Below are 123134 nucleotides of genomic sequence, written 5' to 3'. Positions count from 1 at the left end.
GTCTCTCTATGCTTGTGTTGTTTGTCCATTTGTAGGGTGTCATATATTTTCACCACTAGAGGGCTGTAGGTGCTGGGTGGTACAGATACCGTAAATGATCAGGAAATAAGGGAGCTTGAGTGGATTGTTCAGTTACTAAATTTATCAATTTCTCTTTTAGCCAGAACCCTCCTTCTAATACACACTCCCCATTTGTGAGAACTCTAAGATATTATACATCTACTGTAATTCACTTGTTACTTCAATGAAATAACATTGTTCAGTAATCACCTGTAACATCTGAATAATGTTCTACAAATTATGATATAGTGTGATATCTACCTTTTGGCCTTTTGACTGTATGGGTTTAGGCTTTAATGAGTCAAAATGTCCAGGGACATTTTTTTTTATTTCCCTATCATCCTTATTCTATTTATTGTTTCCCATATCTAAAAGGAAAAATATGTGCGAGCAACACCAAATGCTTCAAGCCTCAAACTGCAAAGCTTTACAGTATGGCTTTCCAAACAAGGCAGTAATTAATTCCCTTTCTATTTAGTGTTTTCCATGAAAGGGGACATGTCTATGCAAAGCATAAAAAGCTGGAAGCCTGAGTCAGATGAAGAGACCTGTTGTCAGTGCTGGAGCTCAGTTATTACTTCAGATCATAAGAGATGTGCAGCTGTGGTGAACTATAAAAAGATATATGAAGTATGTTGATGATATTAAGACTGAGGCTGATGTAGACTGGATTCCACAAGTTTGATAGACATCAAGGAACAAATTCGGTCCAATGCACATTTTCTATTCTCTGAATAACTTCAGACGAAGCTATTGTGTTTCTTTTTTATGTGCAGTGCCTGGTTTTATGGCCAATGCTGATTTCACAAATTTGGCAAGTATTACAGTGATCTAATGCACCATGTTTGCTCCATTTTTTTCTTTTTACTGTAACCTATTAACCACACAGTGGCGCAATCGAAGCAGCTTGAGATTATGTCATCAACTGATTACACTCAGTCCAGGCTGCTTTCATCATGATGAACTCGTATCACTGTTCTGAGCTCTTTCTTTAGCTCACAGGCACGCATGTTTCTATGACTTGCCACTTTATTTGAATTGTATATCTGGGAGTCTGGCATCACTTGTGCTACAACAAGGCTAGATGTTACATAATGTCTATCCATGTCCATCTATTAAGATACTACTGGTTGTGTAACACATTAGAGAACTGGACATCAGAGGAGTCAGGTTCAGAAGGCAGCAAGGGTAATTATACATTTCCTCATCATGATATTTCCTTTAGTCACCACCATCAGGACATCAAGACATATTGTGCTTGGACTGAAACCAAGATCTCACTCAGCTTAGAGATATTTATTTTTTTTATTGCTACTGTATATGACCATTGGCCTCTGATGCCTTTCCTTCCTATAAGTCATAATCACATGGGGACTTTACAGTGGTTGTTTATTAACCTATGCATACTGTTCAGGTCAAATTTGACCTGCTTTTAAATTTGAGTGCAGTAATAACACCCCAAACACTTTCCTTTTAGCCTGAAATTTTATAACCTCTCCCAAAGTGACCCAGAATATACTTTTTTTTAAAATTTTTGTGCAGCTGATACACATTTTTATACAAATGGTTGAGCATTCTGGGTTCAATTTGACCCTTATTTATTCAAAAATCACATTTCAAAAATATTATACACATTCATTAACATTCACTGAGATCATGGTGGCTGTTATGTTCTCCTGTTTTAGGTAAAATAGGACCATAATAATACAGTGTGCTTGTGAATGTTTCTTCTCCATAACAAATAGTGTGAAACCTAAAGAATACACTCTCTCTGCAAGCTTCATCAAGGATTAATCACCCATTTATTAATGACTGATGAGGTATTTATGAATAAAAAATAGATCTGTGGTTCAGAAAATTGCTATAGAGACTAATTATGAGGGGACACTGAAGGGTCAGAATAAGAACAGTATGTAAAGGTTAATGAAGCTGTAATGATTCTCCACATAAAACCATTCTGCTTACACTACACATCTCTGCCTCTTAAAGCACCAAAAGACGCTTCGAGCTCAAACCGCTTGTTTATCACCTCTCCGCTGAGCGCTGAGGCGCCATCACCAGCCCACAACAACGAAGCGAGAGGAAAACAGCTCGTCCCGCACAGCCGCAGCCAATCAGCGGGCTGGTTTCTCTTCAGCATCACGGAGGGAGCGAGCCATCGGACAGACCTGAGCCCAGGCAGCGGGGAGGACAGAGACTTTGAGGCTGCGCGACGCGCAATTATGGCTTTGTGAAATTGACAAGGAGGTGAAGGATTACATCACCAGGTAATTAAAACTTACTTTGGCATCATGCCTTCATTAGCAGGATTTGGTTGCTGCTTGTTTTTGGCTCATGGCAGACCTGCATGTCTTCACCAAATGAAAAATGAAGAATTCGGTGACTGTATGGCAGCCTACACAATTTCAGCTGATTCCTGGAAGGTGTTGCTTTTGTTTTGTTTTCTTGCCTCATACTTCCTCAATAGTGAATTTGCAATATAAGATGTCTTTTAAACTGCTAGGACGTGTGGCAGCATGCTTTGCACAGACTTGAGAGCATATCTCAAGGGTTTATAGCCTATACTGTAATATTATGCATTGGCAGACGTGCGTCAGGTTGGTGACAATAACAAACGGATCACGTGGACTCGGTGTGAATCTGGCATTTGCAAGTTTATGTAACATGTTTCGCTCGAGAGACACACTCAGTCACACTGGTGTAACCAGCAGCTGCAGCCATCTCCCCTAACATAAACATGAGCTTTTTCCTCTCCTGTTTATCTTTCAAACGCGGGCTCAATGTGAGACAGAGTGAAAGATTCTCCAATAAGCACTATTATTGGTTAGAATTAATGATTGACAATGCATTTGGCCTGTGGCTGCAGCCTGTGTACCAAGCTGTTGGGTTACGTGTAGGCAGTTACATAATTATGCATGAAAAAAGGGATTTATGCTTTCATTTAATGGCTTCCTGATGGTCTGTATTTTGAGCTATAAATGGATTACAAGAGTAGTAGGAAGCATGCATGAATGGAGCACAGATATTATGTTTCAGACAGAAATATAATGATATAATGATGTACTAACATTATTATGAGGTGGTGATTGGTAAATTGCAAATTAATAATGTTAATAAATTCGGTTTTGATCCTGGCTAGGAGAGGTAATTAATGCATTATGATGTGAGTGATGTTATTCATGGACAGTACACCTCAGCTATAAGGAAGGTAATATGCTTATTTCTTCTCAGTGAATGGTGATGTGTGTTCTCCCCATAGGTTGAATTATGTATGCATGAGAAGAAGACGCAGTCACTGAGTTTGTCCCAGATTTCACTGTTCTAGGTTTCATCTCACTGGTCAGAGAGCCCTTGGGTTCTGTCACAAACAATTAACTACAGCGTGTAAATGACCCTATTTTGTTTGTGATGACTCAAATTCAGGTCAGGTGTATACATTTAAAAGGATTGCCTTTGGGGAGAGTGTTGAAGTCCAGCAGCATTTTTTTTTTACTAGATTTTTTTATTCCTGTTGACCTTCACATCAAGAAATAGTTGCCAATGTATTTCAGCATTTGTGGCTGCTGCACAGGAAAGTGCTGCAGCATAACAGACATTATATGGAATTTCCATATGACATTACAAAGTTTTTAATATCAGTTTTTTAAAATTAGTGAAATAAGCCATTATGCAATACAGTCTAGCTTCTTAAAATCTTTAACTGTACTCTATTCAGAGCTAATGTGCTGTTGGGTCAACAGGCCTTTCTTCATCTGAGCCATGTCAGGGACACTTCTGCTGCCTTTGGCATCATGTATTCCTCTCAAATGTGGGGTTGCATAAGGACCCCTGGGCTTTCTTTACACTGCCTTATACCTCTATTAGGCCTGCTGTTGCTGCCAACAATAACCACTGTAGCTTGTTTCAGATGTCTTGTTTTTCTACAGCACAATGCTTGCCAAGATCGTTGATTCACAGAGCAGGGTTTAGCGAGGTGAGGACTGACAGAGACAGTGTGGTGGTGACCTCAGTCCCGGGCTGCAGCGTGTTGATGTCATGCCCTCCTCTCTCCTCGTCTCTTTAGGGGGAAAGTGAGAGAGCGAGACTGTGGCCAAACTGAGAAATTGTTAAAAGGTTGTTTCCAGTGGTGTCAGGTGGTAAAATCCTGAAATACTGTTGAGACCAAGTATAAAGCTGGTGGCTGCTGCTATATTTTTATTATTGTCAACAAATCCCATGAAAAGACACATACCAGTAGTCCATCTCTCAATATTTTTGGACTTCCTTCATATTTAAAGATCTTTAAATATCACAAATATACTGTTTCCTTTTGAAAACATGGCTGAGTAATGTCCTACAGCACCTGGGCACTGTAGGTTTTAGAGAACTTTACTCAAACAGGAGTAAATAGTGTATTTGTTCCACACTAACATTTGGTTTTTATAGTGAGGTTTTACAGCACAGGGACAGCGTAGTTGGGATTGACTCAGAATAAACTACAATACCCATGTTCATCATAATGAAGGGCTTTTCTCTCAGTGCAGTTGATGTGTTAGTTAGATAGTGTTGGGGACAGCGATGGAGGTTTACGGCACAGAGGAATAATCTATGTGTGTCAGACTTTGTCTTTTGACTTTGGTTTTGATCTTTTCATGGGAATTTTTTTGACAGTAATAAAAATTTTGCCACTGATAGAAAGAAAATTTTTGACCATCGACAGCCTTATCCTTTAAAGATGGCGCTACATTGGTTGACACTGTTCTGCGTTGCTAGTCCCATTCATTAGCATATGCAGTCTGGCAGAAAGCTGGCAGACATGATGTACTTTATGAGATGGAGATCAGACCTGAGCAGACTTGGGGGGGCAGGGGGGTTTCACTGTAGTGATGATGGTTTCTGTTTTATGACTGACTGACACAGTCGCATTCCAGAGCAGCTGCCTGGAAAGGATACTGATCTAGATAGAAAGCAGATGGGATCTCTGCATGCTCACTCACCATGATGGCATGATGGACGAGTAGGCTACAACTAAACACTCACCTCACACACACACATCAAATCACTCTGGCGTCATCATTTTGTGTGTTAAACCATCTGCCAAACTAACAGTTAAACACAAAATTTTGTTTTTGGTATCTTAGTCTGCATGTCGTCTACTTGCTGATCTCCTCCCTTGAGAATGAATAGAATGTTCCAGCCATGGCAGCGTATTGTTGCTATGAATAGATGCAGTTCAAAATGGGTCAATTTATGGTTTAAGCACTCATCTGTGCAGTGTATTGCCAGAAGGGGAGTAAATGTAAGCATGCTGTCATCAAGTCACAGATTCGTCTCTGGAGATCTGCCTTTAACCAAATGGTTTCTCATTTGTATGTGGCAAAGTGGGGCAGAAAAAAAAGACACAGGACAAAACTGTTCTAAAATGATGGTTGTTATTTGTCTAATTATTATTAAAAACACACTCAGCTTTGAATTTAACAGCAATTAAATGTTTAATCTTACAATGTTGCAGCCACCCTATGGATTTGTGGGATTATACTGTCAGGAATGATTCTCCACTCTATACTGTCTTTACCTCCTATAATGATTTTATTGAAACCACTGTCAGAACAGCACATTTCCTTTCATCTCAGTGTGTGTGCCACTGAGCTCAGTGCAGTGTTAATGACCTCTCTCATGTATTGAACATGATGTGGTTTGAGGAGGCCTGTTGTACTGAGGACTGAGGCACTTGAAACTAGTGACTATAAATTGGAGGAGGAGAGTGAAAAGATTCCTTTGTCTCGCATTGATTTTGCCGCTGTTGTTGAGGCACAAAGGAAAACACACAGTGAGGAGCTGATCTACTGAAAAGTCATGGATGGCCACTGAGAGTAAAGTTAATAATGATGGAAACTCAGTGTGGGCCATACAGGAAGCTGCTGCATAAAAATGAGTCCAAGAGCTCCAAAAGTTACATTACATGAAGACACAAAGCAGGTGTTACTTTGCTTTGTGTCTTCATTTGTGATGTAGGTTATAACAGATGTTATTTGCATTACAGCTTAATTGTATTGATTATTAATAAGTATGTATACTGTGAATGTAAACTTACTTGAACTACTTGATTAAAAATCCCAAGATGTATCAGAATCTAAAAGGAATGCAATGTGATTAGAGCTGAAACAATTTGGTGATTAATCGATTAGTTCAGCAACAGAAAATGAATTGCCAACAGTTGTGATGATCTATTCATCGTTTAAGTTGTTTATCAAGCAAAAATGTCAAACATTATCTGGTTCCATCTTCTCAAATATGAGGATTCACTGCTTTTCTCTGTTTTATATAAGTGTATATCTTTAGGTTCTAGACTGAAATAATTGATTTGAAGACGTTGGGCTCTGAGAAATAATAAAGGATTATTGATTGGTCATGTAATATTAATCAACAGATTAAGTGTGGCACTGATCTTCCGATTTTATTCAGTTTTCTGTTTATACTCAGTCCAATTCAATTGGATCAGATTCCTGAAGATTAAACCACATCAGATTAACACTAATATTGATTTAATGTAGAAGAGCTTCTCAGGATTTATGTTGGAATTTTTTTCTTATTCCACAATAAAGCAACATTGTTGTTTTCTTTTGAGTATAAGATTTATTTAAGTGCAAATTATAAGCCAAATTGTACATACATTTTACTGGTATAAAATGAACCAAAATAGGCAACAAAGGGAAATAGAACTGTACCATTAATAACAAAGTATATATAACAGGGTATACCCATGAAATTTTGTGAAAATATATTATCATGCACTAAGAAAAGGTACAAATACTTAAGTGGATTCAGAGAACTGTATTGGATTTGGATTTGTGACCTGAGTTTTGAGAGTCTTCCATTGTTGCAAAATGGATTTTGATTTTCAGTCATCAACTAAACTCTGTCATGGGGAGATGTGCATATACTTCATTCAATTGTAATTTGTTGCTGATAGGTATACTTGAGATAAAAGATGGGGGCTTCGACAACCTCAATAATCTCTTGTCTCAGCCTGAGTCCTCGATGACATATGACTACAAAACCCCCTGCCGTCAATAGTGATAGTCTGCGATGTCACCATGTGTGTATGTGTGATGAAATGGGCATGGGTCAGACAGAGAAGGCACTTGCATTGGACAATGGCTTCCCAGTGTTCATAGCTCTGAATGCCATTATTCATAGACATTAATAATCTCTTCTTTTTTTCCCTAAGAATTGACATACTGATTGTAATGACTTTATGCTGTGTCAGTCTTGGGACCTTTGTACCCATTTAAGTGTTGACTGTACTTAGTAAGGTCACATTTGTGACTGTTGGCTACAGGGTCGTGGAAACAAAACCCTTTGCTCTACACAGCACCACTGGGGGTGAGTGAAAAAACTTTATTGGCAATGTGAAAACAATGGGGGACTCGCTTTGCTGGTTGGAGCAGATGGTTTAGTCCGTGCGACACACCATCTCTCTCCGGTTTGCATTTTCTTTGCATGCGTGTAAAACTATTAGCAAATTTTTGTAGAGACTTTGCTGGTATGTACTTTGCCATGGCAACACACATCTTTTGAGGATGCTGAGTTAATTATGGGAACAGCTGAAAGGTGAGCAGAGAACCATCATTTGCTACAAATATAATTCAGGTATACTTTATCTTAACATAAATAGCTTGTTTTCAACTATTTTTATATAGCAGTAAATTTGATTTTCCTGCGTCTTGCCTAATGAGGAATGACTACAGTGAGCTCTTCAGCTGTGATTCGAGTGTGAGGCTGAGTTGAGGAGGTGAAATGCTGCTACTCTGTACGTGGAGACGCAAATCAGGACGATGATGTGTTTAGAGAGGAATCCCTGTAGTCTGACTGAATGAAATCATCCTACACGAGAAAGAGAAGTTGCTCAGAAACAACAGCTAACATACGGTGGCAATCTGGAAGTCATTTGCGGTTAATAAAGAGGATTTTAATCTGGTTCCTTTTGAAATTGTTATTATCTTTCATTCTAATCTGAAAGGTTTTTCTTAGATGTATCTCTGTCTGTGTGTCAGACTTAATTAGACATTACGTCATCGACAATTGTGTTTATATTGGATGATTAAAGAGTGAAGAGAACAAGTGGAATATTGTACTTTTAGTCTGAAGAACAATTATGTGTTAATTGCTTTAATTTCATTCTTTCCTCCCTCTTCCTCTCTCTTATACTCACATATGTTCAGACACATCCTCTCACAGTGTTCACCTCCATTCTCATTTTTTCCACAGCACAAAGAGAAAACAAAAGTCTGCTAATCCAAGCACTGCACAGAGGGAACCAAATTCCTGCACAAGCATGGCAGACCAGAAGTAAGTTTTGGAAGTCATCTATATGAGCATGTCACTTCACATTTTGTGTGTTAGTTCAAACACCTATCTGCTCCCTTGGCTCTTGATTTGTGGGCCTTTTGATTTCCACAGAGATCTATTTATAGCCTTCACCTCTTTGCCAGAACACGTAAGACATCTGCCCATTCACAGGCAGCCTGTGCACAGAAACACACCTCTGGAGAGTCTTATCTTGCCTGTAACACTGAAGTGTCTCATAAAAAGGGACAGCTATAGACAAATTAGCAAGCTGTGTCTTGACCTTAAGGCATGACACACTGTTCTCTTTCTGCAGAAGAGTTTGGCTGTTACAAGGATCGCAGATCAGTTAGATTAGACGTATTGCTGCCAAAAATCCTCCTCTTCCTCCTCAGGCTAAATGAATGCCTTTTTTTTTCTTGTATCTGTTGCTTTTGATAAATTCCATAAGCTTTTCCTGGAAATAGGGATAGACATTATTCAATGTCTTTCCTTGATGTGCAGCCAATTATTACTCATTTGCCTCACTGACTGTGTTTATCAAATATTTTGGGTTATATAACAAGCCTCTTGCATTTTAACTATTCAGCTTCATGTATTAATGGAGAGTTTATTTACCTCTTATGTCACATTGATGGTCAGATGATATTGTATTTTTTTCCCCTCTCAGAGACAACATAGATGACTTTAAAGTCCAGACAGCCAAGCATTCTAACATCAGCTCAGCCCCTTTACGGCCACACAGTGAACACTCTAAAGACCGGACATCCAAAAGGCTTTCAACTGATTCTAATGGGACCAGTGAAGGAGGCATGGGGTCGTCCACACCAGTGGAAGTGACCGCTTTGGAAGAGTCGTTTCGTCGATTCGCCATCCATGGTGACACGCGTGCTACTGGCAAGGATTTGCACGGCAAGAACTGGTCCAAACTCTGCAAGGACTGCGGCGTGATTGATGGCAAGAACATCACCCTCACTGACGTCGACATCGTCTTCAGCAAAGTCAAGTAAGAAAGACACCAACCTTATTCTGCACTAAAGGATACATATTCTGAATTTGGGTTTTACCTTTTATTGTCCAAAAATATGTTTTTAGTAGCCCTTATTTAATTTGCCAACATCTGAGCCATGAGTAATTCTGATGTTTATATATTACTTTAGATCTGTGGAGCTCACCACAGGCATGTTACTACAGGATTGTGTTCTTTTACTGCATAGCATAATATTACTGTTGCAACAGCAGAGATGACTACAGGCTTAGTCACTTGGATCTGCACACCCAAAGGGACACTAAAGTGGCTCAAACAGAGTAGCTTTGTGGTTACAAGAACACAGAAGCGGAGATGAAAATTGGCTCTGCTCAGCATGTAGGAATCAGCTATTTCTATTCTGTTTCATTACTATCCATAGAAATGAATCAACAGCATTGTCTTCAGCACAATGTCAGGTAAAACAGGCACCAACCTTAATGTAAACTGACTCACCACCCATAAAGGGCAATGAAAACTGTCTCAGAGTCAAATTGTAGGAATTAAAGAGTCATCTGTTTCATAGTGTTTCATTAGAGTCCATAGAATTGAGTAATTTATGATTCTGAAACAGTAACTATATGATATTATAATATAAGTATAATATAAAGAACTCAGAGACACTTTGTAGTTTCATGTTTTCTGGCAATAGTATTGAACATGCAATTCTCAGCTGAAGCTGTCCATCATAAACAAAAGGCCTGGATGGCTCATCCTGTATTTCCACAGGCTGGGTTGATTCATCCCTCACTGCTTGATTTACGTGAAGTAGAGTCTAATAATAAGCCGTGACCTCAATATTATTCCACCAAAGGAGAAAAACTTCTAATTTATACAGCTATTCCCAACTATACAGGTGTATAGTGTATGTGTACAGGTGTACAGAATATCTTAAAACTATTTGGACTGATGAGTGCAGGTATCTATTATATAATATTGCCCTATCAGACTACATACAGTTGTTGTTTCATAAGTTACACAGCAAACAAATTGTGTAAGAAGAAAAGACAGAGCTTTTTCAGTGTGTATCTGCGCATGGCTATTTTGGAGATCTTCATTCATACACAAAGCAACGTTTTTATATCCTGGTTGAATGACGTGAATAAAGATTATTCTGCTACACAGCACCAGAATAGAGGAGTATGGTTGGAAGCCACTCATCATCATGTCAGGAGTGGAGAGGTTATGAAAAAGGTCTGCTTGGGAATCTCACATTGATTTAGTGGATTTTCCATCTTCTGCCAGTGTGTAACCATATACTGCTCAATCTCAGTCATTTCATGTACACACCTACACACATGAGATTCAAAAATGTTTTTAAGTGTTATTTTTAATGTTCAGTAAAAATGTATTATTTAAGAAGAAGTTAGAGAAGAGAAATGTATATTTTTCCACTAAGCTGGGTTTTAAAGACTGAGGTTTCCAATCAATACCAGCATAAAATATTGTTAATATTTTTTATTTCTCATTTCTTGTTTACCAAGTATAAACACACAGTGAAGGTATTTGAAAGTAAGTATTCTACACTGAGATGGATTTGGTAATGTCACTTGTCCTAAATTAAAACCCCCCCAAAACTCACACCAACATGTTTCAAGAGACGCACAGGAAGGATATGGCATTTATTGTCACGGGCCACATATATGGCATCACTTGAAGAGCTTTATTCATGCATCTTTAAAATTTTAAGCTTTATCATGCATAGCCAGTACTCCAACAAGGAACATGCATATCTTTCCACTTTCAGAACATCTTGTGACTCATAAAAAGCAATCCCGACGGTATACTACTGCAAGATATTTTAAATAGGATTTGGCTTCAGGATATAGCTATGCTATATATAATCTAAAGCATAAAACTGAGCTGTTTTACTCTGCATCTGCTCATGACTGGCAATCATACTGCTCTTAACGATGGATGCTCTGCTGAATGATAATGGCCATCTTGAGCTTTCCTTCATTTTCTGATATTTTTTAAAGCAACAGAAGTATCTTGTATTTCTGGACTTCTGAGTCACCCACATCAACACCTTCACAGTTGGCAATGGGTGTTTATGTTTTATGTTGAACATTTTTCTTAGCAGGACTAAATAGGGAATTTCTGCAACAACTTAAAGCTGACTGTGGGATTTAAGCTTGGCAATATTTAGAAATGTGCAAACAATATGTTGAACGCCACTGTATAAGTTTAAAGGAAAAAAATATGTTTCCCTTGCATTTTTGTATGGCTTTAGTGGCAAATCTGCACAATGTTATACATAAGCTCCTTGAATATGTCTGTGGTGTGTGAATTTGCATGCTCTGCTGACTGAGACCTACAGGTTCTAGTCAGAGTCCCAGATAGTCCAGCATGCATTTTGTAATCTCACAGCTGCTCAGTATGTTGAGCAGGATTGTACAGTAGAATTTGAACAAAGCTTGTGGTGTGTGTACACTTCAGAGCCAACCACAGGATGAAAAGAGGTACAAGCTGGGGGGAGGGGCTCATTTTCATGTACTTTCTGACTCCAGGCGTGTCTGAGCTGCCATGCCAGAGATGCAGATCTCGACTTTCCTTTTAATCAGTGTCAAAGCTCTTTGCTTGCACACGAAAAATTAAACATCTTAATGAGCACTGGCTAATCACAGTATGGCTGAATGAGTCCTTATTATGGAGGTCTGCTGCACCACATTGTGCCTGCTTGGAGCCTTGAACACCAACCACAACATAAACTATGGATGAGGTAGAAATCTGGCATGTACTAATTAATTACTAGCATGGTCTTTATTTTCCAGGGTTTGGTTGTATTTCCTCACCACTGAACATTATCTTAGGCAGTATAGAGGTATTCTCCACTTTTGCATTAAACAGATTCCACTAACTACTGCCGGATCCATATCATCATCATGTACTGCAGATGGCTGAACTATGTAAATAAACTGCAGGTCAGCTACCACAGTGTTCCAAAAATTACACTCGCTCTCTGACCTTTGCCCTCTTTAACCCTATCATAGCCTCCTTGCTCCTCCTGATGCTTATTTGCTGTTTATTTACACAGCTGAACTATTTGTATACTTCTGGGAATTTAATAGGTCAGTATTGGGAGATATGCAGAGGACACAGAGTCATCTTCTTTGGACAGAAATGGCAGCTGGACTGGAGCTCTCAAATGTTTAACACTGATGGATCGCCCAAACAAAACCAGTCACTGGATGAGTCAAATTAATAATAAACCCAAACGCCCCTGTTTACTGTGGCTTGTTGCTATGACAGCAGGTTGCCCGGGGAGACTGCAGGCTTTATAGGCCGTTGTTTAGGTGATTTATCACCACAGCAATGGCTGTTTGTGTTTGTGTTACTATGCACTTTCAACATGGAAGTGAAACGGGCAAAAGGCCAGTTAAACAACTGGAGCTCTCCCAGATGGAGAATGATTGATGATGATGATCTGTGGTACGGTCTTACAAGTGGTTTCAACAATTTGATCTTACGAATGAGAATACAGTGCCTTCACCAGTACTTAGTAGCATTCAGCAGGTCTAAATGTCCCTGTTAGTCAGCTGGAATGAAAAACATCAGAGCTCTGGGTTCTGAGTGCTGGTGCTGGGAAACTGTCATACGATATACAACCCAACACGATATAATACATGACATGAAGAGACATTCACATTTACAGGCTACAGCTGTATGCGTAGGTCTGCGGAGTTGCTCAGACGACAGTGAAGTATTGATACACACTAGAGAGATGAGATCCAAACAGTGAAAGCTTGTCTCACTGTTTATCTCAGCGGGATACCATCTCCATGCTGTGTCTTACATCTGCCATGCTGAAGTGATCACACACGGCTCTGTGTACACTACTGTCCGCTCTCGTTTTAAGATTTCAAACTGCACTGAGAGGCTGAAAAGACCTGCTGATAAAGCAAACCTAAATACAGCCTTTTTGTCCCTGGAGATTCATGTGAGCAGATACTCCTTTCGGGGGGTTTTATGTGCTATAGTGCGACAAGTGCTATCCCATATTTATGCTCCTTCTCCACTCACATTTCAGGAAGAAAACCTGTCGCACCATCACATTTGACGAGTTCAAGGTCGCACTCAAAGAGCTTGCCAGAAAGAAATATAAAGAAAAGACCGCAGAGGAGGCTGAGGCCGAGGTCTTCAAGCTGATTGAGGGGAAGGCACCTGTCATCGCTGGAGTCACGGTAAGACTTCATAAGGAGTCACATCATTTTCATTTGAGCAACATTTGCTGAATAAATTCAAATATTTTGCAAATTTTCCTCACAGAAAGCCGTGGCTTCCCCGACAGTGAGTCGTCTCACAGACACCACCAAGTTTACAGGGTCACACAAGGAGCGTTTCGACAACACCGGCCGCGGGAAGGGTAAGGCGGGACGAGTTGACATAGTTGACACTTCCGGATACGTCTCAGGATACAAACATCAAGGGTCATACGAAAAGAAAGTCACTAAACCTACCGAGGCCAAACCCATGTGAGGGAGAAGATGGGGAAATAAACATTTGATCAACTACTAGGATAATTTTCTATTAAAGGAGTACTCAAAGAAAGCACAAAAGAATAGGTTTTCATATATTTTTCCCACCCATCTATTTTATGTGTGTGTGTGTGAGAGAGAGAGAGAGATGTTTTTTGAGTTCCTCTCTTTGTGAAGTGTGAGAACTGGAAAACTGTTTACATGTATTTTTACAAAGTCATCACCAGCTGGTACATTCCTGTCTGATAGCGAGTTACTGCCAAACACTGAACAAAGAGAACAAATGAGAGAAACTGCTATGCTATCAATACTGAAGCTTTGTTGTTATGATAGGGCCTTATATTATTTATTGAGCACAATGAACAACAACATGCCGAGAAAAACAGAAGTGGGACAACAGTTTGATGAATTATCAACATCGCACCTTTTAATGGAAATTTTTCTACTCCCATATTTAGACGAATAAATACATTTTCAATTTGTTTAGCGAAGTTCAAACGATAATTGGCACACTTTTTTGACAGATATTATCCATCTTTTTTTCTTCTGAAAACTTAAAATTGTTAATTCCATCTTCAGTGTTGTTTGTCTGCCATCCCCACTTGTCAACTGTAAGTCTTTACAAAATCTGCTGTTGATTTATTTTATAAGCTCACACTGTCATTTGAATAATTTGCCTTCAGCTCAAACCAAGAATAGGATATTGTTATATATTATATATTGTAGGATATATGTTTTTGTCAATTTACTTTACTTTTTTTTTTACTTATGGCATATCTTCTGGGTTTTATAAATGTGCTAAACAAAGAAACAAAAAATCCTACCATGCAAATTATTGAAATGGGTCTTCTTGTAACACTTAAACTAAATTTATTTAACTAAATTTCTCTATTTTCTCTTACACTGTCATTATTCAGACCCTATACTATCTACCTATACACAAAACATTTTGATAACGCGCATTTCGCAATTGGTGAATTCAGCTGAAGAAGGAAGTTCTGACCACAGCAGATGAGCTCAGTTGTACAAGATTGTATTTTTAACATTCTACTTAAAATAGTTTATCCTTATCAGATTCATAAACAGTAGTTCTAATATATTTGTGGTAAGATTGTGTATATTCTAAAAAGTTTTAGCCACATGGCTTAATTTATGACACTGGCTTCATGTTTGTTTCCTGTATTGCTGTACTTTGTGCATGTTGTATATATTGCATTTGATTCAGGAGCATATAAATGATCTGAGTCTGTCGTATATTATTGGAACTGCGGTGCCTGCTGTGAGGACAGACTACTGGACAGACTTTTCTTGCTTAAAAAAGTAATGAAATTGTGGGATCGTGATAAAATCTTGTATTGCTTGAGATCAATATGTATTAACTTGTACATGTGCAAAGTCAGCTACCTTCTAATGCTGTTTTTGTTGATCAAGAGTACCTTTAACATGTGGTACTGTATCCAAGGCACAAATTTGACTGAACAAAAAAGCAGGGGTTTACTATTCTATCCTTATAAATACTGTATGAGATAAAGGGAAAATTGCAAACAAGTAATATACTTTTGTAGAATATTTTTCCAACATTGTGTTTTTTTCACACTTGCCACACACGACCTGTAGCCTCAGCTGATGAAGAATCATGCATCAAGAGCAAAACCAGCAGCTATCAGTGTGTCATAGTCTTTTGTCTGCTGCAGTAGCCTGAGTATGATCCGTTTTCTGTGCTTAATGCCAAATACTGTGCACCTTTAATGTGGACGAACAATATTGTCTTTTTTTTTTTTTCTTCTTCTTCTTTCAAATAACTTTTAATGTGCTATTGTGCCCCAGTGCATGCGGTGTGTTTTTGTTCTTGTTCTTTAGACCTCTTAATGTGTGTTCATGATTTGTAGTGCTTTATTGAAAATAAAAAAAAAAAAACACCCCAGAACCTCGGCTGAGTAGGTTACGGGGTGTCAGTCAAAATATTATGTTTTATATTCTTATGGCTTGTTGAGGTATATTGTGAATTGTGCCAATCGCACTGACCAGTGACCTGTAACATTCACATAGAAAACTGCATTCAGTTTACTGTATGTAGCATCCACATCCTAACCTGATTTACCCTGCTCATGTATATGTGTATGTGTGTGTGTGTGTGTGTGTGTCTCTCCAGCCCTAAGGCAGAGGTATAAATAAAGTCACAGTGCAGCTGGAATCTAGATGCATTCATTCCACTGCAGCGTACAAAGCAGATGGAGACATAACTGACCTAAAAAAAGGGGGGGGGGGGGGGGGGGGGAGCAAAGAGACACAATCTTGCCACTGATCCAGGAAATACATTATGATCTTCTCACTAACATTTTCCCCCCCAAAATCATCTGTTAACATAACAGCCCTGTCACACACTTATATACAAACTTTCTTGAATGAATTGCCTCTCCCCCGGTACTGTTTACATCAAGTAAACGTGGCCTATGCATATTATATTTTGGAAATAATGAACGCTGCGTTTATCAAAAAGTGCTGGGAACTCAATTGGTACAAAAAATTAAATGTACACTGCAACAACATAAATAAAGTTAAAATTAATTGAAAACAGTCTGTGGTTGCTGAAGCTCAGTATAGTCTTGCTTTGATGTATCCATTGCGGTGTGCATCTCCTCATTCTTTAATGTTCCCGCTTCCCTTCAGTTCAGCCAGCAAACACTCATTGGTAGCCACCAGGGACCTGCGGCATGTACAAAGACACAAATCACATAAACAACCAGGCTGATTACATCATTGTTGAGTGTGTATAGTTACAGATAAAGTGCCACTGCTTAGATGAGGGCATTCTCTTGCCTGTGGCTTTCTTGCAGCATACTTGACAAATCCTTGACTTTCTCAGCCTCCTGCACTTTCTCCCTCAGCCCCTCGATCTCTTTCCTCAGCTCCTCCACTTCCATCTGAGCCTCTATGGATGTGCAAGAACAAAGTATGGCAGGTTATGGGGGAAACAGCTAAATATTCACTTAAATGTGTCTCCCACTGGGATTGTCACTCACCCTTAATCTGAGTAACAGGGGAACTTTTCATCATAGACTTGAGACACTGTCGTTCTAATTTGATGAGCTGCTTTTGTAAAGCAACATTCTCCTCCAAGACGATCCTCAGCTGCTCATTGAGTTTGCCCTGTGTTGGATTACACACACATACTGAGCTCATATGTCTGGAGATCCTATGAAGCTGATATTGATCTATATATTGTTGCAACTATAGAATCCACTCACGACTGCACTGCGAGTTTGCTCCAGCTGAGCGGAGAGATTACAGACTTCAATTTTGTGCTCTTCCTCTCGTGCAGCCGCTTGAAAGCCCAGTGCACCAGCTTCCCGTCTTAAGGTCCTGACCTCGGCCTCCCGGCTGGAAATATCGCTTTCCATCATAGAGAGGATCTGGACTGCCTGTGCTAGAGCCAGAAATAGAAATGATGGGAAGACATTCATTATCTCAGGCTCCTGTAATTAGATACCGCATTCCACAAAACCAAACTCCCAACTCACACAGGAAGTTGTTGTTATGATGCAGCGATCTCTCTCCTGTCCAGTGTTTGTCGACGAGGTTGAGGAGCATCTCCAGGGGTTTCCTATAACCACCCTGCGAGGTGAATTCAGAGATAAGTTGACGTCAGAAGAGAAACATGAAAACAGCCAGGAGAAATTATTCATAATTCTTGGAGTGAAATAGTTAGAAGATTGAATTAACTTTCTACCTTTTTTTTCTTTTCATTATGCTGCAGCACGCTGGATCCCCCTTCTGTCTTGTTGAAGCTAGAATAGGTCAGTCGTGGAGGATGTAAAATGGGGTTGGAGGGATCAGACAGATTCAAACCAGGACGACGAGGACTGGGTGGCCGGATATTAATAAATGAAGAATTATGACGGTGATCTTGATCTTGAAAAATGTTGAAAACACACATTGAGCAACACGCCAAGAAAGTTGCATTTGTTATTTATGAAGTCATAAAGAAATCTGTCATTCAGTTCTTACCAGGATTAGGAGTAAAATGTCCCTTGGCTGCATGTCTGGTTTGTTTGATGAACTCCTTTTGCTTTTGTTTGGCAGACACAGGTCTGTGTTTCTCCACATAGGGGCCAAAGGACACCTTTGGTCTTTCAGTCACTTTTAATGAGGTAGAGTTTTGTTTATTAGATGTTTCCTCCATGTGGGGCACTTTGGACCCAGTGTTATCTGGTCGGTTACAAATAACATAATAAAACACTGATTAATACACCTTCAATAGGCACAATGAATTTATGATTTATAAAAAATAAATAAATTGGCTTCTATCTCCACCTACTGGTGGTTTTACATATTGTCAACAACAGAAATGAAAGGACACTGAATTGAGAACAACTACTGACATTTATTCATCTTAATTTAACTATTACAGAATTTTTTTCTTTAGAAGGGGGGCTTTCTGTATACTCTGCCATGTACTAATTTGCACCTATTACGTCTCTCCAGATAGACTACCAACATGTACCAAAATCACCCAAGTGATTTTCTCTACAGGGAGAAGCAAAGACACTTTGCAAACGTACCATGTTTTGAACGGGGATACCTGAGGATGGATTCAGCAGTTTCCTAAATAAAAAAAAGAACAGATTTCTATAATAATGCAAATGTACGAGTAGTGATGGTGATAGTGTTTGATGTACAGGAAAATAAAATTACCAGTTTTGGAGTGGAGCTCCTCTGTTGTGTAAAATCTTTTGATTCTTCCTCTCTGGATTCTGAGACAGAAGACAAACGCAGACAATTTGAGATTTAAAAACAAGAAAGAAAAACTTCAACTGGTTTCATTTTTAAATAGAGAAATATCATTTACACTTAAACATCTTACCTCTCTGCTGGTGAGTTAACTGTGACTCTGCTTCCTTGCGAACTGAGTCAGTTTCACTTTGGCCATCATGATCCGTCGCAACAAAGTTTAACACAATATCGTCAGTGTCAGTCAGGAGAGAGAGCCTCTTGGTTAAGCGGTCAACTAAAGCCAATCTCTGATCGCTGCTTCTGGTAATCGCAAGCAAGACAGCAAAGACAGAACTGATAACTTTTAAGTATGATGTACAACGTGGCAGGAAAAGACAACAATAATATAAATTTTGTTGTGTTCTTTGGCTGACACAATACACTGATTTAAACATATACACTCATTTAAGTTAAGCATCTGGCATTCAGTGTACCTTTGGTCAGCAGCCGGACTCAGAGAGGAGCTCTTCTGTTGAGGTAGAAGGTCAGATGAGAACTGCCTTATGGCAGCTTTGCGCTCAGTGTCTCTGACTGAACAGCCATCTTGAAAGCAATAGAGGATACACATAAATATTAAAACTGATCTAATCTGATCTGATATGAGCAGAATCTGGGCAACATGGCTATATCTTACCCAGCTTGCGTAGGCTGGGCATGGCATGCACCACAAAAGGACGGTAGTCTGGGTAACTTTTGGTCAGTGGGTTGAGTCTGAGGTCTAGCTCCCTCAAAGCTGGCAGCTCAAACAGCACTTCAACCTCTTCGAGGGAAGGTATACAGTTATAATATAGGATTAGTCTCTCTAGCGTTTTCAAGTGTTGTACCCCCTGCGGAGGAAGCAAAAAGTTTCAATAGAGGTTAGGTGACAGTTATCATCAGAGTAGTTCATAACAATGTCAATGCCTGTTTCTGCCAACGACACCTAAAAAAAAAGTTTGAAAAATATTTGTTGGGTTGAGCATATGAGAGAGTGTACGGGTGTGATCTGAGATGATCACACCTCTCTGCAGGAATAAAAGAACTCCGACCAGGGAACAAGAACAACTACTGTAATTTACTGACATTTATTTTCATCAGTTTTTTTTAACTGCGCTTGCCTATAAAACCTTATGGCATTCAAATCAAACTTACATTTTTTTAATCATACTTACAGAGAGGCAAATTTTTTGAGGAATGGCTCACAGATCATGTTTTTTTCCCACCAAATAAATCTTAAATGATTAACTAATGTAGAGATCGTAATTAATAACAATGTCAGTGACTGTTTCTGCCAACAACACCTACTACAAAAGTTTGAAAAATGTGGTTGTTGGGGTTTGAGTGTGTATAGGTGAGTAGAGGGAGGTATGTTCTCAGATGCATTTTGTTTATCCAATTAATGTGTTTGAGTGTATAATCTCACTTCAGTGGTTGAGCCAGATTTGTTCATTTTAACAGCAAGAGGGCTATAATGTCAATACAACAACCTCTTCAAACGTTTTTCAAAATCACTGAGTTTTATTTTAAATGCAAGTTTCTAAAATACCAAATGTCAAAATATGGGAAACGTGTAAAATAATAATACAATATTTCCACTTGATTAAGTCTTAGGTTTGAATATTTCATTCATTGTAAACATCATACAGTTTCAAGGAAAAGCTGGGAACAAGATGATAACGAATGTAATATATAATACTCAGATAGTGTGGAATAAAATGTGTTTTTCCCCCAAACTTAAAGCTCCTTAAGGGGAATATAATAAAGGAGAAAGCTATAGTTTCATGTACGTAGAATTATGTAGAACAAACACGTTTACAGTTCAAAACACCATCCAGAGTTTAACCCTAACGTCACCTCCACAGAGATGAGTGCATTGCAGGAGAGATCCAGAGACTTCAGACGGACAAAGTTATTCAGTGCGTTTCCCAGATGTCTGATCTTCTCCTCGTATGTCCCGGGGAGGCTCAGTGAGCGGACATCACCTGTTTAAAAAGTATAACTGCATTAAAGTGATTCTGGTTGGCAGCAGGTTGACAGTTATTGCATGCGGCTGTTAGCTGTCGTTAGCTTCAGCATCGAAACTTTTCTCAACGCCACGCTTTTACTCTTCAGTGTTTTTACCTCGAGGTTACTTTGTTCATTTCTATGTAATGTTATGCTTAGTATAAGATAATATTACCCAGATATGGATGTTTTAATTGCAACCTGTCCCGTATCCACTGCTCTGTTACTGTTGTCAAACACTCCGCCGCCATACTTTTCGAACTGTTGCTGCCTTCAGTGACTGTCGAAAAACGTAAACTTCTTCTTCTCTTCTCCCTGTCCTTCTAGGTTTCACCATTACAACCTACAACCTATTACAACCCACACAAACAATAATGATTGTTTCCTGCAAATCTTTGAATAAAAATCTGTGTCCTATACAACTAAAAAACAGCGGGAAAAGATATCACCGCCATTGTCTTGATAATTTGTATGTGAGTTGAGTCAATTCGAATGTATTTTCAGATCTCATACAAAAAGCAATTTAATTGCTTTACAAAGTGACAAAACAGTAAAAAGAAATTTTTTCAAGCGATTCACAAGACTTCAGTCGAATTCAGAGCTCCTGCCGATTCTCTTTTGGCAGTAGTACAGTAATATCATGAGCTCTCAGAAGTGATGATTATCCAGCTTGTACAGTAGCAAAGTTTACGAGTGATTTTGAAGGTATCCTTTGGAGCCTGCGCACGGTGCATATCCGGACGTGTCACATGTCAAAACAAACGCGCCGCTGTTCCCATGTAAAGTTAGCTCTGCAATCTGCCGATCATATTAAATACACACCGACATACACGATACAGTTGTAGTTTACTTTCATTGACATATTAATTAGAAGCCAAATAACTTTCTCTGTTGCCAATATTGTGTTTAATGGCGTCCCGTGCAACAGACTGGATCACATCATGTTCCAATGTTATTCTGTCTGCCACAGCACTGCACTCTTCTTCTAAACTCTTTAAGGTAGGTATCACTCATTCAGTATAGTGCCAATGTAGATGTGTGATCTTGTAATTTACGAACTTTAACTTTTAGGGCTGAAACCATGAGTCATTTAAACTAGTCGGTATACAGAAAGTTAATCAGACTATCAAACTATTTTGATGATAAGTTCATCTTTTAAGTAATTTTTCATGCAAAAATGCCAAACATTCACTGGTTCCAACTTCTTAAATTTTGGGATTTACTCCCTTCTCATTTCTTAAATGATAGTACACCTGAACTGTTGGTTGAACAAAAGCAACTTGAAAATGTCTCTTTGGGCTCTGGGAAGTAGTTTTTGACATTGTTTTCTGACATTTATATAGTGAAAATGATAGTTGCAGCCTTAGTAACTTCTTATATTTATTCATAGTGTAAAATAAGTATAGGTGTTCAGAATACTTAATGGTTGGCATCTCTGTAACTTTAATTATAAGTTCATTAATCAGTGAATCCATGTTTGCTTGCTGTTTTATGACTGCTTCTACTTTTACCTCCCTCTGCAGGATCACAGGGCTCCTTCAGTAGGCCTCTTCTTCCTTGGACTCTCTGCAGGACTTTGCGTCTTCCATCCCTCCAGCTCATTCCTCTCCTCCCTCCAGAAGGAAGCAGAGTGGGCCGGCGAGGTTCTGGCTCCAGCATTGGTCTCCTTCCACTTCCTGTGGCTCAGCGAAGACCGCAACACGGCGCATATCCTCCTGTGTGGCTCCTGCCTGCTACTGGGACTGTGTGACTGGCTCTCAGCAGATGCACTCACAGTCTTGACTCGTTGTCTGGGCCTGTCGTCCCTGTCCTGCAGCCTGACTGTGTGTCTGTTTGCCGGTAACGTTTTAGGGGCCCTGGGCGGGGTGGCCCTCAGCCTACCGTTACTTGTAGCTCCGGGGGCTGGAACAAACACTTTTGCCCCTCTCATCTCTCCAGTTGCCACTGAGGGAATGTTCAAGTGGCTTTTGAAAGTGTTCATGTCTATAGGCTGTTGGGCCTCAACGCAGGCCCTTGACAAGTTTCTGTTGGACTTGACTGACAGATGTAACATAAGCATTTAGTAAACTAGTAGAGACCTGTATGATCTGCCAGGATCTGTGTTCATTCATGCACTGTGTCAAATGCTACTAAGTGGTCAGTTGGACAGATGTAGAATTTTTTGTGCCCAACTTACATTTCAGGACATTTGTGAGGAAGATTTAAGTTATATTTGATTGTGATTCCTACTAGAGCTGAAATGATTTGGCAGTTAAAAATTGATCGACATCAATTTTTATTAAGTCAATTATCAAGAAAAAATTCCAAACATTAGCAGGTTCTAACATCTAAATTGTAAAGATTTGCAGCTTTTCTCTTCTGGTTATACAAATTAAATATCTTTGGGACTTAGACTGTCATTTGGAAAAAAACAAGTAATTAAAGGAAAGAGAATTGTGACAGGAATTTTTCACAATTTTCTGATGTTTTATTGACTAAACAAATAATCAAAAAAGTGATCGATAATTAAAATAATCATTGGTTGCTGCACTAGTTTCTACATTGGAGGTGACATATACTACACGATAACATGGTTAAGGCCAGAATACAAACTTATTAATGAACAGTGAACTAAGGCTGGGCTGTATGTAAAAAATGAATATCATGACAACCAGAATATCTTTTCATGATATTATTATATATCACAAAATCAAGTCAATTTGTCAGCATGTTAATGAAAAGTCAAACTGGAGCTGCCGTTTAAAATCCTTCATTAAGGCAATTAAATTGTGTATTGTGCTATTACAAAGTCCCACATGTGAATATACTGTATGGTAGCTGCTAAACCAAGACCTTGGGTGAACATCATATAAGCTTCATTTGAATGATAGTACTAGATTTAAAAAAAGACACCAAGATACCAACAAACCAGTCATTTGCATGAAAGTACATGACCACAATTTACATCTGATATCCCACGGTGATATTCTGCGTCACTGTGGTGCAACAATGATCTTTTTAGTCATACTGGAAGTACATGGGTGACATTTATTAAGCTATTGAATGTGGCATTTTAACTTTCTATGTGAGCATTTCCAGGCCGTACACACTTATAGGCCATTTGTATCCTCCACACATCTCTCTGCTGACACTTTTAGTGTTCTGTCCTCCAAAATCATCCAGCTGTCTCAGAGTCTGGGTCTTGTTCATCATGCCGCCTCTGCAGTATCACTGTTAAAATGTCTGCAGTGGTTTAAGCTCTTGGCCTTGATTTTACATCATCATGACCATTTGATACTTATCAATGCTTTTTTTTATAACCTTGGTTTTTAGTGGCTTCACTGTTGACTGAAATAACCTTTTTTTGTACTCTCACCATCACTTAAACCAGATCTTTATCATTTAGTTTGTCCATCGGATTGTCCTTGTAATGTATTGATATTCCTCACAGAGAATTGCACTGGACACTGCAGACTCTCTCAGGATTTCAGAGTTGTGAGCAGCTGCCTCAGCACTTTTGCTGCTGTCTGCGCGCAAGGATCTGTGGCTTTATGCCTGTCTGTGGGATAGTGCCTTTGTTAAACCTCAGGTGACCAGGGATTCAATAATTCTGTGAGCTTAGAGTGCAAAAAAAGGATCACTGTAATTGTGCCGATTGTGTTTTCTGTCATGATTCATCATACAGTTAATGTCTTTGTTTTTAACGTTTTTAAAAATATCACATTTCGATATTGTACTTTTATTTATTCCTTTTTTTGTTGATGTAAAATAAAACTGATAAGGCTCTCTAAAGGAAGAGAAAGTCAACATAACTTGAATAAATTGTTTAACAGAATAATCACTCATGCAACTTTTCATTACATTCCAAAGATCTCTTGGCTTCCGTTCAACTGTCCTACTGTTGCACTTATAGTACCTGCAAACACTGAGATGTTTGCAAGTACATATATATAGCACCTAAGAACTGGCACATATCATCTAGCTCTGGCTCAGGCTGCTGGTATTAGCATCCAAATCTCCATTCTGCATCTGTCACCCCACCACTGCAGCGGATCGGGAAACTGCACTGAGCATGCTCGCTGCAGTTGCAGCCTGTAGATGGAGCAGAGTGGAGAGGAGGAGGAGGAGGAGAGAGGGGAGGAGAGAGAACGGCAGAGAGGGATTCACACAGGAGCTTCAAGGTTTAAGGATGCTGTTGTAGCTCTTAGAAAAAGAGCTGCATGGGAAGATTTATCAGTGACAAAACAAATGGAGTGTGGGAGGGGAACACAAATGACTGGAATGTCAGATTGTCATCGCCTAAGAAGAGAAGATATGTGATAAGGTAAAAAAAAAAAAAAAGATCATTATGCATGATTGTATGGAGTGATGGTTAAAAAGGAAAGGAATGTTGAACCTCTGCAGATGTGTATCGAGCCCAGTTTTATCATCATGTATCCTTTGAGTATCATTAAGTCTCAGGTGTCATAGTAATGTGAGGATCTATGTGATTTTTGAGTGCAATTGTCATTTACAGGGACTCTTGGACAGCGTGGAGATGTATGCCTTCTACTCCCTTTTAGTCTACATCTTCTACACTGTCTTTAAGAAGGAGGAGGATGAAGCCTTGGAAGGGGCGTGTGGAGCTTCCTCAGACGTATGTCTAGCCACATCATGTCCAGCCTCAGGGGATCCTCTGTCAGAAAAACATTTTTTTACAGGGGAACATGCATGCGTCATATACTGTCTGACAGTTAAAAAAACTAAAAAAACTTATAAAGGATATCCAAATGGAGAGAGTCATTGTATGCAGCTGTGTGCATGTCTATGTATGCAATGTGTAAATATTTAGTGTGTGTGTGTGTGTTACCGTCTGACCCTCATGTATGTGGTTGTGCTCAGGAGCCAGGAGCTGTTTCCATGGAAACAGGGAGCAGGAGGAAAGATGGCCACAGCTTCAAAATGGGAAAAAAGGCTTATGCTCGCCTTAGTGAATCAAGTGAGTGCTCGGATAATATTGCAGAATATTTATAGTCCAACATAAGGGCTGTTGTATGATACAGAAGAATGATACAATGGATAAAATGTGGATTTTTTCCCCACTAATTGATACATAATTCATGCATTCCTTTACTCTTTGTTTATGTCATTTGTTGTCATCCAGGCAGTAGCAGTGACAATGATGAAATGTCTATGAGTGATGAAGACAAGGAAGATGGCCCTGACATCCCAGCATGCACTCCTCTGGCTGCTTTTTTGTCCTTCAAGCAAGAGGCTGAGAAGAGGAGAGCCTCCCAAGTTCAGCTGGAAACAACAGGAAAGGTATCAAAACTGTGTCATCACCCTGACTGAGCTGTTCACACACTGCGGGAACAGCGACATAAATCAGAAGCTCCCCAAATAGGAGCTCCTGCAGTGTGACTAAACTTTGTGTGTGTGTGTGCTTCTGTGCCGCACAGTTGACAGAGTCTCCCTTGGTGGCGGTGATGTCCCACTTGCTGAGTTTTTTGGAGCAATACTCACACTTCCAGCAGCTGCAGCAGCAAGCCGACCAGTACCGTGTCCAGCTGAAGAGGCACCGTGTCCAGCACCGCCGCCAGATGAAGGCCCTGCGAGCCTCCTACCGCCAGCGCCTCAGGGACAAGAATAGCATCATCAGCAACCTGGAGGAGGCCATCACACAACAACAGACCCCCAGCCCACTGAGCGAGGGTGAGGGAGAAAGAGAAGGTTATTAGAGGGGGAGGAGAAAGGGAAGAAGTAATGGGGGAGGGGGAAATTATGGAGCAAGATGGATGGGTGTGATTTCCATATGGTGGGTTTGAGAATGATGAAAAACAAAGAGAAATAGAGGTCATAGGCTGGTTTAATGAAAGCTCACAGAAATGAGGAGCAGAAAATTGTACAAGGAGTAAAGGTAGATTTATTATATGAGACTTCAGACTGGATGAGATCATTTGATGGATAGAGGAACATGGATTAAGAGGTCAATAAATAAAGGAAGCCACTTGAACATGCTCGTCATAATAGGTGTATATCCACAGGGTTATGTAATAGATATGGGAAAGTTTTTTGTTTTCCTTTAAGGTTTGGGAAATCCTTTTGCTTATTTCATGGGAGCGATCAGTTTTGAAGACAGTTTATTACGTGGTCCACTTCCTGTGAAGTGGTTTTTCCATTGTGGGGTTTTTTTTCCATGTGGGGGCCTTTTTTTTTATAGAAGAATAAAGTCATGAGCTGTGGAGCAGACTGATTAGATTTATGAGGGTTTTGGTGTAAGTCAAGCTGGCATTAGTGGTGTCACAGAGGCCGGACTAACACTGTGCAGCTGCCGCTGACCTCAAAGCTTTAGGCAAGATGTTGGTGTCTGCTGTGTCCCAGATTTGACCAGATGGTTCTCTGACCTGAGGGCTCTATTCTGTCTCTGTGCATATTCACAGTATGTTGACAAGTGTATGACTCTGTGAAGCTGTAGACAGATCAGATTCCTGTCCTTAGGCTGACTGATGCTGCCTCAGAGATATACACCAATATGTATGATGACCAGACCAAGCCAGGCTGTATACATCTCAGGGTGTAGGTGTGTTTGAGTGGAGGACCTCATGCATACTAACACTCATAAGTCGCAGGACACAGATACAAGATTATGTGTCAAGAGTCTTTGGTACTTGGATAGTGACTCTGTAGCTTGCTGTTATGAATAAAACATGGCTGAGAGTGCTGTTTTATTCCCCGCAAATGCACTTACAAGGTCTGGCACATGGTAGGCGCCACGTGTACTCGTGTTGGACTAAAAATAGCCCGGGGTCCATGTCCCAGTGTTGTGAGGCCATTAGGTTTGTTCGTTTACTGTAATGCAACGTGCTGGTCTTAAAGGATAGGGTCACAATTTTGCAAGTCTTCCCTAAAACAATAGTCAGGTGCCCAAATGACACATGTTTTTGCTGTAGTCATTCCTCCTGTTCATACTGGCCATTAAAAGATCCCTTCTTAATGCACTTTCAATGTAAGTGATGGGGGGGATACATTCCACAGCCCTCCTTCTGCACAAAGATGTATTTAAAAGTTTATTTTAAGCTAATATGAGGCTTCAGCTGTCCAAATTAGTCAAATCAAGCCAATATCTCTCAAAGTTACTGTCTTTTTAGTGCCAAATTCCCTCTTTTTGGTACAGTCCTTCCACTGCAGCTGAATGGGAAAACACTGTCTATTAAGACACAAAGAGGGACTTTTTTTTGCTAAAAAACCTGTAACTGTGAAAAATATCCACTTTATTTGACTAATTCTGACTGCAGAAGCCTCATATTAATTCCAGATAACCTTTTAAATACATATTTGCACCAAACAAGGATTGTGGATTTTGTCCCTCATCACTTAAGAGCATTTGGAAGGGATCCTCTAATGGTCAGTATGAACAGAAGGAATGATTACAGCAAGCAAAACAATGTTCATTTTGGCACCTGAGTGTTGTTTTAAGACAGACTTGAAAAAACTGGGAACCTGTCCTTTAAGTGTAGAAGTGTTGCTGTGCCTCTTCAAAATGCATTGTCACAGCTACCAGTTGACCGTGTTGTGATCTTCTGTTCTGTATTTGATCTGTTTGAATGAAAGGCTGGTGCTCCTTTCAGTAGTCATTTATCAAGAAAGTAACAAGAAATCCCAAGCTTACTTTTATCTTTATCGTTGTGTTTTTCAGATAAAGAAAATAAGCTTTATTGCACCATTTCATGTTGCTGTTTTTTTTTTTTTTTAAATTCAAAAGCCTTTCTCAATGCCTTTGACTTTTCACATTTCTTGCATGCACATTTCTATCCGCACCCCTGATACACAGCTGCAGCCTCTCCTCTATGTGCATGCTCTTGCTGGCACGACCACAACACCGCCACTTCCTGCACCACTGTGACACAGCAAACCTGATACAGTGTGTTGATAAAATTAGCAGCCCTGCGATGAAAATGAGAGGTGACAGAGCCTGATAAATCATTAAGAAAGAAGAAAGTGATTAAAATGCTGTGGGGCATGCTGCTCACGTTCCTGTTTGAACTATAAGGGAGTTTTAACAGGTTGTTGCATCTTATAGATGTGAATCATGGTTCTGCACTGGAGCCAGGCTGCACGTGAGAAGCTGGAGTGATGCCATATAGGTCTGTAACGTTGCCCTGGAGACTTGAGAGTGGAAACACGGCAATGATGATGTTAACTTCACGGCAATGCATGGTGACTACGTGGTGCGTGAAAGAGCTTTAAGTGCATACTTAATGTTCATTAATATTACACACACACATGCAAGCGGTTAAGCACACTGTGGAAATTGGTCTTAACTGAAAGCCTACATATAAAAAACAGGTCAAAGGAAGTTGAAAGGATATTAGCTGGCACTATTTCTGGGTGGCCTAATATGAATATGGATCCAAAGATGGCAGAATATGACTACAGTTATATTGCAACTGATGATGAAGAGGCTGATGATTGGTATTTTATGTCCACCAGGTGAGTGTAGCAGTGATGCAGGTACACATGCCGGGGTCCACAGGCTGGTGGAGTCTCTGAATGGCCTGCAGGGTGAGAGGAGTAAGCTGAGAGGAGAACTCCGTCTGCTGCACTCACAGCTGGAGCAAAAGGAAAAAGACAGACACTCTCGTATAGTGGCTTTCCAACAGCAGGTGGGCAGCTGCATATTCAATTTAATTCCAAAAATGTTCTACCAGAAATCCATAAAATAATAATAATAATAAAAACAGAGATGATTGTGTCAGAATGTATTATTACATGTATAATTTTCATGCCCAGAAGTATTTGGAAAGAGCAGGTGTCATAATTTTCAAATTATGACCCACAATTACATGTATTCTTCTAAATGTTAAACATAATTACAGTATATCACTTAAACATGTCTACTATCACATTTTAAACAGTTCTAATTTCTCGCACAGATTGATGAGCTCAAGGGTTGCATCGAGGAGCGCGAGGAGGAGCTGTCAAGACTGAGAACTGCCACCGTAAGCGCTGTGAACTATTGATTTAATCATTTATCAAGTGTTTGTCACTTTTTCAAATTATCAGCAAAGAAGCCACAGTGTACTCCTGCACCCACTGAATGAAATGCCATGCTGTAAATTAAACTTTAGGAAGCAACACTTCATGTTCTGTCTATGAGGATATATTTGTAGGGATTTTTGGCAAAGTGTTTTGGTTTTGATGCATCTCTCATTCTTATTCTGGAGCTCATCTCATGCTGTATGTCCTCAGGGGGCCACAGACTCTGAGAAACGGGTGCTGTGTCTGTCGGCGGAGAATGAGAGTCTGAAACAGAGCCTAACTGTTACTCAAGGCCTCCTGCAGCAACTGACAACCATCCCCTCCCAGTCTAGCACCATGCTCATCAAGGTGAGGCACACGGGCACTGCTGAAAGCTACCAAGGCCCCCCCTTTGTGACTGCAAAAGACACATTTTTAATGTATATTGTTTTATATGCTCTGCTAGGAGAACGAGAACCTCCGGAGCAGGGTGCAGCAGCTGGAGATGTCCCTACAACAGCGTGCTGAGCAGCTGTCACACCTGGAGAGACAGAGCGAACATAGCGAATGGAGGAGAGGAGAGGAGCTGAGGAAGCGAGAGGACAGAGTGAGGGAGCTTCAGCTGGAGTTGGACAGAGAGAGAGGCAAGGAGCCGGCGGTGAAGGTAATTCTAATATTAAAATGAAATTGGTTTGAATGGCAAAGAGTGACATTTGAGATGTCAGTAAAATTTTAAAATCAGCTTTTTGATGCATTTGAGATCAAGATATGTCAACTGGAAATGCACTGAAGGTTATTAGGAAGAAGGAAATTGACGCACATTACCACCTTCATTTTTGTGTTTAACAATCAGATGTCTCTTCTCTCTCAGTATGTCACCCAGACTGTGGAGGTGGAATCACCTGCCACATTAAAGCAGCTGAGTAAAGCCAGACAGAGGAACGAGCATCTATCCGAAAAGCTGTCCAACCAGAATGAGCGGTGCAAACAGCTGGAGGAACACATCAGGAAATCAGATGAATACAGCTGTAATCTGCAGCACAAGGTAATAAGGGAAGCCGCCAGAATTGATGCTAAACAAGTCTGGTGTGAATTATTACTTGTCATATCTGCTCAGAAGTACATGTATACAGACACAGTGCACACCTACAAAAGCAGATTGAAAGTGAAAACAAACAGTTCATACTGGAGTAATATATTAGTGGACCTTTGTTTTAGATGTAAATAACTGTCTGTGCTACCAGCTAAGTAACATATTCCAGGCAGCAATAAGGTGAAGCATCATTTGTCATTTTGGCAATACTTCTCCATAATAATGCTAAATATGACTCACTGCACAAATTATTAGCTGGATGCTGGCCACTGAGATGCAAGAGGACTGGCAACAAACGCCAGTTACCAGATGGTCCTCCTGATGCCATCAATTCTGATTAAAAAAATGAAAGAGGCAGAATTGAAAGAATCCAGAGGGGTAAATAAACCACACCCTGTTGAGAGAACAGATGATCAAAGCAGAGAAAAATCAAAGGCACAAGGAGGAAGTTTCCACTTTGCTCCTGCAAATTCACAACCTGGATCGATTTCATTGACAGATGAGCTCATTACGGAGCTGATCCTGCACAGATTGGACCAGTCAAACTGACAGATTGACGAACTGCTGTGCTGAAACTTTCACAGATTGCAGCGTACGAGCAAGAAATCAGTAAACTGAGAGAGGAACTGTTGAAGGAGATTGGTCATTTGGAGGAGAGGAAGGAGGAGGCTGTGAAGGCTGCTGCCTCCTGCTCAGCAGAACACTTTCAGAACCTGCAGGACCAATTCTTCAGTGAGTTACACCGAATAATAAAAGGATTATGGTTTCTGAACACAAGAAAACGGAACACTTTAAATACATTTATTGAGTCAAAACTTTATTTGAACATGATTCTACATACGTTTTTGTTTTTGCAGGTTTACAAAAGCGTCTGACAGCGCTCCCCCCAACCCTGCGCTGTATGAAAACAGACTATGCCAGCCTGAGGAGCCAGGTTCGAAACTTCTCCGATTTTTATGGGGCAGCTATAAATGAAGCAAAAAAACAGGTAATCAGCATGACATCACTTCATGTCTTGCTTCCCTATATTTATAAGAAAGACAATTCTGACCACACTGACAAACCCAGTGTTTCCCACAGCTTTCACTGCTTCCCTTTTTTGGCAGATTTCAGCAGCTATCAGTGAGATGTCTGAAGCCAACAAAGATCTTCTAGAGAAATACAGGAAAGAGGTTGCACTGCGCAGGAAGTACCATGAGCAGCTGGTGGAACTTAAAGGTATGCAGAGAGAGAAGAGATCAAATTCAGTGCAGAAAATAAAATTTGTCGTTAACCGGGACCTCTGCTTTCAGGCAACATCCGCGTGCTGTGTCGTGTGAAGCCTGTGCTGAAGGAGGACCAGCGCGAGGAGGGCCAGTCCGTGGTGGTGACGACGGACCCCAACAATGAGTCCTCTCTCACTGTGCTGAACAAAGGAAAGAGTCGCATCTTTGAACTGGACAAGGTCTTCCATCCACAGGCCACACAGGAAGAGGTAGTAAGACTGATCAATGTATAAAGGAAATAGAATCGTAACAAGAACTCTAAACCCACATTTGCTGTTCTCAGGTCTTTCAGGAGATTGAGCCTCTTGTGACCTCTTGCATCGACGGCTACCATGTCTGCATATTTGCCTATGGACAGACTGGCTCTGGAAAAACTTACACCATGGAGGTATACTCACTACAGTAATTAAACAGTCATAAAGTGATGGAAGAAATGAGTTATTCTAGCACTGTACATATCTGTACAGGTATTTGGCCCATAATGTAGACTGCAGGCTAAGTATCTTTTGATTTATAGGGCAGTGTGGAGAACCCAGGCATCAACCAGCGAGCATTGAAACATCTCTTCAGTGAGATTGAGGAGAGGAAGGACATGTGGTCTTACACTGTTACTGTCAGCTCTGTGGAGATCTACAACGAAGTGCTAAGGTAGGCTGCGCCTTTCTTTGAATAACCTTTTTATCCTGCATGTTCCAAGTTAGTGCTACTAGACAGTGTTTTGGGGGTTTTTTTGTCTCTCAGAGACCTTCTGAGTAAGGACGGTGAGAAACTGGACATTAAAATCAACCCAGACGGAACAGGACAGCTGCATGTGCCGGGCCTCAGGGTCGTTGAGGTTAAGAGCTTTCAGCACATCAAGAAGGTGACAAACGTTGGACCAAAGTGTTTGAAAACGATTTGTATGGTTCAATGTAAGAATAAATCATTACATTAATGTGACATATTTTTGTTTTTGTAAAGCTTTTAGCCACAGCCCGTCGGAACAGGATCACCTTCGGCACTCAGATGAACCAGCACAGCTCCCGCTCCCATGCTCTGCTCTGTATCACTGTCGAGGGCACTGACCTTGCCACCGGGTCCAAAACCACCGGTCAGTCCACACATGCATCAGAGAAAGTGTCGGAAGGTCTGAGGTTAGTATTGTCATCATTTCACCATTACAACTTGCTTTTCTTTCCTCAGGCAAGTTGAACCTGGTCGACCTGGCGGGCTCAGAGAGGGTATGGAAGTCTGGTGCAGAGGGAGAGAGACTGAAGGAGGCCCAGAATATCAACCGCTCCCTGCTGGCACTGGGAGATGTCATTCAGGCACTGAGGGCGCGGCAGACTCACATCCCTTTCAGGAACTCCCGCCTTACATACTTATTACAAGACTCCCTGGGCAAAGGCAGCAAGACAGCCATGGTGGTGCAGGTAAGATTACTGATCCAAATTTATTGATTTATAACCTCAGAAGTCAGACATATTTGCAGTAAGTTACATCTGTAAGTCTCCGTTGTTCCTTGTTATGACCCTGATTTTGTTTTTTACTATAGGTCTCTGCGCTGGAGAGTAACGTGGGAGAGACATTGTGCTCACTGAAGTTTGCTCAGAGGGTGTGCAAGGTGGAGCTAGGTCCTGCAGCCAGGAAGATAGAATCTGGTGGAGGGCAGTGCGACTGACAGCCTTGAATCAGCCTCTTCCTGTACCCAGTGATCACCAGGAAGCCATAAATGCACCAAGTCAGATTATAACCCATCCTACCAACTAATCACAAGTACCAACAGGTCAACAGCAATCCTGCTCAAGGGCTAAATCTGTGGAGGTCTGTGTTTGGTTTTGAGACTATTGGCCTCCTCCTTGCCATTTTCTGCTTCTGACAAGTGATAACTCTTTATCATTAGCTAATTTGCATGCAGGAGTATTTATTCTTCCACACTGAGTGCCAAAACAACCTCTGCCTCCCCCCACAGTGTAAGATTTGATGCTTCCTTTAACCTCAAATATCTGTTTCTATTAATTAAATACCAAAATCCAGGAGTTATCAAACCTCAAGGCTTTTCTCACTGATCACCAGTGTTTAAATAAAACAGCATCAAAGGGGTTCAGTACAATTTCCACAATATCAACACTTCAGTTTGGGCTTTTACAGTAGTAGTCATCTTGCTATAAATGTCTGTAGTTTGTGAGCTTCATCTCCAATATTGTATATTTTTGAGGGTTGTAGTGTGTAGGAGGATCTGTTTGTAGCTTAAGTATGGGCTATTAACCATTTCAATGACACCTTTAAAGTCACATATTTGTGTAGTTCAAGTGAAAATCAGAAGAACGGTGACTGAATGCTTGAGAATATGAAAGCTGTTGAAGTGAGCAGGTGGCCTTGTGTTAGTGATATGAACTGTGCAATATCCTCCTCACCGAGGAGGCAGTTGGGCCTATGTGGACAGAAGATGCACTTTATTGTGAAAGAATAGGATTGTTTCATTTCAGAACAGGTATTTAGGTGCTTGCAATAGATATCACTCATGAATGTCATACCAAAAACAGCTTATTGTTACCTGTTCATCATTGTTCCTCTATTTATCACCCATTGAATCAAAAAAAAAATTGTTTTGATTCAATAGTAGCAAGACATTAATGTTGCAGTAACTACCATGAGTGCTTAGAGGTCACTTAATGATGATTAGAGAGTGAGTTTTCAGATAATTTTCTGAATAAATATGATGTATTTAAAAAGTGTTTTTTCTCTTACTGGATGCTCAGCGACAAAACAACCCATTAAAAAAAGACAATCAAAAGGCATTTGAAAAAAAAACATTATTTTACTTGAAATATAAAAAAATACAGCAACAAAATATCAAGGTTACATCGGCTGTTTACAATGCACCACCAACCACATATACAGATTATATCATTACATATTCCTATATAACGATACAATGACACAAGGTAGGACTCACAAAGGGAATCTAAAGACCTGACAGAAAACCACTTCCTGTCGCGATCAAAGCTGCCATCTCTCCAAGCACGACAGATGTGACAGCACACTCCCAGTAATTCATCCTTGTGGTGTTCCACTCTTACACTGTAGTCTCCTTTTTTTCCCTCCCATCTGTCAGATCTCAGTCCGAGTCTCCCTCCTCTGCTCCTACTGCTCCCACTGCTCCAGCCAGCTCCTCCTCGCTGCCTCGGAGACGATCGCCTGGACACACACAATCAATCACTGTCAATCTGATTTATTCCTTCACTTCACTGCACCCATCAATCAATATTTATGTTTCTACGCGTGAAGATATTGCACATACTCTTGCTGATTCAGGTTGAGCTGATAACATGCACCATTGACAACCTGTGATTAATTGTCCCTGTTGCTATGAGTAACAGAAATCTGTGATGCCCTGCCCAAAGATCATACAGTATGCTGGCAGGCTGCAGAGTTACTTCTAATGCAAGGAAATAAAAAATATGTCATTTATAGTGATAATAAATACAGCTACCATGTTCTATTTACCACAAAATGTAGCTGGAATATTGTCCGAGTTAAAGGAATGATTGTTTGTGTATGTTTACATGCAACTATGAACTCTTTGATGGGAGTCAGGAAGCCAGACATATTAACTGGTTTATTATAACTATACATGTTAATACAGAACATGGCTACCTGAACTTCTTAATGCTTGTTAAATAAGCCAGTGATTAATCACAGTTTCACATTGAAAACAAGGGAAAACCTCATCTTGTGGTTAAACCAGTTTTGCATTCTCCTAAAACCTTGTGCCTATTTTTAGAATGTGGATCACACATCAGTTGAGGGATCGCACCGTTTATGTTATCTGATGGTTTCAAGCTTCTGTGGAGTCTGGAAACCACAAAGCAATTAACCTAATATTCTCGCCTAGCTCAGACACGCTTGTCTCTGCAGCATCAAGAAAATTCAGCGATAGGACGTAAGAATGGGAAAGTACTAACGGATGAGTTCGGCGATGGCTCTCTGCGTTCTCCTCTCCAACTTCTCCAGTTTCTTTGCAACATCGCGCTTCAGATCCCTAGATTAAGAATTAGAATGTCAGTAACAAATTATTTTAATTATACCTAGATTTTATGCACAGTACAGGCTGGAAATTAATTTTCAGAATGGTCTTACCAGTCTGGTTTTCTTGGGGCAAGGTTAGCCAAATCCTGAGGAGAGAAAACAGCTGAATATGGCAACAACTTACACTTCAGCAGAGGAAATGACATTTAGACAGAGGGGAGTACTCACCACTTCTTCAATAATGGGCTCTGGATTAGCTGCCTCTAACTGGTCTTTTACTTTATCCTCCACTGCAAACAAAGAATATTTGTCATCAGTCATAAACGATATAATATCATAGCAGGAGGAGCAAATTTCAAGGACTGCTGTCCTGGTGCTCTAACCATGTGCTCTGATCTTCCTGCAGGCGACATAAATAAAGTATGATATTAAAATTTCATCTTATAAATGAATAAACCCAAGAAATACAAACTGTGAAGCCAAAATCATCTGAGTAAGTTTTTCTCCAAAGCGTGTTCATGATAGATAGTAGAGTTCTCACCTGATGCAGGTTTGGCCTTGGGGACTTGCCTCTGCTTCAGATCTTCATCCTCTGGAGTATAGTTCCTCAGTTTCAGCTCTCTGAGGAAAGAGAGACAGAAAAATGTGAGTACTTTTAGTGGTAAGAGTGATAAGAGAGTAAAAAGATGGTAAATGATACGTAATCAGTCCTCACTCTTTATTCAACGCACTTATTGATCTCCAGCAGGTGGCAGTGTAGGCAAATACATTCCACCGCAGGCTAAAAGGACTAAAGAGACCATCTGCAATCCCTACACAGCTGCACATCTAATGTCTAGAGGAGGTTGGGAATAATGTCCCTCTTTATTCCTATGGACACGTCTGATTAACATGTTCCACCTGCTCTTGGGCAAAGACTTTAGAAGAGCAGCAAACAGCTGAGGAATGCTTTCCTTGATGTTAAATTATTCAGTCTTTCGTCACGTCTCCGAACAGGGGGAATTCTTGGCAAGCTTAGCTGACATCTCTGCAGATTACACAGAGGGTCGAGAGGCAGAGGTGAACTATTGTCTGACCAAGCACAAAACCGAGAGAGTTATCAGCTGTTCTGAGCTTAACGTGGATTTGTGATGAAGCTGGAGTGGGTACGCTCTTGATACATTCATCACACCCCTGCTGCCAACAGACAGACCAATGCCTTGTATGGGTATGGGCAGGAATGCTGGTCATGTTCTGCCTTTGGCTGAGGGAAGTCCAGTCTTAGTTCACACATCTCTCTCTATGCCTCCCGAATCTCTCCCGAAGGGGCTGTGTCAGCAGAGGAATATGTTTTTTTATCCATCTCACTATTAAATTCTTATTCCACTTATGTTGCCCTTGTAAATGTCTGAAATCTAATTTTGTTATGTCCTCTGGCCACACATGGTTATCTTGTAAGACAGCATTGAAAACTGTCTAAAGCAGTCACAATAAATCCAATAAAATGTGTTTTTAAAAGCCACTTTATTGAATTTATTGGAAGTGAAACAAAATCTTCCGGGTAATATAAATATGACACAGATTGAAACACTGTCACTATAATAAAACAAATGGAATTAAGAGAAAAAAAAACCAACAACATCCATGGTTGTCGATGCCCTGACAGCAAACTGTGAGTCACATTGAGATTCTTAGCTTTGAGTTTGCAGTACCCATCAGGCGCCTGTCCAAGACTGAACTCCGACTCATTTGGTGTCAACGGGTCTGAGATATTGCCGATGCTATTACTGCCCTGGGTAAAAATCATCAATTATTGGCCCTTAATAGAATCATGTGATTTTATAATAATACAAATGTTGTTGTCTAAAATGATTATAAAAGAAAAATATACAAATACTTATCAAAACCTCTCTTTCTCCCTGTCGGTTGGGACAAAGACATGTTAAGTTGGTGAAATGGTGATTAACATTTTCAAACAACTAATCGATTAATGGAACAGATTAATTGGTAATGAAAATAATCCTTAGTTGCAGCACTGTGTCCCTGGTACACATTCGACTGGGGATATGCTGCATGTCATTCCCAATCTCTCCCTCTACCCTCATTATCTGTCATCTATCTACTGTGTCTCTCTAATAAAGTCATTGAATTACTTTACAAAAATCAATTAGCTCTAAACTGAGTGGAGAGGAGGACCAGTCCTCAAAAAACAAAGCCCTGCTAGTGAAGTGCTATGTTGATTACACTCCACAATACTTTTGCTTTGGTTGAAATAAACAACATAGGCTATTTGTGGTATTAAATTTCTCAAGAGCTTTCCACTAGGGAGGAAAAATCTAACTATACGGTGGTACAACAGGTCATGGAATCACCTACTGTACTTCCAAACAGTTCTTCCTCCAAGAAGCATGAAATTATTCAGCTAGAGTCTTGATCTATGAGCTATGGTGTATATTGTGTGCAAGTATGAATTTTGGGTGTAAGGGTGGCACTACAGCAAGGGCCAGAGAATCATAAAAAATATCAAGTTTCATCCCGCGAGGACCATGAATATCCAGAGAAAATGTACTTTCAATCTGGACATTATCTTCTGTACAAATTTGATAATTTAGCCTCAGTATGAGCAAAATGGACAAAGGTTCTCTGGAGAGCAAGCTGACGTGCTAATTTAAAAAATCTGGCAGCAAAGGGAAGGTCACCAAAAACATTAAGATAATATTACAACAAATTTAATAGATGTCAAGCCATTAGGTTTTTAGATATCTTGTCATGGTCCAACGTGTTAGTTTAAGAGGAAATTTTGACCTGATGGGGGAACTAAACACTGGGGCCCACTAATATCCAAACCAAATTTCACGCCACATCGGCCATAATGTCAGGATATTTTGTTATAGAGCAAAGTGTTGTACAAACAAACAGATGCTGAGTGACACTGTTAAGTCCCACCAATAGCAGGACATACAAAAAAAGATAAACAGACTGTATGTGTACATTTTCTGACGTCCAAGGTTGACACCACTCCTTTTTTCTCTCAACCGTCTCTTAGCTTGATACGTCAAACCCTTTGGAGTATGTTTACACGTTTCCACTTAAAGCACACTGTGGCATCAAAGAGATCCAGTGACAAATTCAGAGTACTGACCCAAGTGTGGCCCTCTCAAAAATGTTTAGAGAGGTGAACTATGACTGGGGAGGATGAGCAGCAGAGTGTTCAAATGTTTACACTGATATTGAGCTACCTGCCCCGTTCAGCACAGTAAAAATAACTCTAGACCACAATGAGCCTTTCCATTTACACACCAGCCACAGAGATGATTAGTACTAACATGTAGGCCTCTATTTTAGAGGCTTTTGAACTTCCTTTAATTTCATTTATATATTTATATCTTTAAAAAAAAAAAAAAAAAAAAACCACAGACACACAAAAAAAACAGCAGCCGTAACAACACTTAACAAGATGTGGCAGGAAAACCTGCATGGTGCATTTGGTCTTTTGTGGAATAGGTCTAGAGGAATGTGCGGTAGATAACACACAGGGACACAGTTGATCTATTTCGACATCTCATTTGTGGATCTTTCATTAATCTTAATATGACTCATTTTAGGACAAACATGGATTGTTTTGTTCTATCATGTCACAGTTTGGGAATCTGATCCCTCATGAAATTTTAATACCAATCACAAGATACATTACACACTCTGCTACAGATGTATGCAAAACACAAATTAAAAAAAAAAAACAAGAGCACATTCAAGAACGATCAACTCTCTTCACAGACAAATGTCTAAATTAGCCCTTTAACTTTGCAGCTATTTTCATTCTCATGACAGAGAGCTGTCCTGTTGGACTGGAGGAAATACAGAGGCACTCCCTCAGTGCACAGTCATTAAATATAAACAATGGAAAAAGGTCCTGTAGGACAGGAAAGATGGCTGCTTCTTCCTACCGACTAACACACTAAGTCGTGTAAGCTGCAGGATATTTGAGCAGCTAATAGCACAAGGCTGTGATCGAGTCCAGTGTAAACACTGCATGACATGCACGGTGTTACAAGTAGATGGTGTTCAGATAGAGGGCAGATAAAAGCTCTGATGATGTACTTGCATATCAGTTTCAGTTCCGTTTGTGCAGCTGAAAAAGCCTCAGCTTAACGGGCGAGCAACGGTGAGCTATGATTGAACAGATCTTGATGTGTGTTTATGTAAATGTATATTTAAAAAAAAACAAAACAACAAACTGGCATATTTGTGTGTGGTGTGATGATAAACCAACCTGTGCCGCTCCTCCACAGTCTCCTCTAGTGAAGCTTTTTTCCTCTCTGGCTCCTCATCTCCATCCTCTTGCCTCTGTTAGAATATTATTACATCATCATTGAAATAACTTCAATTTACTGTACAGTATTCTCTGAGTAAAAACATCATTCTTCACAGTCAACAGACTGACCACAATGTTTATAGATTAAACATGGTACTCTGCTATAAAGAATCACTGAATCATTTAAGAAAAAGCTCACAATGATAGAAGACCAAAGGCTTAAAGATGACCCTTCGATAACTTTTTAAAAATGAGGACATGCATCAGCTCATTTGCATAGGTAAACAATGTAAAAAAAACATTTGTTTACGGTGTTGTCCATTCATTTGGGAATCAAATAACAAATTTACATACTGAGCTTTATTACTTGTGCTATTTAGGGGTTGTAGTAGCTTCAAACCACCAGCCACTTCAGGCTTAGCTATAATAACAAAAGAGCTAACATGTTACCTGGACAACCACAGCATTTTAAACCTCAGGCCTACACTGAGCTATCCGCAGTGTAAACAACAGGGGGAAAAAATTATGAAGGCTTGCAGAAAAAAAAAATCATATTGACCACATGTGAAAAGATGTAACAAAGGATATCGAACCCCGCCCATCTTGCATTTTCCTGAAGAGGCTTCCTGTCCAGCTGCTAGAACAATTCAGGGGACTGACTCATTCTTGAAGTGCGGTACAAAAAGAAAATAACCCAAGGTTTCAGGAATGTTGACAGTCGTTCATCAAACATTGCAAGCCAAGCTAGTATGGCTCTATTCAACAGCAGCTTAGTGTAACATATTCTGGTCTAACTGCCAAAACAGTGGCTTGCACATTGAACAGGGTTTCCTGTTGCAAGACAAATTTATATCCAGAACTGAATGATAGAATAACAGTATCATGTTTAAATGGTTCAACGCAGACAGCAGCTCTACTGCAACTCTGGTGCAACAACCTGCTCTCAGTCCAGTAGAATATACGGGTCAAGACCTAAGGTGTGTGTTGATTATAATTATCATGGTCTTCATATCAAAATTTGCTTAGCATACAATTTTATCTTGATAATTACTGATGAGATAACATTCTCAAAAACTAGTTACACGTACTTTACACTTAACTATGCAGTGTGATAGCTGCAGAAGTGTTGTTATTGTGTTTTGTGTATTTTTTTTTCTTTTTGACAGCTCACAATAGTATTTTGTCTGCACGATTGATGAAACTGAAGTACGTCAATACTTTCTTCAAATCCTCTTATACAAAACCAAAGGGTTACATTTTCCTGTCTGTCTTTTGCTTTAAGTTATTCCACCTTTCTCCATGACAATTGTGTTTTTACCAGCAAGCCACAGTTTCAGTTTACAATTATGTGGACTTGCAAAAGTCTCACTCTCACTCTGAGTCACACTCATTGTTGGTTTCAGGGAAAATAACCTTATAACCTTTCATATTCTTTTAATCAAGATATATTGTACCACCATTCCTTCAGTGATTTCATAAGAATAAGTGGCTGTAATAAATGTACCACTGCGTTGATAATTTTCCTCTAATGTTTTATTCAAGGACTTGAACACAAATAGGTACAGTCAGACACTATAGTGAGGCCCTGATGTGACATTTTTCTCTTTTTCATAACTCTAATAAGATTGAAGTGCTTCATCCTCTCTGGTTGTTGTTTTCAGCTTCAGAAAATGTCTAAACAGTTAAAAAGTTAAATATACTATGCTAGGGTTTAGGGCTGCAACTAATAAATATTTTCATTATTGATTAATCGTGTAGAATATTTTCATTTAATTGTTTGTTCTATAAAATGTACAAAAATGGTGAAAAATGTCACAGAAATTCCCAAAGCCCAAGGTGACACCGACCGACAAAGTTTACTATCACAGAAGACTAAAACAGAAAATATCTTCATTTAAGAAGCTAGAATCAGAGAATTTGGACATTATTTAATATAAGTGACTCAAAACAACTATCGTTGCAGCTCTACTATTGTTACCCTCATGCAGAAAACTGCTTAAATCCCTATTTAATGCAATAAATATATGAAATAAATTGCATTATATGATGTTAAATTATAGATACTTATATGCTCAATGATGATACGGGATGTGGAGACTCTATATATCTGGTCTATATCAGTGACTATGCTTTTATCACTGAATGTTGAAAGAAACAGTTTTCTAAATAGCAAATATTTTCCAGTACTGTGAGGACTGTGGGAGCCACATCACTGCTCTCCTCCCTGCAGACACTTTGTATCTTGTATCTCTGTCAGCAAGATACTGAGGCACTGCTGAATGTCAACTACATACTGTTCAACACAGGTTGAACAGCTGGCCCTCTGGTGCAAGAAACCTGGAGCTGAATGCGCTCAAAAATGTGGAGCTGACAGTGGACTTAAGGAGGAGCCCCAATAACACTACTCCCCCCTCACCATCCTCAACAGCACTGTGTCGGCTGTGGAAATGTTCAGGTTTCTGGGTTGAACTCTTCACACTTTTGCACTATTTGTATCCTGTTTACAGTTTACAGAAACAGTTTCACCTGTATATAGACATTGTATATTGTCCACTCCTTTCTATAGTGTATCTATGTGTCTATTTTTTCACCCTTTTGCTTAGTGATATGTTTATGTTTAATTATCTTTGTTCGGCTTGTTGTCCTTGTGCATCTTTCTCAAGATTGTTGTGTGCACGTATATTGAGAGCCACTAAACCGGAGTCAAATTCCTTGTATGCATAAACATACCTGGCCAATAAAGCTGATTTTGATGTGTAACACACACGAAAATACAACAACTACTAATACTGGATCATCTCTGGTATTAACGATGTGTAGGGCATCATAGGTTTCTTATTTGGTGACCTAAAGTGCCATCAAGTGTCTTAGAGGTTGAGAGGTTTCATGAGGTTGGCTGTAACTTATGTTTGATTACAATTAACTCACAAAGGATTGATCTAACGTTACTAATCAGTCGTGCTAATTTACTGGAACTGTCATTTCGTAGCCGACCGCTGTAGGTGAAGCTGATCAAATTCAACCACACCATGGCATTTAAAAACAACGTTATAAACATATTAAAACAAAGAGGAGGGTTGACGTTATGAATTAACCACGAATCCTCATTCTCAATCTTCAATCATTCAGCTTTATTGCGATGAAATAACATGCTAACACTGATGCTTACATGAGAGTAAATACTAGGCTATATAAACACTGTAACTGAGTTTAAATTGAATTAAACTACACCTCGATAACATTTGGAAATGTTTTACCTCCCCGTAAGCACAACAACAAAGCCAAGAAGCAAGTTTATGACTAGTTTGCTTCATGTAGGTGAAGGGCTAACGTTAGCTACAAGCTAGGTCTGCTAAACATGACCTTACTACAAAAATCCCGTATTCTTTCGGGGACTAACGTGTTTTGTTTGTCAGACATGTAATCTCTAGACAAATACTTACATGAAGTTGTTTATCTCTTAATGCTTTTAGCCGTTCTTTTCTCTTCAGGGCCTGCTCCTGTAGTGACCCAACATTTCGCTCCATGTTTATCTCTACACGCCGCTCGGTTGTCTCTGAAATCCATTAACAGTCCTGATTTAGGATGTACAATCGACCGTAAAGCTTATCGATCGTCGTGGCCTCTTGCCTGATCATGTGATATTATGTTTTTGTTTGACAAATATCGTCAGAAATAAATCATTACATTGATTGAATTTGAAAAAATATTATCTAAAAATATAATTGCAACTGAGGGTAATGATATTTTTCCAAACTTTGAAACCAGGCAAGCATATATTAGGGTGTATGTTGGATTTATTGGCACATGTAATAATGCCTGAATTGATATAACTTTCAGTAGCTTACAAGCTTTTTTTGAATAGCCTATTTAAACCTACCTATAGACTACTAGCAGACCTATAGGCCTATATTAAAGTTGACAAAGGTCACACAGCACAGACCGGCACATTGTCCCGCCTGTTGATGGTCACACTCAGGTCCTGGTTAGGAATGTAGGCCATCGTCATGGTAATACAGCTGCCTCAAGCTTCACTGTGTCCATCCTCGTAATGACCAACAATTAGCGTGTGACAACTCAAACCTGGTTGTGCTAAAGATGCTAGAAAGGATAACGATTGGAAAAATGACACAGGTAAATTCCTGATGTTGAAGTTTGTAGTTTATTTGTAATAATTGGCACACAGAAAAAAAGAGAAAAAATACCTCCAGACATAGATTATAGTGATACCACAGCAGATAGGTAAAAGTCAGCTACACTGTACACTGTAAACTCTGCACTCAGTACAACAGACACACTGCATGTCAAGTGATGAAGTACATTTTCCAGGTAACACTGTTTGACCAACGTGCAAAAAACATGTAAATTATACACAAAACACATAAAGTAATTGGACTCAGAGAAAAAAAATCACCCAGCTGAATGCACCCATTAATCCAAACACACTCACAAGAACCTTTTACAAAACCAATACAACAATTTACACTCGGCTTACACATTGTATTCAAGAATGAGACACTTTTTAGAGAATTGAAATGCACTCGAATATCTTGTTTTCACATGAATTGGTAAGATTTTCTCCATGTGGCTTTACAGTAGACCAAACACCAGCTGTACCACTTACAACATCCAAATACTTCTTACAAGTTAATGCATCATCAATTAAGTACTCTGAAAGGGATCAAAATGGATCATTCTTTATGAGTCCCTTTACCTTGGACCCCTGTGTACCTTTCATTGCTCATACCTCCACTTTTATTAGAGTTATATTTTGAATGCAAAACTTTGAGTTGTTATTGACCCGTATATATATTCGATTTCAGTTTTGATCTGAGTAGCACTCGTTCTATCAATGTAGGTCACTGTGTTTATAGGTTTATTGCTTAACAGTCTCCATCAAAGATACAATAAAATCATGTGCAATGAACATTTATAACAGCCTACTAAGGCACCAGGAGTCATTATAAGTAGCTGTTAAGAGTTTGAAGTGCAGTTGTGTGTCTTTATGTTATCAGTACATCCTCAATCTACAGAAATTGCATCACCAGCTATTAGTAATACAATCATTAATAATTGTGTGACTTATTTATGTATTTTCTTTCTTTTGTGACGATTGCTTAATAGAAATAAAGGGTGTTTTGTTAATGCATGTAGCAAGAATTCCTACTTTTCCTTCATCTAGGGTACTACTTGCTGGAGGAGGCTGCCTATGTCTGTGTGTATGTGTGTGTTTGTGTGTGTGTGTGTGTGTGTGTGTGTGTGTGTGTGTGTGTGTGTGTATCTTTAAGAACACCAGCCTACCTGTGAGCATGATCCACAGTCAACTCTTTGCTGTATTCCCTTGCTTGTTGATAGTGCCAGGTCCTAGTTGATGTTAACTTGCCCCCTCGCTCATCAGTCTCAGCACAGGGCTGCTTCACACCTTTAATAACTGACTCAATTCGTGTGGGAAGCGCTGTCATGTTTTTTGCTCTTGAGCGTACGGGATCTGTCGCTTCCGTGGGAACTCTCTCCAATAGGAATCATACAGCAACAAGCTCGCTCTAAATGCGGACATGGGTGTTTCTCCAGACATGAATTTCCACGCATTTCTGTTCCTGATCTGACTAATGCGACAGTGATCGCACCGTGGCCGCATTCACACCGTCATGTTTTGCTTTTTCATGCCACTCTGATAAGTTTGCGTGTCGAGGAGGAAAGCACTTTTTGCGTGGATTTTATGGTGCCTGGATTTGCAGGAATGGTTCACCAGAGCGTGAAGCGTCCTCCTGCTTTTAGGAAACAACTTCAAACAGCCTCGTTGTTAACCATGCTCACCAATCTTATGTTTATTTGAGGGGAAAAAAGGGAGATAATGAGCAACCACAAGGGCGGCGGAATGGCATCGAAGGAAAGGCTGTATGAGCTGTGGATGTTATATTACACAAAGGTGAGTGCAAGTGCGGAAGACCTGACGGAGACACCTGTTGTCGCAGCTGCTGCTCTACCCGAAGTTCATAACATGATCCCGTAAACATACGATTACATGTATGTGTTGTGTATCCTGTTTCTGTCCGTTGTTGTAAACGGTTAAATGAGGAAGTCGCCTATTTTTGCGTGTTTGTATTGTGGCGCTTTATTTACCCAGAGGTGGCTGCCCTGTTGAGTGCTACAGAGGGATATCTTGTCATATCATATGACAGTGTCACTGAGCCATTCAACCTAATTGAAAACAGTTAGTAATAAGGGCATTTGAGGCGGATTAACCCACTTAATGAAGAGTGTTTGATACTGTAGTCACCTGCGATGCAGGTGTTAGTCAGGCTACTTCCTCTTCCTGTTTCTCCCTGCCTCCATCCCTCAGTTAAAGCATGTCACATTTTTAGGCTATAATGGGATTAATATTGTTAAGGAGACTGTTTTATTGTCCTGGCAAAAGATGTGGCCATATTTACACTTATGACCTATAACATATGTTTATGTTGCTCCACGTTTGCACTGTGGTTACAGTATTAAATACGAAACAATATTACATGTCTCTTAAAGATGCAGTGTGCAAGCTTAAGTGGCATCTAGCCACTAAATCGGACTTCACAGAAATGGAATATAACATTCATAAGTATGTTTTTATTAGAATATAATCACCTGAATATAAAAAATTGTTCTTTTTTCATCACCTTAGAATGAGTCCTTTATGTCTACATAGGGTGTGGGTCCTCTTCCATGGAATCCGCCATGTTACATGTTTCTACAGTAGCCCAGAATGGACTAACCGAACACTGACTCTAGAGAGGGCCTTTTGCATTTTTCACGAATTTCGCAGCCACCGTAGGTTCTCCTACATACTTGGAAGGAGAGAGACGTTCAGTTGGTTGCAATCTGTAACCTCACCTCTAGATGCCACTAAATCCTACACTCTGCACCTTTAAACTTAAATTGGGCACAATCCCATATTGAGTGTTAAATAGTTTTTGTATGGTTTTTAGTCTCAAATGTTGCCCCCTCTGGGTGGGACTGCAACTCATGGTTGTTCATAAAGGTGCAATATCTTGATAATAAGGATGAAAGCAAATGAACAGGAAAAGGATTTTGCAGATTCTTTCATGGCATGTCTCTTCTTGAAGGAGAAAGTCCATTTGGCTGTGAATTAATCAAGTATCATTATTTAATGTGTTTGCAATCTGCTTCCATGCCTGAGGACAGAGAAAACAAGAAGGGACGTCTTTCCAAGTTGTACTGTATATTCACTGTGGGGCATGAACCCCCCTCTTATCATAACAGCAGATACTGTATAAAAGGCCGCTTTCTTGACAAGGATGACTGGACTTCAATCATAGACAAGGACATTTTTCATTACATATCTCTATTGAATTTTGTTTTAATTTAGGACTAGACTTAATCCCAATCTGGGAAACCCGCCAAAGTCTGTAAAACAGAGCAGAAGTCAAAGCTGAAATAACTGCAAAATCCCCTAAATGCAGCGTGGGTAATTTGGATGACAAAAGTGAGCAAGAAGTGTATCGCCTCTTGCAGCGCTTGCTATCAAAGTGGTCATTGTTGTCACTTTGGGCAGATCCCAGAGGAAGTGTGTTTCTAATCCGCCCTGTCACTTCTCTTCTGGGCTGCTGCAAACTGTAGTTTGTTAGTGACATTTCATGGCTGTGCTGCAGTCTTTAACAAAAACAACAAGGTATAGGCACTGACACAAATAACCCACTACCAAAAAGAGTCATTGATGTGTGTGTGCGCGTTTCTGCCCTGAATCTGGCTGTGACAGCTGTCAAGCATCTCTATATGTGAGACCACTTCCTCATTTAACTGCCTCTTGCCTCTCAGATACTCTTCAGCTGCCCTCAATGCTCTAAGAACAAAGTTTATAATAGTCCTTTTTACACATTTTCACCAGACGAATGCATAGATGTTCAAGCTTTCTCAGAAGTAGATTTTAACGTTTGGTTCAAATGACCTGCATTGATAGCCAGGCTGTGGTGAATGATGGCAGAGGAAGGAGATTTAATTGAGCTCAGTATTAAACGTCACCACCTTATGTGACTCAGTGGAACACAATAGACTGCAGAAAGGCAGCAGAACGACTGCAGAGAACAATCACCTGCCTCTCCTATAGACTTTTAGCATGCCACTGTATCTCATGTTTTTGTTGCCTGTTGCCTGTTTGTCAAGTTGGCATAGACATTATCTTTATTGAACTGGACACATCCCATCTCTGACTACCATGCCCTGTTTTCAGACTTGTCATATATCAAGGGAAGTTTTTAATATTGCAAATTAGTCAAATTGGATGAGAGACCTGAGCTCCATTTGATAGGTTTTTTTTTGTTAGGACTGTAAACAAGCCTTTACTTATAGTGGCAATGGCCTGAAACTGTTTGAGCTTCAACAAACACACCCGGGCAGTTTAGTTTTACAACCTACAACAGATCTCACTGTAAGTCTGAAAATTTTTTGGTCTTGTGTGTCTCTGTTGTAGACTGTAATGCTGTAATTCAGTGTAGAAAGAATCTAATCTTTCTTTTGGAAAATAACACGGGTAGTGCAGTGATTCAACCAATCAGCAAACATGTGATAAATGTGGGATAATACAGTATACAGTATGATAGAACTGTGATGACTCTTAACAGCTGATTACAACATTTGAGTACGTAGCTCAGCCATCGTTCTGTATTTGCAATAAGAAGCAAAACTTGCTCAGGCTTGTATGTGATAAAGGAGCTCTGCTTCCTCCTATTGTGCAAGAAATCACACACCCCTCGTAAGACTTTTAGATCAGCTGAGGTTCACAACTGATGTCAAATGTTGAAAAGCCATTGTGATACAGAGTTATCTTCACTTATCTATCACTTCTGCTACAAATCAATAGAGCTGTATATGGATAAATCACCACTGACATGTACTCATTCCATCACATAGATTTGTATACATGTATTTGGGCAATGCAAATGCTTTTTGGTAATCAGGAAACAAAACCCTCATACAATGGGCATCACATGTCCGTGTCTTTCATCTGCTGGAGTTTAAAACAGCCTCATTGGCACTATTTCAGGGCTTTGTATCTCCTATCAGAGAATGTTTTTAGGGCCATCATAAAATGCTCATACCTTACAGGTATGGTCACACAGAGAAGAGTCTGATCTAATCACAGAGGGAGTAACATGACTTGTCAGATCGTGTCTGAAGAAATCCAAAAAGGTATTGTTATTGAATGTGCTTGTTCTTCTCCCCAGGTCACAAAACAGAAAATAATGTTAAACTTAACTTTGACAATTGTTTAATGAGTTTTGTTTGGTTATGTTTCATTACATGCCAGTTGTAGGGCTGCAGCTAATTGTTATTTTCCCCACTGATTACTTTGATGATGAATTTCACAATTCATTAATATGTCATTCAGTGAAAAACAGCGACCAAAGTGTCTGTAAAACGATACCAGAGCTCAAAGTTATGTTTTCATGTTACCTTTTTTGTCCAAGAAAAGAAAAAATACACAAAGTTATTCAATTTATAATGATACAAAACAGAGAAAACCAATAAAGGCCTCATATTTGAGAAGCAGAAACTAAACGTTTGGTATTTTTCAGGATAAATTATGAAGAATTGATTAGTGAAATAGTAATTAATCAAATAAAATGATTTATCAGCTCAGCAGTATATGGTTACAAGAAACTACAATTCATTGAGGTCTTTTTTTTTAATCAACTGGCAGAAGATTTCATGTTATTGCAAAAGCATGACGTGTTAGCATGTAGCATTCAGGCTGCCCGTTGACAGAAGTAAGCATCATGAGGTGAGAAAGCCTGAATGTTGTCAACAGTGTTCACTGCCTAAAACACAGATAGCTGATCCAACACACACACACACACACACACACACACACACACACACACACACACACACACAAATCAAGTAAAACTACAGACCTTCCAGATGTTATAATTCTGGATGGAAATGAGGAACAAATGAATATCTTTCTCATCCGCTACACAGCAGTGTGGATACAGTAAGATGTCAGGCTGGCAGACAAATAGTGTGTGATTATCCTGTGATCATTAGCTTGAGAGGCTCTTGGGGGGGTAATTAAAGCCTGTAGTGGTAGAGATGACCACAGTGACAACCTGACTGCCACCCGCCTACACAGCTGTGAAAAACCACCTCCTCTGCTTGCTGTGAAGACAGAGCAGTAACATTTCCTGGCTTTTGTCGCTACACAGTCACTCACACTGCTATGTCTTAGTCTCAGTTACTGATGATACTATGATGCGCGTCAATATGCTGGAGATATACAACAACAACACCAATCATCCCCACAGCTCACTATGACTGTCCTTTGAGACCTGTGATTGAAATCCCCCGTGTGCCTCCATCTCCCCTGTTTACCAACAGAAGGGCCAACCAGGAAAATCAAAGTGCTCTTTGCTTTCACTTGTGCAGGAAGCTGGAGCGAAGCAGAATGCCAAGCAGCAGAGAGCGGTACAGCTGCTTGGCCATGTGCAGAGAAAACAGAGATAAATGACACAGTTTATAGGGGTTGGTACAATGTGTTTGGTTTGTGACATCGATTCTAACAGTGTCTTTAATTTGCCTTTTTGTGCAAATTGAACAAATCATTGAGCTAGTTGCTCTGGGCAATATCAAGGGAAACAAGTTGAACTACAAGTGCGGGACGTGTATTTATTTAAAGGTGTCAATCAATAGTATTGGTGTGTAAGGGATGATTTTTAGGATTTGTTAAGAGTAGAGACATATAGCAGGATTCTTCCAGGTGTCTACCAATATTTCTGTAAAAAAAAGACAATGTATTGCCCTGGTTTTACTTCTCATCAGCAAACCAGTCTCACTTCCTATCTGTGATCTAATTTTTGTATGATACACCATCAATCCGCCCAGCTTCAGCATACCTAAACAACAGGGCAAAGCATCCCCACCCAACAGGGAACAGAAAAAAATATACTTACTACATACAGTCTGGCTGGTCACATAGCTAGCCTTGATTACAGTGTGTCCTTATACATTGAGGATTCCAGTAGATCAATTTTAATTGGTGACGTATCCTGTGGAGGTTGACATCATCACCATAAAATCCTATTATTATAACCTCCAGTAATGTTAGGGAGGATTCGCTCACTGTATATTTTATCGGGAAATAAGACAAAGCTGAAGGGGTATTGTAAATATTTCTCAGTGTCCTTGTTCTCTTACACAAGTCTTAAATACCTGACTGCCTGTTTGAGGCACAAAACAATAGGTTGTTCACAGTTTCCTGTTTTCACAGTGTGCATGCAGAGATTTTTACACAGTATCTGTGTGATTAATGTCATCTTATTTTAATATTTTCAATAACTTGCTAATGAGATTTTGTTTGAAAGCCAACAGTGACAGAGTGAAGGCTTATGAACTAAGCTTTCTCCAATTAGAAATACAGTGTTCCTTATAATATAGCATTCATCCAGAACATTATGTACACTCATCACATTTGAGTCTGTTTGCACATTCAACTCACTCAGTGACACATATTTCAAAAGCTGAATTTCAATGCTTTGCCGTTTCTCCTGCAACATTTTTTTGTTGTGTCAAGTTGAGAAAGCATAAACGCAGTCCTGGTTCATCATTGCTGCTGTGGGAAGTTTTTTTTTAATTTTTTTTATAGAGGCCTCCCTCATATCTGCTCACAACGAGCAGTAAAGCAAAAGAGGAAGGGGTTTGACGAGTATGAAGGAAATAAGCTTCTGTTAAAGTGACATGTCATTTCCTGGTTACTTTCTTGACGTTGGGAGACAAGAAAGTAGCAAGTCAGATGCTGGCGCTGGTTTGGAGCAATGTGCAGCTGAGGTGCTGACCGTGGACTACACTGGCTACACTGAAGGAACATCTGAGACTGGGTTCACAAGAACCTGGCACCCTGCTCAGCCACATACAATGAGAGATGGACTGGCTCATAAGTCAATGCCAGTTGGTAATGTACATTTAATATTAATGCATCATAAGAAAGACATGATTACAGAATGTTTTCAGGGTTAACTGCATTAGTTCTTCATTACCATTTTAATTTTACTCTTAGCAGAGGAACTGTTAGTTATACATTAGACATGCAACAAGCTCTAATATGTAAGTACAGTATTATGCTGGAGCTCTGTACTTGAGGTTTTTCTCCTGGTGCAATTTTTAAAGCCGCAGCACCGCATACATCGCTACTTTTTTGACCTACAGAGGTTGCTTGTAGGCTTTAGGGAAGTGGATTGTTATACCATGTGCTGTTTACGGTATGTTATTTGTGTACAGTGAGTCAGGCAGTCTGAAACAACTCATATCTTCCCCTCACTCCGCCTGCTCTTGACAAATCAGCAACAGTAGCTTTGTTCGTGCTCAGCTAATCAAAATGTTCAGGTTGTTCCATCACACAGTACATCAGGGAACATTTCTAGATGTTTTGTGTGTTGTAATTTCATGTTAAAACACTGGGTTCCCACGAGAAGAACCACGTGTGTGAATCAGCAGAATGTAATCACGATCATTTGAGATAATTATGTTTGGTATATGTTCGTTTGTTTGGGGTTTTTTTGTAATGCAAAGAATCCAGTTTAAAGTTGACCTGTTTCTCTGGTGACCTGTCTGACATTTGTGTAATTTAGTCTGACGTGAGATGAAGAGACTGATGTGAGGAGGGAAGAGTGGCAGGATATGTTGCACTGCAGAGGCTGATTAAAACGGTGATAACGATTGTTGTATATAAACAACAGTCCTTATCTGTCTTAAATGACATTTTAAGTATGCAGTAATGCAAGGATGTCTTATTTAAGACAATGACATACTAACAGTAAAAGCTGTTATTGCAAGCTTATTGCTGTGTACTTTATGTTACTGTGTGTGTGTGTGTGTGTGTAACTTATGACTGATACAGAGTTTAAAGAGAGGAAAATGTTGAATGTGTTTCTTTTAACCTCCCTGCTTTGAAAAAGGAAAGAATTGGCTCATGTGTTCCTCTCTGTGAGTTACATCTCTTTGCAACATCCTGTTACAAAAAGCAGGTCATAAGATTTAGTCAGTGCCATGTTTTCTTTTTTTCTTTTTCTTTTTTTTGCAACAGTGTGCCATAGTGTAATGCACAGGGACAAACTGTTTTAGATAGTATATTAATTGAGCACAACCAAAGATCATATTTTTTGATATTTTTTTACAATACACATTTTTCACCTGCAGTATTGTTTACTAACATTGTGCATGTGCCATTGTGCAGGCAGCTTGATTTGCTTCACATGCTCTTTCCTCCTTCATGCAGAAAGACGTGGGTTATCTGCAGCAGTGGCTGGAGGCATTTGTGGCGTCCTTCGAGAGGCTCATTGATGTGCAGTCACTGGAGCCTAGGAGGTGAGTAGTAACAGGTATTTATATTACACAAACTGCGTAGCCAGAAGCTCCCCAAGCAGGATGAACTTCGACCTTCTGTAGAGATAGCTCCCATTTTGACATGTTTATGTTAGGTGTAAACGCAGCCCCTATTAAAACGCCCTTTGCCTCTTTCCTACTGCCTCCCCTCCCCTTTCTTCCCATATCTCTTCATGTCCTCCTCCTCTCTCATCCTCCAGGCTGGAGGAGTGCAGCTCGGAGGTGCCCTTGCTCCCCAGGGAGGTCCTGGTGTTCCTCAGCACCCAGCTATGGCACAGTGCGCTGCACCTCTCAGGTGCTGCCGAGCACAACGGCAGCACCCCGCACCCGCTGCTCCTCATCAAGTTCTTCATTATTGTCTGCAGGTGAGGACCCAGCCAGCTGTATATGCTTCATATTACGTTTGTGAACATAATATAGTAGCTTTGTCCTAATTACAATATTGGTTGAAATAAATTATAGTTAATAAGCAGCAGGCAACAGTTTAGACCATTTAAATGTTTCTTTCCCAAGTTTCACTAAAAATGAGACTGTAGGACTTTAAGTGATTAGACAATATTCAGTAAGTTACCAGACCCCAAAAATATGTATTTGAGTTAATAAAATGCACAAAATTAATTAATTTCCTGTCATCCCTTACTGAATAACAAAGGAGGAGAAGGAGATTAAGGGAAGCAGACGAATTACAGTTTTTCAGATTTTCCAGAAATTGCATTACAGATTGTGCAAAGAGGCTGCAACTCAGTGTCAGGAAGTTGTCCTGCACTGTGTACATTCACTATATTTTTTACCAAAGATCTTGGGTAAGCACCAGGCAGAGTTTGTTAACATTGAATTGCATGAGTTTCTCTCTACTTCTAGGAATATGGAGAACATCGACCCAGAGAAGACCCCTGGTTTTGTTTTCGAAACTATCAAGCTTTTGAATTTCTGCTTGGACCACGTAAGGCATTTATAATTCAAACAGCATGCAGATTTCAGTGATTTATGATGAGGCTTCACAGCAATGCTCAGCATGCAAAGATTACTTAGTGCCTTTTTTAGGCAAATTGTGCAGAGATGTGCTATACAGTAAAGAGACGGAGAGCTTACACACAATTTACCCTATTTATAGTGTGTGACATCTTCACACAGAAGTAACAGAACTAGTTTACAGTGAAAAGAGAAGTAGGTGTGTAGTTGTCCTTCTATTCAGTGTTTTGGAATGTGTTGTATTTGTTCTGTTGTGTGTTGAAAGAAACAGGTGCATCTGTGCTAAGGATGAGTTGAGTGTGTCCTAACTTTTTGTATTGTACATGTTCATCAGCTAAAGAAGGGACAAGGGGAGCAGTCGTCCCTGCAGTCAGTTGTGCTATATGGACTCGTGCTGTGTGAGAGCCTGTTTGATCCTTATCAGACGTGGAGGAGACGCCTAGCAGGGTGAGTGTGTTTAGCTTTTTACTGGAAATTGCCTGTGTGAATGTGTGAGATGTTGAATTTCAGTCACACAAACACCAATTCATATGCATTTAACATCTTGCTCAGCCTTTTGTGACGTGCAACACCTCGTCCCATTGCCTCTAAGCCTTGAAGTCAAGCCTCATTAGAGCCAGTGGTATTAGTGGCAGTCGCACACTGGTAAGTGCGCAATGTGAGTGGGAGTGCGGTGACTCAAGGCTTTGTGTTTTACAGGGAGGAGGTGAGCTTGCTAGAGAGGAACAAGTATAAGTTCTCCCCACTGGCCCTACCAGAGGAGCTGCCTGCTCTCTTCCATGGTGAGACACTCCCTTTCGTCTGCTCTACCACTCTGATCTCTGTCAGACCTCGCATACCATGAGAATCAAACTGTTCTCCCACTGCTCCCACAGCCTAGATCTGGTATCTTTGACTTGAAAAAGCACTTTCGTTTTTGTCCAATCCTCTTAATAAATCATACTTTATCAAAACTTTTTAAATTGAAACATAAATACATGTGCAGTGTTCAGTCCAGTCTGTTAGTTTGTTAGATTTTGGTTAAAAGCTTAATTATTCAGCATCTTATTATCAGATATAGATTTATCACCAGTGCATTTCTAATTATGGGAGCCCATTTGATTAGCTAGCTCCAGTCTGTAAGTACCAGGGCAAATCTCAGTCTTGACAAGTTTCAGTATGTCCACATTTCAGGAGGATTATACGCAATAGCATTCCCTAATTGGAAATATTTAGAGCTAATTGTGTAATATCTTGCTAATCAGTGAGGCTTAGGCTTTTCTTTTTGACATAACCCTGAATAATAATAAATAGTGTTGGCATTGCAGGGGAATTTTGCTGAGCCACTGTACCGTGAACTTTGGAATTTTTTAAAAATTTTTTTTGGTGTCTAATCCACTGACTTGTTTTCTATACCCACATATGCTGCAAACAAATATATTATATAATATTTGCATGATAATATGACAGCACTGTGTTAATGTTTTGTGTTTGAGTGTTAGCTTGCGTAACGCTGACTCTTGAATACATGTTTACAGAAAGTCTCCAGGAAAGTGAGCAGATCCCAGAGCTCCTCACACTCAGACTGGTTCATCTCCAGGGTGCTGTCATCAGTGGAGGAAAGGTCTGCTATCCTCTTCATCAGTGATTATTCTGCAGTCTGAGAACACACTACAAATGCAAATTAAAGCTGATTACAAGGGGAGTCACTTTGTCTGTATTTTTGCAGAAGAATGGTCTTCTTTCCATCACTCCTCACTCTGTTGAGGACCTGTTCTCTGTTCTGCAAGTGTGGTGCTGCCGGACCTTCCCCGTACCCAAGGACACCCGGCTCCCACGGATGACTTTGCAGTGCCTGACCGCAATGATCCACCTCCTGCACTTTAGCAGCCCTGCGGAGCGGCAGGTGGAGATCAGGACGATACTGGAGAGCTACTTCCAGCTCCTCAACTGGAACCGTCCGCTCAGCAGTGAGCAGCAAGACAGGCAGAGCTGGGAGGACAGCCTGATCTGCCTCCAGAGCCAAATGCTAAGTAAGACTAGGTCCCATCTGCAAGTCCAGCTGAGTATAAAGCGCTCCTTGTTTTGAACTCAGTTGGGTTTTATCTCTCTCAATCAGTACGGAGGCCAAATAATCGATTTTCCTGGTGTCTGATAAATAAGATGAGTCAGTGTTCAACATCCGTTTTGTTGTTGTTTTTAGCTGCTGTTCCTGAGATCTTGCAGTGCTCTGACAGACCAGTCCTGCAGGCTGTCTTCCTCAACAACAACTGCTTTGAACACATCCTCCGGCTCATTCAGAACAGCAAGGTCAGACCCTTGTCTATCTAAAATGTGTCTGCCTGCTCTGTCAGCTCTTTCTGTCAGTTGTCTTTTTATTCATGTCATGTCTATTTCCTCTCTTATTTGCCTGAATGTCACATCTGTTGTCTGACCTCTTTCCGTTTGTTCAATGGGAAATATCACAAAAATGGACAGTTTTTTTCCCATTACACAGCTACAAAACATGTCCTAGAGAGACCAGGATCAAACCTGGCTTTATTACCTCTCATAGATGACTTTTTGTCTAATTGTCTGTCTTTTTGTGCTGTGTGTGTGTGTGCATTCCTGCCTGTGTGTGTGTGTGTGTGTGTGTGTGTGTGTGTGTGTGTGTGTCCTGTAGCTCTTTCAGAGCAACAGGCATAGGATGGAGCGTGAGGTTGTGAGTGACCTCACTACACGTTTACTCACAGAGGTCGAAGTGGACCAGGTACTTTCCCCCCTGGTGTTGATATTGGTTTGTCAGCAGGAAACTCAGCTTTCTCTCTACTCGTTCACTGCTCTAAGGTCTTTAAACAGGAAGCTTTAGGCAGGAAGTCTGGCTTACACTCATTTGTAAATAAAACAGGTAGCACGGTGCATACATACATGATAATTGTCGTCTGGAGTTCCCTTTTTATCTAGCGTATCAGTCCATCTGGAATGCAAGTCCACATACAGCTTATGTTACATGTGATTTACTGTTATTTTGCTCCACTTAAATCCCACTTGAAATATATATAAAGTGGTGTTATCTTTGCGCATGTTGAAAAGTTAAGATTTAGGTATGCAGTTGGAGGATTAATCTTTGCTTGTGTAGGAGTGTTGATTTATATCACATTCATAATTAGAGGCTGAATTCCCTGTTGACAACACTGGGCAAGAAGAGCATGCTGGGTTTTTTATAGTGCATGAAATGAGCCGTTTTTCAATGCATGTCTTTCCCTCTTTCCTTGTATTTTGGCTGCTCTGTCGCGTGACTGCTGGTGCCTGTATGAAAGACCTGGCTCGTGTCCTGGAGTTTGATTTTGATGCCTTCTTTCCAGCAATAGTTGGAGATTGCTGGATTTTTTTTTTTTTTTGGTGGTTGGCTTTGGTTTTTGCATGCTGGGACCTATCAGTAATTAACAAAGAGGCGATTGTTTGGTGACTGGTACAGCAGTTCCCTTACTTTGACCCAGTCTGCTCTAGTAATTGTGGTGTGGAAATGTGCTTTACTTCCTCTTGCACTTCAGAGGTAATCTGAAGAGAAATCCCTCCTATTATTTGGTGAAAATGACTGGGGTTTTTTTTGGGGGGGGGGGGTCATGTACAGTTCAAATATTCACCTTTTTTGGGCTTTTGGTGTCACATTGTGATGATGCACACTTTTATTTCTGCACTGCCTCCATCAATTATACCTCCTTATTTTGATGTAGGTGTGGGAGAGAGGATCAGACAGTATTACAGTTCATGCCTTAGGAGTCCTCACAGCTATAATGAGTAACTCTCCCTCTGCTAAGGTAAGGCCATGTATGATCGTCATACTTATGTGCATACATTATTAACCATAATATACTGTATAATCTGTAATGCATATGATACCAGAAAAAATTAGAGCCTGTTGAGGAAAGCTGTTATCCTCTCATGTGGGAAATCTCATTGTATTCCCCTTCCAATGTGTGGAAGTGTGCCAACTAGTTATCCCCTGTGGAGCAGCTTACTACAGACTATTTCTGTCTCCGTCCCCCCCAGGAGGTTTTCAAGGAGAGGATTGGCTACTCCCAGCTGTTTGACGTGCTCAAGAGTCAAGGTCAACCCACCAAAAGGCTGCTGCAGGAGCTAATGAACATGGTAAAAATCACTTTTCCTCATTATCGCCACTGAGCAGAGACAGCAGAATTCAATGTCTTGTACTAATGACCTATTTAAATTGTGTTAGTGCTAATTAATCCAAAATTATTAATCATGTGACTATGTCAATATGTTATCCTCATTCTCTCCTGTCTTGTCGCTCTCTGTCTCCAGGCAGTGGAGGGTGAACATGCCCACGCACATCACTTGGGCATCAGTAATGACCAGCCTTTGCTGCTGCTCCTGCAGTGGCTGCCTGACCTGTTTGGTCAGCGGGACCTGCAGCTGCTGGTGGCTCAGTGGCTGGCTGCTGTATGTGGCGGTTCCTTATCCTGTCGCACCGTGGCTGTGGAGGCAGGAATGGTGGGGGCTCTGCTGCAGGTGCTCTCACAGCCTCAGAGTCTGGACAGGCAGTGTGCAGATGCCCTGCTGGGCCTCCTGCAGGACTTGGGCTCCCTGTGTCTGAGGCCAGAGGAGCTGAAGAGCCTGCTCAGACTGCTCAGGGTGGATCAAGACAATGCTGCAGTGGTAGGAAGGGTGCACCCCTACTGCACTCGAATCATCCGAGTGCTCTCGGCCATGGCAGCGAGAGAAGGCCAGGACAGTGCCTTGCAGTACTTTGATCTTACACCCCCTATGGCAGGTATTATGGTACCTACAGTCCAGCGCTGGCCAGGCAGCGGCTTTGCGTTTCATGCCTGGCTTTGCCTCAATATGGAGTTCCCTTCCTGTCACTCTGACTTTAACAACCGTAAACCTCCTGCCAACTCTGGCATAGGAGCTCAGCATGACATGGGAAAAGGACCGCGTAGAAAGCAGCTGTACAGGTAGAAGAACATGCAAAAGATTTACAAACTTTTGTATGCATAGCTCTCTATTCCAATTTTTGACAACCTGTTTTCTTCTGTAAAGTTTCTTCACAGCAAGTGGGACTGGGCTAGAAGCCTTCTTCACCATGGAGGGTGTGCTGGTTGTGGCTGTTTGCACTAAGAAAGATTACATGGCTGTCGCGCTGCCAGAGTACCCACTAGCTGACTCCTGCTGGGTAAGTGTGGACACACATAGTACAGTTAGGATTTTGGCCACACATTTGGTCTCATTTACCCTGTCCCAAATAAAAAAAGATTATATCAAGGAGAAAATCACACATCATTTTCCTCTGCACTGTTGTCAGAGCCTGTAACCTTGGAGCATAATTATTGTCAGAAAATGGAGTGCACCTCCTGAAGAGACAAATAGCAAGAGAAGGTTGAATTAAAGCACAAAAATGTACCTTTGTAAGCACTGAACCTCTAGCACAAAATTAGCATTTTTAGTGTTGACATCATTCAAATTTTGTGTGCTCTTTGCTGTCATCCTCATCACAGCATTCGGTGGCTATAGTCCATATCCCAGGCCGCCGTCCTTTTGGCCAGAACGTTGTCACCATCTACATCGATGGAGAGCAGCGCAAAACTGCTCAGCTTCGCTTTCCATCTTTCAGTGAGGTAACTTAAATAGCTATCTAATGTATCCTAGTCATGGACATATATTATCACTGAATAGTTATCAGTCTGACGTCATCCCCCCTCCTCCATCTTTCCCCTCAAGCCTTTTACCTCCTGCTGCATCGGCTCTGCAGGCCACCGAACCACTACCACCACTACCTCCCCCAATCTGCCTACAACCTCATGCTCCAGCCCGTCACCCGAGTTTGCCTTCCCTGCCCACGCCCCCTCCCTCATCCGTTCCCAGTCCTTTCCAGCCACCTTTGCAGGAGGCCGCTGGGGGTCTTTGGGTGACTCCCCAGTGCAAACCATCCCGGCGGGACTCCAGGATACAGAATGGGGAACACCCACGTCTCTGGATGGGCTCCTGGGCACTGCCTTCATTTGCCATGAGGCTCTGCAGCAAACTCACACAAGAGCTCTACATGCTGCAGGTAGGTTGTTGTACACATTATACACATTGAGCATTTCACTTTGTTTTAGCCTTTAGCTCTTCCAGAATCACCAGACAGAAGACAGAAAATCACAGTTGAAAGAATATTCCTGTGACCATTGAAAACAGGAGTATTTTTCATGTGTTTGCATATTTCATGACCTACACTGCTTTCTGCTCTCTGTTACAGGCCCCAATCACGTGTCCTTATTCAAAGTGGATGGAGAGATATCTGATCTGAACAGCAAGCTTCTGCTCTACTACACTCCACAGGTGACTCACTGAAATTCAAGAAAGACGTAAAGATATATTATATTGCACTACTGTTATTTAGATATTATAAATAATAGCAGTAAACATTGTTGTGTGTGTGTGTGTGTGTGTGTGTGTGTGTGTGTGTGTGCGCGCATGTGCAGGCCTTCAAGAGCCAGATATGCCTGGACCTGTCTCCTAATCACCAATATGATGGCAGGCTGACAGGACACAGAGTAGTGAACTGGGACATCAAGGTTAGATATCCAACTATTTAAATTTTCATGAATATGATTCTAACTTTTAAGTTAGAAGTGACTTCTCTGTCATGATGTGTCTCTGCTTATCACCTTCATTTTGTAGATGCTTTCTACTACTGCTGACTTTTTTAACCTTTTCCATTTAAATTGTTTACACCGCAGCTTCCTTCCTCGCCATCTCCCCTTTGTGAATATTGTCTGCAATATGTGTAAGCTGTACTGAAGTTGATAAATGAAAGTTATGTGTATCTTTTCCCTGCAGGATGTTGTAAATGTGGTAGGAGGTATCGGGGTTTTGCTGCCCCTGCTCGAACAAGTATGTGAAGCCGAGCAGGTTTACAATGGCGGTCAGGAGATCTCAGACCTGCTCGGACCAGAGCTCACCTCCCCTCGAGGCCCCTCCATGCTGCTGCCGCTGAACAAGTCCGCAGGTCAGTTCATGTTTAGTTCAGCTGCACGGGTTGTTCCTTGCACTGTATGTTAGATACAATAATAGCATCTTCATGACAAGGTTGGTTCACCCAAATGCCAAAAAAACCCACATTTTCTCACTCGTCCTTTGTAGCGTCTAATCATGCAGATAGTTTAGATTTTATTTGCCTGTAGGTTTTGAGATATCTGTTGTTCAGATGAATGTAGTATAATGTCTTGTGCTTACATGACATTTTAAAAATTGAACAGCAGTGTGTCTTTCCACAAACAGTGTCCCCATTTCTCAGACCTCAATGTTGACAGTTTTCACTGGAACAACTTTTTACAGAAGAAATAGTCCCTGTGAAAACTGTTGACAGCATGTTGTGTGGATTATCCAAAGGAACACCTCCATTGTATTTGGATGTAGGCAGAAATCTGGTATCTCAAAACCTGTCCAAATATATCTAAAGCTATATGCATGGAAAGATACCACTACAAGTGGGTGAGGAAAATATGTTTTCTCTTAATTTTGGTGAGTACATTATGATGAACATTACATTGCATTTTCAGTTGTATTTTAAAAAGTAACTCTGCTGTTCCTCTGTCATCCCTTTGTTTATTTGTAAGTGCTAAGCATTATTTTCGATGCAGTTCAGACTCTAAAGATGTTTTGAAACGCTGTGAATCAGAGTCTACACATGGTGCTCGATGAATCAAGGATAAACAGGATGTGCTAGATAGTCAAAGGGAGACATTCTATAATATATAGCAGACAAACATAGTACTGATAGTGAAATCAATGCTAACAGGTTAAATGTCAGAAGCAGCACGGGCACACTGAGTCATAACATATGCTAGAAGAATTGCAGTTCAGTTGCCCGTTGTGCTTTAGTGGTCATGAATCTAACGTAAACAAAATGAGACAAATGGAACAAACACTCAACAGAGGAGAGACATATATCATGACTTATGACTCATGACTCATCCTGAGATATGATAATGTCAATAAAGCTGCTTTGTGATGCATATATATACGACTGTGGGTAACACAGGAAATCTTAAAAGTTGTTTTGCCCTATTTTTTTTTCTTTCAGAGGGCAGACTAGAGAGAAACAGCATTGCCGCCTTCCTGCTGATGGTGAAAAACTTGATTCGTCATCACCCTGTCAATCAGGAGAGCCTGCTGCAATGCCACGGGCCAAGCATCATAGGAGCCATGCTAAGCAAAGTAAGTGTTGCAGCAAGCGGGAACTAATTGCGAGAAGAAGTGATTAGCATTTGAAAACGAATATTTGACCTTTTCCATTGTATTGCTGCTGTGTAATTGCTGCATAATGAATGGGTATGGTGTTGTTGAAACAGTAGAGGTTCTTTCAGAATGATGGTATCACATGTTGTGCAGGGGAATTTATGCAGACTGTTTGGCCTTTCTGACTGAAGACAAAAGAAAAGAGCAACACAATCTGTTGTTTGAAATCTAGGAAAATGATATGAAAATGATGATAGATTAAAACAAATATTATGAATCACACAGTAAAACACAGTAAAAGATGTGGTAGCCAGATTGAGTTGTGATGCTCTGAATTCATTCTGTTCTCAGTTCTGAGAAATCTGCTGATAAATTTTCATGTCTGCTGTGTGGGTCTCTTTTGTGAGATAAAAAATTATTGAGTAATATTGAGAATTACAGACAATGCTGTATACCTACAGAAGGCAAACTTTGCTGTATTTGATGTTGTGCTACGTCAAAGGTTTTCATTGCCTTGTGATGGACAATAAAGTCTTGATTTAATGCAAATGTCATTTGTCAGTTGAGCCCTCCAAAGGTGCAGTAGGCCTAATTTGGTGAGGCATGTGCAGCAGAAATTATTTCTTTAGATGCATAAATGAACGTGCTTTAGTTCAGAAGTTTAATTTGTCATACAGTGTTAATAGATGTCAATCTTTGAGGGGTGCAGCCAATCAGGTGTTGCACTGGTGCAGCACAGACATGCTGCTTGTTTGACAGGATATGTTGAAATATATGACGTTAAGGAGGAGCATCCTGTAAGGAAACTGTGTCCCAATAATCACATGGCCAAGTCTGGCAGCAACAGAGGCAGAAACTCACATACAGTTCAGTATATATGCTACACAAACACTTGTATTATATGTGCACTCTGAAAGCAGCACTTCTTTAAGTGTTTCTAAAAACAGACACACAAACCCTCGTACTCAGATGAAACCACATAAATTGAAACATACTTAGACACAAAAACACTTTAACCCGCCTCCTCTCTGCTTCCTCTGCTGCAGATTCCAGGCAGCATGATGGACATGAACGTTTTTATGGCATGTCAGCTGTTGCTGGAGCAGGTAACAGGCAACAGCCCACTTCTGCAGCAACTCTACCAGCACCTGCTCTTTGATTTCCGAATCTGGACTAAAAGCCATTTCGCCGTTTGTCTGGGTAAGGCATAAGTAGCCCTCACCTTGTTGAGTAACACACCTGTGAACCTTTTCATGTCTGCCAAAGCTGTTTGTGTCCCTTTTATATGTATATGCACACCAAGACTGAAAGGAGCAAGAGGAGGCTAAAAGCGCCATAGAGCAGAAATAGAATACATTAATGTTTGGAGTTCAGGCAGTGGGAAAGATTAAAAGTAAACCTGGGCACTTCAGTACCCTGTTTTATAAATTAATGCACTTCGCATATTGGTTTGACATTTCTAAATGCCAAACTGAAAGGAGATTCTTTTTCTTCTAAAGCTCATGTCCAGTACCTGTCATCTGTGATAAACAAAGGCAAGCAGCGCATGAAGAGGAAATATGGGGTTCAATACATTCTGGATACCATTCGCACGTACTACAGGTGAACCTTTGACATCCACAATATGGTTTTCTATTAAGACACAGTTTCCCACCACAATGTATATCAAATTTTATTGAAACTGCATTTGAGTTGTTATAAGGTCTTCATAGACGTTTATACGTTCTTGACTCTTTTATACAGTGACTTTGCTCATGAGAAGGGTTATTTATTTCTTTACTAACATCTTTGGTGATTTGTAGTGTGGAGAAAGATGGCAGCAGCCTGTCTGATGAGAAGCAGACGATTCAGACTTCTCTGTTTGCCTTGCTGAAAGACTTTCTCAAGTCTCCTACGCCAGAGGAGCTTCACAGTGTCCTCGCCTATATTCTGACTGTAGGAGAGGAGCAACAGGTAGTGAAAATATGTCTTATCTCTGATTTTCTTCAGGGAGTTTAATACTGTTATCATTTGACCTGTGCTATTTCACTTCCAGTCCCCAAATGCTCTACCTGACCATCAGCACTTCCTTTTTATCTTCATGTTTTTGCATCTTCAAACTTTCTCCCTCTTATAACCACTTGAAACCTTTCCATCTCTATAATCCACGTTTCTTGCTGTATTTCCTCCTCCACATCTTCCTTCTGTCCTCATCATGCATTCCACTGTCAATCAGGTGGTGAGAGCCTTGGACGTCTTGTACGAGCTCTTGCGGAGCAGCCCTCCTCGTGAGCAGGTGCAGGCAGTGCTGCTGGAGTGGGGCGTGGAGCAGCTTTACAGTCTGCTGCTCAACCCGAGCTTCGGAGACGAGGCCAGAGAGAGGGTCTTCAGGGTGAGAGCAACTGACCGGACCTATTCTCAGCATAGCTCAATATAACACTTGACAGACACTTGCCTTTCATTATGACAAATTTGTTCCACTGTCTTTTTGTTACAGGTTCTATACAAAATCCTCAAGAGTGAGCGAGTGTCGGAGCGCAACAAGCAGCGCATTAAGCTGAAGGATTTCGGCTATCTTGGCCTGGTTTGTTTTCTTGAAGACATTCCCGTAACCATGACGACTGTGCGATGTCTGTATGAGCAGGTCCTTGCTACAGGTAATGAAACAGATTTGTCCCTAATGAGCTTGAAATGGATGATAAAGAAGACCTTTATAAATGTTAAAGCACCTAAAAACTTAGACACTAAACATCCTTAGTTATAAATTAATGAGTTTAAAGCTCCAAATCTCATCTGTTTTATGATGAGTTTGATTCTAATAGTTATTTTGTTAAATTCTGTAACTCATTATTTTACAAGTTCGGAAACTTTTCATTTTCTAATATTTCCTCTTACATTTCCTTGACAAAACTGTCATGTGACATTAATTATAGGTAAAACAGAGTCAGTGTTCAGATGTTACATTTCCAATTAATCACTTCCCAATAAATGCTAAGCTAGCGTCACTTAAAGTATTTTAGTCAGTGCAAATCAGGTCCACTGAACATGCAAAAATGTGAAATTTGACAACAGGCAAGCATATAATTCAATGTGTATGAACAATTAAGTTTCCAATAATTAATGGATAATGAATGAATATTTATTTGAGTTTAAATGGAGCAATTCTTTAAAGGTATCTGCTCATATACTCAACACAACTAGCTAAACAAATTAAAATAACTTTCAAACAATTGTTAGGAAATAAAGGAAAGAAAACTAAATCCTGCTTGGTGCATATCCTAGAAATACCTCACAACACCTGTAAAACCAAGATCTTTCTAATTTTAGAAGAGAATAAGTGGTTTTATGAAGGATCCCATCACTCATTGTTAGAAGCTGATTGCAGAATGTTTTCAGTGACTGTTAAACAAAATAAAACTTGCTGCTTCCCCACAGATGCGAGCCCTAACTTCAGAGACCTTCTGGCTGTGATCGGTCTGTCCCATCAAGCTGAGCTCACTGTTCGCTTGGATGTCTGTCGCAAGGTCAGTCTGCTAGCATAATTCATGCTCCGCTTGAAGTGTGAAGTTTCCTCCTAAGCATTTTTATAGCCTCGGTAATGAAAACAAGCTCTCACCCTGTCTTCTCGGGATTTCCCCCAGCTCTTTCATCTGATCTACTCCAATGAGGATTATGTGAAGCAGCTCGCTAAACAGCCTGGCTGGCAGGATGTTCTTACCAAGCTCTACGTAAAAGAGTCCTACGAGTCCCACGCTGCCAGCCTCGCAGGCTCCAGCACCCACAGTTCCTTTGAGCCAAACTACCGGCCTCCACTGCGCAGGGATCAGTCCCTGGTCATAGAGGACGCTCGCACGGAAGTCTTCCTGAGCTACCACACCTCGCAAGACATCGAGGACGAGGAGGAGGAGGATGAAGGTGGTCAGCGGGACATCTCAGAAGGGTTCTCCGATTTATCCCAGTCACCTCCTAGTGGAGGTGGAGGCACGCTGAAGAACTTCACGGGCTCCCTCCATTTCAAGTCGTTTGATTCAGTGGACCAGGAGAGTCACTCGTCCTCCCTCTCCAATGCAGTTGATATCACTTCGTCTCGCCCCGATGACGAGGGGAGAGACTACCAGCCCCTCTCCCCCTTCGGTTCACCCTTTGATTTAGAGCTAAGTGGTGTGGGAGAGACTGGTACACACACTCCTGCGGGTAGTCTGACAAACACACCATCCCCTCTAGAGCACTGCAAACCCTTTCCACCGCTCAGACCCAGGAAGAGCTCCAGTCTATCCAACGTGCTGGACGACACCAGCTATGGGACAGATCCTCCAACTGGAGACACAATCTCTAATACGTCCAACCCACAGGTATGGCTGCTTCCTCAGCTGAGATTTCACTAATATTTCAAGCGTAATTGTGATCTGATCATGCTCTTTGTAGTTTTGTTTGAGTCTTTTTCCATGAGGACTGAATGTTATTTGTGTTACAGCAGACCCCAGAGGAGGAGCTGTGTAACCTGCTCACCAACATCGTCTTCTCCGTGCTGTGGAGCGGCAGCGGGGCAGAGGGCACCGGGGATGTGGTGTGGAGAGAAAGAGGACAGGTCTTCTCTGTTCTCACCAAACTGGGCTCCTCCTGCCAACTGGTTCGCCCGCCTGATGACATCAGACGCAGGTCAGCAACACTCATTTCAGTTTTATTTCCCTCAGAGTACAAACGCAGTGAAATGGCGGTGAACCTATGAACTGCAATGGAAAAAGAAATTGAACCACAGCTTTGCCACCTGTGTCATCTTTTGTCCAGATATCCAGAAATATTATCATGTCATACTTCGGTGAAGTATTTTAAGTCTTGTTTGTCACTCTGTGTGCCAGTCTGTTGGAGATGATGCTGGAATCGTCTTTGTCAGACCTGAGGGACGCCCAGGGAGTGTCTCTGCCTTTCTGTCCCAGCCTGGTGAGGCTCCTCAGGCTGCTGCAGGACGTCCTCTTTGCTGAGGGTACAGACAATTACACACTGTGGAGTGAAAAGGTAAGTCACATACCCCACCTAACACATATGATCTGCCCACTGATTTAAGCATTATGAACACGTTGCCAAGCATTTGTAGCACAAATTATATTAAGATATCACATTTCTCTGGTGTTTCCTTCGTCATCCTCAGTCCACATGCTTTTATCTTTAAACCTTATCTTGTCTTTGGACTGGCTGATCAAAAAATGATAATGATTGAATGAAAATATTCTGGGGAAAATCAGATACCTGAAAAAAGTTTGATTTCATTGTTTGAAACCCACATACAGCAGCTCAGAAATTGATTGTTGTCCAACAACAACAACATTTTTTTTTAAATTGAGCTTGTAGGTCTTGATAAGGTAGTGAATCACAATTCCTCACTATGTTGGGTGTCTTTTGTAGTCTCTCTTTGCCATGAGAATTGCTTACATTAGTAAATCTGTACAGACTGAAAGAGTACTACATACCAACATAAGGCAGGCTGCTCATTTGCTCACTGTAAACACCCAGCACCAGTGGAATTTAAAGATCCCCTCCAGACATGTTTTAAGATGTATATAAAATACTCTACTTTGAATAATGATTTTTGTTTAATATGTTTTTTCTTCAAAAAAAGTTAATTTATCTTGTTAAAATCCTTAAAATCACATCTACTCTTTCTCTCTCATTGAAAATTCCAGTGTCTATAAATGTGCAGATACATTTAATTTCAATTTCAAGTTTAACTGCTGAACACAAGATGTGTCTTAGTTCACTGAAAAGTCATTTTTCAGTATTTGTACACTGGAGATTTCAAGTTTCCACATCACACTTGTGTAAGTTGAATATTGGACCAAGATTAGCTCCAAACTATTTGTGATGTCACAAATCCTGCTTGTAGGCATTAAAATTAGATTTTCATGGAGCTCAGAGAAACTTTCCACTTCCAGCAGATGAATGTGAAAACAGCCTTCTAGTGTGAAACTCTGCACATACATCATTCTGCACAGTGATGCTCAAACACCCAACAGGAGGAACAAGAAGAAAAATGCATTTTTGAGTGGAGGAGGGACTTTAAATTCTAGATGAATTACAAATACTCTGTCTGTCATTTAACCAGGTGCTTTTTTGATGCAAATTTATATCACTTTTTGACATAAAGCAATACAGCAGATTTCTGTAGAGTCTGAGCTGGTGGCAAACATTTTAAAATGCTGAGTGCAGATCAGTCAAGGGTTTGTCTTCCAAGAAATGTGATTATACTTATATCCAATGTCTCAATATTAATGTGGTATCATTGAAGTTTTACACATAAAAAAACTGAGAACTGTCACTTATGTACTTATTTAAAAGTAACATTACAATGTATGCAGTTCTCATGATATAAAATTATTCAGAGGCACAATGAATCTTTGAAAGATTGCATCATCAGGGTGTGATGATGTCATTTTGTTGACTCAGGCATTAGATAAGTCAATAAAATATGAATTATGTTGCAATTAAATGCATCAGTGCCTGAAGTCATTACACCCTTAAGCATTCAATAGAAAGTGAGGGGAGCTGGGTGCGGTTGTTGTCAGTTACAAGTTCAGCATCGGTGGAAATTTTCCTGTTGTGACTTACTGGAGGGTGGAGAGCCACAGCTGGGTGTAGGTAGTAGGTTATGAGTCACTGTTTTAAATGCAGGTTAAGCTGTAGTTCATGTGTTGAATGGCTTTAGGTTGTTATAGATGCTCCAATGTGTGGAAACAGGTCTATTCTTTTGTTGTTGAGTCCTTTGTTGACGGCTGTGTTGCAGATCTTTGAGGGGGTGGTGAACCTGCTGGACAGGTTGCAGGCCTGGCACAGCACCCCTGGAAGCCCCGGGAACACTGAACTGAAGGAAATGGCCCAGATAGGCCTGCGTATCATCACCGGCTATATCCAACAGCAGCACTCACAGGTCAGCTGTGCCCACAACTTGTCCTGTCTATCACCCTATCAAGTATCAGCACATCACTATAAATATGAAATATCTCTCACTGTGCATGTCTTTCACAGCACAAGCACCTATACAATTGAACATTGCAGAAAAGGCGTTCTCTATATTTATGTAGCATGATAAGCTCACAGAGATAAAGCCAGTTTAGAAATACCAAGCCTTCTATGGGTTTCTTTTCAAAGACATTGCAGTCATTCCTCTTAGGGAGTGTTCTGTATGAAAGGGCAGCTCCTCTCAGAGTTATGACTCTTGCTGCTGCTGCTGCTCTTGCTGGAGGATTATGGGATCGAGCGAGTGGTCATAAATTAACTGACCATAAGGCTTTCCATCACATGCTCCTGATTGTGTTCATCTGCAAAGTAGTAGAACTCCCCCTAAAGCCATTTTGTTTTTCAAAATGTCAAGTTCGTAATGAATTAACATAATTGCACTCTGACATCACAGCTGTGGGTCTCTTAAAAAAAAAAAAAAGCCTGGAGGTACTTTAAATAAAAAGAAAAGAAGCACTAACACAGCTGTATTAATTTCAGTGGTGGAATGTGAATAAGTACATTTACTTAAGTACTGCACTTAAGGACAAAAATGAGATATTTGTAGTTATGACAGATTTATGCTACATTATACTTTATATTTTTTACTTCACTACATTTATCTGACAGATGTAGTTAATTTGCAGATTGAGATCATACAAAACATATGATAATCTTATAAATATGGATTGTTATAAATAGATTAAACTCCCCAACATCATGTAAAATAGTTCAAATTAGCTCTCCCTCAATTAAATACAATAGTAAAACACTAATTATAAAATAATGCATTAGTAGTAACAATCCAGTAATATATATAGAAATATATAGTAATTTAACAGTCACAGGGGCTATTTTCCTGCATACTGAGTGCTTTTACTCCTGATACTTTAAGTACACTTTGCTGATAAAACTTTCACTTGAGTGTGATTTTGAATGCAGAATCTTTACTTGTAATGTAATATGTGGTTTTGTTAAGGGTCTGAATGCTCGTCCTCTGACGTTCTGTCCAGTCTATGAAAAATAAGTGAAATAAATATCATCTCTTTTCATATACTGTATGGTTCGGCTTTCAGTTAGAAGTATGGCGAGTAATTCACCTCCTGTCCCTCTTCAGGTGTGTGTGATGGCCTTCGTGAAGCTCCACAGCCTGCTCCAGACAGTGCTGTGTCTGAGCTGGGAGGAGGTGTGCTTCCTGCTGGGACAGCTTGGTGCCCCCCTGTGGCCAGGAGGTGTAATGGATGGCACCAACTGTGGGCACCCCGAGACTTTCTCCCAGCTGGTGCCCATCGTGCGTACGCTGCTTGACCAGCATGCCGACCCCACCACCCTCCAGAATCTGCTGCCAAACCTACCCATCACCAATGGCAGCACCACCTTCGCCCAAGACCTGAAGGCTTACTGTCACACACTGGAGTGGCAAGGGTTTTACCAGCAGCAGGTCAGTGTGTTGGTTGACATTGTGCATTTAAAAATAGATTTATTTTTTGTTTAGGGGGTCTAGAGAGGGTCCTCCTTAGTCTTTGGTATGACTAAGCAGGTATGATCAACCATTCGCACTCAGATATGGCTCGGTTTGTTTAAATTAATGGACACTCAGGATTTTCCCAACCTTACCTTCTGGTCCGACCATTTACCTCCCTGTGGGTGGCTGAGAAGGCGAACGCAAAGTTTTAAAAAATGCTATCAGAAGTTTAGAAAGAAAATAACAGACCTAAACTCCCCAATCTTTCCTGATTGACCTCTAATGTATTTTAAGCATAGATCAGTTTATGCTCGAACTCGAAGCTAAGATATTTTATGAACTGATGCCAAACAGACACGCTCCCCACTAGCTGAGTGGTGGATTTATCATTGCTCTGTGTGACAGTGCATGTTCATAAATCTGTTTTGTTTAGATTACTTTTGTATACGGATCCCGCAATACATTAAACAGTATGGCATAACTTTGGCTGCCAGGACAGTGTCAACACTTGGCCAAGACTGATTTCTCATCCACTGAGTGAACATATACTATATATCTGACTGTTTGTGTGTGTGTGTGTGTGTTTGCAGTTTATTTATAGAGCTTGTGTGTATTTGTTATAAGTGTGTATATATAGGGTAATTCTATACATTTATGTACTTTTATACAATATAAAAGAGAAAAAAAACTGTAGATAAGTTACGAAAGGAAGCAGCTATTAAAATATCTTCTCCAATACAATAAATAAATAGAGGGAAAGTTAGTGAAATGGTGTGTTGCCTTCCCTGTCTCTCATGTGCACATTGAGAATCAGCTTGTTTTATGCATCTAACATATTCTTTAGGTTTTGTGGTCCCTGGAATTGTTGTAAATTACCTTTACACATTAAATCAAAACTATACAGCCATGCTAGCTGCTCTATGAGGCTGTCATTAGGCAGCATATGCGATAGTGCTCACATTATACGCCTGATATTTAGCAGGTATAATGTTACCATGTTCACCATCATAGTTAAACATTTTATTATCCCAACTTGTTAAACAGAGCACTCCTGTAAGCTCTCAGTGAGTTTCCCCTGTATATATAAAGCTTTATATATTAGTATAGCCTGACCGATATACAGGATTCTTGAGGCCAATACCAATATTTATATTTAAGAGTTTAAAACATCTATCAGTTACCACTAAATGTACAGCTGAGGTTGATGGGAATGTCATTAGTTTTGCAGGTATTTGATCATAAACCAAAGAACTGGAGCTAGATGAAAAGTCAAGGGATCACCAAAGTCAGGAGGCTTTTTCCTCTTGGGGCCGTGAATGTCTACAAAATTTCATGTCAAATTACAGCTTATAGGAAACTTGGAAGTGTAAACTTATCATTCAACTTACAGTATAATTTCTATAAATGATTACTGATGATTGTTTTGTTTGTGGGTAGTATGTTGTCACCTGTTAACCTGGATGACTGGTCTGCATCTTTGAATCAAGGCTTTTTAATTTATTGTGTTGTGATTGACATTTCTATAGTTTTATGTTTTAATGTTATTGTTTGACTTCCTTCTCAAAATATTTGTCTCAAGGTTCAGCCTACCATGGAGCAGTACAAACTGGACACATTTGGGAGGAGCCATGACATCATGTCCAATTTCTGGAATTCCTGCTTTGACGACCTGATGAGTACGGCTTTTAGACGGGACAAAGACAGATCAGACAGCAAATCTAAGTTTCAGGTCACAAGAACTTTTAGGCTCCTCATTATGAGCTGTGTCACATAAAAGATTACTTTCAGATTACTGATCTGATACTTGTGTCTGTCTGTGTGATAACAGGAAGTGATTGTCGACCCCTACCTGAAGCGAGTCAGAAGTGAGAACAACCGGTACCTCATTTGTCAGAAGCAGAGCTCCAGCCAGCAGGGGGTGGTGTGGCAGCACTGGAAAGCTCTCCGCAGGCTTTTGACCAGTGAGAGAGGAGCATGGGCCAAGAGGTAACCTCTGACTTAACCAGTATTTCTATTTAAATTCTCTCATGTCATTCCATCTGAAAGGAAACTGTGTATTGCCAGTGGCCTCCAGGATATATTTTGCCTGCAGCATGGAAAGTCTATGGCCTTAAGTTGTACAAAAAATACATATTACAAACATACAGAGGCTGTACTGACCCTTTGCTGTTCCTTCCTGCCCACAATGTGCTGAATTGTAATTTCTTTTTTAACATCAGAGTTCAGCCTGAGGTAAAGTGGAAATTGTCCAATGCAGAGACCTATTCAAAGATGCGTCTCAAACTTGTGCCGAACTACCACTACGACCCTCACAGTGAGGCCAGTGCCCTGAGAGACAACATGGGTATGTCACTGAGTACGAGCACATTCACTTTGCTTTTTTCTCATGAAAGCAAAATGTTACAAAGGCGCACTGAAGATTTTGTCATTTTCTGTAGGAGCTGACAGTCCTCGGAGCTCTGAGCCTCTCCCGTTGGCTGTTGCCAAGGAAGCAAAAGTAAGCGACATGGAGGACGATCAGTTAGGTGAAGAGGACCTTGTCTTTCTGGATGACAAGTGAGTCTCTAATTTGCATTGCATTGTGCCAGCATATGTATTTTACAACATTTCTAATGTTTACAATGGCCATAAATATGAACAATAACATGACCAGGAACAACAGGTTTTAAACACTGAATTTTGGGGCTTGAAAGTATTAGAAAAGTTCTTGAATATATTGTCCCAGTGAGTGAAAACCCTGATGTTTGCAAATATGCAGTGCAGAAAATGTAAAGGTTTAACTTTTTCCTATGCTTTCAGGGTGGAAGGAGAAGATGAGAGCCAGAGAGAAAAACTGGTTCTGTCTGAAGACTGTGAACTTATCACCATCGTGGCGGTTGTTCCAGGTCGTCTGGAGGTTACCACACACCACCTTTACTTCTATGACGGCAGCAGTGAGAAAGAAGAGACTGAGGAGGGTAAGAAATATATGTTCTTGTGAACATTTTACAATTTTTTCTCTCAGTTCAAAGGGTTCTATCAGAAATGAACAATATCTGTGCCTGTACCTTCAGGAATCGGGTTTGACTTCAAGAGACCTCTGTCTCAGCTCAGAGAAGTCCATTTAAGGCGCTACAACCTGCGACGCTCTGCGCTGGAGCTTTTCTTCATAGACCAGGCTCACTACTTCATCAACTTCAGAAAAAAGGTGATGTTCAACTCCTTCTGCTTATTAATTAGTTCAAATAGATTTGAAATGATGGTACACTATGAAACAACTCAACAAACTCTTTTTCTCTGCCCTTTCAGGTACGAAACAAAGTGTATTCAAGGATTCTGGGGCTGCGGCCTCCCAACCTGTTTTACTTTGGCTCCCGCTCCCCCCAAGAGCTCCTGAAGGCATCCGGGCTTACACAGGTATTTATTTCTCTCATTTCTCTCTATGAGTTGTTATTATCTGAATTTCACTTCATTGTGATTTACCAATCTGATGTTGATGTGTTGAACAGAAATGGGTTTGCAGAGAAATCTCCAATTTTGAGTATTTGATGCAACTGAACACCATTGCTGGACGCACTTACAACGACCTGTCGCAGTATCCTGTGGTAAGTGTACTGCATTTCCCCTGACAGTGTGTACTACTTCTTAGTATATTTATGACCCCATGATTGCGACAGATGATGCACTTACAGTGTAAAGAGGCGTCATGTTGCAATTTTTGTCTCTCTTCAGTTCCCCTGGGTCCTGTGTGACTACACCTCTCCCACTCTGGATCTCGAGGACCCATCGGTTTTCAGAGACTTGTCCAAACCCATTGGTGTGGTCAACCCTCGCCATGCACAGAATGTCAGAGAAAAGTATGTGGTACTGATGTCCAGTCAAAGTAGTTAGCTATTTTTGACAGAGCAAGGAAATGATGAGAGAATCTGAATCCTTGATGCAGTAGTTTTAAAAAGACAAATCTAGTGAGTTTGCATGTTTTAGCCCGTTATCTAATAATGTGAATTTGGTAGTTACATGGATTCAAGGTTTTTAGTTCAGCAACCAAGTCTTAAGTCTAAGAGATTCCCACAACAGACTGAATACACCAGCAAGAATGACATTTCAGTTGATTGTTGATTATCATAACATCATGAATGAATGAAAGGACACAATTCTAATGCAAAGTCTGGTCCTTCTAATCAATGAGGATGTTTTTTGTCTGTCAATAGATATGAGAGCTTTGAGGACCCAACAGGCACCATTGACAAATTCCACTATGGCACACACTACTCTAATGCAGCAGGAGTCATGCACTACATGATCCGCATGGAGCCATTCACCACCCTGCATATCCAGCTGCAGAGTGGCAGGTGGGAACACTGATAAATGCATGATATTTCATAGAATTTCTTTGTAATCTCTGATCTGATATCAGTACATCTTGTTTTTGTTTAGGTTTGACTGTGCAGACAGACAGTTCCACTCAGTGGCAGCAGCCTGGCAGGCTCGCATGGAGAGTCCAGCTGACGTCAAAGAGCTTATCCCAGAGTTCTTCTACTTCCCAGAGTTCCTGCAGAACATGAATGGTAAGGAAGCTATTGAAATCAACAATAGGAAATTGTATTTTTAGAAAGCAAATTAATCTGTTTTGTTTGTTTCAAGATGTATTGTTAATATAAAAATATTTGTTTAATGAAAGAACCTAATGCATGTGTGCGGCATACTTGCTACAGGCTTCGACCTGGGACATTTGCAGATATCTCAGGACCCGGTGGCAAATGTTCTGCTGCCTTGCTGGGCCACATCAAGAGAAGACTTCATCAGGAAACACAGGAAAGCCCTGGTGAGTGTACACAACCTGAGTCTTAAAACTCACACTGGATTTCAATAATGCATTTGTCTCATGACATCCTGTATAAAGACAACTATTCAAGGTCACAGCAGCTTGTATGTTTAACCCTAGGAATGTGAGCATGTGTCAAGTCACCTCCATGAGTGGATTGACCTGATCTTTGGCTACAAGCAGAGAGGCGAAGAGGCAGTAGATGCCCTCAATGTCTTCTACTACTGCACTTATGAGGGTAAGGCAAGAGCGAGGGCCCTTTCATATCAGTGGAAGAAGAAACATGCAAATAATCAATAATCTTGTATGTCATATCAGCTTGATGATCTGGCTTAATGCATAATTGTCCTTTTTGCAGGTGCAGTAGATCTGGATGCAATTGCCAACGAGACAGAGCGAAAGGCCCTGGAGGGCATCATCAGCAACTTTGGACAGACTCCCTGTCAGCTTCTCAAGGTTTGACTGTCAGACTGATTCACAGCTTCTGCAACAAAATTCTGTTTAAAAAGTAGCACTTTTATATCACATTCCCATCTTCCTTACAGGAGCCTCACCCTCCTCGCATGTCAGCTGAGAATGCAGCTAGGCGGCAGGCCCGCCTGGACACTCTGCCCCTCAATATCTTTGATCAGCTCAGTAAACTACGACCATTTATGGAGGTATAACCTCAGTGCTCTCAAGTCTACTCAAACTTTTACTTTCATGGCCTCAGCAATTATCTAAATCCATGATTATGTGTGCCTCAGGTGGTGAGTGATGGCCTTCCTCTGGTCCAGGCAGTGGTACCGAAGAGCCAGACTCACTCCTTCATCATCCAGGGCTCAGATATACTGGTACGGTTCAATTTGACACTTTGACAAGAGCTAAATGTAAAACTAAACACAGTCATGACGTGACTAAACATTCCTTTAAAATAGTTGCGTTTCATTATTTTCTATCATCCCACTTTTTTCTCTCCAGGTGACTGTGAGCTCAAACGGTTTAATAGGAACACACAGCTGGCTGCCATATGACAAGAACATTGCCAACTACTTCACCTTCACTAAGGACCCCACTTTGACTAATCCAAAGTGAGTGCCCTCTGCAAGCAATTAACTATGTGAAACCCCAATTTTTTAAATTTAAAAATCATATAATAGTAGACACTGGGGAAAAAAGGTTGAAAATACACTGATTGTGTCATGTTGTCAAATGTCAACCATGACTTTGAACATCCTGAATTACTGTTGATAAAATATGTCGACCGCAACCTCCCAGAAATGTAATGAGTGGCTCTGTAATTTTTTTTCTGATATTTTTTATTCACAAATCTTCAACCAAGAGCGAACATTCACCATCATCGTTTTTATAGCATTTCAAAAGATGCTCAAGATTGTCCTGACAGCTGGATAGAAGCACAACATCTGTCTAGCTATCTTTTTTATGTCTCTGAAGCTTCAAAGCCTGTTTGATTAATTGAAATTCAGTTTAATGGATCTTATTTTAAACTGACCTTGAATGTGGACGACATAAACACTGAATAAATCAGGACAAAAACCATTTGAGCACTGTAACACATGTTGTAATTTGCAGATGTCGTGACAGTTTAATGTGCTGATTATAAATCTCCGCATTTAGGCTGCAGCTCACTCTCACTTCTTGTTTCAAACTTGCTTTGATCTTTACAAACCCACTTTGTGGTGCAGAACGCAGCGTTTCTTGAGCGGACCTTTCTCTCCCGGTGTGGAGATCAGCGCCCAGGTGCTGGTGGTGTCCAATGACGGACGTCTGCTGTTTAGCGGAGGACACTGGGACTGCAGTCTCCGCATCACCCAACTGGGCAAGGGCAAGCTGGTGGGCAGGATCTGCCGGCACATAGGTGAGCTCTCATTGTCTGATTTCCAAGATATATATAAACTTTTTGGCACATTATTGTTATTTATTTGTATTTTCGTGTGTTCCACAAAGACGTTGTTACTTGCTTGGCTCTGGATCTCTGTGGCATCTACCTCATCTCTGGTTCAAGGGACACATCCTGTATAGTGTGGCAGGTTCTACAGCAGGTAAACATGTTCATATCTCTCTGTCTGCATGTTTTCTTACTTCTTAGGCGTGGTTGTACACATGTAAATAAGTAGAAGCTGGTATCTTCAAAGATGAATTCTCCTTTTTGTCCTTCAGGGTGGCTTCTCCAGTGGCTTGTCTCCTCGGCCGGTGCAGGTCCTCTGTGGACATGACCAGGAGGTCACCTGTGTGGCCATCAGCACTGAACTGAACATGGCTGTCTCAGGGTCAAAGGTCAGAGATGTCTTACACTCTGTAAACATTTATAAAGTTGCTACAAAACACACAATAGGTGCAATAAGTAACAAATTAATCATGTAGGCTTTTTATCGATTAATCAGCTGATTATTATTATTCAATTAGTTCATTCAACATCTGTTTATAAAAGGTCAGAAAATCAAATAACTTTTTATTTTCTATATGACCAACAGCCCAAAACCCAAAGATATTCAGTTTTCAATAATGAAAAGGCAGCAAATTTTCACTTTTCAGAAGCTTGACAAAAGCATAACAGCATAACAAAATTATCCAAAGGCAAACCACAGTTTTGGCTGACTCTCATTTTCAGAAATTTTCCCCTGTGCTTCTAACTGGTATGAAAATCAGAGAAGATACAGTACAGTCCATCATTTTTAGACTAAATAACATAGTGTCTTTAACAAATAATCATTTTCTGTAAAATCTGGAACAAAGAAAACAAATTATAGGTTACTGACTCTCACTGACCCTCCCTTGCTCTTCACTGCATGTCAGGATGGGACTGTGATAGTGCACACTGTCAGACGAGGCCAGTCCCTGCGAACGCTGAGGCCTCCGGGTGACAGCTGTGTGCCTGCCCAAATCTCAGAGCTCCAGGTGGGCATGGAAGGCCACATTGTGGTACAGACCTCGCTGGAGGAACGCCCTAATAGGAAGGTACATGAATACATACGGTACATTGCATATACAAACACAGGAAGAATATACTTACACAAGGTTGTGCCTGAGCATAATTCAGAAACTCTGTTTATTCCCACAGGGCAAGTACTCCATCCATGTTTACTCAGTTAACGGCTGTCTGCTGTCTTCCTTCACCATGGAGGAGCAGGTGACTGCTCTCCACTTGGTGTCTGAATACATCATCCTGGGCACCATTCAGGGCAGCCTCCACATAAGAGATTTATGCAGGTAAATGAACCAAAATAACCAAAATAGTTTGGAGCTTATTATAATGAAAAGTGTTATATGGAATGACAAAATGTAAAGTTGGAAGTGTTGTATGAAAAAAATAAAGTCTTTTATTCTTTGTTTGACAGCCTGGATGCTGCAGTACCGCCCCTGGCCTTGAAGGTCCCCGTGAGGAGTGTGTCTGTCACCAAAGAGTGCAGCCACATCCTCGTGGGACTAGAGGACGGGAAGTTAATAGTGGTGGGGGCAGGGAAGCCAGAGGAGGTGAGAAACAGGACATGAAGTGATTGTGAAATGCAGGAGTGGGGTGGTGGTGTATGTTTGTATGTGTGAGTGTGTATGTGTGTGTAGGGGGAGGGGTAATCATATGCTAAATCAGGTTTTTCTGATGATAATTGCGTGTCTTTAGACTAACATCTCTGTTTTAGCCCGCAAGTGAAGATCATCATGTTTTCCTCTCTTGTCTCAGGTTCGCTCAGGACAATTCCCTCGTCGCCTTTGGGGCTCCACACGCCGCATCTCTCAGGTGTCTGCAGGTGAAACTGAGTACAATCCCACTGAGAATGCTGGCAAATGAGACGAGCAATGGCGGATGAACTCTGAAAACTCTGAAATAGCTGCACCACCAAGATGCTCACCAGACTCATTATGGCCTTCCTTTACAAGCTGGGAAACTATCCTCTTCAGCCACTGATCTCTCTGAGAGAGCGACTGTACACTGAGCACTTTTTTTATTCTTAAAATGAGTTGATATTTTATTGCGTATTTCATTAACAGTTGTGCACTGTTTTTAATCAGCATCATTCCAAAGAGTGGCCTTGTTTTGTAGATGGAGGAAGCTCAGTATATGAGATTATGAACTGCTGTTGGACTGTATATACAGTGAGTCATATTTCAGGGGTGTGACTTGCTCTGATGCACACACAGCCTCAGACACAGAGAGAGGTAACGCTGTGAACTCCCAAGGCTCCGTGTTCTTGACTCTTTTTTTTTTTTTTAGTCAGTCCCTGTGCGGTTGAATGTTCCAAAGCCATTGTTTGGCAATGGCACCTTCTTAAAACTCCTGGAAACTTGAAAACTACAGTAGACATTGCTCGAGATTTCCACATTGCAATACTGGTGAATACCACAAAAGGGTTGACTTTGTAAAGACAGACGCAGGATATCTGCTGTGTCAGGATTTGCTAATCTTTGCACCAGAAGTGCACCACAGTACCGCAGCGTATAATTCTGCATTCCTTTAGGCTCTGAGAAATGTAAAACTGTTACAATTAAAGCAATAACCGCTTTAATGGTCAAGTATGTGAAATATGTTCACTTTTTATCACGATTGTGGAGCTTGGATGCAAAGAAACGCAAGTGGAGAGCCTTCTGTTGCCTTACACAATGGAGTAAAGGTCTTTATAAATGCACAGTTGCTTCTGTAACAGTTTTGTTATTATTCTGTTCACCACATGACTATATCCCTGTTTTATTTGATCTTTAAAAGTGCCTTTTGAAGCTTGTGTCTGGAGCAATGTATAAACACTGAATTCCAATCATGCATTTCTATGTAAGATCACTATGTGTCAGATTTATCCCTGCTGATCTGATTTAAACTCACCTTACTAATCTATTATGACGCAGATGTTGTTAATGAACTCAGTAAACTGCTGGCTGGATGCACATTACAGCTTGTCTGTACTGGTATCATACTGTTTGTGAGGCGCTGAAAACCTCTGAAGACACAATGACGCTGAGACACGTGAGCCAAGAGCCTCTGAGTGAGCTTCAGAGGAATTCACTTCCTGCCAGTTTCTTTTACTGTGGTTGGAACAAAGTGGTTGTTATGCAGTGTCATGGTGGGAGAGAGACAAAGGGAACTATTTGGGTGAACGCGATACCCCTTACATGCTGCACACATACAAATTACTTAGAGATTGTATGTGATGCTCAGAATAACCTAAAGTGTAAGCAAGTGGAAAAGAAACTATGTTTAAAATGTTTGCTTATCAATTCATGGGAGCATATTAATGTAGTACATTCAATCTGTCACATTTGATGTAATACAATGTGCTGTCTTATAAGGTGTGTTTGTCTGAGGCAGTCTGAATATAGGATTGTTTGCAAAAGCGGCTGTTCAATTACATATTTGCAGTTTGCTTTTTGAATACTGATATCAATTAATGTAACACTGTTCTGTTTTGCTCTAAATGTAATGAATGTAATATTTCACTTAACTATGCAGTAATGCTCAGAGCCTTTGAATTAATCCATGGAGCTCATAATAGACTTTCTTTCAGAATTGGGTCTATACAAAACTTAGGTTTAAATACATGTTGTACATAATGTATCTGATATGAATTCTTGTTTAATTGCCCTGATTTACACTTAAGTAATTACTCAAAAGCCTTAAGTTAAGGCCAGCACTGCCTTGAATTTGGACTTGATCCATTTCTCTTTTATCACTATTATTTAGTCTTTGTATTGTTTTTCAGAAGCTGTTGAAAATACACTTCACTTTTTAAACGTAAAGCAGCCTGTGTTCATTGTAATTTAAAGATGATGACGGGAAATGTGATCATTTCACTTTTTAGCCTGCATGTCTGTCTTTTTCTTTGTCCACTTGCATTGCACATGTTGCATTCAAAATGTTGCACTCTGAAAGCCGAACATTTTCTTGAAATTGCCCTAATATGACTGCATACTTCAGGAATCCCCTTCTCTGTGAACCACAGCCCATATCCTGAGGATGATCACCCATTACTGAAAAATGAGCTGTGATTCTTGCGTGAACCACAGCAGGACGGAAACCGATCCGCTGCCACAACTCCTCGATCCAGCTCCTCTACTGTAATCCCAGCCTTGCATGCGTCTGTGATGTTAACCCTATTAGAGTTGAAAAGGTCACAGTGAGCAACGGCACATTTTACTTGAAGAGGAGACTTTGATCTCCTGGTGGGCCGAACATCCTGTCAGGCTCCCCATAAACACCTCTGGGGTACAATTCCCCTGGGTGGGGAGGGGTGATAAAACCAACCTTGTAGACCCCCAGTCAAATACAAACCACAGAATGGTGAATAAGGGAAGTGGAGTAGGAGGGGTGTGGGGGAATACAGTCACTCTGATGTGGTCTCATTGACAATGGTGGGAGGGGTTGACACCTCGCTCTTGGTTATTGGCAGTATCTCCCTCCGACCTCTCAAGACCTGAGGGGATGGCTGCAGGGAAATGCTGCAATTTCAATGTTGTTCAAGTTGTTCCTGCCAAGAACTGCAACAACCCTCAAACAGGCCTCTGTCAACGACTTCAGCCCTCCCCCCTCTGGTCCATTTCTCCTTGGCATGTTGACCACAAGATCATGTTTTTTTTAAATTCTGTCTTATCGTCCCCACCCATGTATGACCACAGAGGAACTCGGCCCTCTCAGATAAAGAGTCTGCAGCCCTGCAGCAAGATGCTGTAGACAAGCAAAGAATGAAGAAGTGACTGGAGCTGTTTATTCGTCTTGATCACTGATACCCTTGTGTTTATTTGATCATTTATATGATGTTTGCTCCAATGCCTTGCAAAAATATCCATCTCACCAAGTAGTTCAAACAAGGGAAAACAATGTACCTGTGTAATAAGATTATTACAACCTGTTTCAAATAAAAATCATCTTGCTTTAAGAATTTTCTAGAGGTGAACTTCAGTATTTTGAGGAAAGACAGATTGCTGCACTACAATGAATAAAAATGATACTTTGCTTTGGAAAGGTGTTGTAACAAGATATTTAAAGACCCAATAATAATAATAGACACTTTGTTGGAGCTACTTGGTGAGATGGATACTTTTAGGGCTCAATAATAATAAAAAGATGAACATTTTTGCAGTGCAATGACCCTTAAGAGATCTCCATGTGACTGAAATATGGCTCGCAGTTTATCAGAGCCAGAACATCCTCTCTGTCTCCTCTCATCCCTCAGCCAGCTTTGAAGTGCAAGTGGTATTGTGTCTGAGAAATCTCTCCATTTGTTTTCCTCTGAAGTCTCAGGGCCCCCCTGCGATGCATTCACTAGAATTTACAAGGTGTGTAATTTACCCTACGTTGGTTTTCTAATCTTTTGAATTGCTGAGATCAAACATGTACTTCTCCTTAAGAGTGTCTTGTTTGATTCACATGCTCTTCTTTTGTTTCTGATAACAACTGATCACAGCTCTATGCAAGTATCCCTGTAGGGTTGTAAAATGGTGTAATGTCACAGAACTCCCTTTAAAGGTTTTATCCAAAGAACTGCACAGGGATTTTTAAATTTTTTTTACTTGTTGTTGACTATTATAAATGTTGTGGCAATATACAATATAAATAAGAGTGCAGCCATTAATATGAGAAGTTACTCACACAGATACATATTTTACAAGGTTGATTAAAACATAGAATTATTCTATTCCCTTATTACTGTCTACATGTGAACCTGTGGGTCCTCCTGCAGGAAACCTAAAGGGTTAAATATCAAATGAATGAATAATATGAAAAAAAAAATCATATAAAGAAATAGTCTTACACTGAAAATATTACTTAAGTAAAAATATGTCTCACTAGTAAAATGTATTTAAATGAAGTACAGAAAAATGGCTATTGGTGAATTACTATTAGTGATACATTAATGTGTATTTTACTGTTATAGTCGGTTGAGGTGGAGCTGATTTAAACTATTTTATATACGTTTGGGTCATTTAATCTATAACAATGCAACATAGCTATTACATAAATGCATCATATGTTTTTTAAAAATACAACATTTGTCTCTGGAATGTAGTTGAGTAAAAGTATAAAGTGGCATGAAATGAAAACACTCAACTAAAGTTCCTCAAATTTGTACTTGAGCACCATACTTGAGTAAATGCACTTAGTTACATTCTACCACTGATATTTCTGTCTTTCTCAATATGTAACTGCTTGGTAATATTTTCATGCATACAGTAAATTGTACATTATTGTACATGTCATGAAATCTGCCATGTCTGCAGGTTTGTTAACCTCATTACCATATGTTTTTTTTTTTCTCTGACATATCATATTTCTGTATTTCTGCAGGTAGGTAAAGGCAATTTCAATCATCTGAATAAATAATCACAGTGTCAATGCCAGTTTCTTTGCCTTCCGTATTACATTATCTTTACCAACAGCGCGTCGCAGGGATGCAGCCAATCAGAAAGCCACTTTGAAAGCTGAGGAGATGGGTGGAGAAAAGGCCCAGGAGAGCTCGCGGGAGCTTTTCCTGCCTCATCTGTTGCAGAGCTGCAGGAGAGTGGGCGAACCGTGCATCCTGCGAGCTGAAACAGAAGAAACTTTGTGTTAACTTACCAGCAGGGAATGTATTAAAAGAAGCTAATGCGTCTACTGCGCCGCAACTGGGAGAAAGTATGGACTGCACAGCCTCCATTTGAAAACTTCTTTCTCATGCGTAAAAACAGTTTGATTATTGGACTATGACCGAACTCTCCAATCTGCAGAACCAGCGCGTTTTTTGACAAGTTTGGTGTCTTTTTGTGACACACACATATATATATATGTTAGAGAACTGGGAGTTTTAATGACACTTTTCTTTTTGAGGGCTGCAGACTGAAAAAAAAAAAAAGTTGAGTCAGACGCACACATCTGCCCGCTCGAAGCCAAGGAGGATTTTGAAGACTGAAGAAATGAGACCGTTTATCATCTGCGCGCTTCTTCTTCTAAAAGTAAGACAATTGTTGCTTTATATGCATAATGACACACATTTTCATTTAGTCGGAAAACTTTATAACCTGCTGCTTTCTTATTTCACACTCACAGCATCACTCTTATCAGGCAATTTAAACCTTACTGGCTTCAAATCTACACCATTGTTCCCCAAGGAAATAATGTTTTACATCCTGTTTTGCGTTAGAGAGCCATATCTCATTAAGGCTGTGATCTACTGTTGGTGAATATGTTTGTTGTCATCCTGTAGTTGGCAAAAAAAAAAGAGTGGAGAGTAAAATGAGAGCTTTGATTAAATCTCATCCGGTCTTTCAATTTTCTCCTGACTAAAACAACAGTGACATTAAACTACTCCTCATTTAGCAGCTTGAATATGTTCTCATAGGGCATACTTCATTGTACATCTACACGCAGGCTGTTGTCCATTCCTCATGCTGGAACATTTTGGAACTTTTTGTTTAATGCAATCAACTCTGAAAATTGGAAAGTCAGTTTTCGTTTTTTTCCCCTCACATGATAAAATTTGTGGCTAGAATGGGACAAACAACTTGGAACATCAAACCAACTCGGTAGCACACAATTTACAAAGTGAATGCACCTATGCAGTAATAAAAGATGTATTTCTAGGACAAATTATAGTTTTAGTGACGTTTGATAGCATATTATTAAACTGAGATCAGTGTGAAAAGAAAGCCCCTGTCTACACAGTTGCAGACAATAATTTGACACTCATCTACCTCAAAAAGCCCACGGGGCTTGTAGTCCTGTCTGGACATGCTCCTCAAGAGTCAAAGCACTTTTGTTAGATCAAAGTATTTAGATAAACTTTCAGCCTTTAAAAAGATGTGTATCTTTCCTTTCATAAGGGTGTGATATCAACAGGGTTTCTTTTTGAAATCTTAGATGCCCTTTCTCATCTGCGTTTCAAAACACAGTCACTTTAAGATGTTTCTTTGGCCCGGGTTACACTGAAAAGTCAACATTTGCACTGTCAGATGATTTTCTCATTACTCACCAGATGATTTAGTGCAGAAGGTGATTGTATCTTAAGTTGGGGCATTGAAGATTTTCTGCTGTTAACTCTTAAGTTTCTAAGGGTCACGTCGCCTGTAGTTCACTGTACATGCTGCAACATTTGTTGCTCTCAGCAATCCCTGGTGAAAATGCGGCCTAGCTTTGAGTATTTGCTGGAGTCTGGATATCCGGAGCAAAGCAATTATCATCATTTTCTCCTAGTTTGTGGTGTATGTGTGTGTGTGTGTGTGTGTGATTTGGGGAGGGGGGTTATTTTAGTTTGTTACCACAGTCATTTGAATTTCCATTCAGTAGTTAAACAAACTTCTTTGGGGGGTGAACTTCAGGATCATTTAAACATTTTAACCTCTTCACGACTTTTTGGTGAGAGTTAGAAATCTGTAGATCATAGTTAAAGGAATCGCTTTGTTCTGTCTTGTTTGATTTAGGATCATAGTTTTTGGATGAGCTTTCTGAAAAAGAACTCATGTCCTTTTAATTTGTCCCTTATGCTCCCTGTCTACTAATCACAGTAATCGGTGCAGATAGGGTGTGCAGCTTACACAACTTTCCCTCAGTTTCTGCTGAAAGACCTGTCTGTTGTCGTCACAGTCAGATTGTGAAAGCTCATGGGTCAGTGTCTTCATAGGGAGAGAGAGAGGGAGAGAGAGTGCATCCTTTTGTGTGCTTATTTTCATGCAGATGAGATTAATTGTGGAAAACTCCAGGACGCATGTTTCTAAAGTGGTTTCACTTCAAAAGGGCACAAAAAATGTTTTAGGTAGAGTGAAGGGTGTGTGTGTGTGTGTGTGTGTGTGTGTGTGTGCGTGTGTGATCTGCGTTGACTGAGTGACTCCGGCAGCCGTGGAGTTGAGAGCCCCATTGAAAGCAGTACTCCTCGGTGGTCCGTCTGTTCTCACTGGGGAATCCCTCAGATTGCAGCTTCTTACCTAAATGGAAAAAGCAACTGCGGCCCCCTTCACTCCAACTCTCTGCCCCAAAGACAACAGATAAGACTGAATGCTCTTTTGTGCATGCTCAGCAAATTAATCTTTGTTTGAAAATTGGACATAAAGCCATTGTATGATATTGCAGAGCAAATATAAGAGGGTAAAGGGTTTCACAATATTTGGTAACAATAGGTGATTAATTAGGTAAATAATAAATTAAAGCTGAGTCAATGAAGATAAAATTAATCAGCAACTATTTTGATAATCAAATAATTGTTTAGCACTTTTCCTAAAAAATGATGAACATTTACTGGTTGCAGCTTCTCAAATGTGATACTCTGAAGCTTTTATGTGTCATATATGATAGTAAATATGACACATAAAAAAAATATGTTTGAATTTTTGACTGTTGATTGTAAAACAAAACATTTGTAGTTGTCACCTTGTGCTCTAAGAAACTACAACGGACATTTTTCACTATTTTCTGACATTTTATTAACAAAATTATTAATCCAGAAAATAATCAGCAGATTAATTAATAATGAAAATAACAGTTAGTTGCAGACTTATCCATATATAGTATGATTTCATACTGTATATACAGTAGATAATTCCTTAGCCATTCCTCTGCTGAGTAGATCACTGTTTCATCTCCTCTCCAATGAGGCATGGACTAAATATTTCATTGTACGCTGGGCACCATTGGGTGAAGTGCCAAACCTTTGGCAGTTCCTGCTCTGAGCAGAGTTGGCCCTGCAGCCAGGCTTACAGAGCTACACCAGCCAAAACTCACACCAGGCACTGTAAAATGACAAAAAGCCAGATAAAAATAAAACAGAGCCACTATCACCAAATATTTATCAAAGTATGGATTGAGGGCTAAAAGAGTAGCTAGCATTAGCAGAGGAGTTCCATCTGTCACATGGAGAGGGTCAATCAGACTTACTAGGATACCTTTCTGCTCCAAGTTATTATGATCCAAACTTGGTCACAGTCTGCCAACCCCAAACATCCCACTGGTTCCTGCCTGCTGGATCCTACCACCCCGACACCCCTAATACCTCTGATCTGGGTTCTGCGGCTGGTGTTCAGATATCATCGGGCTCCTCTGTAAGCGCCGCAGTAAAACTGGCTGTTGTTTTTGGAACGAGGCGAGCCCCGTTTCAAAGCTGTTCCTTCTGTATTATCAGCATGGAACATTTCAGTGTTTTGCGACTAGGGGCATGGCACGGTGTGTGTGTGTGTGTGTGATGTGTGTATTTCTGGTGGGCTTTGTGTTGGAGGCTCTACAGGTTCACACATGTTGCCTGTGTTTCTTGGCAGACTTCAGAGACAAAGAGATACATCAGTAGGTTGTTTAGCTGTTACTTTTCCCCTTTGCAGGAGGTTAGTTGTTAGACATCTGTTTGCTCTTGTCAGCCCTCAGGCGGAGTAGGCCAATCTCCCTTAAATGTGCGCATGTTTAAGATGCCGTCGTTCAGAGCCTGGAGAAGGGGAGTAGTGAAATACTGACCTTCATAGACACACCTGCGGGGCTTGGCGACTTCAAAGGCCCCCTCTCACCCAAACAGACACTCGCATGCTGGGCAGCCTTGGTTAACTGACACCCTTGCCCCGGGCTCAAACTGTCTCCTTTATATACCTCCCCCCTCTTTTTCTGATGTCAAGAAATACACACACACACTATATTGACACACACACAGTTACACATTGTCATTCACAATGATTTGATATGAGTGGGAGGGCGGAAGCTCTTTTTTACTTCTTCCTTCCTCCTTTTCTGAGTGTTTTCCCTCACCCCTTTATGTCTTATTCTTTCCACTCGTCCAAAGCCATCTGATTAAAGCCAGCCACTCCTGTCAGGCACCAACTCTGCTGCACAAGCCGTTAGGAATGTCTGATCTATCCCTCATGTCATAACTTAAGCCGGGCTCTCCATTACCCACTTGTAGATAAGGACTCAGAGCACTTTAAGGGTGAAAACTGAGGCAGACAGAAAGATTAAAAAGGCCATTTTCAGTTCAGTTTCGGCTTCTTTAATTGCATAGGAATGGGATGCGTGTGATTTCCTTCCTTCATGTGGCGTAAGGAAGAAAACTCCCTAGATAAAGCAATGCCTCCTTTGTTGCTCACTTATTTGGTAACTACTTCCTTTAAAAGTAGAATTAAATGTCAATCCCGTAACTGTCAAAATAATCTTAACATAAGCCTGCTACGAGTTATTTGTTTTGTTCTTTCATAATAAACACAGTTGTGGTATTTTTTTTCTAACTGTGTCATCTATCTTCTGTAGGTTACTTTTGGAGATGCCTGTGCCAGTGGCCAGTTCACTGAATCAGGGCAGTGTTGCAGTCAGTGTCCTGCTGGCTTTGGAGTGGAGGTTGAGTGTGGGAAAGAGGATACCAAGTGTGCACAATGCCCACAGGGTGAGCAATTATAATCTAATGTTACTGCCACCAATATAGAACATGTTTTACCTGCCTTATCATTATCTCTGTCATCTGGCTGGAAGATTTTAGATGGTGCTGCGACGCCACATTAATACTGATTTTATTGAGAAAACGACATTCAGACTGACATTGATCTTGTAATCTGTCTCCTAGGAACATATTCTTCCTCTGAAGGCCTCGGCCCTTGCCTCCCCTGCTCCAAGTGCCCATCCGGTGTTCCCATGGGGGCCCCTTGCTCTGCCACTAAAGACACACAATGTGAATGTGACAACGGCTTCTTCTTTATGCGCAACTACAGCCTGTGTGCGCCTTGTTCCAAATGCACCCGTGGTATGGGTGCTACGCAGCAGTGCGGCCTACAGGGAGACACACGATGCCAGGTCTGTGGCCCGGGAACCTTCTCTGAGGAGCACCTTAGCACCAGTCCCTGCCAGAGCTGCACACAATGCTCTGAAAGTGAAGTGGAGATCCGAGCCTGCATGCCCAACTCTGACACACTCTGCATGGGTGAGTTGTAAGGAAGAAACAGACAGAAAGAAAATATGCTATAGTGAAAGATAAAAAGAAGAGTGAGTTAAAAGAGAGGGGGACACGGAGTGGGAGGGTTTTGGAGAACACAAGGACATATGGTCAACACCTGCATCCACACCTCATCTGAACACTCGAGCTGGGAAACATGAGTAGGGAAAAAAGAGTCCACTTAAGTGCTGTAGTCCAATTGCTATAAGCTTGACAGGTCTTTAGGTTAACTGCCCCCCCGAACCTTCAGGCCAAGGGAGGATGCTGACCCTTACAACTAGTCTGTTTGCTCCCAAATGGCTACACTCGCTCTCCAGGAGTAAGGTCATCTGTACACACGCTGGGTCCATATGTCATGACCCTTTGACCCCCCTGAGGTCAGCACAGTACCTTGTAGCGTTTGATCCCAAAATAGGCAGACCACAGGAGGGAGACAGAGGCTGGAAACAGGGGCAGTGAAAGGTTTCAAAACCCCAGGGGACCAGGGTGACTGAGGCTATCATTACATCAGGCGTACAGGCTTCTGTGGATTTATTTCTGGCCCTAATTTATGCAGTCCAAATGTTTCTCTGACATCCATATGTGCAGATATACTGATACTGTCACTGACACGTCTCCCTTTCTCAATCTTAATAGATAAGAGGCTGCACATTCTATCCCGTCCCGCTGAGTCTGATGGGCCCCGTGACTCTCCTCGCTGGCCAGGTGTAGAGGAGGTGACGGAGGAAGGGGAGTCCAGTTCTGCTCCTGGAACACCCAAGTTTACCCCCCAGGATGAGGGTGGCAGCAACAACATTCTGGCTTATGTCTCTGTCCTGGCTGCTGTGGTGCTGGGTCTGCTTCTTTATGTTGCTTATAAATGGTAAGATCTCACTAAGAATGGGTCCCAGTCCTTAAATGGATGTAATAGTGATTAGGAAATTGGCCCTGGGATGAAAAATAGCTCACTGTAGGTCGTTTAACTGACATTGTTTTCCTCTACTCTTCTCAGCTGGAGATCATGTAAACAGAAGAAGGCTCTTTCCAAAGCTCGTGCAGCCGAGTTGGGAACATCTCCAGAGGGAGAAAAGCTCCAAAGTGACAGCGGTGTTTTTCTAGACTCTCAGAGCCTACAGGACAATCAGCCTAGCAAAGGTGTGGTACACACAAGCTCTTTCAAACTACCATTAGGCACAAAAGTAAGGCTTTTGAGGCAGGAAGGAGAAGGCATTTTAACAAGGTTATGAAAACATTTTCTCTAAAGTTAGACTTTGTTTAACTCAGAAATGTGCTGGAATGCGTGTACATGCCTGAATTACATGCTGCTTAGATTATTCAGGAAAAGAACTAAAAAAGAAAATTAATCCTTTGCTCATGGGCTATTGATATGATTTTGAAATCTTTTCACTTCTTTAGAAAATTTGAAACAGGACTGTCTATTATAAAATATTATGTTAAATGATAAAATTCTTCTGTTCCAAACAGAACACTTTCTCTTAAAGGTACCCTGTGGAGTATCTGACCACTAGTAGTGCTATATGGAGCAGTGTTTTTGTGAGCGGGTCCCCAATTTGTTAACATATATGTAAATAAGCGGTTCACCACTGATATACTGTTGATGGCAGTAACGTGCCAAAAATAGCAATGTGCCAAAAAAAAAAAAAAGGCTGTGAAGAAGAAGACTGCTAGCTAGCCAACATACATGTAGATGTGAAACCACCTTTAGCTTTGCATATGGTTTATCAGGAAGGAAATGAAACACATTCTTTAGGCCTCAAGGATTCACACAGTGGTATTTTGGCAAGAAACACTTGTAAACATAAATTTGTTTGTCAACAGGAAACTTTTACAGGTTACGTAAGTTCCTAATGTTTCCCACAAGAAAGTGTTCTAATTTCATGCCCCAAAAATGGTTGAACTTGGTATTTCTGTTAAGACCGTTTTTAATTCTGCCATTTAACTTGAGTATTCATTAATAATATAATTAATATTATTATTATTAGTGAAAAGATCTTATGGGATTAGTAAAAGCCAAATGAGTGGAGTGGACACTTACTTTGTTTTTGTTTCTACAGGCACTAAGAGGGACAGCAAGCAGGACACTCGACTGTACATCAACCTAGCCCCCCACAGACAGGAAGAGGTGGAGCGCCTCCTGCAGGAGGGAGGGGGTCGGGGGTGGAGGCAGCTGGGCGCAGCGCTGGGCTATGAGTCTGAACAGCTGGACCTGTTTGGGCGTGGAGAGGCCCCCTCTCACACGCTCCTCTCTAACTGGGCCCAGAAAGAAGGCTCCACACTGGGACTGCTGTGCTCTGCACTGGCTCGCATTGAGAGGCCTGATGTGGTAACAGCTCTTAACTGCCCCACGCAGGGTGTTTCTGTGGTCTGACAGCTCCTCAGACACACGTATGACACTAACAGACTAAAGTGAAGAAGGGGAAACTCTCATTGAAACGACAAGGGAGGCACTCTGATATCAACACCTCTCACTGTTGGAGGGTGCCACTGATAGCGCTAACTGTTTTGCTGGACACTTATAATTCAGTTTTTACTAAGAGAACGAAAAAATATTCTTGTAATGCTTTCCTCTTTCCCAGTTTATGTCATGATTTGAATTCACATGGTGCCATTTACATAAAAGTACCTCCTGCAATGTGCTAACAATTACCAGGGGACCTCTTACAGACCTCTTACTGCTGATGCTGAGTGGCATAGGGAGCAACATTCTTCAATTCTGGTGAAGTCGCAGTGCCTTGTTCGAGGGACAGTGTCGTTTCCATGTGTACAAATCCTGGTTACGGTGAGTATTCAGGTGGCAGCAGGAAATAGAATAATGTTATTTTTACATGTGCTGCATGAGTGTGATTATTCTAAAACCACCATTTATACGTTTTTTTGGACAGTAATCAGATTCATCATGATGCCCCCTTTTAAAAAAAAAAAAAAAAAAAAAAAAAAAATATCAGCCTTCCACGTGCTATTGTAAACAAATGCGGATGGCGTAGATCATCGTGTTTTTAGCCTCGTTTTATGAATCACAACTTCCAAAACCGCTCTGGTATTGCAGTTGATTTTTGCCAAAACGAGATACTTTCTTCCAACAACACTGATTTCCAGCATGATGTGGCTTTCCCTATTTGGGATCATTTCTGAGCACATGTGCACGTTCAAAAAAGAAAACAAGAAAGAATCCCAGTTAAGGGTTTACATGGCCAAGTGATCAGATTTCTCCAGCGGAAATCGAGGGTTAAATCTTATTAATTATCCCGATTATGCTTGCGGTTGCTACTTTCTTTATAAGAACACTTTATCTAATGTGTAGATAGGAGCTACTCACTAGATCATTTTAACTTTAAGTTCCCCTATTTAGCATTTAAAACCAGTATACAAACATTTAATAAATGGTTTATAACACACTATAATGTAGTTGTTAGTAGATATAAGTGTTTATTAGTTGTAAGATTATAACTCTTGTGGGCACCCATGCCGTAAGCGGAGGCTGGTGTATAAATAGATAATGAAAGACAATATAATAAAACACAGTTGTAAAAATATAAAAGACGTCTTTATAGGAGATGTTATAATTATTGACAAATTCTCTACATTAAGAAACACTTAAATGTCCTTATATCTGCTTGCAACTACCTCATAGTGTGTTTCTATACTGCTTATAAATGCTAGACAGGACTTAAATTTAAGTGTCGCCTGTGTCGCCTTCTTCTGCTGTCTTTATTCTTTTTCTGATGCGGCCACTAAGTAGCCTTGGTATTTATTTACACCGAGGATCATTTGTATGATGCACCAGTGATGTTTCAGTTCTTAGGAGACACAGAAATGAAGCAATCTGTGGAATATAAAAAAAACATTCTTAGCTCTTCCTAATAATCACTGATGTGACTGTAAATATCTTTAATGTTGACTTGTCTTTGAAAGCCATGGCTTAAAACGAGATCATTTTATGAACTGTGAATATTCATCACACACAGCCTTATTGTTTGACACCTTGGTTTTTCATCAATTAGACGCAGAAAAAAAAGACACTGTTAACATCACTGCTTGTGCCCCAACTTCCCTTCTTGCTTTTGTATTTATTTCACAACCATTTCAAGTCTAAAACTAAATAAAATCTATGAGAACCATGGACATCTGTGGTGTGCTAGTTACACTATGTGATGCCCTCAGATGGTTTGATCTTTTTTTTTTTTTTTTAATGCCAGCTATGTATGGTTTTGTGTATATATTTCCTAATGCTATGCCTCGATTTGTTTTTGTAAGATTTTTATTCATTTAATAAATAACTTTGATAAGTCATGCTGTTTTGTTGCAACAGGACTCCAAATCTACACTCTTCCAAATCCAGATTTATTTTTAGGTATCTTTGTGTCATACCTCATATAGGCTCTAAACAATTAGCAGCTTTGCTCAAAATCTTGCACTGCTTTTATAATTTGGATACTGTGTTACATGCCATTGTAGCGATAGCAACACCAAAATTATTTTTTTTAAAACGTTTATGGAAATATGAAAATTACTGCTGAAGTGGACTACAGCTATAGTTTTGAGACATGTCTGTCACTTACATTTAAGTATAAATCCCACTTGATGGATTACACAGTGAGGAAGTTTGGACATATTTGGTATATACTACGCCTTATCGGGGGATTTAGTGTATAAGAACATTTCCTATCCAAAACCTTGAGGGAAATCAGTTAAGAGGTATTTAATAATTTGAGGGTGAAATGAAAATAATAGTTTCATCCAAAATATTCTGGAGGAAAGTTTCCCCTTTCTCTCTGAGGCACAATCTGATTCCTGCTTCCCCCTCTGCTGCTCTGTTCTCAACTTGAATCTGTTAATGATCTCTTTGCCTTCACTTCTAAGTGGGAGCAGGCATCTTGCATGGCCTAGGGCAGCGTTACATGCCGTCACACACTCCAGACGGGACTGCTTAACTGCGGTCTGGAGCACACAGGCATGGAGCTGCGGAATGTGCATATGCTGGGAGGGGAGGGGGGTTGGGACTAAGGAAGAAGGAGAGAGGGGAAGCACAGCAGCGCTTCTCTCCACTTGTCATGGCTCTCCATATTTAGAGTGCACTGAACGTCTCTAATGAAGGCAGTTGATCACTTTGATTCCCTTTACTAGGGCCAAACATCTGGCCTGACGCTGCGTTATGTGCTGTACATGCATTCATGCCATGTGCGCCCCTTCTTAGAGGAGTGAGCCAATCTAAAATGGGATTGGGTGTGCACTCAGCAGTTAATCATGTAACAGAGGTCAGTCACGTTTGCTTATATCTGCTCCAGTCTATTTAACTGACACCCAAGCAAAACGGTTTCCGCTACAAGGCAGGGAAAAGGGAAATAATTTTACAAAAAAGGTTTATTATCTTTTTAAAATGTTTGTACACTCGGTATGACAATGTGCTTACACAATACTTACAGTAGAGTAGGGTGAAACGTACTTTGTACATAGAAAAATAATAATAAACAAAGAAACAAACAAAAAAGAGAAACACATGAAAGTCTCCCCCACCACTGAAATAAAATAGAGCGCTGTGTGTCAGTGGAGTTTTGAGTTTGACAGACTGAATTGGGAACTGCATCAGGAGGGTTGAGCTGGTGAGGATGGGTGGGCTTCACTGTGCTCCCTGACCCTACTCTCCTGCGTGCAGCTTCGGTAATATTACAGGTATTTACACTTTCAACCATGAAATGATATTCCTTTTACAAAGTTTCTGCTTATTTAAACATTCCCAAAAACTACTATTCAATATATTCACATATAAAGCAATGTACATATGTTGGAACTTTAATGCAATTTCATAGGCTGCAACAGATTGGCAACCTAATGCTAATGAAACTAATTTGACACCAGGAAGAATCTCGGAAATGAATAAGTTTGTGAAGCAAGGCCGGCCTAAGTGTCTCTATAACGTCTAACTCAGACTAACAGTGGTAAAAAAAGAAAAGAAAAAAAAAAGAACGAGAACACACATGATGTTAAGAAACTGTTAAAACTGCAATGCTACAACCTTCATCTTCAGCGTCATTCCTGTAAGAAGAAGAAACAAGGGCGGAACAAACTGGGAGGAGGAGTTGAACAGGAAGTGGGGGGGGGGGGATTGATACACAGCTAAACAGCACATCAAACATAGCATTCAAACCCTGCTCCCGTTATTATACATAAATTGATAAAAAAGACATGGAAATATTGATCACTAACCACTAACAGCCAACCTGCTGTTCACTGAGATCCCTAAGTGTATTGTAAGTAAAAAGCTCATCCCAGTACATGTAGCAGGAGACATGGAAAATGAAGGAATTTCCATAAGGATACCACTCTGACCTCAGCCTACATCATGCATTCATAAAACGACAGAGGCTCCAAAGTCTTGTGGTTAGAAGGCAGGGTTTGAGGAGTGGAAGCTTGGACCTCCACAGTCCAGTTAAAAAGCAGCACCAGATACAGAATCAGTGGCGGGGGGGGGGGGGTAAGGGGGAGTTTGAAAGCGTGCACAAGAAAAACAAGAGGTGGGACTGGACTGTTCTGTCATTGATCCATTTGAAACAGTGGAAAGTAACAAAGAAACTTTGATAAATATCATACCAAAGCAGATTCTGTCGAGTAATTCTCACTCAGGTCTATACGAGTTTAAAAAGTGGAATTGAGGTGATCATCTCGGGAACATTTAAGAGCCACAAATGGAAAAAAAAACAAAAATGCTAAAAATCAAACAGTCAGTGAAAACATTAGTCTCTGTAGCACCCCTCAGTGTTGTCCTTTGAGAACACTGCACCTGGAGTCTCGGTCGGTTCAGTGACGCTTGAGTCTCCAACAGTCAGAATCATAGGGCTCCTACGCGATCCATGGGGCCTGGAGAGCTTCTTGGGCAGCAGTGCATAATTTAAGTCATAAATATGCGTAAGAAACTACTTCACGGTTCAGGCTGGCCAGTTCATACACGAAGGAGTGAACGGAAAGGCAAATCTGTGCTTCTCCTGTGTTATAGAGCGGAGTGAAACGTCTGCGGCCTCTGAGGCTAGTACACCTCTGTGTCCTCCTTGGGCCTGTACACGGAGCCAAATCTCTGCATGTACTTCTTGATGTACTCCTTGGTCTTGTGCTTCACGTTCTCGTTACACTCAAGGTCCTCAGGATTATTGCAAGCTTTCAACTCCTTGTTCATAACTCCATGAGTTAGCTAGAAGAACGGGGATAGATGAGGAGAGAGTTAGACATGTTTCTTGTCACCAGACGGTAAATGATATAATTACAATGTATATATAAGTTGTGGTGGTGTGGGTGGATGGTTAATACTCTTAAAGTGACTCTGCTCTATTCAATTTGAGACAATAAAACTCGATCTCTAAATGAGCGAAGCTAAACTCGTCTCTCTTGTTTGTCGTGCCCATGTCTTCAGAGTCCTGGTATGTCCGAGAGACACTCAGTACAAACCACTCCCCACATACACAATCCATGGACGCACCAGGGGAACCATGGGGGAAAAAAAGAACGCTAGCCTTTGAAGAAATGCTGGCTGAAAAGAGCTTTTAGAAATGAACGAGTAAAACAAAAGAGAGGGAGATAATAGTTTACATGTACAATGTGTTTTTAGTCTCTTCCAGAGGCAGAATACAAAAACATTTGGCCGGAGAAAGAATTCGTGGGAGCTCAACTATTTTAGTTCTGGTTTGAGGGAGAACTTTGAAAAACGCTTCCTTTTAAGTTAAAAGCTGACCAATATTTTCACTGTGTGCTCACCACGTAGAGGCCAGGAAATGTTTGAAAGTTTCTCTGCATTTGCGGGCGTTCTAACTGCACGTGCAAACATCTTATTGTTTTGTCTTACCTTTCTAGCCAGGTGTTTGAAGTCTTCTGTGTTGCTGATGCGACCCAGTTTGCAATCTGGCTTCCGATAAGGATTTAGACATTGCACAATGAACTGGGACATCTGAGTAACACAAACACATAGAGACATGTCAAAAAAGAGAATTAATCGGTTAAAAAATTCAAACATCAAATAACAGGACATAAAACATGTGTTAGCAGACTCTGGCTCACCTCTTTGCGAAATGTCTCTTTACTCTTCTTTGCCAGTTCACTGGAAGTGTCTGCTTCAGCTGTCTTTGTGGAGAACTGTTAAAAAAAACAAAACAGTAAAAGAAATTAATGATATCATGAAAAGATTTGTTATCGAAGAAATATAGTTGGCTTTACATTAAATCCTTGGCTTTGCAAGTGCAGCCTGTCATGAACTCCCATTAAATTCCTTCATTACTTTGTCAAGACATTATTATTATTATATCATACTGGCTAATCCAGAATTGCAGAGGGGTAAAGTTCTAAAAAATTAAAACCACAAGCGAGGCCAAACCCGTGCACCGGTTTGATTGAATGTGACAACTGCCTGCAGAACAGTAGCTATCAAGGTCAGTGGGGTATCAAACAGCACCTGCTCACCAGCTCCTTGACACAAAGCAGGATATCCTGCCAGGATGTTGCCTCTCTGGCCCTACCCTTCCAACAACAAACGCAAGCAGTCAACAGCTGACTGGCTGTGCCCACAACAAAGTGGTGAGGAATTAATGCAAGCACAAAAGATTCACACACAGTGTGCCAGGGACAGGAATCCAGAGACGGTGAAACAGAACGGTTTACAAACAAAGACTATGTGCCATAGTTTAAAGTGTTGCATGTGGACACCACCACTATCTAAACACATGCTGGGAAATGGTCCATGATGCTGTAGCTGTTCTTGGCGGGAGACGTTGCATGAAAAAAAAGGATCTCTCCATCTCAGTTATGATGCTTTTTTTGCAACTCTGTTACATCTTTTTAAAGAGACAAAAGGGACACTCGCGTAGTTGGACAATAATAAAAGAAACCGCAAATAAACGAATGCTAGGTCTTCCAGATGGTTCCCATTATCCTCAAAGTCAGGATAAAAATGAAGAGGGAAAACAAACGAGGCAGAGGAAGAGGAGATGAGCAGAGTCACTCCTCCCTTTACAGCCTTGAGGCAAAGGGACAGACAGCTGAGCAGGGGGCTGGGTGAGTGCATTCTCTCTTCCAGTCTTTGTCTCCGTGTAGGTTCTGATGAAGCCATTTTGTGAGGAGAAGTCATCGGCAAGGTCATCACGCTCGCTGAATATGGTGTCGTTCTGAGGAGTTTTTTCTTTTTTTTCCCCTTGACGCACAGCTGAAAGTAATCACTAGTGCAGCATCTTCAATTACCTCAAGGAACAAACACTATAATCATGTTTTGCATCCAAGCACAAACTTTCTGAGAACCAAACGAAAAAAGTTTTATTTAAATTCTTTAATTTTATGTGTTGGTACTATAAAAAAAACCCACAAATCAAGCGCATTACTATTACACATCTTTTATGTTTCATTCATTGCTTCTAAAAGCTCACCTTGGAAGGATTCTCATCGTAAGTGGGTGTTCCCAGGTCCATCTCAGATTCATGGTCCACACTAGTGTTGTCACTATTTCCGTCCCAGGTTGGAGGGTCCCACTGTGTTTGCCTAATGTACAGAGGGAAATAATGAGAGGTGGAAATACATGTAGAGGTTTTCTGGAAGCACATTAACACACACTAAGACAGAAACATGGCAATGCCAACCTTGTAACAATATGGTAGTAGTAGATCTTTCCTTCAGGGTCCCGGGCCACTTTCCAGTTGGGAGGTAGGACAATAGTTTTGGGTTTGGGGGGAGATGGGGGAGGCAGGTCTATCACATTGTTGGGTACAATCATTTCCTGGAGAAGAGAAGAACATGGGGAATAAGTTCCAACAGAAAATCAACGCATCCTTATAAAAACCCACAATTTTTCTTGGGTTTTGCTGCGAGAAATTGATTCATATGAGCTTTATTACTGATGATGACTGTGGTTTAAAGTCATACGTGGTAGTATTTAGATTCTTATTTACAAGTGGGGAACCACTGAGCCCTTTCCTTAATTTCTTCAAGATTTAGTCACATCTTAAAAGGCAATTTCTCATTCAGGGTTCCCACTCTTTTCGTGAGATCATTTTCGAGGACTTTTCCAGGACATTTTCAGTGATGATCTAGCCGGTATGACAGACAGGGATCGCACCATACACTAATATGTTCCTCTCTGTGGAAGTCTGATTTAAAAAGATGTGCAGTCTATGGCTATAACTTATCTATGAAATTATCTCTTACATGCTTAAAAATTATGACAAATTGATCATAGAATAATGCAAACACACCTGCAGATGTACAGCACTTCACTTTATTAGTACAAGCAAGATACAATGATGGTTTGGGCAACAATCACCTCAGCTTTCTCTTTTCTCTCTTACTTTCTCTCCTGTCTCTTTCTCTAAAAAAGGCTAGGTAAAAGTACATACACATAAATTGGCCTACATAGAACTGAATAACATCTAAATGTCCACGGCCACAAACATTAATTTTTAAGTAACTCAAAATATAGCTGCTGTATCATGGATATTCATCCTGCAAAGTGGTCATTATAAAACAAAGCAAATGTCACATTCAAATAAAAATGTTCTTCATTGAGTTTAGTGTGGTCTCTTGACACTCTGCTGCAGGTTTTCCAGAGTTTTGGCTAGAGCTGCCAGCTCTTCCCTTTTCTCTGTAACACTTTGCGATAGGCATTTGATATTGACAGTAATGTGAAGTCCTGTTTTTTTCTTTGCCCTGACTACCATTATGTCTGACTCTTTCTGCATCGTTTTGATTATTCTTTGCTGTTTTGCTTTGACATTTGTCATTTCATAATGGAGCTCCTTTCTTTTCTTCTCGTTAACAATTTGGTCATTTTTCTTCTTTTCATCCTCCAGGTACTGCACTCATCCTTGCTCCTTTGCTGTGTTGAATGCAGTCTTTTGGCAGGGCTTCATCTATTGCATGCTCAGCCACTGCATCCTGGACCAAGCACAATACTACTAGAGTCCTCTCCCTCAGGTTTTCTACAACCATATCCTTGTTGACAGAAAACCCTCTTTCTACTGCAGCTTGTCCATGAGACAGTGTGAGAAGACATTTCATTAGGTCCCACAATGCTGCATACTCAGCTCTGCCACTAACAAATTTTCCCAGAAATTCATCAAGCCTGCAGCTGTAAACAAAATCTTGGAGCTCTGCTTTATGGTTTTCACTGACATGCAAGGAGAATGCTTTACACTGAGCAAGAACTTTGTCACGCTCAGAGGCAGTGTGCCATCCCGCATTGAGGAGAACCTGTAGGAATTTCTCAAATATTACAATTGCACTTTCAGCTTCTGTTACCATGGTCACAGGGTCAAGGGAGCTCATGTGCCGCACTGCCGGGTACATAAGAGGACTTCTCTCCATGATTTTCCTTGCATGTCACAGCAAGGAAGGAGACGCATTCTTTCTTGATCACCTGTATATTCACTGGATTTTCCTGGAGCTTTTTATATGCCTTCTCCAAAGCTTCCTTTGTGGCAAATCCCATGTCCAGCTGTTTTGAGTGGCACATGGATTGCTTTGTATTGTGGGTCCGGTTTCAGCAGCTGGACGGGATCTTTATCTTCTCCAGTTCTTCCCTTTTGATAAAGCGTGACAGCAAGGCTCTCAGGGTGGACTGGAGCTCCTTTGCTAAACAAGGCACCACTGGGGTATCTGTCTGGAATGTCTCCAAAAAAGCTGTCTAGCAACAAATGCAAAAAACTGGAGATTAGCCTGAAAAAGAGGGTCATCAGTGGCCTCTTATTGTACAGTAAGATGCGGGTGATGGCACATTACTTTTCATAAGTTTCTTGTGGCTGCTGATGTACTCCTGCACTGCTGGCCACACTTCTGTTGCCCGCTTGGTAACTGCTAAGTTTTCCAGCCATCAATGTACACAGAACTTCAGAGGAAATGTTGTTGTTTTGGTCACCTCAATGAAGTCATCTCACCTTGCTGGTGAGTCATGGAACAACTGTAAAAGAGCTCTCAGTACATCTCCCACCTTCCAGCCTGCTTCTTTCTCTCCATTTTGAAAGCTTCCCTGCACAACATGCAAACCACAACTTCTCAGATTGATAATATTTGGCGCGTCCTCCAGGTCCACTTGGCTCTCCTCCGCTTGGAATAATCTCAGAAACTTCCAGTTGACCATAGGCCCATCCATCGAGACCTGCAAGTGCTTATTAGGATCAAGTGGTGACAGGGCTCTCGATTTTCTCCAAAGGCTTCTCTGCTTGATGGTGTCCCATAAATTCTGAATCAAAATAATGCACAGCTGCCTTCCCTTGACATTTAGCTCTGGTACCGCACAACAATATCCATCTGTTCTGTCTGCGTCACTTTATTTAGCCATTCTTTAAACAAGACTACATAGCACTGCACTTTTCTTATATCTTTCAGATCACCTACTCTTTGAAAAAGGGACACAAGCCAAAACATATAAAGTAAGCCAATTTTGTTGCACCACATTAAAAACTGTTTGGCAATCTCACTGTCTGGCAACATCTTACAAACAATGACAGACATATCAGAGCTGGAGTTTAATGGGTGGTGGGACATGACCATCTTGATTACCCCATGAATCTCTGCTTCAAGCATGGCTTGGCTTAAAAAAATGCTGAGTTGCCTTGTGCTACTGAGCTTTTTCCCTGTTTACTTGTACTGGACACTTGTAATGCTGTGCCTCTATGACTGCCACTTTCCTTATGTAGAGTGGCTATTTGTGGCTCTTGGTTTGTTGGACAGCTACTTCCCTCTCCTGTGTTTTTGAAGGTGTCACCCTCAAGAAATGTGTTATTTTTCTCTCTTTAGGCTCTTTTATACAGATATCCCACATTATAGCCATAAAGAAGATCTGTCATTAAGCCGCCGTTGCTTTTTTACACTGAACCAAACAAAGTCGGCATAATGCCGCCCTCATGTGTGCTTTTAGATATCATGCCAGCGTTGCAGCGAATCAGAGGTGTGATGTGTAACACAAAAGCGTCAGCTCCCTGTCTCACTGTGCCAGCTTTCCCTTTTACACAGATGTTGATCTGGCTCTGTGACTACCTCTGCAGCCGGCTTATTGGCGGAGCAACTCTGCCCCCCCACTCCGTGTCTGTACCTTTTATACAGAACAGCTAAGTGGAATAAAGGCACAGCATTCCCGCCTTGATCAGACTGTGTAAAAGGGACTACTGTTTAATTGTCCAGCAACTTTGACATGGCCTTGCCCTCATGTATGATTCTTCAGTGTTGAGATGCCCATATTACCGACATCAAAAGACTTCTTGCAAAACTTGCAATATGCCCTATGCACATCTCCTGATACTTCCCCTAACCAGTCCCTTGGGGACTGAGGGTCTTCTTTCCACTCATTCTTGAACTGTCTTCCTGACATTCTGTCACTAACTCCTGTAATTAAAGGACAAGTGTTATAGAATCATGTCACTATGCAGGCATAACCTTCTCTTCTTGCTGATGTTTTTTTATTTCTTGCCTTGTTTTAACGCTGTTTTAATATTGTTGATATATTTTTATTTTTTCTAGTATTCCATCATTGTATTGTATTTTCTTTCTTTTGGAAAGCCCTTTGTGCTCTATGCTTGGCAAGTGCTATGTAAATAAAATGTATTATCATCATTATTATTAATTTACAACCTGAATCCCTTTTTTTCTGAAGAATTATATTAGCCATTGCTGCCTTCAATAACTGAATAGCCTGAACACCAATAACACAAATAGTAGCCTAGAATTTTGCCTACTGACAAATCTAAACTGAACTTTACATACCTAAAGGTAGTTGAGTTTGCTTGGATTATTAACTGCCACTGACCCATATCAGTTTATCACACCATACGTAAACCTCTTTATTAGTAATATTAAATGGAGTCTTTAACAAAGCTAATCACGGCCACTGTGAGCTACCACTGAAAAAGTTAAATATGTCATGTTATGGTCCATTTTACCTTAACAATGCAGCATTGCCTTTGAAGAGACAATGCAACCAAAGTAAAAAAAGTACCATTAGCCTGTATTTAACCGGTGTTTAACTCACATACAGTTGGGCCCCCAATTATTATTTTGACCACAGCTTTCCATTCATTATTATCCAACATTTGAAACCACTGCTCCTGGCCAGAGTTGAATCATAAACCTTAAACCTTTGCAGGCAAAACAAGCTAGCAAGCATACTATTATATATAATATAATATATATTATAATATAATATAAAAGCTAATATTTACATTTGAAGGATAATGTAACTTACATTATTCAGAGTTTCAGCCACTTAAGTTGTAATGTCATCCAACCTGCATGTTCTACTATGTGACATGCCTTGGGATTGTGTTCATAGCGTTTCCACAACATAACTGAGAGCAGTCTATTCAAAATACTCTCATCCATAAACTACCATTTAAACATTAATGTGATCCTGAACATGACTTAACCCTTTCAGATGGCAATGTTAACCGCTTTGGGGAGCTCTGATAGATAGTCTAGTAGTTCATTCTCAGCTAAAGAAAAAAGGAGAATTTTGAAATAATTTCCCAGGACAACACAAGATTTCCAGGACATTTTACTTTTTCTCTGATTTTCCATGTGTTTTCCATGACTGGAAAATTGGTCAACTGTTTTCCAGGTTTTCCAGGTCGCGACATTATATGAGACAGGTCTTCCACCCACATAGCTCTTAAAAGTTGCATAATTTAGATGTACACTACCCCCTTGTGGCCACACTGAGACCTAAAACCTCATGTAGCAAAATATGGATTTCTAAAAATGACCCTGGAAAACCTTTGCACGATCATAACTGTTTATACTGCCACTACTCATGCTGCCCAAACCCTAATTAACCTTAACTGATAAAACCCTCGCAAATATCTAGCAATCCTATCCCCTCTGCCTCTCCTATCTATTGAAACTACCTTACTCTCCTTACCTAGTACCCCAATAGTTTACAGTTGTGAATAATCTAGGGCTGCAACTCATGATTATTTTCATTATCGATTAACAAGATTATAATTATCTTGATTAATCGATTAGTCATTTGATGAATAAAACATCAGAGAACACTGTAAATGCCAGTGAAAAATTTCTAGAGCTCAAAGAAAAGCAGTCAATTCTTCATCAAATCAGACATTTTTCCTTGAAAAACGACTTTAACGATTAATCTATTAGTAAGATGGTTGCTGATATATTTTCTGCCAATCGACTAATCGCTTAATTGAACAATCATTGCAGCTCTAGAATAATCTCTCACTGTGTTTCATCATGTACAATCATCCTCTTTCAACTGGAAATGTATCAAGTTACCTGATATAAAGACACCATTATAAGAGGTCTTTTAAAAAAAACCATTAGTCATCTGTTTGAGATTAGGAGCAGTTTTTTCTTTACTCCGTGTGCTTTAGAGATTTAGATTGAATATGTTACCTGCTGGACAGTTTGGGATGTGACAATGGTGGTGACGGTGCCTCCCTGCTGCACCACCACTCCCTGCTGATGACCAGGATACACAGGCTGGCCGTGCAGGTAGCCGGCTGTGGGCTCAGTGTACGCCTTCAAAAAACACACAGTACAATCAGATCAGACAAGTCCTCTAACCATCACAGAAATCAAATAAGGTTGATACGAGGTTCCTAATTCAATACAGATAATCACTTGAAAATGTTGTTTTATTTAAAATCTATTTAGCGAATGAGGTGAGATGACATTATTTTTTATACTGTACAGCACTGCTTCTGGTTTTGCAAAATAATCTGCTGGAAAATATGCTAATACTAACGTACTGACTGGGTCCAACCATAAGGGTTTTAAATATTTAAACCCTTAATATAAAGGGTACTAAACATTTATAACAAATATACATTTAGTTGTGGTTTACAGCATTTTTTACACAGACAAGTCAACATGAAAGTACAGTACAATCAAGAATATAAAACCAGAGCAACAGCATTGTGATTGGCACCCTACCTGTATGACGGGAGTGTTGGCCTGAGGGTAGGCAGTGGGGATGCTGTAGATGGTTTGGCATGGCTGGCCCTGGTAATAGATGGCTGTTTGTGTCTGAGCTGCTGCTGGGGATGCGGCATACTGCTGTGCTGGTTGGGTCTGCACAGTTACAGCCTGCTGAGTAGTGGGGTCCCAGAGAGTGGTGTAACTCTGCTGGCTCTGTACCTGAGGGGCCGTCTGGGCAGGTACAGAGAGGACAGCTACCCCTCCGTCCTGGGCTGCTACAGTTGGCTGGGCATACTGCTGGGGGTTGCCAGTGGCGAGGTTGGTGGTGGTGATGTGCTGAGAGATACTTGAGACTGGAGTGGCCTGGGAAGTGGAGGATGGAGAGGACATTCTGAGGTCGGAGATGAGACGCTGGGGAGGAGTCTGTTCATAGTTCATGGTGGGCTCAACCGCAGGGGTAGGTAGCAGTACTTTGCCTGCATTGGGGTTGGAGGGATCCACAAAGGTCTGGATGGGATAACCAGGAGGGTAGGTGATGAAGCCAGGGCTGGACGCATAGGCCAACGCAGGGTCATAAGCCATAGTTTGGAGCTGCTGTTGCTGCTGCTGCTGTTGAAGCTGTTGTTTCTGGGCTTCCCGCTGAGCAACCTCCTGCTCGAACAGCTTTCTGCGTTCCTCTGTGGACAGCTTGTTGCGCTCCTTGCCACCAACTCCCCTCGGTGTCTTGTTGCTGTTAGATGGGTCAAACCTTAAAAATACAGAGGACAAAACAATGATTCAAAGCACAAACTTTTCTAAGATACACAGCTGTGTAAAGGTATACACTATGCTTGGAAGATGCAATCTTCAACGTGCCTGATCCACAACAATACTTACCGTTCCTCGGTGCGTCGGCTGCTCCTCTCATAGGATAAGGGTGGCGGAGATGTGGAGCGTCTCCTCCGTCTCTCAGTACTGCGCGGAGTTTTGTCAGAAACTCGATCGCGATCACGATCCCGGTCCCGGTCCCGGTCTCTTTCTCTGTCTCTGTCCCTGTCCCAGTCTCGATCCCTGTCTCGATCCCTTTCTCGATCCCTGTCTCTGTCATAATCTCTGTCTCTGTCGCGTTCCCTCTCCTTTTCTCGCTCCCTTTCACGTTCTCTGCTACCAGAAGTGGTGCGTGGTGTCAAAGCTGTTTCTCGATCTCGGCTGCGGTCTGTGTTGAGACAATTTGATTAGTCAAAACCATACAAAAATAATTGCCAGGTCTACAATAAGCATTGGAATAAACTTACCATTCGCTTCCTTTTCCACCTGACTCTTCTTTGGTATCCTGTACACCTCCTGAAAGGACAAGCATAATTTGGCTTTAAACACTAGAATACATAGCAAGCAACCAGATTACAGACAGAAAAATGGTTAATACTTTACATTTTTACATTTGTCTGACAATGTCTGCTATTTGAACTCACCTTCAGATCCTTCCAGCTTTCCAGAAGCCTGGCAGCCATGCCAGTAATATCCAAAGCACTAAGTTGGGGCTCCTGACTCCTTTCACTCTCCACATCTGATACACCTTCCTCTTCATCCTGAGAGGGAGTTCCTATCACTGATGGGTCGACAGGTGCTGCTGTGACCTCAGAGGACATATTGACCTCAGAGGGCATACTGGCGTCTGGGGTCTCAGAGCTAGGGGGAGCCTCAGTAGTAGATTCACCAGATTGCGCCTCACTGTCAGGAGGAGGTTTCTCAGGCTCCTGTGTCTCTGACTGCTGGACTTCCATCTGCTCTGAGGGCTGTTCAGGTGGAAGATCAGCAACATCTTTCTGGATAGACTGACTCTCTGGCTCGTGAACTTTAACAGTGGGATCGCCTCCTTCCAATTCAGCCTTTTCTGACACTGCCTGACTGGTCTGCTCCTCCCCACTCTCCTGTTCTTCACTAGGCTCTTTTGGCACCTCAGGTTCTTCCTTCAGACCATCACTTGTGTCTTCTTTCATCTCAATGTCCTTCTTCTCCAAATCCAATTCCATTTTGTCTTTAACCTCCTCAGTCTGAGGTTGGTGTTGGCTGCTTGAACTCATTCCTGCCTCTTCCTGTGTCTCCTCTTTGACCTCTTTGACTGACTCTTCCGTTACTTCCTTCGTTGGATCTGCAGCTCCACCCGCTGGCTCTGGCTTCAACTGTTTGTCATCAGGAACTCCTCCTTGTGAAGATTCATCTTCCTCCTCATCATCATCCTCCTCCTCTTCTTCTTCCTTCCCATCAGATGCTTTGCTGGCGTCAGAGAGTGCGCTATCCAGACTGTTTTCACTGATGATTTTAAGGCGACGGTACACAGCCGGTTTGGAGGTGTCACCATCCAGTTCTGGTCCCAGTTTGGCAGAGGAACCATCAGGGGTGTTGAGAGGCGTTTGAGCACGGGAGGTGTTCTCGCTAGAGTAGCCATCCATCTCAGCAGGCTGAGGGAGTGTTTTTGTCTGAGCCCATCGCTGAATGAAAGTCAGGACTCTGCTCTCCTCCAACATGTTCTTAGTAGAGATCGGTAGCACAGCCAAGGTCTTCATGATCTGTAAACAGAATTAATTATCAGTGATTAAATTGCAAATGGCAGTGTGTATGACCATATATGCTCTGTGGGTTTTAAAATTTCTTGGTACTTCAATAAGATGTGACCACATTATAAATTATTTAACGGTAAGTCAATGACATATCTCACCTCTACTTGCAGTTTGATGTTATTAGCACTGTTGCCCTTAGCTTCAGAAAGCTCAACCATGAAAATCCACAGCAAAGACAATCCATGATGGTCCAGGAACTGCTTCAGGCATGACGGATTTTGAGTATCCTGTGCAACACAAACATGTCATTATCTACTGCAAATGATAACCATGCAAGACAAATCACATCAGGAATATAGACACAATATTTTGTAAAACTCAGTCGCTCAAGTCGTACTTGTATGAGCTTTAGACAGATGAGTTTCTGCTCCATGTTTTCCACTCGGACCATAAGTCTGCAGAGGGACACCACCTGTTTCTCATCAGACAGGCCTTCTCCATTCTCCAGTAATGCCTCCAGTTCCTCATCAACCTGAGGAAGGATAATGTGAGGTTATCATCAACAATACACATTTGTCTTGGGGAAACTGGTATATAGACACCGTGGTCGGTAATCATACAATTTAGTGTCAACTACACCCATATTGTATCAAAAGAGTTATGCAAATGGCATGGTAATGTACTTTGTTGTGATTAGCTAAGTGTCACTGCTTTACCATTATTGGCAGCCTGTTAACGAGGCATTATATATCAAGGAAAGCCTTCGAATTAAACACATCATTGACCATGCTAAAAAAATCTAACCCTGTAGTCAACTGTATAATTAAAACAAATACTTAAGTAATCAACATAGAGTTGATCACAACTTTTCTTTTCTATGATTTATTTAATCTAATCTATTTTCGTAATCTAGAAGATTTGGTTGTGTTTTTCAATCTGATGTAATTGTAAATTAAATACCTTTGAGTATTTGATATAAGCATGAAATAAGCAGCTTTAAAAACAGGGCTTTAGTAACTTAAAATGGGCATTATCATTATTTTTGACATTTAATAGACTAGATTAAAAAAAACAGCAGATGAATTGATGATGGAAACTTATTATATATGTATCCATTGTCTACTGCTCAAAGAAACCTTCCATATATCTCATTCAAAATTATTATTTTTTTATTATCATTACTGTTCATAACCTGTCTTTTGTGTTTTAACTGTGTTGATTATGGATGGGACTAGTAACTAAAGTTCTGAGAACAAGTAATGTGATTTTTGTAAAAACTTTATCAAGTTATACTTTAGTTCTTTCTTTCTACTTGACATACCTGTGGAGCAAAATGTTCTTCATAAAACCATTGAATGCATTTCAAAGAGATGCCCGAAAGAAATTCAGATATAACTTAAAGAACTGACCGTGGTGAGAGCGTTCTTTCGACTGCGGTCTTTCTTCATCCTCCCTCCAGCTGCTCGAACACTAACTCTGTTCTCTCCACCCAGGAAGCCTCTGCAGCTGGGAGCTCCACAGAAGCATTTCTGTGCTTCTTTGCTGGAGGATAAGATAAAACAATGGTGAAATCACTATGACTAGACCATCAGTTAAAAGGTTAAATAGCCATATCTTTATCAGCATATCTAGGTGAGCTTCAATGATTTCACACACGCATAGACAGCACAAAATACAAGTGTGAGGGGTTAATAACTGCAAACAAACAATACCCGTATCTCTGAAACTGATAATCAAATGTCAGTTCAGTTCCTGCAGTGACTGCCTTGGTGGTGAAGAACCCAACTCTAAGCTGGCCATTGACCGTCCACTGAAATGGGATAAAAATCATCCGGTGAGTCAACTTTCAGTAAGGTAACCTGACAGAGTATTATTGAAGTGCTTTCTTTTGCCACTGTACCTTTTGGGTTTCACAGTTGGGCTCGCAGCTATGGTTCATAAACCGAGAGCAATTACCCTTCAGCGTGGCATCAATGATCTGAAGAGACATTATGCAATGTCAAGTATTTCTGCCAGCCACTTTACCCAAACCATTAAACCAGATTGCAGTTTGAATGTTCACATTAATTGCAATGTGTCATTTTATCACTTACCTCATTATTCTTTAGAGACATGAAATAGTAGTGGATGTTCTTGTTGCGAGCGTATTCTTTAACCCTTGTTTTGAACTCCTTGTGGTCCAACACCTCCCCGCAGTATTCTAGTACAAAGGTGTTTCTGAGATAGTAATAAAAGCAAGCAAGTTGATATATTATCCAGTCATGAAAATGTTTTTCAACATTTAAGAACATCTACTACCACACAATGATTTTATTCAATTGGCACATTAGCTTTTTGTGTCCACAATGTTGATGATACCACCCTCACAACTTACCATTTTGTCTTAAAAACCTTCCTCTAAACCTTAAAATAATATTCTCTAATAACAATGACATTTACACATTTAAAAGTGTTTTATCCAAAACTTCTAAGAGGCTTACGGAGCCAGGTCTTTAGCTGCCCGTAGTCCCCAGCCTTTGTCCTCTGTGAGGATAACATCAAAGTCTGCATGCTGTTTCATTTGAAAGCGTCGATTAGAGCAGTAGGTTCCATTTACGCACCGCGATGAGCTACGAAGAAACAAGTTCAAAATAAAAGAGAATATATTAAGCTCATATTCTTTAGTCAGTACATGTATGTCAACAGGTTCCTACACAGTTTTGATTTCAAAATACCACTTTTTTTCCAGGATTAACTTGCCAAATTTGAATTGTATACAGTATGATTGATGGCGAATCTTGTCTAGTTGTTATTAGGTGCACCAGGTTACTAGATTCCCTATTGCTAAAGCAACAACCATAATTTGTCAAGATTTCTCTACTAATTGTGCACTTTTTTTCATTTGTGCAAATGTTTTATCTAAAAAATTGAGTTATAACATGCTGTGTCACAGCTTTATCAGTAATAATCAACTCACCACTCAATCATCAGCAGTCGGTTTAAACAGTCTTCCCCACATGCCAATACTCCCCTTGAACGCTCTTCTCTGGGCAGCACTGGGCACTCACATTGCATCCTCTTGATATCTCGATGAGATTTGCTCTTCTTTCTGCAAATAACATTTAAAAACTTTCAAATCTCAAGCCAAACAAAATCAGATGTTTTGTTAATCAAGATGAACAACACCTTACCTCTCAGTTAGGTACAGATTCTCCTCTATCAAGTCAAAATAGGGCGGCATTTTTTTAGACCTGGACAAGTCTTTCCATTTATTGGAGTCTTGAAAGTCCCGCAGAGTGAGTGATGGGCGGTTCACCTCAGCTTTGACAAGAGTTTCCTTAGAGACATCAGTATCTCCTTGACGCTCCCTCTTGTCTGCAGGCCCGGCTTCTGCCTCATTGTCTGAATCGGACTCGATTTCTGGTCGCCTTTTCTTGGGAGGGCCCCTGCCTCTGTGGGGCCTGAAATTGTCTTCTCTTGGGGGATCAGGCACAGTAGAGCCCCTGCTGTTGCTGCTTATTTCATGACCTTGTACAAAGCTTGATGACCCTGGAGTGTTAGGTGCGCTGCATTCAACAGCTGTTTTACTAAGATTGGATGGTTTATCGCCACTGTAGTCATCATGGTCATTAGTGAGCGAGTCAGGATGGATTTCACCTGCAGGGTCCTGATAATGTTCGTGCACATGGAGGTAGGCTTTTCTACTATTCTGCATGTTTGGGGTTTGGTGGTTCCAGGAGGCATTACTCTGCCTGTGTTCCTGTCCCTTGGGACAGTTTTCTGTCAGTTTAGTGTTCGGTAACTGTGGCTCATGACTGCTGTCTGGCTGCTGATATGTACTACTGGGCTGTTCTGGTTGTGAAAAATCCCAACCCAGACTGAACCCGTGCTTGTCATTGATGTTGTCAGCATTGGAGAAATCATGTTTGTAATGGGAGTACATCCTTTCACCTCTGCTGCTTACGTTATGCTGTTTGTGTCCTTGCTCACAATGTCTGGAATTATCAAGGCTGTGGGCAGGATCTGTGGTACCTCCATGGGCACTGATATGACCAGTCGTGTAAGGCTGGACACCAACAGAGCTGGAACCCTCCGAGTGACTAGTGCTATCAATCATATTACTCTGGGATTGACACAACATACTGGCATTGGATGAATCACTTATACCCACACTGGTTTCCCCAAATGCAATGGAAGGACAATTTTGGATTCCACTGATATTCACGCCAGCTGCTATATTAGCATTCTGGAGTTCTGAATTATTAATTGGACTGCTGGGGGAAGCTCCAGTGTCCTGTGAATCCATTGTTAGGGAAGAATTCTTTGGCACCACCACCACTGAGTGCAACCGTTTTATAGCCTCTCCGCAATCGGAGTCATACTCTGAGTTGTCACTATCACTGGCCTCACTCTGTCCTCCTAATGCATCCTGACTGAGTGATGTTCTTTTATTCAATTTGCTCTTATGAGCACTGTCCTCTGATTTTTCTTCATGATCATCACCGTTCCAACTCTGCATCTTTGCAGCTTTGTCAACCTGTGATGTATCATTTAAGTGCAGGGGCTCATCTGTGTTTGTTTTTTGAGAAACAGTCCGTTTTAAGTCACAGTGGTCAATGCTGGTGCTTGCTAGTGAAGGCTCACTTTGGTCTTTGCATCTGTCAGTCATAGATGTGCTGTCTGAGCCGACTTCCTGCTTAAAGATCTCAGTCTGCCTCACCAGTTTGGAATGTGTTTCAACTTCTTGCAGAGTATTGTCTTTAATATCAGAGTCTTGTTGGCTATTGTCTTTAGAAAACTCAATTTTTTTGACGGAGATCACTTTTTTAACAGTAGGCTTACTTTCTGCACAAAGTGTTCTCTGTGAAGTATCACTCTCTGAGGTGTCCTGCCCCACAATATCCCATCGAGACTTTTTGGTAGCACTGCTGCTCTTTTTAACAGTATCTGCATTTTGCTGGCCATATGTCAGCTGATTCTCAGATTCAAGACATGATAAATCAGATTTGAGTGGCGCATTTGTGCCAGACTGGTCATTGACAGTCAAAACTTGCTTCAACTCAACAATCTCTGGTTTAGTGTTCTGCTGGGCATCATGTGTGACAGTTATATCTGCTGTATCAAGTAAGGACTTTGGCCCTAAAGAACAGTCAACAACTTTCATGTCCTGGCTGCACATTATGTGATCATTACTACTGCATGAATTTAAGACTGCTGCATTTGAGTTAACATGTGGTCTATTTTGAGAGTTGGTCAAGTTTTCCAAGGCAACATTTACATGCTTTAGGCTTTCACTTGAGCTTATAGCTGAGGCATTTTTATTCTCTACTTCAAGACCTGATATTGTTTCGTTTGAACTGTTGGATGATGGTTCTTGCAAACTCTTATCAGTGCATGAGACCATCTCCAGAACATCCTGATTACCTTGTTCATTTCTCTGGTTTGTATCATCTAATTGGGATTCAGAGCCATGTTTGCTATGAGCAAAAGACTCTGTGGTGGCTGCACATGTTGGTGCTTTGCTGGGGCTGTGAAAAATGTCATTTGATTGTCTATCATGTCCAGTGGTTTTCACAGAAGACCTAGAGGGGGTCATCTGTTTCGAGTCCTGTCTACTGGTTTTCTTTTGGGAGTTTTTACAATTGTCCTCCGAACCAGAGCTTTTGTCAGGGGCCTGTGATTTTCCCTTATGATCTGCCTCAGAGTCACTCAAGCTGCTTTTCTGGCGTTTTTCATATGTTTGAGAGTGGGTATGCTGGCTGGAAGAAGTGGATTTGCTGTTGGTCTCTGACTTATGATGGGTGCTAGACTTACGGTAACTTGAGTCCAGATCAGGAGAGCACTTGCGCTGTGAATCAGAGTCTGACAGCCGCTTTGAAGTCCTTTCAGACTTTGAGGATTGTGTTCTTTTATCCAACTCTGAAGAATGAGGAGAATCTACTGATTTAGCTGCTTTCTCAGATTTTGAGTAGGAAGAGGATTTCGACTCTTTATGAGAGTTTGAGTGCGTGGATGATCTACTGGAGTCACTTGTCCTTGTCCGCGTCTTCCTATGGTCATCTTCAGAGTCAGAACTGTCCCGAGTTCTGTCAGTGCGAGAACGAGAACGTCTTCTGTCTCTACGTGGAGAACTCCTGTGTGATCTCCGGTCAGAATCATGATAGTATGACCTTTCAGAGCGTGATCCTCTGTCGCCTCTGGATCTCTCTGTTTTGGAGTGAGATGAACTTGTTCGAGACCCTCTTGATCTAGACCGTGATCTAGACCTGGACCTTCTGCGATCTTTGTCAGATCGAGATGAGCGCGATGATGTGTGTCTAGAATCACGGTCTGATTTGGAGTAACTAGAAGACCGTTCATGATTCTCTGACCGCTTAGAGGAACTTTTTTCTTTTTCCTCCACATGTGAACCAGAGGAAGACTTTTTTACTGCTTTGCTTCTGCTGTCCGAGCTTGTTTTACTTTTGGAGTCAACTGATTTGCGGCTGGAAGACATCTGGACTGAATCTCCATCCGATTCTGAGCCAGGGGGAGCACTATCAGATTGGGACCTGGTTTTCCTTTTGTATACCTTATTATCCTGCTCAGTACTGCTGGAACTCTCTCCATCTTTTCCTGAGGACGCAGCGGGTTTCTTGAGACTAGAGGGTATCCTTGTCTCAGCAGCTTCAACGTGAGGATTCTCAGAGAGGCAGACTCTGGCAACATTCTGGGGCTGAGGTGTTGGGAATTCGGTTTCACTCTTATTTGTTGATTTCTGCAGAACCTGCGGTTCAGGGGAGCATGGCTCCTCTGGCACAACAGATGTTGGTTTCTCTTCAGTCACAGATCCACTGAGAATTTGTTTCTTGAAATGCATCTTTGCTACATCCGTTTTCAGTTTAGTAGCTGAGGTGACTGGTGTTTGAGAAGGTGTCTCTGCTATTGATGTTGGCAGCACAGGTGTCTGCTTTTTCTCAGGTTTGCTGTCTGTACTCTGTCCTCCTTTGTCTGAGGCTGACTGAGACAAGGCAGCATTAGGTTCAGCAACAGACTTGTCAGGGCTGGGAGGGATGAAGAACAAGCTCTGCAGTGGCTTCTTGGTCGGCGCGAAGCTGAAGGACACTTTCTGACGACCCTGATCCTCTAGGTTGACCTTCATCTTGGTCCCTTTAGGCAAGAGATGGTTGGATAGCACAACTCTAGGGGACAGGCTTTTGATTAGAGCTGCCTTGGATAGGCCCTCCACCTTTACCTACAATAAAAGAGATATCACAAATAAACCTGTGACCTGAGTTTTTAGAAAAACCTGAAATTATATCATAAGAAAATTTGCCAATATACTCAAATGAAAGCAGACATTAACACTTATTAGCTTTGTTAAGTTAAGACTTACCGAAGCACTACTCCCCTCCTCTCTGCCATTCATAGGAACATAAAAAAAGAGGAAAGACAGAAATCAATTTACAAAGTTCATGTAACAGAACATATAGCACTTTTTAGATGATCAGGAGGAATAAAGCAACCAAAACTCTCAAAGAAACCTTGCAGGATGATCATCTCAACCATTTTTGTCATTTACAAGACATTCAATAGTGGAGAGTGACAGGAAATGAGGGGAATGGCTACCATGGGACAAAACTCACTGAATGGATATTCAGGACATATCACATCAGTCGTATGTGTGTAGGCTATGTGCACAACTTGGTACAATGACAAACAGACACTGACTGAGAGCAATGGATTTAAATGGTAGGTAAATGACACAACGTACTCCTGTGGCTGTCAGGTTCACTGACCTATGGATGTCAGATACAGTATACTGGATTTTCTGAAGAGTTTTACATGGAGAACGGACCACTGGAATAACTGAAAAGAAGGAGTAGGTGCCAGTAGTAACTTGAAAACTAGATAAAATCATACATTTCTAATTTATTTGAAACAGAAGGGTAACAATATAGTGCTTTGATTGGCTGATGATGGTATACGTCAGTATTCTCTACAGAAATCTATCAATATTGGAGTGTTTCTAAAACTACATAAATACTCAGCATGTAGTTGGTGGTCTTGACTATTTCATTAACCATGAGATCAAACCTCGAGAGAAAGTGCTTAAAAGCTTTGTTCTGAGAAATTTCCCCTCTGCATTTGATCCATCATAACTATTTAGGAGCTGTGGATTATCATTCTCAAATGCCTAAGACTCCAGTTATAAGTGCAGTGCCTTGCTCAAAAGCAATGGCAAGAGCACTGCTAATACTTAATATGCATGACTTTAGTGTAGAAGAAAACCTGTGCATCCATAGGAAACCCATTCAAATGGAATGAGTGTGTAAGCTACCAACATGATATTTAACTCCAGGACTTTCTTACAGTGAGATGACTGCTGAATAAAACAAATGTTCAAGATCTAAGGTTTTTATATCCTACTGACTGAATTCAGAAATCCACTTGTCTGAGAAAAAAATACAGTACAGTTAAATTCTACTTTAAGAAGTCTGCTTTTGCTTCCATCTAGCCATTTAAATTTTCACACTCCAAAAAATTATGCAGCATTGTACAATAGACGATGCCCTCAATATCACTTTTTCATGTTTCATTTAAAAAACTGTGTACTTGTCTCGTCAATGTTACACAGCCCCTTAGAAAATATTGTCATGTTTTATCTATTCTTTTTGGTTTTTGGCATTAAAAGCACAGTCAAATTCTTTCTGAATCTGTTTGTGCAGTTGTCTGCACATCTTCTCTTTACCATTTTAGCACTGTTCCCCTCATATGAATATGATGATGACAGATTTGAATGTTTACGTTTACAATGTTACAATAACTTTGTGACATCACTTTTAAGTGTGGTCTGAGGTTTGGATTACAGACTATAATTTTTCTATTGCTGGGTTCTATTAATTTCATCCATGTGTAAATCTAACCCTAAACCTAAGTATAGCAAACCGTAAGAAGACCTCTCCCACCAAAAGCAATAATGAAGAGTATATTTAGATTATCTGTCCCTAAAATAAGGGTGTAAAATAACTTCCAACTCCCATTATATAGCGAGTGTACATTGCTGAGATTAACAATTGGTGTTGCCAATTTAAAAAAAAACAGGAGAGGCAACAAATCACAAAAAACAAAGAAGCACATAGGTGTAAGTATTCAACATGTAAAGGGATTTTGAATAATTGGGTTTTCGTTGCTTTTTTTGTTCTATTAAAGAGTGTGTGTTTTCCTCAGGGTAGGCTCAATATGGATGCTAGGCAACAATTGGGTCATTTAATCCTTTAGGACTTCCTTTTTCTCTCTGACCTTCAAAACGGGACGAATCTGTAGTGACATTCAGTTATATAGAAAGAGCTATAACTATCAGTCTACAATCAAATGATTAATGGACTGGACCTATTAGACCAAGAACTTCAACATTTTAGCTTGACCTTGCAAAAATATATTACACCAAAGATAAACATGTTATTCCAACTATAATGCACAACTGTTTTACTTCTTAAGCTAACAAACACTGAGCATAAACGCACATAATATCCAATATAAGCACTGTGTTCATCCATGGATCCCATACAGACATAAAAACAAGTGCTACTAGATCACAGAAATTGAAGTTATTTATCAACTAATGATGTAGTCATTTTGTTCATGCAAGGGAAGTAAATGACTTGTCTTCACTTTCTATACAGAGACTTTTATGCCATCATATACTACTAACACAGACACTTCTGTGATGTACACCGCGTCTGTGGCCTCACAAAACACTAACTATATACACACTAGTAGGTAAAAAAATAAGCATATGACGACAACATGTTATCAGTCGTTTAAATTAAAAAAGAGACCAAAGAGACCAAAACTCTTTGCAGAGGATAGTCTTGTATTTTTTATGTTCAAATAACTAATAGTGTATAAATAATGACAGGACCTTGGGCTTTGGGTAACCTTGAAATCAAAACCTTTCAACAATAAATAGATGCCAGAAAGATGTGCACAGACGGCATCCAAAACAAAATACAAATCTAACCATACAATTTTTTTCCCCCCAAATTGATATCAAACTAATTTAAACAGACATACACTGTGAACTGCATTTTGTACTGTCTAATACCTGAGTTCTGACTTGAGCAGAGTGTCCATTGAGAAACTCGTCTAGGATTAGTAGGCCTGAAGAGGCTGCTGGCCAAGAATAATCCAAATCAGAGAAATGAGCCCTCCAAAGTGACGCCACACCTGACAAAAAGAAAGATAGGGGTTGCGATGAACTGGGTCTCGTTTATCCATTTAAGCTTACAGCTACTCTGTCAGGAACAGTTATAATTCATCAACATCTGAGGCAAGTTCTACAAATGCAGAAACCCAACTTTTTGTTGGGCATACTAAATAAATGTGTTTAACGGTGTGACTGACTTGCACAAAAAGCATCATACATATGTGCACCATGTAAAAAAGTACGTGGTATCCCATGCTTTCAAGCGAGTACTCATGACTTCTCTACAGGCGTCCATTCCTAAGATTGTTATCTATTGTTGCAATGTGGCAGAGAAGCCCATTGCACGTCTTAATATGTCTGAGACGAAGATTTCCCCTTTTCTCTGCTGGTGTGACTCTCTACTCTACCTAGTAGCATCACAACAACAACAAAAACAAAAGGTTACATTCACCTGTGGTTTAAATATAGCACATCATGGTCGAGGATCAATGGAAAAACATGGATGCAGGACAAGCAGCGAGCATGCATCTCATTACTAGACATGTAAAGCACAAGCAAATGGCCTACAGAAAACAAAGGGTGTCCTGTTGAATGGGGATTTATGTGAACAAACACATCGACAGTCTTGAAAACAAACGGCGACTGGTTCGAGACATATTAAGCAACTAACTAGCCACAGCATGGCCAGTGCTGGAGGACTGAAAGCAGCCAAAACATGGCCTTTAAAAGAATGAACCTACCCACTGTGAAAACGAGTGAAGGATGTATAGCAAACCCAATTTAGTGAAATATTTCACCAACCTTTAATAACTACTAGTAGTACAACATATATAGAAGTAGTTAGCTGTCAGGTGAGACGACACTAACTTAGCTATTTGACTGTGACGCTGGTTTATAAACATTACCAGAACCAGCTACGCTAACTTGGGTAAGCTAACATTTACAGAGCTTTCGTGGGCCATCTATAAAGATAGCGTTAGCTCGTGTTATGATATGTATAATTAATGCATGTTAATGTAAATCGGCGACAGGTGTATGCTTGGAAATGCGGCCGACGTGATGTTTAACAGTTTTTTTGGCTGAGCAGCAGAGGTAAACAATCGCATTTGTTTCGAAAAACGTTAGCCGAGGAACTCTACTAGCATTAGCAGCTAGCTAGGTTAGCTAACTCTCGCACTAGCAGCAAAGAGCTAACGCTACAAAACTTATATTTTGGTTATCGATCTTTGAGCTCTACCGGATGTGTAAAGTCGCGGTAATTCGGGGTTTCTTGCCTAGTGGAGAGCTCATTACTTTTCTAATTTTTATTAATTAGCAGGAAGGGTTTCAGATACGTTTCCGTTTGAGGATATAATGGACTCGTATACTCGAGCCTCTGCACCCGGCTTTAACAGTTACTAGCATGCTAGCTGGTGATGTTTTGTCTTACTTGTGTGTAGTAAGATGGCTTGCCAGAATTAACGTAACGCCGCGGTTCTCGAGATACTCACTTTACCAAGTGCTTAAGGTCACACGGCTCCCCCATCTTCGAAATCACCGGTAATCGACCCTCTGTGAAACATCAAGCAACAATGTATGCAGACGTCAAATCCATACGGAGCTGTGGGAAATGATCGTCGGCTCAGTGGCTCCGCTGCTGCTGTTGCTCAGACTGGGTGATTGTTGATAGAGCTAGCATGAAGCTCACATAGTTATCCAAGAGTTGGAGGAAAAACACAAGCGATCACGAAGACCAAGCCACAGAAAGTGTCTTAATTTGGCCAAGCTGTAAATTACAATAAAAACTGACAACTTGCTCCGCTGGAAGGATTATGAACATGTCTTTGGAGTACCTTTTTTATTCCACACACACGTCCTGACAGTGCCGCTCCGGCGGTGGCTGCTGTGCTCAACAGCATCACATGATGAGGGAGCACAGCTGGCGCGAACCCTGGAGCGCACTGCGGGTCCGATTCATTCGAGCCATCTACCAATAGGCTGGTTTAGGATGAACTGCGCCTCGACTGGAAAGTGGACGGGATCAGGCAGCAGCAGGGGGCACTGACAAAAAGCTGCAGTCAAGTCGGACCGATAGTTTCCAGCAGCCTTCAAAGAATATATAAGAGGTCACAGATATATTTACATCCTCATGTTGATCCTGATTTAACAAAATGGTATCAGATTAATCTACTCAAGCCTAGCAACTCAATCACTAACATTGTTTTAATGATGTTCTGTGTGATAGATTGCAGCCTATTAAAATTACCTGGTACCTAGTCTCTCCTAGAAAACGTGCCCTGCAGATCTCAATTATGCAGTCTATGTTGTAAACATAATATTATTCTCTTGAAATAGCCATACAAAACTAAGCAATTTAAAGGATGGGTTCACAATTGTTTTGTCTTAAAACATCAGTCAGATGCTCAAATGAACACTGAAATTGTTTTTTATTGCCATAATTATTTCTCCTGTTCATACGACCATTAGCGGATCCCTTCATAATGTACTTGTAAGTGATGGGGGCCAAAATCCACAAGCCTCCTTCTGTGTAAAAATGTATTAAAATGTTTATATGAAGCTTCAGCCATCCAAATTATTCAAACCAAGAAGATATCTTATAGTCTTTTTAGCACCAAAGGCCCTCTTTTTGTTACTATACTTCCACTGCAGCTCAACAGGGAAACAGTCTGAGGAAACACAAAGAGGGAGTTTTATGCTAAAAAGACTAAATGTGGCAAATATCCACTTGATATGACTAACTCAGACTGCTGAAGCCTCATATAAGCTTCAGATCTATTTTTAAATGCATGGAGGATTTTGGCCTCCATTGAAAGCACATTTGAAGGGGATCTTTCAATAGCCAGTATGAACAGGAGGAGTGATTACAGCGAGGAAAACCTCTCTCAGTTTTCATATGGGTGCCTGATGGTTGTTTTATGACACGCTTGAAAAATTGTGAACTTATCCTTTAAAGTGTGCATGTACTGTAAGTAGGGTACTGCATTGTATTCCTGCATGTGATAGTAAGTCATAAAATGTCAGCATATTTCAATTCACAATAAAGATCTATTCTGTTCAGACCACAGTGTATCTGTGTGCTTGCATGAAACCAGAGATCCACACGTATGTGCAAACAAACTCTGAGCTACAGGGAGTTACAGTTCATACAAAGATTTTAAACAAAAAGATATTCATAGTTTTTACAGCCTTTGGATTAGAGGAGAATCAGATTGTATCAATGTACTGTTTGACCTCCTTTGTAAAATCCAAGTTTGGCTTTTTACCCATAGATTTGCTTTAATGAATATGAAATTTGGCCAATGAAGATGGAAGGAAAGAAAGATTTGTAACATATAGCTGATAATTCAATTTAGTTATTTAGTTATTATCTAGTATTTCAAACAGTACATGTTTTCCAAGATAATGTTAAATTGTTCAGCAATACAGCTGTTGATAAAGATACATGTTATTCCAAAAGTCTCAAAAAATAAGTGAACAGCAGTCTCAGGGGAGCTACAACAAAATGTATAACTGAAATCAATATCTTTTCTGAATTGAATGTTTAAAATATATCTTATAAATTTATGAATAAGTTTGAAAGAAACTTTATTCATTTTGTTAGTTATCAGATACCAATGAGGTAGGAACTAGGCCCTTTTCCATGTCATGTTATTCACAAAGTGATTCCAGTATGAGATCACATAGGTACTGCGATGATTTCTTTTTGAAAAAGCTATTTTATGGATTTATTATTATTACAGGGATGCAAAGAAAAAGTAGTTTTCCCTACAGGAGAGTGCATTGGAATAAGAGACGGTCAAAACTGATGATTAACCCTTGGTTGTTGCCTAAACAGCATACATAGACCAGAAGGGATTGCACCAAAAATCTTTGCATAATCCCCAGGTGTTACAGGGATGTTGTATTGTGATGAAAACTCATAGGTAAATAATGTGCCCTCTCTATTAAACAACTGATCAACCACAATAGTGTTGTTTTGGAACCAAGATTCAAAAAGATAGATTTTTGTTTATACAATATGTGCTTATTGTTCCATATGAAATATGTATGAGGTGAGAAATTATGAGACCATGATAAAAAGGACCTGCTCTTGCTTTATGAAACACCCCTGGGGTCTAATATGTAGATGACGTCATGATATTGCACATTCCCATCAATACAGTGGGTGGCGGCATGCATCTTTCACGCTGGTTTGCAGTCCGCTATTAAACAAACGAAGAAGAAGAACCAGAAGGAGGAGGAGAGGAAGAAGAAGAAGAAGAAGGAAAACTCCATAACCTCCTAGAAGAAAAGAAAAACTGGTCAGTGACAGATAACATTCATCATATTGTTGAATATCATGTTCAAGACAATTCTATAGATTTTTGACAATATATACAGATGGTTCAAAGAATCCTGATGATGGGCATATGGGGATTGATATATGTATATATATATATATGTATATACACACACACACACCGGAATTTAATGTTAATATATATCACAGACTGACTGATAAATTGTCAATATTTTCATCAGAAATCATTTTGACCTTCAGTGGATAGAGCAAGTATAGCCATTAAAAATAGTCATTTCTTCAGATTCAGCAGCAGCTCTTAGAGGTTTGTC

At 40.6% G+C, this 123134-nt stretch overlaps 8 protein-coding genes across 21 annotated transcripts; 5 read left to right on the top strand and 3 right to left on the bottom strand.

Annotated features, from left to right (window-relative positions):
* The first annotated feature begins 2012 nt into the window (after nt 1–2012).
* On the top strand, nt 2013–16165 carry LOC121906174 (tubulin polymerization-promoting protein). Its single transcript, XM_042424887.1, has 5 exons — nt 2013–2327; nt 8311–8391; nt 9059–9394; nt 13446–13599; nt 13685–16165. Exons 2-5 carry the CDS (start codon nt 8378–8380, stop codon nt 13892–13894), a joined length of 714 nt encoding a protein of 237 aa, XP_042280821.1. The 5' UTR covers nt 2013–2327; nt 8311–8377; the 3' UTR covers nt 13895–16165.
* cep72 (centrosomal protein 72) lies at nt 15231–21098 on the bottom strand. 3 transcript variants are annotated; one of them, XM_042424884.1, is made up of 14 exons: nt 20825–21098; nt 20500–20627; nt 19301–19493; nt 19101–19209; nt 18758–18960; nt 18589–18647; nt 18456–18498; nt 17902–18102; nt 17624–17805; nt 17415–17508; nt 17142–17320; nt 16917–17043; nt 16714–16825; nt 15231–16600 (listed from the first exon to the last, which is right to left on the bottom strand). In XM_042424884.1, the coding sequence occupies exons 1-14, from the start codon at nt 20898–20900 to the stop codon at nt 16534–16536; spliced, it is 1773 nt and encodes a 590-aa protein (XP_042280818.1). In that variant the 5' UTR covers nt 20901–21098; the 3' UTR covers nt 15231–16533. The 3 variants fall into 3 exon arrangements, with proteins under 3 accessions (XP_042280818.1, XP_042280819.1, XP_042280820.1); XM_042424885.1 differs by having other exon boundaries at nt 18758–18927; nt 20825–20958; XM_042424886.1 differs by lacking the exon at nt 20825–21098 and having other exon boundaries at nt 19301–19426; nt 20500–20581.
* A 287-nt stretch (nt 21099–21385) lies between these two features.
* LOC121905747 lies at nt 21386–24460 on the top strand. Its single transcript, XM_042424245.1, has 2 exons — nt 21386–21648; nt 22173–24460. The coding sequence occupies exons 1-2, from the start codon at nt 21559–21561 to the stop codon at nt 22710–22712; spliced, it is 630 nt and encodes a 209-aa protein (XP_042280179.1). The 5' UTR covers nt 21386–21558; the 3' UTR covers nt 22713–24460.
* Nucleotides 24461–24876: 416 nt separating this feature from the next.
* On the top strand, nt 24877–34654 carry si:ch211-257p13.3 (kinesin-like protein KIFC3). Its single transcript, XM_042424368.1, has 20 exons — nt 24877–24952; nt 25145–25264; nt 25510–25606; nt 25772–25929; nt 26067–26319; nt 29098–29270; nt 29541–29606; nt 29857–29994; nt 30092–30289; nt 30497–30670; nt 31303–31450; nt 31576–31706; nt 31825–31936; nt 32011–32192; nt 32267–32371; nt 32501–32631; nt 32725–32845; nt 32944–33073; nt 33166–33395; nt 33518–34654. The coding sequence occupies exons 2-20, from the start codon at nt 25166–25168 to the stop codon at nt 33641–33643; spliced, it is 2772 nt and encodes a 923-aa protein (XP_042280302.1). The 5' UTR covers nt 24877–24952; nt 25145–25165; the 3' UTR covers nt 33644–34654.
* A 411-nt stretch (nt 34655–35065) lies between these two features.
* ccdc12 (coiled-coil domain containing 12) lies at nt 35066–43878 on the bottom strand. Its single transcript, XM_042422688.1, has 7 exons — nt 43732–43878; nt 40247–40320; nt 36536–36615; nt 36223–36284; nt 36106–36140; nt 35931–36007; nt 35066–35163 (listed from the first exon to the last, which is right to left on the bottom strand). The coding sequence occupies exons 1-7, from the start codon at nt 43813–43815 to the stop codon at nt 35084–35086; spliced, it is 492 nt and encodes a 163-aa protein (XP_042278622.1). The 5' UTR covers nt 43816–43878; the 3' UTR covers nt 35066–35083.
* A 672-nt stretch (nt 43879–44550) lies between these two features.
* nbeal2 (neurobeachin-like 2) lies at nt 44551–80825 on the top strand. 5 transcript variants are annotated; one of them, XM_042424093.1, is made up of 55 exons: nt 44551–46217; nt 53556–53644; nt 53863–54027; nt 54524–54605; nt 54969–55081; nt 55334–55416; nt 56152–56237; nt 56343–56646; nt 56817–56923; nt 57276–57362; nt 58330–58413; nt 58646–58744; nt 58919–59571; nt 59657–59789; nt 60112–60231; nt 60335–60665; nt 60855–60937; nt 61081–61173; nt 61439–61607; nt 62685–62818; nt 63886–64039; nt 64339–64441; nt 64642–64792; nt 65055–65210; nt 65316–65475; nt 66254–66342; nt 66460–67170; nt 67296–67477; nt 67678–67834; nt 69597–69740; nt 70926–71249; nt 72853–73002; nt 73102–73259; nt 73493–73617; nt 73712–73829; nt 74073–74230; nt 74327–74460; nt 74562–74669; nt 74762–74857; nt 74985–75109; nt 75464–75604; nt 75690–75820; nt 75968–76077; nt 76198–76315; nt 76436–76533; nt 76623–76736; nt 76824–76910; nt 77038–77147; nt 77763–77935; nt 78025–78119; nt 78238–78354; nt 78874–79035; nt 79139–79287; nt 79416–79551; nt 79757–80825. In XM_042424093.1, exons 1-55 carry the CDS (start codon nt 46143–46145, stop codon nt 79862–79864), a joined length of 8442 nt encoding a protein of 2813 aa, XP_042280027.1. In that variant the 5' UTR covers nt 44551–46142; the 3' UTR covers nt 79865–80825. The 5 variants fall into 5 exon arrangements, with proteins under 5 accessions (XP_042280027.1, XP_042280026.1, XP_042280029.1 ...); XM_042424092.1 differs by having other exon boundaries at nt 67293–67477; XM_042424094.1 differs by lacking the exon at nt 44551–46217 and adding an exon at nt 52061–52232 and having other exon boundaries at nt 67293–67477.
* A 3678-nt stretch (nt 80826–84503) lies between these two features.
* nradd (neurotrophin receptor associated death domain) lies at nt 84504–94212 on the top strand. Of its 3 annotated transcripts, none has more exons than XM_042424176.1 (7): nt 84504–84673; nt 84874–84990; nt 89249–89381; nt 89559–89912; nt 90561–90786; nt 90916–91058; nt 91979–94212. In XM_042424176.1, the coding sequence occupies exons 1-7, from the start codon at nt 84644–84646 to the stop codon at nt 92290–92292; spliced, it is 1317 nt and encodes a 438-aa protein (XP_042280110.1). In that variant the 5' UTR covers nt 84504–84643; the 3' UTR covers nt 92293–94212. The 3 variants fall into 3 exon arrangements, with proteins under 3 accessions (XP_042280110.1, XP_042280112.1, XP_042280111.1); XM_042424178.1 differs by having other exon boundaries at nt 84866–84990; XM_042424177.1 differs by having other exon boundaries at nt 84504–84990.
* Nucleotides 94213–95267: 1055 nt separating this feature from the next.
* Nucleotides 95268–120922, bottom strand: setd2 (SET domain containing 2, histone lysine methyltransferase). Of its 6 annotated transcripts, none has more exons than XM_042423262.1 (22): nt 120014–120920; nt 118422–118543; nt 115710–115731; nt 111526–115568; nt 111312–111443; nt 110836–110964; nt 110449–110572; nt 110256–110333; nt 110068–110165; nt 109765–109897; nt 108753–108887; nt 108514–108642; nt 107267–108364; nt 107090–107138; nt 106692–107010; nt 105831–106563; nt 105291–105416; nt 99533–99669; nt 99323–99434; nt 97968–98042; nt 97756–97857; nt 95268–97107 (listed from the first exon to the last, which is right to left on the bottom strand). In XM_042423262.1, exons 2-22 carry the CDS (start codon nt 118448–118450, stop codon nt 96946–96948), a joined length of 7965 nt encoding a protein of 2654 aa, XP_042279196.1. In that variant the 5' UTR covers nt 118451–118543; nt 120014–120920; the 3' UTR covers nt 95268–96945. The 6 variants fall into 6 exon arrangements, with proteins under 6 accessions (XP_042279196.1, XP_042279195.1, XP_042279197.1 ...); XM_042423261.1 differs by lacking the exon at nt 118422–118543 and having other exon boundaries at nt 120014–120074; nt 120356–120920; XM_042423263.1 differs by having other exon boundaries at nt 120356–120920.
* Nucleotides 120923–123134: the final 2212 nt, after the last annotated feature.

This window comes from Thunnus maccoyii, chromosome 10, assembly GCF_910596095.1.
Source record: "Thunnus maccoyii chromosome 10, fThuMac1.1, whole genome shotgun sequence".
Lineage (NCBI taxonomy): Eukaryota > Metazoa > Chordata > Actinopteri > Scombriformes > Scombridae > Thunnus > Thunnus maccoyii.
This window is presented reverse-complemented; position numbering and strand designations above follow the sequence as displayed.

Excerpts from the sequence above, each read along its gene's own strand:
- LOC121906174 (XM_042424887.1), top strand. Across the intron at positions 9,395-13,445 it reads ATCGTCTTCAGCAAAGTCAA|GAAGAAAACCTGTCGCACCA; the intron begins GTAAGAAAGACA and ends CTCACATTTCAG. Across the intron at positions 13,600-13,684 it reads CTGTCATCGCTGGAGTCACG|AAAGCCGTGGCTTCCCCGAC; the intron begins GTAAGACTTCAT and ends TTTTCCTCACAG.
- si:ch211-257p13.3 (XM_042424368.1), top strand. The coding sequence starts at position 25,166 with ATGTATGCCTTCTACTCCCTTTTAGTCTACATCTTCTACACTGTCTTT. Across the intron at positions 26,320-29,097 it reads CCCCAGCCCACTGAGCGAGG|GTGAGTGTAGCAGTGATGCA; the intron begins GTGAGGGAGAAA and ends TATGTCCACCAG. Across the intron at positions 32,632-32,724 it reads ATCTACAACGAAGTGCTAAG|AGACCTTCTGAGTAAGGACG; the intron begins GTAGGCTGCGCC and ends TTTGTCTCTCAG.
- nbeal2 (XM_042424092.1), top strand. The coding sequence starts at position 46,143 with ATGAGCAACCACAAGGGCGGCGGAATGGCATCGAAGGAAAGGCTGTAT. Across the intron at positions 55,082-55,333 it reads TGGAGGAGACGCCTAGCAGG|GGAGGAGGTGAGCTTGCTAG; the intron begins GTGAGTGTGTTT and ends TGTGTTTTACAG. Across the intron at positions 60,938-61,080 it reads TGCTCTACTACACTCCACAG|GCCTTCAAGAGCCAGATATG; the intron begins GTGACTCACTGA and ends GCGCATGTGCAG.
- LOC121905747 (XM_042424245.1), top strand. The coding sequence starts at position 21,559 with ATGGCGTCCCGTGCAACAGACTGGATCACATCATGTTCCAATGTTATT. Across the intron at positions 21,649-22,172 it reads CTTCTTCTAAACTCTTTAAG|GATCACAGGGCTCCTTCAGT; the intron begins GTAGGTATCACT and ends CTCCCTCTGCAG.
- ccdc12 (XM_042422688.1), bottom strand. The coding sequence starts at position 43,815 with ATGGAGCGAAATGTTGGGTCACTACAGGAGCAGGCCCTGAAGAGAAAA. Across the intron at positions 36,616-40,246 it reads ACTGTGGAGGAGCGGCACAG|AGAGCTGAAACTGAGGAACT; the intron begins GTTGGTTTATCA and ends CTCTTTCCTCAG. Across the intron at positions 36,141-36,222 it reads AGCCCATTATTGAAGAAGTG|GATTTGGCTAACCTTGCCCC; the intron begins GTGAGTACTCCC and ends TTCTCTCCTCAG.
- nradd (XM_042424176.1), top strand. The coding sequence starts at position 84,644 with ATGCGTCTACTGCGCCGCAACTGGGAGAAA. Across the intron at positions 89,913-90,560 it reads CTCTGACACACTCTGCATGG|ATAAGAGGCTGCACATTCTA; the intron begins GTGAGTTGTAAG and ends CAATCTTAATAG. Across the intron at positions 91,059-91,978 it reads GGACAATCAGCCTAGCAAAG|GCACTAAGAGGGACAGCAAG; the intron begins GTGTGGTACACA and ends TTGTTTCTACAG.
- setd2 (XM_042423261.1), bottom strand. The coding sequence starts at position 120,048 with ATGGGGGAGCCGTGTGACCTTAAGCACTTGGTAAA. Across the intron at positions 115,569-115,709 it reads AGGAGGGGAGTAGTGCTTCG|GTAAAGGTGGAGGGCCTATC; the intron begins GTAAGTCTTAAC and ends CTTTTATTGTAG. Across the intron at positions 98,043-99,322 it reads ACGATGAGAATCCTTCCAAG|TTCTCCACAAAGACAGCTGA; the intron begins GTGAGCTTTTAG and ends TTTTTTTAACAG.
- cep72 (XM_042424884.1), bottom strand. The coding sequence starts at position 20,900 with ATGGCGGCGGAGTGTTTGACAACAGTAACAGAGCAGTGGATACGGGAC. Across the intron at positions 19,210-19,300 it reads GCCCAGCCTACGCAAGCTGG|ATGGCTGTTCAGTCAGAGAC; the intron begins GTAAGATATAGC and ends ATTGCTTTCAAG. Across the intron at positions 18,103-18,455 it reads GTATCCCCGTTCAAAACATG|ATAACACTGGGTCCAAAGTG; the intron begins GTACGTTTGCAA and ends GTAACCGACCAG.